The 144,179-nt window shown below is 38.9% G+C and overlaps 1 protein-coding gene and 1 pseudogene across 1 annotated transcript; both read right to left on the reverse strand.

The window, feature by feature from the left end:
• Positions 1 to 22,783: 22,783 nt before the first annotated feature.
• On the reverse strand, positions 22,784 to 105,126 carry LOC115933524 (ankyrin repeat domain-containing protein 26). Its single transcript, XM_063697151.1, has 19 exons — positions 104,733 to 105,126; positions 99,612 to 99,684; positions 96,230 to 96,320; positions 93,726 to 93,754; positions 93,559 to 93,631; positions 89,687 to 89,757; positions 81,352 to 81,518; positions 76,840 to 77,007; positions 74,680 to 74,713; positions 69,597 to 69,738; positions 56,628 to 56,841; positions 55,194 to 55,377; positions 54,531 to 54,668; positions 52,133 to 53,063; positions 44,079 to 44,164; positions 43,463 to 43,555; positions 43,172 to 43,230; positions 24,184 to 24,229; positions 22,784 to 23,906 (listed from the first exon to the last, which is right to left on the reverse strand). Exons 1-14 carry the CDS (start codon positions 104,981 to 104,983, stop codon positions 52,350 to 52,352), a joined length of 2,349 nt encoding a protein of 782 aa, XP_063553221.1. The 5' UTR covers positions 104,984 to 105,126; the 3' UTR covers positions 22,784 to 23,906; positions 24,184 to 24,229; positions 43,172 to 43,230; positions 43,463 to 43,555; positions 44,079 to 44,164; positions 52,133 to 52,349.
• On the reverse strand, positions 64,559 to 65,599 carry LOC101140457 (large ribosomal subunit protein uL3m-like; annotated as a pseudogene).
• Positions 105,127 to 144,179: the final 39,053 nt, after the last annotated feature.

A 144,179-nucleotide genomic window follows, 5' to 3' on the forward strand; every position in this document is an offset into this window, starting at 1 on the left:
AATGATAAAAATCCTTGTCCAACAGAAAAATATCACAATCCTAAATATATATGCACCTAACACTGGAACTCCCAAAGTTATAAAACAATTACTGCTAGACCTAAGAAATGAGATAGACAGCAACACAATAATAGTAAGGGACTTCAATACTCCACTGACAGCACTAGACAGGTCATCAAGACAGAAAGTTGATAAAGAAACAATGGATATAACCATACCCTGGAACAAATGCACTTAACAGATATTTACAGAACATTCTATCCAACAAGTGCAGAATATACATTCTTTTCATCAGTGCATGGAACTTTCTCCAAGATAGACTATATGATAGGCCACAAAATAAGTCTCAATAAATTTAAGAAAACTAAAACTATATCAAGTACTCTCTCACACCACAGTGGAATATAATTGGAAATCAACTCCAAAAGGAACCTTCAAACCATGCAAATACAGGGAAATTAAATAATCTGCTCCTGAATGATCATGGGGTCAACACTGAAATCAAGAAGGAAATTTAAAAATTCTTCAAACTAAAAGATAATAATGACACAACCTATCAAAACCTCTGGGATATAGCAAAGGAGGTGCTAAGAGGAAAGTTTATAGCCTAAATGCCTACATCAGAAAGTCTGAAAAAGCACAAATATACCATCGAACATCACACCTCAAGGAACTAGAGAAATAAGAACAAATCGAAGCCAAACCCAGTAGAAGAAAGGAAATAACCAAGATCAGAGCAGAACTAAATGAAATTGAAACAAACAAACAAACAAAAAATCAGAAAGATAAATGAAACAGAAAGCTGATTGTTTGAAAAGATAAACAAAATTCATAGACCATTAGCAAGATTAATAAAGAAAAGAACAGAGAAATTCCAAATAAGCTCAATTAAAAAAGAAATGAGAGATATTACAAACAACACCACAGAAATACAAAAGATCATTCAAGGCTACTATGAACACCTTTATGCACATAAACCAGAAAGTAAAGAAGATGGATATATTCCTGGATAGACAAAACCCTCCTGGCTTAAATAAGAAAGAAATAGATAACCTGAACAGGCCAATAACAAGCAGCAATATTAAAATAGTAATAAAAAAATTACCAACAGAAATGTCCAGGACCAGATAGATTTACAGTTGAATTCTACCAGACATTCAAAGAATTGGTACCAATCCTGTTGACACTATTCCACAAGACAGAGAAAGAGGGAATCCTCCCTAAATCATTCTATGAAGCCAGTATCACGCTAACACCCAAACCAAGAAAGAACATAACAAAAAAAGAAAACTACAGACCATTATCCCTGATGAACATAGATGCAAAAGTCCTTAACAAAATACTAGCTAACCATGTCCAACAACATATCAAAAAGATAATCTATCATGATCAAGTGGGTTTCATACCAGGGATGCAGGGATGGTTTAACATACACAAATCAATAAATGTGATACACCACATAAAGATAATTAAAAACAAAAATCACATGATCATCTCAATAGATGCAGAAAAAGCATTGGACAAAATCCAGCATACCTTTATGATTTAAACCCTCAGCAAAATTGGCATCCAAGGGTCATACCTCAATGTAATAAAAGCGATCTATGACAAAGCCACATCCAAAATTATACTGAATGGGGAACAGCTGAAAGCATTCCCTCTGAGAACTGGAACAAAACATGGGTGCCCACTCTTACCTCTTCTATTCAGCGTAGTACTGGAAGTCCTATCCAGAGCAATCAGATAAAAGAAAAAAACAAAGAGCATCCATATCAGTAAAGAGGAAGTCAAAGTGTCATTGCTTGCCACAGATATAATTGTATACCTAGAAAACCCTGAATACTCCTCCAAAAAGCTCCTATAACTGATAAATGAATTCAGCAAAGTTTCAGGATACAAAATCAATGTGCACAAATCAGTACAAAGTTTGCTGAGTTCGTTTATCAGCTCTAGGCGATTTTTGGAGGAGTCTTTAGGGTTTTCTAGGTATACGATCATATCATCATGACAAGGCGAGTGCCATCTGATCAACCCTAGACATGGGAAGACAAGAGCCATCTGGTTGACCTTAGACATGGCAAGGTGAGAGCCTTCTGGTCGACCTTAGACATGGCAAAATGAGAGCTATCTTGTCGACCTTAGACATGGCAAGGTGAGAGCCATCTGGTTAACATTCAACATGGGAAGGTGAGAACCATCTGGTTGACCTTAGATATGGCAAGGCAAGAGCTATCTGGTCGACCTAGACATGGCAAGGCAAGGATGATCTGGTCGACCTTAGACATAGCAAGGCGAGAGTCATCTGGTCAACCTTAGACATAGGAAGATGAGAGCCATCTGGTCGACCTTAGACATGGGAAGGTGACAGCCATCTGATTGACCTTAGACATGGCAAGGCAAGAGCCATCTTGTCAACCTTAGATATGGGAAGGTGACAGCCATCTGGTCCACCTTAGACATGGGAAGGCAAGAGCCATCTCATCGATCTTAGACATGGGAAGGCAACAGCCATTTGGTCAACCTTAGATGTGGCAAGGTGAGAGCCATCTGGTCCACCTTAGACATGGCAAGGGGAGAGCCATCTGGTCAACCTTAGACTTAGAAAGGCGAGAGCCATCTGATCGACCTTACTCAGAATAAGGCAATGTCATCTGGTCGACCTTAGACATAGGAAGGCAAGGGCCATCTGGTTGCCTTAGACATGGCAAGGCAATAGCCATCTGGTCAACCTCAGACATGTGAAGGCAAGATCCATATGGTCGACCTTAGACATGGCAAATTCAGCAAAGCTTCACGATATAAAATCAATGTACACAAATCAGTAGCTCTACTATACACCAACAGTGACCAAGCTCAGAATCAAATAAAGAACTTAACCCCTTTTACAACAGCTGCAAAAAAACCAATACTTAGAAATATACCTAACCAAGGGATGAAAGACCTCTACAAGGAAAACTACAAAACACTGCTGAAATAAATCATAGATGACACAAACAAATGGAAACACATGCCATGTGCATGGATGGGTAGAATCAATATTGTGAAAATGACCATACTGCCAAAAGCCATCTATAAATTCGATGTAATTCCCTTCAAAATACCACCATCATTTTTCAGAGAACTAGAAAAAACAATCTTAAAGTTTGTATAAGGAAAAAAAAAAATCCTGCACAGTCAAAGCAAGACTAAGCAAAAAGAACAAATTGGGAGGCATCACATTACCTGATTTCAAACTATACTACAAGGCCATAGTCATCACCAAAACAGCATGGTATTCGTATAAAAACAGGCACATAGAACAATTGAACAAATAGAGAACCCAGAAATAAAGCAAAATACTTACCACCAACTGATCTTTGACAAAGCAAACAAAAACATAAAGTGGGGAAAGGATACCGTATTCAACAAATGGTGCTGGGATAATTGGCAAGCCACATGTAGGATAGCGAACCTGGATCCCCATCTCTCACCTTATACAAAAATCAACTCAAGATGGATCAAGAACTTAACTCTAAGACCTGAAACTGTAAAAATTCTAGAAGATAACATCAGAAAACCCTTTGTAAACGTTGGTTTAGGCAAGGATTTTGTGACCAAGAACCCAAAATCAAATGCAATAAAAACAAAGATAAATAGCTAGGACTTAAATAAACTAAAGAGTATTTTCCCAGCAAAAGGAACAGTCAGCAGAGTAAAGAGACAACCCACAAAGTGGGAGAAAATCTTCACAATCTACCCATCTGACACAGGACTAATATCCAGAAATTAACTCAAAGAAATTAGCAAGATAAAACCAAACAATCCCATCAAATAGTGAGCTAAGGACATGAACAGACAATTCTCAAAAGAAGATATACAAATGGCAACAAACATAAGAAAAAATGCTCAACATCTCTAATGATCAGGGAAATGCAAATCAAAACCACAATGTGATACCACCTTACTCCTGCAAGAATGGCTATAATAGAAAAATTAATAATAATAGATGTTGGCATGGATGCAGTGAATAGGGAACACTTTTGCACTACTGGTGGGAATCAAAACTAGTACAACCACTATGGAAAACAGTGTGGAGATTTCTCAAAGAACTAAAAGTAGAACTAACATTTGATCCAGCAATCCCACTACTGGATATCTACCTAGAGGAAAAGAAGCCCTTTATGAAAAAGATTTTGCACACACATGTTTATAGCAGCACAATTTGCAATTGCAAAAATATAGAACCAACCGAAATGCCCATCAATCAATGAATGGATAAAGAAACTGTGGTATACATATATGAAGGAATACTACTTAGCCACAAAAAGGAATGAAGTAATGGCATCTGCAGCAACCTGGATGGGATTAGAGACTATTATTCTAAATGAAGTAATTCAGAAATGGAAAACCAAACATCTATGCCCTCACTCATAAGTGGGAACTAAGCTATGAGGATGCAAAGGCATAAGAATGGCACAATGAACTTTGGGGACTCAGAGGAAAGGGTAAGAAGGTGAAGGATAAAAGACTACAAATTGGGTTCAGTTTACTGCTCAGGTGATGGGTGCAATCACCACTAAAGAATTTATGTAACCGAATACCACCTGTTCCCCAAAAACCTATGGCAATAAAAAAACTAAAAAATAAAGAAACTAAAAACAGTACAGCATGTGGTTGAAAAAGTCTCCAGAGAAATAGATATCACATAGAAAAGACAATCACAACTTTTGGAAATGAAAGACACACTTAGAGAAAAGCAAAATACAGTGGAAAGTTTCAAGAACAGATTTCAAACAAATAGAAGAAAGAAATTCAGAGTTTGAAGACAAGGTTTTCAAATTAACCTCACCTGACAAAGACAAAGAAAAAAGAATTAAAATAAATAAGCAAACCTCCAAGAAATGTGAAATTATGTTAAACAACCAAACATAAGAATACTTGCTGTTCCTGAGGAAGGAGAGAAATTTAAAAGTTTGGAAAATGTATTTGAGAAAATAATAGAGGAAAACTTCCCTGGTCTTGCTAGAGATCTAGACATCCAAATATGAGAAGTTCCAAGAACACCCTGGAAATTCATCACAAAAATTATCACCACCTAGGCACATAGTCATCAGGTTATCTAAAGTCAAGATGAAGGAAAACAATTTTAAGAGCTGTGAAGCAAAAGCATCAGGTAACCTATAAAGGAAAATCAACCAGATTAACAGCAGATTTCTCAGCAGAAACCCTACAAGCCAGAATAATTGGCATTCTATCTTCAGCCTCCTTAAACAAAAAAATTATCAGCTAAAAATTTTGTATCTAGTGAAACTAAGCTTCCTAAATGAAGAGTGGTAAAGTCCTTTTCCAACAAAAAATGCTGAGAGAATTCACCACTACCAAGCCGGCACAAAAAATGCTGAAAGGAGCTCCAAATCTTGAAACAAAACCTCCACAGACACCAAAATAGAACCTCCTTAAAGGATAAATCTCATAGGGCCTATAAAACAATAACACAATGAAAAAAACCCAAGGTATTCAGGCAACAACTGGCATGATAAACAGAAGTCTCTCGCATGTCAAAACTAACATTTAATGTAAATGGCCAAATGTTCCACTTATAAGTCACAGAATGGCAGAATGGATAAAAATCCACCCACCGTTTCCTGTCTTCAAGAGACTCACCTAACACATAAGGACTCACATAAACTTAAGGCAAAGGAGTAGAAAAAGATACTCCATCTAAATAAAAACGAAAAGTAAGCAGGAGTAGCTGTTTTTATATCAGACAAAACACCTTAAAGCAACAACAGTAAAAAAAGATAAAGAGAGACATTATATAATGATAAAAGGATTAGTTCAACTGGAAAAATATCACATTCCTAAATGTATATGCACCTAACACTGGAGCTCCCAAATTTATAAAACAACTACTACTAGACCTAAGAAATAAAACAGATGCCAACACAATAATAGTGGGAGACTTCACTCCTCCACTGATAGTACTAGACAGGTGATCATGACAGAAAGTTGACAAAGGAGCAATGAACTTAAACTATACCCTGGAACAAATGGACTTAACAGATATTTACAGAACACTCTACCCAATAACTGCAGAATATACATTCTTTTCATCAGCACATGGAGCATTCTTCAAGATAAAATATATGATAGGCCACAAAATAAGTCTCAATAAATTTTAAAAAATTAAAATTATATCAAGTACTGTCAGACCACAGTGGAATAAAACTGGAAATTAATTCCAAAAAGAACCCTCAAAACTAAACAAATACATAAAAACTAAATAATGTGCTCCTGAATGATCTTTAAACAATGAAATCAAGAGGGAAATTTAAAAATTGTTTTAACTGAATGATAATAGTGACATAACCTATCAAAACCTCTGGGATACAGCAAAGGTGGTGCTAAGAGGAAAGTTCATGGTGTTAAATGTCTACATCAAAATGTCCGAAAGTGCACAAATAGACAATCGAAGCTCATACCTCAAGGAACTAGAGAAACAAGAACAAACAAAAGGCAAACCCAGCAGAAGAAAAGAAATAACCAAAATCAGAGCAAAACTCAATGAAATTGAAACAAAACAGAACAAAAAAACACAAAAGATAAATGAAACAAAAAGCTGGTTCTTTGAAAAAATAAACAAACTCCATAGACCATTAGTGACAGTAACAAAGAAAAGAAGGAAGAAGATCCAAATAAGCTCAATTAGAAATGAAATGGAAGATTTACGACCAATACCAGAGAAATCATTCAAAGCTACTATGAACACCTTTATGCGCATAAACTAGAGAACCTAGAGGAGATGGATAGATTCCTGGAAATATACAACACGCCTAGATTAAACCAGGAGGAAATAAAAACTCCGAACAGACCAATAACAAGTAGCAAGATTGAAACAGAAATAAAAAAATTGCCAGCAAAAAAAAGTCCAGGACCAGATGGATTCACAGCTGAATTTTATCAGACATTCAGAGAACAGATACCAATCCTACTGAAAGTATTCCAAAAGAGAGAGAAAGAGGGAATCCTCCCTAAATCATTCTATGAGGTTAGTATCACCCTAATACCAAAAACAGGAAAGGACATAACAAAAAAAGGAAACTACAGACTGGAATACCTGATGAACATATATGCAAAAATCCTTAACAAAATACTAGCTAACTGAATCCATTAGCATATCAAAGAGATAATACACCACGATCAAGTGGGTTTCATATCAGGGATGCAGAGTTGGTTTACCTTATGCAAGTCAAAAACTGTGGTACATCGCATAAAGAAAATTTTTTTAAAAAATCCCATGATCACCTCAATAGAGGCAGAAAAATCATTTGACAAAATCCAGCATACCTTTATGATTAAAACCCTTAGCAAAATCAGCATAGAAGAGACATACCTTGAGGTAGTAAATGCCATCTATGACAAACCCATAGCGAACGTCATACTGAGTAGGGAAATGTTGAAATCATTCCCCCTGAGAATTGGAACAAGATAACAATGCCAATTTTCACCACTCCTATTCAACATAGTACTGGAAGTCCTAGCCAGAGCAATCGGACATGAGAAAGAACCAAAAGGCATCCATATCAGTAAAGAGGAAGTCAAACTGTTGCTGTTCACCAGTGATATGATCATATACCTAGAAAATCCTAAAGACTCATCCAAAAATCTCCTAGAACTGATAAATGAATACAGTAAAGTTTCAGGATACAAAACCAATGTACACAAATCAGTAGCATTGCTATACACCAACAGTGACCAAGCTGAGAATCAAATAAAGAACTCAACCCCTTTTAAAACAGCTGCAAATAAATAAATAAATAAATAAATAAATAAAATAAAATAAAATACTTGGGACTATACCTAACCAAGACGAAAGACCTCTACAAGGAAAACTATAAAACACTGCCAAAAGAAATTATAGGTGACATCAAAAAATGGAAACACATCCCATGTCCATGGATGGATATAATCAATATTGCAAAAATAACCATACTGCCAAAAACCATCAATAAATTCAATGAAATTTCCATCAAAATACCATCATCATTCTTCACAGAACTAAAAAAAAAATCTTAAAAATCATACAGAACCAAAAAAGAGCCCACATAGCTCAAGCTAGACTAAGCAAAAACAACAAATCTGAAGGCATCACATTACCCAACTTCAAACTATGCTACAAGATTATAGTTACAAAAACAGCATGGTACTGGTATTAATACAGGTATGTAGACCAAAGGAATAGAATAGAGAACCCAGAAATAAAGCCAATTACTTACAGCCAACTGATCTTCTACAAGGCCAACAAAAATATAAAATGGGGAAGAGACACCCTATTCAACAAATGGTGCTGGGATAATTGGCAAGCCACATGTAGAAGAATGAAACTGGATCATCATCTCTCACCTTATACAAAAATCAACTCAAGGTGCATCAAATACTTAAAACTAAGACCTGAAACCATAAAAATTCTAGAAGATGACACTGGAAAAATTCTTCTAGACATTGGCTTAGGCAGAGTTCATGACCAAGCATCTGAAAGCAAATGCAACAAAAACAGAGGTAAATAGAAGGGACTTAATTAAACTAAAAAGGTTCTGCACAGCAAAATAAATATTCAGTACAGTGAGCAGACAACCCACAGAGTGGGGAAAAATATTCACAAACTATGCATTCAACAAAGGACCTAATATCCAGAATCTACAAGGAACTCAAACACATCAGCAAGAAAAAAACAAATAATCCCATCAAAATGTGGGCTGAGGACATGAATAGAAAATACTCAAGATATATAAATGGCCAACAAACATGAAAAAATGCTCAACATCATTAATCATCAAGGAAATGGAAATCAAAACCACACTGAGATACCACCTTACTCCTGCAAGAATGGCCATAATTAAAAAATAAAAAAACAATAGATGTTGGTGTGGATGTGGTGAAAAGGGAACACGTTTCCACTGCTGGTGGGAATGTAAACTAGGACAACCACCATAGAAAACACTGTAGCGATTCCGTAAATAACTAAAAGTAGAACTACCATTTGATCCAGCAATCCCACTACTGAGTATCTAACCAGAGGAAAAGAATTTAAAAAGACACTTGCACGCACATGTTTATAGAAGCACAATTCCCAATTGCAGAAATATAGAACCAGCCTAAATGCCTATCAGTTATTGAGTGGATAAAGAAAATGTGGTATATATGTGTACCATGGAATAGTACTTAGTCATAAAAAGATATGAAATAATGGCATTCATAGTAACCTGAATGAGATTGGAGACTATCATTGTAAGTGAAGTAGCTGAAGTCTGGAAACCAAACATCGTATGTTCTCATTCATAAGTGGGAGATAAGCCATGAGGATGCAATGGCATAAGAATGACACAATGGAGGGAGGAGCCAAGATGGCCGAATAGGAACAGCTCCGGTCTACAGCTCCCAGCGTGAGCGACGCAGAAGACGGGTGATTTCTGCATTTCCATCTGAGGTACCGGGTTCATCTCACTAGGGAGTGCCAGACAGTGGGCGCAGGCCAGTGGGTGCGCGCACCGTGCGCGAGCCGAAGCAGGGCGAGGCATTGCCTCACCTGGGAAGCGCAAGGGGTCAGGGAGTTCCCTTTCCGAGTCAAAGAAAGGGGTGACGGACGCACCTGGAAAATCGGGTCTCTCCCACCCGAATATTGCGCTTTTCAGACCGGCTTAAAAAACGGCACACCACGAGACTATATCCCACACCTGGCTCGGAGCGTCCTACGCCCACGGAATCTCGCTGATTGCTAGCACAGCAGTCTGAGATCAAACTGCAAGGCGGCAGCGAGGCTGGGGGAGGGGCGCCCGCCATTGCCCAGGCTCGCTTAGGTAAACAAAGCAGCCAGGAAGCTCGAACTGGGTGGAGCCCACCACAGCTCAAGGAGGCCTGCCTGCCTCTGTAGGCTCCACCTCTGGGGGCAGGGCACAGACAAACAAAAAGACAGGAGTAACCTCTGCAGACTTAAATGTCCCTGTCTGACAGCTTTGAAGAGAGCAGTGGTTCTCCCAGCACGCAGCTTGAGATCTGAGAACGGGCAGACTGCCTCCTCAAGTGGGTCCCTGACCCCTGACCCCCGAGCAGCCTAACTGGGAGGCACCCCCCAGCAGGGGCACACTGACACCTCACACGGCAGGGTATTCCAACAGACCTGCAGCTGAGGGTCCTGTCTGTTAGAAGGAAAACTAACAAACAGAAAGGACATCCAACACCGAAAACCCATCTGTACATCACCATCATCAAAGACCAAAAGTAGATAAAACCACAAAGATGGGGAAAAAACAGAACAGAAAAACTGGAAACTCTAAAACGCAGAGCACCTCTCCTCCTCCAGAGGAACGCAGTTCCTCACCAGCAACGGAACAAAGCTGGATGGAGAATGATTTTGACGAGCTGAGAGAAGAAGGCTTCAGACGATCAAATTACTCTGAGCTACGGGAGGACATTCAAACCAAAGGCAAAGAAGTTGAAAACTTTGAAAAAAATTTAGAAGAATGTATAACTAGAATAACCAATACAGAGAAGTGCTTAAAGGAGCTGATGGAGCTGAAAACCAAGGCTCGAGAACTACGTGAAGAATGCAGAAGCCTCAGGAGCCGATGCGATCAACTGGAAGAAAGGGTATCAGCAATGGAAGATGAAATGAATGAAATGAAGTGAGAAGGGAAGTCTACAGAAAAAAGAATAAAAAGAAATGAGCAAAGCCTCCAAGAAATATGGGACTATGTGAAAAGACCAAATCTACGTCTGATTGGTGTACCTGAAAGTGATGCGGAGAATGGAACCAAGTTGGAAAACACTCTGCAGGATATTATCCAGGAGAACTTCCCCAATCTAGAAAGGCAGGCCAACATTCAGATTCAGGAAATACAGGGAACGCCACAAAGATACTCCTCGAGAAGAGCAACTCCAAGACACATAATTGTCAGATTCACCAAAGTTGAAATGAAGGAAAAAATGTTAAGGGCAGCCAGAGAGAAAGGTCGGGTTACCCTCAAAGGGAAGCCCATCAGACTAACAGCAGATTTCTTGGCAGAAACCCTACAAGCCAGAAGAGAGTGGGGGCCAATATTCAACATTCTTAAAGAAAAGAATTTTCAACCCAGAATTTCATATCCAGCCAAACTAAGCTTCATAAGTGAAGGAGAAATAAAATACTTTCCAGACAAGCAAATGCTGAGAGATTTTGTCACCACCAGGTCTGCCTTACAAGAACTCCTGAAGGAAGGGCTAAACATGGAAAGGAACAACCGGTACCAGCCACTGCAAAATCATGCCAAAATGTAAAGACCATCGAGACTAGGAAGAAACTGCATCAACTAATGAGCAAAATCACCAGCTAACATCATAATGACAGGATCAAATTCACACATAACAATATTAACTTTAAATGTAAATGGACTAAATGCTCCAATTAAAAGACACAGACTGGCAACTTGGATAAAGAGTCAAGACCCATCAGTGTGCTGTATTCAGGAAACCCATCTCACTTGCAGAGACACACATAGGCTCAAAATAAAAGGATGGAGGAAGATCTACCAAGCAAATGGAAAACAAAAAAAGGCAGATGTTGCAATCCTAGTCTCTGATAAAACAGACTTTAAACCAACAAAGATCAAAAGAGACAAAGAAGGCCATTACATAATGGTAAAGGGATCAATTCAACAAGAGGAGCTAACCATCCTAAATATATATGCACCCAATACAGGAGCACCCAGATTCATAAAGCAAGTCCTGAGTGACCTACAAAGAGACTTAGACTCCCACACATTAATAATGGGAGACTTTAACACCCCACTGTCAACATTAGACAGATCAACGAGACAGAAAGTCAACAAGGATACCCAGGAATTGAACTCAGCTCTGCACCAAGCGGACCTAATAGACATCTACAGAACTCTCCACCCCAAATCAACAGAATATACATTTTTTTCAGCACCACACCACACCTATTCCAAAATTGACCACATAGTTGGAAGTAAAGCTCTCCTCAGCAAATGTAAAAGAACAGAAATTATAACAAACTATCTCTCAGACCACAGTGCAATCAAACTAGAACTCAGGATTAAAAATCTCACTCAAAACCACTCAACTACATGGAAACTGAACAACCTGCTCCTGAATGACTACTGGGTACATAACGAAATGAAGGCAGAAATAAAGATGTTCTTTGAAACCAACGAGAACAAAGACACAACATACCAGAATCTCTGGGACGCATTCAAAGCAGTGTGTAGAGGGAAATTTATAGCACTAAATGCCCACAAGAGAAAGCAGGAAAGATCCAAAATTGACACCCTAACATCACAATTAAAAGAACTAGAAAAGCAAGAGCAAACACATTCAAAAGCTTGCAGAAGGCAAGAAATAACTAAAATCAGAGCAGAACTGAAGGAAATAGAGACACAAAAAACCCTTCAAAAAATCAATGAATCCAGGAGCTGGTTTTTTGAAAGGATCAACAAAATTGATAGACCGCTAGCAAGACTAATAAAGAAAAAAAAGAGAGAAGAATCAAATAGATGCAATAAAAAATGATAAAGGGGATATCACCACCGATCCCACAGAAATACAAACTACCATCAGAGAATACTACAAACACCTCTACGCAAATAAACTAGAAAATCTAGAAGAAATGGATACATTCCTCGACACATACACTCTCCCAAGACTAAACCAGGAAGAAGTTGAATCTCTGAATAGACCAATAACAGGAGCTGAAATTGTGGCAATAATCAATAGTTTACCAACCAAAAAGAGTCCAGGACCAGATGGATTCACAGCCGAATTCTACCAGAGGTACAAGGAGGAACTGGTACCATTGCTTCTGAAACTATTCCAATCAATAGAAAAAGAGGGAATCCTCCCTAACTCATTTTATGAGGCCAGCATCATTCTGATACCAAAGCCGGGCAGAGACACAACCAAAAAAGAGAATTTTAGACCAATATCCTTGATGAACATTGATGCAAAAATCCTCAATAAAATACTGGCAAACCGAATCCAGCAGCACATCAAAAAGCTTATCCACCATGATCAAGTGGGCTTCATCCCTGGGATGCAAGGCTGGTTCAATATATGCAAATCAATAAATGTAATCCAGCATATAAACAGAGCCAAAGACAAAAACCACATGATTATCTCAATAGATGCAGAAAAAGCCTTTGACAAAATTCAACAACCCTTCATGCTAAAAACTCTCAATAAATTAGGTATTGATGGGACGTATCTCAAAATAATAAGAGCTATCTATGACAAACCCACAGCCAATATCATACTGAATGGGCAAAAACTGGAAGCATTCCCTTTGAAGACTGGCACAAGACAGGGATGCCCTCTCTCACCGCTCCTATTCAACATAGTGTTGGAAGTTCTGGCCAGGGCAATCAGGCAGGAGAAGGAAATAAAGGGTATTCAATTAGGAAAAGAGGAAGTCAAATTGTCCCTGTTTGCAGACGACATGATTGTTTATCTAGAAAACCCCATTGTCTCAGCCCAAAATCTCCTTAAGCTGATAAGCAACTTCAGCAAAGTCTCAGGATACAAAATCAATGTACAAAAATCACAAGCATTCTTATACACCAACAACAGACAAACAGAGAGCCAAATCATGAGTGAACTCCCATTCACAATTGCTTCAAAGAGAATAAAATACCTAGGAATCCAACTTACAAGGGATGTGAAGGACCTCTTCAAGGAGAACTACAAACCACTGCTCAAGGAAATAAAAGAGGATACAAACAAATGGAAGAACATTCCATGCTCATGGGTAGGAAGAATCAATATCGTGAAAATGGCCATACTGCCCAAGGTCATTTACAGATTCAATGCCATCCCCATCAAGCTACCAATGACTTTCTTCACAGAATTGGAAAAAACTACTTTAAAGTTCATATGGAACCAAAAAAGAGCCCGCATCGCTAAGTCAATCCTAAGCCAAAAGAACAAAGCTGGAGGCATCACACTACCTGACTTCAAACTATACTACAAGGCTACAGTAACCAAAACAGCATGGTACTGGTACCAAAACAGAGATATAGATCAATGGAACAGAACAGAGCCCTCAGAAATAACGCCACATACCTACAACTATCTGATCTTTGACAAACCTGAGAAAAACAAGCAATGGGGAAAGGATTCCCTATTTAATAAATGGTGCTGGGAAAACTGGCTAGCCATATGTAGAAAGCTGAAACTGGATCCCTTCCTTACACCTTATACAAAAATCAATTCAAGATGGATTAAAGATTTAAACGTTAGACCTAAAACCATAAAAACCCTAGAAGAAAACCTAGGCATTACCATTCAGGACATAGGCATGGACAAGGACTTCATGTCCAAAACACCAAAAGCAATGGCAACAAAAGACAAAATTGACAAATGGGATCTAATTAAACTCAAGAGCTTCTGCACAGCAAAAGAAACTACCATCAGAGTGAACAGGCAACCTACAACATGGGAGAAAATTTTCGCAACCTACTCATCTGACAAAGGGCTAATATCCAGAATCTACAATGAACTCAAACAAATTTACAAGAAAAAAACAAACAACCCCATCAAAAAGTGGGCAAAGGACATGAACAGACACTTCTCAAAAGAAGACATTTATGCAGCCAAAAAACACATGAAAAAATGCTCATCATCCCTGGCCATCAGAGAAATGCAAATCAAAACCACTATGAGATACCATCTCACACCAGTTAGAATGGCAATCATTAAAAAGTCAGGAAATAACAGGTGCTGGAGAGGATGTGGAGAAATAGGAACACTTTTACACTGTTGGTGGGACTGTAAACTAGTTCAACCGTTGTGGAAGTCAGTGTGGCGATGCCTCAGGGATCTAGAACTAGAAATACCATTTGACCCAGCCATCCCATTACTGGGTATATACCCAAAGGACTATAAATCATGCTGCTATAAAGACACATGCACGTGTATGTTTATTGCGACATTATTCACAATAGCAAAGACTTGGAACCAACCCAAATGTCCAACAATGATAGACTGGATTAAGAAAATGTGGCACATATACACCATGGAATACTATGCAGCCGTAAAAAATGATGAGTTCATGTCCTTTGTAGGGACATGGATGAAATTGGAAACCATCATTCTCAGTAAACTATCGCAAGAACAAAAAACCAAACACCGCATATTCTCACTCATAGGTGGGAATTGAACAATGAGATCACATGGACACAGGAAGGGGAATATCACACTCTGGGGACTGTTGTGGGGTGGGGGGAGGGGGGAGGGATAGCATTTGGAGATATACCTAATGCTAGATGACGAGTTAGTGGGTGCAGCGCACCAGAATGGCACATGTATACATATGTAACTAACCTGCACAATGTGCACATGTACCCTAAAACTTAAAGTATAATTAAAAAAAAAAAAAGTAAGAAAAAAATGCAACTAATTTTTGCATGTTGATTTTGTATTCTGCAGCTTTGCTGAATTAGTATATTAGCTTTGTTGTGGCATCTTCAGAATTTTCTACATATAAGACTATGTCATCTGAATAAAAGAGATAATTTTGCTTCAAAAAAAAAAAAGAATGACACAATGGACTTTTGGGACTCTAGGGGAAAGGGTGGAGGGGTGATAGATTAAAGACTAAACATTGGGTGCAGTGTACACTGCTTGGGTGATGGGTACACCAAAATCTCAGACATCAACACTAAAGAATTTATCCATTAACCAGGCCCCACCCATTCCTCCAAAACTATTGAAATCACAATAAAAATTTTTTAAAAGATGGAAATTTCAGATGTTAGTATGTATGTCAATTAATAAAGTAATTTTAAAGTTCATAAAGCAAAGATGCCATCCAATAGTAGCTACTTTTTTCTCCAATAGTGAGTGGAGCTCAGCGCCCATTGGACATCAGGAGATATTATAATCCTAGACTACTGTGCTGATACAAAACGCATCCATGGCATCAGCATGATAATCAGACGTGACTTACATTATGTGCAAGAATTTAAGACATTAGAAGTGTAGCCCTTGAAATCAGTAGAGAACAGAATTGTTTTGAGAAAGTTGTTATTATTTAGAATTTGAAAAAACCAAAAGTATAAATTTCAAATAACATCGACATCAATAGAAAAATAAAATTAATATTGTAAGAAAATATAACTTTTTACATTCTTGCAGTAAATTATTCCTTTTACACTTGACATGAAATGCAAATATTATGAAGTAAAAGACAGACAAATGTTACTAACCAAAATGATCAAATCATTTTGTTAGCAATGTATTGATAAATGATGTTAAAAAAATAAGTGAAAGACTGGAAGAAAATGTTTATTATGTATATATAATAAAAATATACTATTCAGAATATACAAAGAGTTCATTCCAATAAGAAAGAACTTGCAAAACCCAATGAGAAAATGGGCAAAGAATATTAAGAGGAATTGCACAGAAGAAAAAGACAAATCGTGTATAAACAAATGAAAAGCTGCTTCACCTGTCTAATGGCCAAAATGTCTATTAAAATATAATATAGTATTCCCCCATCTCATGGATAAAATTAAAAAGTACATATCCATTACAGAAATTACCTGTAATACCTATCACCTCACAAAACAATGGAAAGGTATTTATTTGTAGTGGAATTCTAAACAGATTCCCCAGATAAAAAATCAATAATGACCAAACTAATTGGAAGAGTGATAAATCTAACAAACCTTATTTTTTGATCAGTGAAGACTAATTTTTTATTTTAATTAAAGATTTTTTGATTTAGCCCTGGATAATAAAGCCAGCTAATATAGAGAATGTTCATTAACATACATAAATTCAAATGAATTGTTAATTTAGAATGATGATTTAATATCAATAAAAATTGTCTAAACTTTTCAGGAAAAACAATATATATAATATATATAACTTCAGGTAAGTTTAAGAGAAGGCGGACTGTATCCTGTTTATCATCTTGTTCCTGTTTTTATTCTGATTCAGCATACTGCGTGAATTTTTTTTAAAAAGCTTCATGTGATTGTGGCCATTCCGCTCCTCTCTCAGGTAATATTTGATCGTTCTGTCAGAAACAGTTTTAAGGTTTGCAGAGTTGTATCTATATCAAGCAGTCTGATTAGAGGAGTTTGAACCTTTAGATCATGAAAGAGCTTACTTTGAAGTGTCATAGCTGGCATGGAGTCTATGCCTTATGATGTGAGCAATGTGAACATCATAATGTCTTTTGAGGTTTCTATTCACGAAGACACTAGCCCAAGAAGTGGTGTACTCATCTGATGATATCCGAGATGAAGAATAAGTAAACCGAATCTTCCAGAAAACCGAATTCATCTTGGATTCTTTGGAGAAATGAATTCTAAGAGATGGAACTTGGGAAAGGTTTTCTGTATTTACCTGAATTACATCTGACTATAGTTTTTTGAGAATTATTCAGAATTAAGCATGTTTAGAGATATTCATGGATTTTGGATATTTGAAGAGTAAGTATTTCTCTGATGGCTAAAACACTTGGAAGATGGTGTTTGTTTAGCAGTAATTCAAGAGTCAAGGCTCCCCAGTTAATTGATTGTACAGCAGAAACCCAGTTCCTGAGATAGTGGTAGAAGATGTTCAGGAAAGAGTTAGCAGCAGTATAAGTGGCTTGCACTTATACTATACTTGCACTTATATAAGAGGCTCTTGTCATGTCAGAACAAATCCTGGATTGAGATGATCCACATTTCTTATTGTTCTGTAGGTGAACACTGTCACACAACAATCAGCATTTTAATCTTTTAGAGGCAAAATAAGTTGACGAAATGCCTCATAGCACTTTGTTAGTTATTGAAGAAGTGTTCATGGGATGCCTTTATTTAGATTTTGAATTTTGTACATTAATAAAACATAATGGAAGTCCTTGATTTCAGTTTTCATCTTATCACATACTCTCATCTCAAAATCTCATTGTCTATTTCTGAAACCCAACATACTTGGAGTCATAAAGCAAAGAATTTTTAAGCTGTTGGGCTAATCTAATGTGTCAGCCAGAACAAGTAACAGAGCTACTTCACTGGGGTTCCCAAGCATTTGAATCTGATATTTGTTTCTGCATGTTTTCAAGGAGAAAGTTATCAGATTATATTTGTCTACTATACATTGAACACAGTGTCTTCTAGCCTTGCTAAAATGGAACTATATTTGTTTGTAAAGAATCTACATACTTCAAAGTAGTTTTCTGTACATTTGATGGCCTTTATGTATGCATTTACCTCCCCTTTCTGATTTTTGAAAACTCAATTTGTCTATCTCTGATGGAAAGCCAGCTTTTCCTCCAATCTTTCTGTCTCTTATGTTCATGACAAATGCCATTTGCAAGAAACAATCTAACGGCACCAGATGGACATGATATTCATAGATGTCTCTCTGAAGATCTTCACTAACTTTGTTTTTCTGCTTTCCTTTAGCTTATTGCAAAATGAAAAGTCTTTTAACTGTTTTAAAATGGTACAATATTGGAAACCAACAGGAAAGAGTTATTCAGCAACCTCATCACTGGTCAAAATCAACTTGCACCTTTGAAAGATGCTCCCAATAAAAATGTGTTGTTTCACTCAAAGATTTTTAAAAATGTTTTTAACTTCTTTCATTGCATGAACTACTAATGAGAAAATATTATTTTAAATTTCCATTCTGTTTCTCCAGATTCCAAATGCATCTTTAGAGATGATCTAAAAACTTTTGACTCACCACACGGTGAGCTAAAAAAGCAACTCTTACCTGATATGTACTCAGAGGTGCTCTGGGTTTTAAACTGTCCATCACACAAGCCAAACCAGACTCCACAAAACAGGAACCAGGAACCTAAGTAGTTCCATTGTTTTGTGCTCAAAAACACGGGGTGCTGTATCCCGAGTTCTGAAGCAACTGAAATCTATGTTGTCACTTGTAATACTAATGAGAGGATGACTGGAGTAAGCTATTTTTTTTTCTGCAACTAACGACTCTTTACATAAGTCTTAAGATTCTTGTGATCAAGTTGATACCTCAGGTAACCTGTTGTTTTCAAACCTTCATAAAAGCATGGCCAGTTAAGGTTGTGTCCATATTCAAATAGAGTTTGCACCAAATCAAAAACAGTCTCATACTCTTTATTTGGCTGTAGAAAAGAGAAAATGTAGGTTTCTTCACCTATGATTTACCTGATGTTTCTTTGGAGGGCTCTCTTAGGGGCTATTTCAACAAACATGACATTTTCCCTTCATTTGGCTGCAGTTGTGAGAGCCTGGATGAAACCAACTGGCTCTGGAATGTTCCTGTATCAATATTTACCAGTAGTCAAATCTTCACAAGCTGTTTTTCCTGTTGTTATTGAAATCAGTTCCATTTCTGGCTCCATCTTCCCCAAATTCCCAATGCTCTCTTTAATGTCTTTGCACACTGGATCCATCATATAATTGTGATTAGCAGCTGGAGCTGACAGAATATATGAAAATATCCTGCTTTTCTCAAACTGCTGAGCCACCTCTTCATGACACTTGGCTATAGCTTCTCCCTCTCCTGACAGGGTACAGGAGCAAGGATTGTTAAAGGTGCCTTGCTCATTCTTTTGGAGGACACTAGAGCCTTTGAGATTTCTGTTCTGGGAACCTAAAAAAGCTCTAAAATATAAAGTCCCTTATTAAAAAATAAAATATAAATCATAACTACATGCAGTTAAATATATTTCATGCTTTACTACTATATCTGTTTCATAGCCACCTCCTGTTGCTATTGCAGTGAGCTCCAGTGTTGCAGGTATCCACTTAAAACACCGAGTGATGCTCATCATCCCCACAGGAGCAGTTTGTCTCGCCGGTAAATCCTGCTTCACAGTGAAAAGTGATCTCTCATGGTATTTTTTAAAAATTATTTTTATATGTGCATTATATATATATATATATATATATGGTACATGAGATGTTATGCTCAAGGCATACAAAGCATAATAATCACATCAAGGTAAATAGTGTATTCATCACCTCAAGCATGTATCACTTCTTTGTGCTACAAACACTCTATGTATACTTTTTTTAGTTTTAGGTTTTTTTTGTTGTTTAAGACTGAGTTTCAATCTTGTTGCCCAGGCTGCAGTGCAATGACGCGATTGATCTCGGCTCACCGCAACCTCCGCCTCCCCGGGTTCAAGCAATTCTCCTGCCTCAGCCACCCAAGTAGCTGGGATTACAGGCATGCGCCACCACACCCAGCTAATTTTGTATTTTTAGTACAGACAGGGTTTCTCCATGTTGGTCAGGCTAGTCTTGAACTCTTGACCTCAGGTGATCCACGCACCTCGCAAAGTGCTGGGATTACAGGCATGAGCCTAGGGTACAGAGCATGACCCTGTCTCAATAAAAAAAGAAAATAAAAAGAAAAAATCACCAATGCAATGCTAAATCTAGTGGGTGAAATTTTGAGGCGTAACTAGACCTTTATAGAGCCACAAAGTATTGCCACACAAGGTATCAGTGAAATACAAAAGGTAAACTGTAACTTTACCATGGACAAACCTGACAGATACTCCTTAACCAAAGAAGCAAAGTCAACACTGGCCAGCAATGAAACCAAGTGACAGCCTCCAGATATGCCGCATAAGCTTCCAGATATGTTGTACTGGGAAAAAGTCAGCATCACCTGTGTGACATTCCTGCCCGAATGACATAACCTGAATCTAATAATGAGGAAACATCATATGAACACAAACTGAGAAAAAAATCCATAAAATAATTGACCCATACTCTTCAAAAACGTGAATGTTATGAAAAATCAAAGAAAGGCTCAAAAACAGTCCCAGATTAAAGGAGAACAAAGAAAGAGGACAATTGGACCCAATACATCATGGAATGTGAAAATCCCCCATCTTGGATTTTCTTTGGCTATAAAGGATATTATGGGGGAAACTGGTAAAATCTTAATAAGGTCTGTCAATTAGATGTTAATATTGAATCAGTTTCAATTTCCTGATTTTGATAATGATAATCATAGTTACGTAAGAAAATTTCTTCTTTTTAGGAAATAGTAAAGTATTTAGAAATAAAGAGGCATCGTGTCTGTGACTAACAAATGGTTCAGGAAGAGAAATATATATTGTGTACCTAAATTTATATCTATTTAGAAAGAGAAGAAGAAAAGTGGGTGAAGAAGTAAAGCAAATGCAGTAAAATGTTAACATTTGAGGAATGAGACACAAAGATTCTTTGTACTATTTTTAAAATTTTTCCTTAAGTCTGAAATTGTCAAAACATATCTAAGAAGAAAAACAAATTTTTTAAAATATCAACAAATTATATCCCATTGTATGAAATAAACCATGCATCCATGTTGATCTAAGTAAATGAATAAATTGAAGATTTTATGAGGAACAGAGATATTTACATAGTCTTAAATTACCTCCCCACAATATATGAATTAATTACAAGATGAAAAAGTAACACTGCAGAAAAGAAATCCAGCAGATACCATCAATTGTCAATGCTAATATCACCAGTAATAAGACAAATCAAAATTATAGGTTATATGGTAGGATGCAATGAGAAGATCCCAGGATCACCTCTGAGATACTCTTGCTGAAAATAACACAATCTAAATCTAATCATAATGAAACATCAGGAAAAAACAACTGAGAGACATTCTATACTCTGAACTTTACTCTTCAAAAGATTCAAAGCCATGAAGTCAAGGAAACCTGAGGAACTGCTCCAGACTGAAGGAGTGTAAGAGACACAACATCTACATGCAACCAATGGCTCTGAATGGGATCCGTCTGCTATAAAGGACATGACAGACAATTAATAAAAGCTCAAAAGAAGCTGAAGATTGAATGACATGATGTATTAAAGTTAACTTACTGATTATCAAGGTTGTTATGTAGAGTGTCCTGACTTGTGGGAATACCTACTAAAGCAATCAGGAGTGCTGGCCTAATGTCAGCAATTTACTCTCACATGGTTCGGGGGGAAATTATTTGTAATATAACTTGGAACTTTTCTATAATTTTAAGAGTGTTTCCAAAAGGTTCACAAATAAAAATAAAATAAAAATAAATAAACAGAAAAGGTGAAAAGCCTAAGGCAACTCCTATATTTCCAGGAGAAAAGATCTACATACATCAGTGCTTAAAATTAAGATTATGTAAGTTCGACAGCACTGTAACAGTTGACATACATCCAAACATTGACAATGACCACAGTATCAATATGTCAAAAGGATGTCTGTCTAAATCAAAATCTATCACCATAGAAAAATTATAAAATAAGAATAAACCATCTAACTCCACTGAAGTATTAATGACAACTTAGCTGTTTGGCTGTTTAACCAGCTGGCATTTTGAAAGTTTGAGTATGTACAACTCAATAATACTAGTTTTCCTTTTCTTTTCTTTCTTTTTTTTTTTTTTTTTTTGAGACGTAGTCTTGCTCTATCGCCCAAGCTAGAGTGCAGTGGCACGATCTTGGCTCACTGCAACCTCCACCTCCTGGGTTCAAGCGATTCTCCTGCCTCAGCCTCCTGAGTAGCTGGGATTAAAGGTGTGCCACCACACCCGGCTAATTTTTGTATTTTTAGTAGAGACGGGGTTTCACCATGTTGGTCAGGCTGGTCTTGGCCTGACCTCATGATCCATCCACCTCGGCCTCACAAGTGCTGGGATTACAGGTGTGAGCCACGACGCCCGGCCAATAATACTAGTTTACCTTTGTAAGATCCATTTGAGAGTTACTCAAGAGGACCAAGAATTATTACTTTAAATACTATATAAGTTTTCATCAGACAGGCATGATACAAAAATACTTTCCTTTAATAAAGATTTTCACATCATATACATAATGGGAAGCAAAATGTCAGGTAAACAGACCAATAATTACATTCTACTATCTTTCAGATCATATATTTCTGGTTAAAATCAATACATATTTCTTAATATTTCCAAACTATATCTTAATTTATATTTGACTCATCACTAGTTCCTAGATGAGGAACCACATATGATCCCAATTCTAATTCAGCAGCATCTGGAAAAAAAAAGAAAGAATTACTTATCTCAAATATTCCATAATTAACTAAGTGTAAGTCAGTAACATGAGTTGAGAACTTCATCAGTGTTCATAAGAATAAAAAATTCATATGTAATATTACAATACAAAATTACTGTGAAATATAATTTGGTCATAGTCACAGATTGAATTACCATTGTGGTTAAGTATCAGAGCTCCTGGTTTTCTCATTTTTCATTCATTTATTCAACAACCATATGTTCAGGAACTAGGACAAGCACCGAAATTACAAGATGAAGATGATACAGTCCACCCCTCAACATTGCATGCTACAACCTGAAAAGCAAGCAGACACGCAGGCAATTTCCACAGACAGTCACAGACACTATGGCAGGTATTAAACAGGGCACTGTTGGAACACACAGAAGAGACATGTATCTCAGTTTCATGTCAATATTGTAGGCTGTTTGCTGGAGACAATATGTAGGTTAGTACCTGAAGGACAAGAAAGAAGAATGGCTGGTGGAGGGAAGAACACGTGCAGAGAGCTGGAGCCGAGGAACGTCCCTGTGTTCTGTGTAGCCGACTTTGGCGAGATGCTAGAGCAAAGGGACAGAGTATGGCAAGTGATGAGAGATGAGGCAGAATAACTTGACAGGAGCCAAACTGATTTGGGTGCTTTTACTCCATGCTAGGAATCTGGAACCTTTCCTGAGAGCAAAAGTAAACCAATGACAAAGTAAATGACTGGAGATTTAAAATGTCACCTGTCACGTGGCTGCCTTTGAACTGGAGTAGCCTGAGTGTTACTAGATGAGCCTGGAGTCTGTCTCTTGGCCTTAAATCACCACCATAAACCTGGGAAGTCGATGATGCCTTTGTTTTCTGAGAACAGTTTCAGTGTGCTGGCTGGCAGGTCCATAGGGACGGCAGAAGTGAAGAAAGTGTAGAGCCAGAGGAAAAAGGATACACAGACTTCTTGACATGATCAATTAATGACGAGTTAAGTATACTTTTCATTGTAAATGTTAATGCTTTCACATCTTTCATTAGTGGTGTGTATGAAAAAATATTTAACATATTACCTGTTAACCAAATTATGGAAAGGGATGCTTGCTATTTGCTATTCATAGTTTGTTTCAGAAATCAATGAATTAAATTTAGTTCATAAACTTTGGCAACATACCTTTTAGTAGCTCTCTAGCTATACTGTCTTGAAACTCCTGCAGCATCTGAAATATGTCAAATATAATTTATAATGTTTAAGTTAAACAGGAAACATTATTATGAGAATGATACATCACTTATAAAAATGTAGCCTTTTATATAATAATTTCAAAGGCTAGATCTAACTTGAGAATTGCTTAAACAATAACCATATAAATAAAATTCCTACTTATTTTAAGTTTAGATAACAGAGAACATATATGTGTTGTGCTGTTTAGATTAATCTGATAAAAACTACAATTAATATTGATATATTAAAAATAACAACTATATCATGGTGATAAGAACTAAGCTCTGATTTTTAGCTTATCCAAATTCCTACCTAGGAGTCTGGGGAGTCATGCCCCAGAAACCATGAATTCTCATCAGATGGGTTTTATTTAACTCTATATATTGTGACTTTCTTTTCAATCTGATTCTGGCATAACATTATGAGATAAGGAAAAAAAATTAACCCCAAAATATATTTCCTTGCCATACCTTGAAATTGCCCTGCAAAATCTCTTATGGGAAAAATCCACATTCTATAGAGAATCCCCTTGCCCCTTCCCCTCCCTCCCTCCCTCCCTCCCTTCCTTCCTTCCTTGCTTCCTTCCTTCCTTCCTTTCTTCCTTCCTTCCCTCCCAGATCCAGGAGATAATCGACTAATAGCCAGGCACCCTTTTAAGTCCGATAAAAACAATTTACAACCTGCTGGTTCTAAAGTGTGCTATCAAAGTGCTTCCTCTGCTCAATAAAACTTGGTCTCCACAATCCTGGTTATCTTTAGATTATCTGTCTAGGCTATCCACAATCTAGGTTATCTTTAAGCTGAACATTCCTTTCTATTGATCCCAGGTCTTTAGACAAACTCAACCAATTGTCCACTAGAAACGTTTAAATTTACCTATACCCTGGAAGCCCCCGCTTTCAGTTTTCCTGCCTTCCGAAGCCAAACCCATGTATTTCTTAAATTTATTTGATTGATGTTTCATGCCTTCCTAAGATATATAAAACCAAGCTGTACCCCAACCACCTCGGGCACATGTTCTCAGAATCTCCTGAGGGCTGTGTCACGGGCCACGGTCACTCATATTTGGCTCAGAATAAATCTCTTCAAATATTTTACAGAGTTTGACTCTTTTCACCCACAGTGATCATGATAATATGATATCCAATGCCTTCACAAATTTTGGGTGTAAAGACATTTTTCTGATTAACAGGTTTAGGAATAGAGAGACAGTTTTCTATAACTTTTTGTGACAATAACATTATAGATACACTTTATAAAATGGATGACATGACAAAATCATTACTAGCTGGGTCTTATAAAAGTAATAACTCAATACCAGATAAAGGGAGAAGCCTTTAGTGAAGAAATCTTAGTTATCATTCATTAACACTGTGTAAAATGTGCAGTTTTACATCACTTGAACTAAGAACCTACAAATGTAATGTTATTATTTTCTTTTCTTCCAAAAGCTCTTCTCCTAAATATTTCCTTTGTGTAATAGATTGTATTAGTTCATTATACCACAGTCACAAATACTTTCATAATACTTACATGTTACTTAGATTACAAATCAAATACCTTTCTCGATAGGCTTCTTACTTTTATCCTCAAGAAGTCTTAACTCTCTAGATAGAGGAAACTTTTTGCAGAACAGATTTAAGTAAAGGTCATTCTTTTCCCTCCTAACTCTGAAAGAGTACAGTGTAGAAGTAGTTGCCTCTAGTCCAATCCTGGAGCTGCCTCTCCCTACATAAATCCTCTTCCAGCCTTTTGCTGACTTTTGAATGTTTTACCACACAAATGACTGCTGAGGGCAACTCTCTTTGGGAAAGAGATACCAGGTCAGATTTGCAGGGTCAGAGGGAAAAGGGACAGACCAGAACACAGGGAGGGAGCTGTTCTGAAAGGGGGTCCCAAGAGCTGTCAGCAGGGTTGATGGCCCCAGTTTTGTCCTGGCTGGTGGCAGGCTGGGGCAGTTCTGCCCATATTCAGCAGTGAAAACTGGCAAATATGAAATGACTTTTCAAAATCCCTTTCATTTTATTCTTGCTTTTCCATTAAATAATATATTTTCCTAATAATTCCCTTAATAGAAATTCAGAACTGTTGTCACCCATTGAATGACTTAATACAGTGCCTGGTACAGGTTATAGAAGGAAAATGGCGAGAAAAGCATCTTGGTGACATTAATCACTGTCCTATTCAGTTAGAGACAAAGGTGGCATCAATGGCTTTGGAAGTGTGTAGAGCAACAGCTTAGGAGAAACTGAACGTTGTCAGAGGAAATAAAAAAGCTTAGTAAACTGCTTATCTTCATTTTATGCAATATACCAATCAAATCAAAAGCTACATTAGCTCCTAATGAATTAAAATACATAAACTTTTCATTAAACACATTCTTCCTTTCTCCGTGGTCTTTCTGTTTATTTCCAGGTGGAGATTATGTTTCAGATGATGGAGGTGGCTTCAAGTCCAACATTAATAAGGGGAGCACATTTGAAACTTCATTTGTACTTTTTCATTAAAAAAATCAGTAGGTGACAAATTATACACAGAACAATGTACCAACAAATTTTAGCTAATTAGAAAAATTCTCTCATAACTGGTAGTTTTCAAACTACGTCCCAAAGAAATCTAAGGTTCCACACAGGACACTGCAGGATTAAAAGATAAGGAAGTCACAGTCGACTCCCATCCCTCCCTTAGCCAGACAGCTGGACTTCTGTCTTACAGAATACAGTTTCATAGACGTTTTATTAAAAAGGAAGGGGCTATTCTTCAATTTTTTAAGGTATGCCACCAATGTAGTTAAAGTCCCTAACTTTTCATAGGAGGCAACACAGGCTCAGAGAGATTGTAGCTTGCCTGAGGTCACGTAGTGAATTAGCTGCATACAGGCCGGAAATGGGCTTCAGGTCTCCTTACTGAGCCTGGAGTTCTATGCCAGCTGCTTCCTTCTTATTCAGAAAACAGACACAGATTTTAAAATACAACTCAGAGGAAATGCATATGTAAAACTGTCACATAGCTCAATAATGTTTAGGCATGAGACAGAAAAGAGTACTTCTCTAAATTTTAAGTTTGAAAGTTATGAAAAAAATTAGAACAGCAATTAACGTCAGAACTTTTGTTAGTAGCAGTGAATGTACTCAACGTATAAAGAACTTTTTTTTTTAAGTCACAGGAGAGGGAACATGAAATAAAGAGCCTTTAGTTGAACTAAGCAAGCTGAAGTTGAGAAAAATTATTCCTCAAAAGGACTATTAATTTTCTCCAAATAAAACATGGTTTACCACAATCAATCAATAAGTCAATTATCCATGTTGTTGGTTATTTATAGCAAAATTGAAGACACAAAACAGATTTCTCTTTTTCATCTAGCACACTTCTGTCCACTGCCTCATCATTACAAAGACATGGATTTAATTTCAATTACAATTTAAATCCAGGCAGAAATGATAGGAGAACCTTGGTTTCCCTGGCCTCACATTTCCACATGAGGACTTACATTCTCTCTACGTTCCTCTTGGAAAGATTTACCAAAAGGGTGAATTTGTGCTCGCTTGGTTCTATGTCTGTCCTGTGAAATGATGTGTCTGCCCACAGTGACATGAATTCAAGTCAGCTGTCATCTCTGCAGCAGGCAGCCTGCTTTGGGGATGGGTATCAAGCTTTCTCCACTTATAACTGTGTTGGTGGGTGCCTAATCTGGGATGAAGTGTTCAGAAGCCCACTGTGCCTGCACATCTGAGCCACATCCCTCATTAGTTATTCTGAGTCAGTAATAAAAGCTAGTATGTTGCTGCTCATCTGTCTGACTCCTATGTTCCCAACTTCAAAGGGGATTTGCTGCCTACCTCCCCACAGCCTCAGCAAGAAAGCTGACCTTACAACACGTATACCAATGTTTCCTTCTTCCTCAGTTACATGCTCTTACTGTACATTCTCCAACACATCCCACACTTTAAGAGAAGAAGAGTCAAAAGGAAAATTTTAGAAGAAGAAATATAGTGAAATCAATAACAATGGGAAAGCCCAGTAAATACAAATATATAGTTCATTCATTCAACAATAGTGTCTAGTACAGGCTACTGTCAAATAACACTTGAGATTACTGGCTGGAAAATACTGCTGCATTTTTCGAGACTGATTTAATAAATACATGCATACCACACACACACACACACATTTTTATAGCTACTATATTTTCAGTAACTTTTGATGTTTTCAAATTAAACTGTGATAGCATTCTCTATTTTAAGGACCATTCAAGTGTTGTAAAAGTAAATATGCACTCAAGTTTCATAGAATCAAATATGTTTGCCTATTTAAACCACGGCAATTCAATATAAATTTAAATAGGTTAATGAATGGAGGAAATGATACTTGTCAGTCTGTGATTATGAAATACATGTATTTTGTCACAGAGAAAATGAGTGGGGAACAGTCTGGTGATTGAGGAGCTAAAGGATTCAGCACAGAGCCACGCGTATATTTAAAGACCTTGTGAAAAAAGTGAAGAGAAAGAATGGGAAGAAGGTGAGAGATTGCCTGAAACTTTCAAAGCGTAAACTGAGTACTGGACATTTGGTAAGAAAGTACAATAAAGTGCAGACAGAAGGGATTATATAGAACATATATAACTGATGTAACAAAAGGTTTATCAAACACTGTCTTTGTATCCTGAATAAACAGCATAACTATTATGATAGTTTCATCAGAGTTAAAATTCGGAGTAGACAGTCACTGCCTTCATGATGCAAACAGGCCTCTTTTTAGTTAGGAAGAAACGCAACTCACTCTGTTGAGACACAATGCTCCACCATGAAAAAAAATCAAAGATTTAGAAATGTTGTTTTAGCTTGGATGTACCTGTATAACCACATTTAGAAGAAGTCGCTAAATAGAAAGCATCTTTGAGAAATAGAGAAATTACTGAAATAAACATTTCTGAATGTGTCAGCAGTGCACCCCAAATCCAAAACTAATCAATGTAAAAAAGAGTCTTCATATTTAAAACATTAAAAGAAAACATTTACTCAGTGACTACTGTGGGTTATGCATTCTGTTAGGCACACAAGTGTTAAATAATGCTTGAACACACATAGTTTTTAAACCAGGTAAGTTTTATCTTTTATAAAATTGGAATCATTTTTTAAGATTCTGTGATTGGAAAATTATTATATGTGCAAAAAAGTCCCACAGTGAAGTAGCTGTTCAGGCTAATTTTAAGTTTCCTTTTTATAACAATATAATTAAAAGAGGAACCAATCAAATTTTAAAATTACTTCTCATATATAAAACAAAGCATACCAGAATTAAACTAGAATGTACAAACGGAAAGTAAAAATTAGCAAAGTATATGTACAGGAATCTCTAATCACTCTATCGCTAATCGATTAGTGGCGAAGCTAGACTTCACGGAATAGTGAGAGATGCCTTTAAGGCTAAACATTATGAACATAGAAAAAAAACTGCTTCAACCACCAGTACAACTGAAATCATATACTAGAGAAATAAGTAATATAATTTTCCTTAAAGTTAGGGAAAATGCAATCCACAGACCAGGAGATTCTCTCATGTGCCTACACCACCAGGGCCCTGGGTTTCAAGCACAAAACTGGGCAGCAGTTTGGGCAGACACTGAGCTAGCTACAGGAGTTTTTTTTTTTCATACCCCAGTGGCACCTGGAACCCCAGAGAGACAGAACTCTTCACTCCCATATAAAGGGGGCTGAAGCCAGGGAGCCAAGTGGTCTCACTCAGCACGTCCTACTCCCATGGAGCCAAGCAAGCTTTGAACCATTGGCTTGAAATTCTCGTTGCCAGCACAGCAGTCTGAAGTCAACCTGGGATGCTAGAACTTGGTGAGAGGAGGGGCGTCTGCCATTACTGAGGCTTGAGTAGGCGGCTTTCCCATGACATTGCTAAGGAAGCTGGGAAGTTTGGACTAGGGGGACCTCACCACAGCACAGCAAAGCGGCTGTGGCCAGACTGCCTCTCTAGATTCCTCCTCACGGGGCAGGGCACCTCTGAAAGAAAGGCAGCAGCCCCAGTGAGGGGCTTATAGATAAAACGCCCATCTGCCTAGGACAGAGCCCCTGGGGGAAGGGGCAGCTATGGGCACAGCTTCAGCAGACTTAAATGTTTCTGCCTGCGGGCTCTGAAGAGAGCAGCGGATCCTGACAAGGAAGATTACCCTAGCACAGTGCTCAAGCTCTGCTAAGGGGCAGACTGTCTCCACAAGCAGGTCCCTCACCCCCATGCCTCTTGACTGGGAGAGACCTCCCAGCAGAGGTCGACAGATACCTCATACAGTAGAGATCTGGCTGGCATCAGGCCAGTGACACTCTGGGACGAAGCTTCCAGAGGAAGAAACAGGCAGCAATCTTTGCTGTTCTGCAGCCTCTGCTGCTGATACCCAGGCAAGTGGGTCTGGAGTGGACCTCCAGCAAACTGCAGCAGACCTGCAGAAGAGGGGCCTGACTGTTAGAAGGAAAACTAACAAACAGAAAGCAACAACATCAACATCAAAAAAAGGACCCCCCCACACAGAAACCCCATCCAAAGGTCATCAGCCTCAAAGATCAATGGTAGATAAATCCACGAAGATGAGGAAAAACCAGCATAAAAATGCCAAAAATTCCCAAAACCGGAATGCCTCTTCTCCTCCAAATGATCACAACTCCTCTCCAGCAAGGGCACAAAACTGGACGGAGAATGAGATTGACAAACTGACAGTAGCAGGCTTCAGAAGGTGGGTAATAGCAAACTCCTCTGAGCTAAAGGAGCCTGCTCTAACCCCCAATGCAAGGAAGCTAACCAAGAACCTTGATAAAAGGTTACAGGAACTGCTAGCTAGAATAACCAGTTTAGAGAAGAACATAAATGACCTTATGGAGCTGAAAAACATAGCATGAGAACTTCGTGAAGCATGCAGAAGTACCAATAGCTGCATCAATCAAGTGGAAGCAAGGACATCAGAGATTGAAGATCAACTTACTGAAATAGGGCTTGAAGACAAGATTAGAGAAAAAAGAATGAAAAGGAACAAACAAATCCTCCAAGAAGTATGAGACTATGCGAAAAGACAAACCTATGATAGATTGGTGTACCTCAAAGTGATAGGGAGAACAGAACCAAGTTGGAAAACACTATTCAGGATATTATCCGGGAGAACTTCCCCAACCTAGCAAGACAGGCCAATATTCAAATTCAGGAAATACAGACAACACTACTAAGATACTCATCGAGAAGAGCAACCACAAGACACATGATCACAAGATTCTCCAAGATTGAAATGAAGGAAAAAATGTTAAGGGCAGCCAGAGACCAAGGTCAGATTACCTACAAAAGGAAGCCCATCAGACTCACAGCAGATCTCACTGCAGAAACTCTACAAGCCAGAAAAGAGTGGGGGCCAATATTCAACATTCTTAAAGAAAAGAATTTTCAACCTATAATTTCTTTTTTTTTAAATTATACTTTAAGTTCTAGGATACATGTGCACAATATGCAGGTTTGTTACATAGGTATACACGTGCCATGTTGGTTTGCTGCACCCATTGACTCATCATTTACATTAGGTACTTCTCCTAATGCTATCCCTCCTCCAGCCTCCCACCCCCCGACAGGCCCGGGTGTATGGGTGTGTGATGTTCCCTGCCCTGTGTCCAAGTGTTCGCATTGTTCAATTCCCACCTATGAGTGAGAACATGCGGTGTTTGGTTTTCTGTCCTTGTGATAGTTTGCTGAGAATGATGTCAACCCATACTTTCATATCCAGCCAAACTAAGCTTCATAAGCGAAGGAGAAATAAAATCCTTTACAGGCAAGCAAATGCTGAGAGATTTTGTCACCACCAGGCCTGCCTTACAAGAGCTCCTAAAGTAAGCACTCAACATGGAAAGGAAAAACTGGTACCAGCCACTGCAAAAACATACCAAATTGTAAAGGCCATCGACACTATGAAGAAACTGCATCAACTAGCGGGCAAAATAACCTGCTAACATCATGATGACAGGACCAAATTCACACATAACAATATTAACCTTAAGTGTAAGTGGACTAAATGCCACAATTAAAAGATACAGATTGGCAAATTGGATAGAGTCAAGACCCATAGGTGTGCTGTATTCAGGAGACCCATCTCATGTGCAAAGACACACATAGGCTCAAAAGTAAATGGATGGAAGAATATGTACCAAGCAAATGGAAAGCAAACAAAGCAGGGGTTGCAATATAGTCTCTGATAAAACAGACTTTAAACCTACAAAGATCAAAAAGGACAAAGAAAGGCATTAAATAATGGCAAAGGGACCAATGCAACAAGAAGAGCTAACTATCCTAAATCTATATGCACCCAATACAGGAGCACCCAGATTCATAAAGCAAGTTCTTAGAGACCTACAAAGAGACTTAGACTCCCACACCATAATGGTGGGAGACTTTAACACCCCACTGTCAATATTAGACAAATCAATGAGACAGAAACTTAATGAGGATATTCAGGACTTGAATTCAGCTCTGGACCAAGCAGACCTAATACACATCTACAGAACTCTCCAACCCAAATCAACAGAATATACATTCTTCTCAGTGCCACATAGCACATATTCTAAAATCAACCGCATAATTGGAAGTAGAACATTCCTCAGCAAATTCAAAATAACTGAAATCATAACAAACAGTCTCTCGGACCATGGTGCAATCAAATTAGAACTCAGGATTAAGAAACTCACTCAAAGGGAGGACCCAAGATGGCCGAATAGGAACAGCTCACGTCTACAGCTCCCAGCGTGAGCGACACAGAAGATGGGTGATTTCTGCATTTCCATCTGAGGTACCGGGTTCATCTCACTAGGCAGTGCCAGACAGTGGGCGCAGGTCAGTGGGTGCACTCACCGTGCGCGAGCCAAAGCAGGGCGAGGCATTGCCTCACTAGGGAAGTGCAAGGGGTCAGGGAGTTCCCTTTCCAAGTCAAAGAAAGGGGTGACAGATGTCACCTGGAAAGTCGGGTCACTCCTACCCAAATACTGCGCTTTTCCGATGGGCTTAAAAAACGGCACACCACGAGATTATATCCCGCACCTGGCTCCGAGGGTCCTACGCCCACGGAGTCTCGCTGATTGCTAGCACAGCAGTCTGAGATCAAACTGCAAGGCGGCAGCGAGGCTGGGGGAGGGGCGCCCGCCATTGGCCACGCTTGATTAGGTAAACAAAGCAGCCCGGAAGCTCGAACTGGGTGGAGCCCACCACAGCTCAAGGAGGCCTGCCTGCCTCTGTAGGCTCCACCTCTGGGGGCAGGGCACAGACAAACAAAAAGACAGGAGTAACCTCTGCAGACTTAAATGTCCCTGTCTGACAGCTTTGAAGAGAGCAGTGGTTCTCCCAGCATGCAGCTGGAGCTCTTAGAACAGGCAGACTGCCTCCTCAAGTGGGTCCCTGACTCCTGACCCCTGAGCAGCCTAACTGGGAGGCACCCCCCAGCAGGGGCACACTGACACCTCACACGGCAGGGTATTCCAACAGACCTGCAGCTGAGGGTCCTGTCTGTTAGAAGGAAAACTAACAAACAGAAAGGACATCCACACCAAAAACCCAACTGTACATCACCATCATCAAAGACCAAAAGTAGATAAAACCACAAAGATGAGGAAAAAAGAGAACAGAAAAACTGGAAACTCTAAAAAGCAGAGCACCTCTCCTCCTCCAAAGGAACGCAGTTCCTCACCAGCAACGGAACAAAGCTGGATGGAGAATGATTTTGACGAGCTGAGAGAAGAAGGCTTCAGACGATCAAATTACTCTGAGCTACGGGAGGACATTCAAACCAAAGGCAAAGAAGTTGAAAACTTTGAAAAAAATTTACGAGAAGGTATAACTAGAATAACCAATACAGAGAAGTGCTTAAAGGAGCTGATGGAGCTGAAAACCAAGGCTCGAAAACTACGTGAAAAATGCAGAAGCCTCAGGAGCCGATGCGATCAACTGGAAGAAAGGGTATCAGCAATGGAAGATGAAATGAATGAAATGAAGTGAGAAGGAAAGTTTAGAGAAAAAAGAATAAAAAGAAATGAGCAAAGCCTCCAAGAAATATGGGACTATGTGAAAAGACCAAATCTACATCTGATTGGTGTGCCTGAAAGTGATGGGGAGAATGGAAACAAGTTGGAAAACACTCTGCAGGATATTATCCAGGAGAACTTCCCCAATCTAGCAAGGCAGGCCAACGTTCAGATTCAGGAAATACAGAGAACGCCACAACGATACTCCTCGAGAAGAGCAGCTCCAAGACACATAATTGTCAGATTCACCAAAGTTGAAATGAAGGAAAAAATGTTAAGGGCAGCCAGAGAGAAAGGTCGGGTAACCCTCAAAGGGAAGCCCATCAGACTAACAGCGGATCTCTCGGCAGAAACCCTACAAGCCAGAAGAGAGTGGGGGCCAATATTCAACATTCTTAAAGAAAAGAATTTTCAACCCAGAATTTCATATCCAGCCAAACTAAGCTTCATAAGCGAAGGAGAAATAAAATACTTTACAGACAAGCAAATGCTGAGAGATTTTGTCACCACCAGGCCTGCCCTAAAAGAGCTCCTGAAGGAAGCACTAAACATGGAAAGGAACAACTGATACCAGCCACTGCAAAATCATGCCAAAATGTAAAGACCATCGAGACTAGGAAGAAACTGCATCAACTAACGAGCAAAATAACCAGCTAACATCATAATGACAGGATCAAATTCACACATAACAATATTAACTTTAAATGTAAATGGACTAAATGCTCCAATTAAAAGACACAGACTGGCAACTTGGATAAAGAGTCAAGACCCATCAGTGTGCTGTATTCAGGAAACCCATCTCACTTGCAGAGACACACATAGGCTCAAAATAAAGGGATGGAGGAAGATCTACCAAGCAAATGGAAAACAAAAAAAGGCAGGGGTTGCAATCCTAGTCTCTGATAAAACAGACTTTAAACCAACAAAGATCAAAAGAGACAAAGAAGGCCATTACATAATGGTAAAGGGATCAATTCAACAAGAAGAGCTAACTATCCTAAATATATATGCACCCAATACAGGAGCACCCAGATTCATAAAGGAAGTCTTGAGTGACCTACAAAGAGACTTAGACTCCCACACATTAATAATGGGAGACTTTAACACCCCACTGTCAACATTAGACAGATCAACGAGACAGAAAGTCAACAAGGATACCCAGGAATTGAACTCAGCTCTGCACCAAGCGGACCTAATAGATATCTACAGAACTCTCCACCCCAAATCAACAGAATATACATTTTTTTCAACACCACACCACACCTATTCCAAAATTGACCACATAGTTGGAAGTAAAGCTCTCCTCAGCAAATATAAAAGAACAGAAATTATAACAAACTATCTCTCAGACCAAAGTGCAATCAAACTAGAACTCAGGATTAAGAATCTCACTCAAAACCGCTCAACTACATGGAAACTGAACAACCTGCTCCTGAATGACTACTGGGTACATAACGAAATGAAGGCAGAAATAAAGATGTTCTTTGAAACCAACGAGAACAAAGACACAACATACCAGAATCTCTGGGACGCATTCAAAGCAGTGTGTAGAGGCAAATTTATAGCACTAAATGCCCACAAGAGAAAGCAGGAAAGATCCAAAATTGACACCCTAACATCACAATTAAAAGAACTAGAAAAGCAAGAGCAAACACATTCAAAAGCTTGCAGAAGGCAAGAAATAACTAAAATCAGAGCAGAACTGAAGGAAATAGAGACACAAAGAACCCTTCAAAAAATTAATGAATCCAGGAGCTGGTTTTTTGAAAGGATCAACAAAATTGATAGACCGCTGGCAAGACTAATAAAGAAAAAAAGAGAGAAGAATCAAATAGATGCAATAAAAAATGATACAGGGGATATCACCACCGATCCCACAGAAATACAAACTACCATTAGAGAATACTACAAACACCTCTACGCAAATAAACTAGAAAACCTAGAAGAAATGGATACATTCCTCGACACATACACCCTCCCAAGACTAAACCAGGAAGAAGTTGAATCTCTGAATAGACCAATAACAGGAGCTGAAATTGTGGTAATAATCAATAGCTTACCAACCAAAAAGAGTCCAGGACCAGATGGATTCACAGCCGAATTCTACCAGAGGTACAAGGAGGAACTGGTACCATTCCTTCTGAAACTATTCCAATCAATAGAAAAAGAGGGAATCCTCCCTAACTCATTTTATGAGGCCAGCATCATTCTGATACCAAAGCCGAGCAGAGACACAACCAAAAAAGAGAATTTTAGACCAATATCCTTGATGAACATTGATGCAAAAATCCTCAATAAAATACTGGCAAACCGAATCCAGCAGCACATCAAAAAGCTTATCCACCATGATCAAGTGGGCTTCATCCCTGAGATGCAAGGCTGGTTCAATATACGCAAATCAATAAATGTAATCCAGCATACAAACAGAGCCAAAGACAAAAACCACGATTATCTCAATAGATGCAGAAAAAGCCTTTGACAAAATTCAACAACCCTTCATGCTAAAAACTCTCAATAAATTAGGTATTGATGGGACGTATCTCAAAATAATAAGAGCTATCTATGACAAACCCACAGCCAATATCATACTGAATGGGCAAAAACTGGAAGCATTCCTTTTGAAAACTGGCACAAGACAGGGATGCCTTCTCTCACCACTCCTATTCAACATAGTGTTGGAATTTCTGGCCAGGGCAATTAGGCAGGAGAAGAAAATAAAGGGTATTCAATTAGGAAAAGAGGAAGTCAAATTGTACCTGTTTGCAGACGACATGGTTGTATATCTAGAAAACCCCATTGTCTCAGCCCAAATTCTCCTTAAGCTGATAAGCAACTTCAGCAAAGTCTCAGGATACAAAATCAATGTACAAAAATCACAAGCATTCTTATACACCAGCAACAGGCAAACAGAGAGCCAAATCATGAGTGAACTCCCATTCACAATTGCTTCAAAGAGAATAAAATACCTAGGAATCCAACTTACAAGGGATGTGAAGGACCTCTTCAAGGAGAACTACAAACTGCTGCTTAAGGAAATAAAAGAGGATACAAATGGAAGAACATTCCATGCTCATGGGTAGGAAGAATCAATATCGTGAAAATGGCCATACTGCCCAAGGTCATTTATAGATTCAATGCCATCCCCATCAAGCTACCAATGACTTTCTTCACAGAATTGGAAAAAACTACTTTAAAGTTCATATGGAACCAAAAAAGAGCCCGCATTGCCAAGTCAATCCTAAGCCAAAAGAACAAAGCTGGAGGCATCACACTACCTGACTTCAAACTATACTACAAGGCTACAGTAACCAAAACAGCATGGTACTGGTACCAAAACAGAGATATAGATCAATGGAACAGAACAGAACCCTCAGAAATAACGCCGCATATCTACAACTATCTGATCTTTGACAAACCTGACAAAAACAAGCAATGGGGAAAGGATTCCCTATTTAATAAATGGTGCTGGGAACACTGGCTAGCCATATATAGAAAGTTGAAACTGGATCCCTTCCTTACACCTTATACAAAAATCAATTCAAGATGGATTAAAGATTTAAACGTTAGACCTAAAACCATAAAAACCCTAGAAGAAAACCTAGGCATTACCATTCAGGACACAGGCATGGGCAAGGACTTCATGTCTAAAACACCAAAAGCAATGGCAACAAAAGACAAAATTGACAAATGGGATCTAATTAAACTCAAGAGCTTCTGCACAGCAAAAGAAACTACCATCAGAGTGAACAGGCAACCTACAAAATGGGAGAAAATTTTCGCAACCTACTCATCTGACAAAGGGCTAATATCCAGAATCTACAATGAACTCAAACAAATTTACAAGAAAAAAACAAACAACCCCATCAAAAAGTGGGCAAAGGACATGAACAGACACTTCTCAAAAGAAGACATTTATGCAGCCAAAAAACAGACAAAAAAATGCTCACCATCACTGGCCATCAGAGAAATGCAAATCAAAACCACAATGAGATACCATCTCACACCAGTTAGAATGGCGATCATTAAAAAGTCAGGAAATAACAGGTGCTGGAGAGGATGTGGAGAAATAGGAACACTTTTACACTGTTGGTGGGACTGTAAACTAGTTCAACCATTGTGGAAGTCAGTGTGGCGATTCCTCAGGGATCTAGAACTAGAAATACCATTTGACCCAGCCATCCCATTACTGGGTATATACCCAAAGGACTATAAATCATGCTGCTATAAAGACACATGCACGTGTATGTTTATTGCAGCATTATTCACAATAGCAAAGACTTGGAACCAACCCAAATGTCCAACAATGATAGACTGGATTAAGAAAATGTGGCACATATACACCATGGAATACTATGCAGCCATAAAAAATGATGAGTTCATGTCCTTTGTAGGGACATGGATGAAATTGGAAATCATCATTCTCAGTAAACTATCACAAGAACAAAAAACCAAACACCGCATATTCTCACTCATAGGTGGGAATTGAACAATGAGATCACATGGACACAAGAAGGGGAATATCACACTCTGTGGACTGTTGTGGGGTGGGGGGAGGGGGGAGGGAGAGCATTGGGAGATATACCTAATGCTAGATGACGAGTTAGTGGGTGCAGCGCACCAGCATGGCACATGTATACATATGTAACTAACCTGCACAATGTGCACATGTGCCCGAAAACTTAAAGTATAATAAAAAAAATTAAATACTAAACAAATTAATATCAAAATAAAATAACTGAGCTCAAAAAGATATCCCATAATGCAAAGAAGAAGAGATTGAAATGAGGAAATTGATGATATTCAGTGTGAAAAGCAAGAATTTTAAGAAATATATAATATGAACTCGAGATGGAGAGAGTAGAGCACAAAGGAAGAAAAGCAATAATTAAAGTTTTACAGGAAAGCTATATAAATTTAAAGTCCGTGTTTTATATAATACATTTTTTCAGTTATTTTCCTTAATTCTGAGGATTTGCAAACCTAAGGAGGTCTGTAACCTCTCTTATATATTCATAAGGTAGAAAGAAGTTAGAGGAAAGGGAGAGAAGCAAGGGAAAAATAAAAGAGCTAAAGGCAAGGAGAAAACAAAGATAAAAATTTATCAGGAGTAACTGCTTTTTGTTAGAGGAACAAAAAATGATCTAAAATGCGTACCATTAAGTTTTGTGATAAATGCAATAAAACATGTCCTTTTATATTCCAGAGAATGTTCAGTAAAGATTTGCATCACTGGTTCATGTAAAAAAAAAAAAAAAAAAAAAAAAAAAGAAGCTCACTCAAAACCACACAACTACATGGAATTGAACAACCTGCTCCCGAATGACTAGTGGGTAAATAATGAAATTAAGGCAGAAATGAATAAGTTCTTTGAAACCAATGAGAACAAAGACACAATGACCAGAATCTCTGGGACACATTTAAAGGAGTGTTTACAGGGAAATTTATAGCACTGAATGCCCACAAGAGAAAGCAGGAAAGATCTAAAACCAACACCCTAACATCACAATTAAAAGTACTAGAGAAGCAAGAGCGAATAAATTCAAAAGCTAGCAAAAGACAAGAAATAGCTAAGATCAGAGTGGAACTGAAGGAGATAGAGACACGAAAAACCCTTTAAAACATCAATGAATCCAGGAGCTGGTTTTTTGAAAAGATTAACAAAATAGATGGACCACTAGCTAGAGCAATAAAGAAGAAAAGAGAGAAGAATCAAATAGACATGATAAAAATGACAAAGGGGATATTACCACTGATCCCACAGAAATACAAACTACCATCCGAGAATACTATAAACACCTCTACACAAATAAACTAGAAAATCTAGAAGAAATGGATAAATTCCTGGACACATACACCCTCCTAAGACTAAAGCAGGAAGAAGTCGAATCCCTGAATAGACCAATAACAAGTTCTGAAATTGAGGCAGTAATTAATAGCCCACCAACCAAAAAAAGCCCAGGACCAGACAGATTCACAGCGGAATTCTACTAGGGTTACAAAGAGGAGTTGGTACCATTCCTTCTGAAACTATTCTAAACAATAGAAAAAGGACTCCTCCCTACTCATTTTATGAGGCCACCATCGTACTGATACCAAAATCTGGCAGAGACACAACAAAAAAAGAAAATTTCAGGCTGATATCCCTGATGAATATTGATGCAAAAATCCTCAGTAAAATACTGGCAAACCGAATCCAGCAGCAAATCAAAAAGCTTATCCGCCACAATCAAGTCAGTTTCATCCCTGGGATGCAAGGCTGTTTCAACATACACAAATCAATAAACGTAATCCATCACATAGAACCAATGACAAAAACCACATGATTATCTTAATAGATGCAGAAAAGGCCTTCAATAAAATTCAATACTCTTCATGCCAAAAACTCAATAAACTAGGTAGTGATAGAACATATCTCAAAATAATACAAGCTATTTATGACAAACCCATAGCCAATATCATACTGAATGGGCAAAAGCTGGAAGCATTCCCATTGAAAACCAGCACAAAGCAAAGACGCCCTCTCTCACCACTCCTATTCAACATAGTATTGGAAGTTCTGGCCAGGGCAATCAGGCAAGATAAAGAAATAAAGGGTATTCAAATAGGAGAAGAGAAAGTGAAATTGTCCCTGTTTGCAGATGACATGATTGTATATTTAGAAAACTCCATCATCTCAGCCCAAAAACGCCTTAAGCTGATAAGCAACTTCAGCAAAGTCTCAGGATACAAAATCAATGTGCAAAAATCACAATCATTCTTATACACGAATAGACAAGCAGAGAGCCAAATCATGAGTGAACTACTGTTCACAATTGCTACAAAACAAACAAACAAACAAACCTAGGAATACATCTTATAAGGGATGTGAAGGACCTCTTCAAGGAGAACTACAAACCACTGCTCAAGGAAATAAGAGAGGACAGAAACAAATGGAAAAACATTCCATGCTCATGGATAGGAAGAATCAATATCGTGAAAATGGCCATACTGCCCAACATAATTAATAGATTCAATGCTATTCCCATCAAGTTACTATTGACTTTCTTGACAGAATTATAATAAACTACTTTAAATTTCATATGGAACCAAAAAAGCTTGTATAGCCAAGACAATCCTAAGCAAAAAGAACACAGCTGGAGGCATCACGCTACCTGACTTCAAACTATACTACAAGGCTTCAGTAACCAACACACCACGGTACTGGTACCAAAACAGATATATAGACCAATGGAACAGAACAGAGGCTTTGGAAAGAACACCACACATCTACAACCATCTGATCTTCAACAAACCTGACAAAAACAAGCAATGGGGAAAGGATTCCCTATTTAATAAATAATGCTGGGAAAACTGGCTAACCATATGCAGAAAACAGAAACTGGACCCCTTCCTTACACTTTATACAAAAATTAACTCAAGATGGATTACAGACTTAAACATAAAACCTAAAACCATAAAACCCTAGAAGAAAACCTAGGCAATACTATTCAGGGCATAGGCATGGGCAAAGACTTCATGACTAAAACACCAAAAGCAATTGCAACTAAAGCCAAAATTGACAAATGGGATCTAATTAAACTAAAGAGCTTCTGCACAGGAAAAGAAACTATCATCAGAGTGACCAGACAACCTACAGAATGGGAGAAAATTTCTGCAATCTAGCCATCTGACAAAAGTCTAATATCCAGAATCTACAAGGAATTTAAACAAATTTACAAGAAAAAACAACCCAATCAAAAGTGGGTGAAGGATATGAACAGGCACCTCTCAAAAGAAGATATTTATGTGGCTGACAAACCTATGAAAAAAAGCTCATCACCACTGGTCATTAGAGAAATGCAAATCAAAACTGCAATGAGATACCGTCTCACTCCAGTTAGAATGGCAGTCATTAAAAAGTCAGCAAGCAACGGATACTGGAGAGGATGTGGAGAAACAGGAATGCTTTTACACTGTTGGTGGGAGTGTAAATTAGTTCAACTATTGTGGAAGACAGTGTGGCGATTCCTCAAGCCTCTAGAACCAGAAATATAATTTGACCCAGCAATCCCATTAGTGGGTATATACCCAAAGGATTATAAATCATTCTACTATAAACACACATGCACACGTATGTTTACTGCAGCGCTATTCACAATAGCAAAGACTTTGAACCAACCCAAATGCCCATCAGTGATAGATTGGATAAAGAAAATGTGGCACATATACACCAAGAAAATACTATGCAGCCATAAAAAAGAATGAGTTCATGTCTTTTGTAGGGACATGAATGAAGCTGGAAACCATCATTCTCAGCAAACTAACACAGGAACAGAAAACCAAACACCGCATGTTCTCACTCATAAGTGGGAGTCGAACAATGAGAACACATGGACACAGGGAGGGGAACATCACACACCAGGGCCTGCCGGGGTTGGGGGCAAGGGGAGGGAGAGCATTAGGACAGATACCTAATCCATGCGGGGCTTAAAACTTAGATGACAAGTTGATAGGTGCAGCAAACGACCATGGCACAATTATCGCTATGTAACAAACCTGCACGCTCTGCACATTTATCCCAGAATCTAAAGTTAAAAAAAAATCTTCCCTTGAATCACATCTGCATTTACACACATCATCCTCTGGTAAAATGACAGATATGTGACCTGATTTTTCTGGTAAGAACTAATGAGAACATTTTATATTTGCCTCATCCTTAACAATTTACAGAGGTATGTAACATTCATCTTTTCATGCCCAGTTGTACAATTTCATGGCTCTGAAGCACTTAGACTTAAATCATCTCTTATTTTCAGAAAAACAAAATAAGCCAGCAAAATGATGAAAATAAAAATAAGCTAGCTAGAATCTCCTAATATATGTACAAAACCAATCATTTTCTTTGTTACCTTTTAAGCTCCTTGGCTGCAATGCTGTCCAAGAAACCCTCAGTTTGCTCTTCTATGTTCTGTCAGGATATAAAGCCAAGAAAAGAAACAAGGTCGAGTCTTCACTTAACATGGGCTTATTCTACTTTTCTCTGCATGAAGGAGGTCATAAAAACCCCACCAAAATTATAAATGAAAGTTCATTGATTGAAATGATTATTTTAGTAACAATGATACACAAAGAAAACTAGTTGCTGTTTATTTATTTTTGTTCAAGCAGTGCTTTAAGGGGCCAGGCATGGTGGCTCACACCTGTAATTCTGGCACTTTGGGAGGCTGAGGAGAGAGAATTGCATGAGGCCAGGAATTTCAGACCAGCGTGGGCAACATAGTGAGACTCCATCTCTACAAGAAAAAAAAAAAAAAAAAGGTCAGGCATGGTGGCACGTGCCTGTAGTCCCAGTTACTCAGGAGGTTGAGGTGGGAGAATTGCTTGAGTCCAGGAGGCTGAATCAACAGTGAGCCATGATTGTGCCACCATAAGCCACCCTGGGTGACAGAGTAAGACACTGTCTTAAAAAAAATGTTTTATGGTTTCTGTAATTTTTTTTGAGACAGGGTCTCACTACATGATCCAGGCTGGAGTACAGTGGCTATAAACATGCAGAATCATGGCATGCAACAACCTTGAACTCTTGGGCTCAACTGATCTTCCTGCCTCAGTTTCTGGAATAGCGAGAACTTTTAAGCATGTGCCACTGTGACTGGCTTTTGTAATTTTCCCCCACTTGAAAAATGGTTAAACATTACACAAGTGTCTTAAACTGGGTCAAGCATGATTGAACTACCCTTTCCCTTACAATCTCTACAATTGCTATAGCTTGTCATTGTTGGATTTATTTTTAGATTCCCAGAAATGGACTCTTACCATGAGTGAAATCACATGGTTGAACTGGAAGGTTCCTGTCACATTTCCAGGATAGACAGCGACCATGCATGGCTTTTCATGGAATTCTGGGAAGGAAGAATATAATTAATTCTGTTTGGTGTATTGGCGAGTTAACGACTTTATATCACTACCATATTAGTTGCCAATCATTCAAGTGATGACAAGATAGACATCTGTGAACTTTATTTTAAAAATTCAAATATTTGCTTGATTTAACTACTTAAAAGTTGTTGTACAATTGCCCAGCAATAGACATATTTTACAAAAATTGAGATGAAAATGTTGCAAGTACAACAGCAATTAACGATGTACTCTTACGTAAGAAAATGACAAAACTTTTAACTTAAAAACATAAATTAAGCTTTTATAGTGTCACAGGTGTATTTAATTCATAAAAATTATTTATCTTAGACTCCTTTAAATAATAAACAACCATTTGTGATTAAATGTTAAGGTACCAATCATTTACATAAGATTAGAAGTGGAAAGCTTTACAAGTGTTGTGAACTACAGCCATATTAACATCAATTAGAAAGTAAGCCAAAGCATCTCTAAGTTTACCTCTAGTTATTAGGCAATAACATTCAATTTCTAAAACCTAACAAATACAGCTTTTAAAGGATTTAAATGCATCCTTTTACTTACAGTTATTGAACAGAATTAGCAAATGGGTCGCTCCTGAAAATGAGAGCTCCAGGGACTTAAACTGTAAAATTATTTCCTCCCTTTATTAACACAGATAATTATGACCTTTACTTAACTATTGTGAGGCAATTAAGCAACACAATATATTTCACTAAATAAACTGCAAGAATTACACCAGAAATCTGAAAACTAAAGAAAAAAAGATTATATAGCTAACCTTAAACAAGTAGTCATCTACACTGTTATTTGAAGTTCATGAGCATGAGGTAGGGATCCTTAGATTTTTCTCTTGGAATATGATTTCTGTTGAGATCTAAACCATTATTAACATTTCACATACAAGGTGACTCTAGAACTGGCTTTGTACTATGAGCAGTGGATAAAGATCTGGTCTTCTCTCTCTACATCAGAGGCTTGGTCGCCTCTACTACCCTCTCGTGAGTTCTGTGAAGAGTACAAGAGACGAATGCTTAGTATTTCATTTTTTTTCCTAAATAATTCCTCCATAATTTGCATTTTTGATGACATTCCCAGCAACAGTGTTTTAACTATGAAAATAGGTCAGAGCATGACTACTGTATACAATTATAGTTTTGAAGTTGTCCTAAAGAATTACATATACTTCTAGGGGGATTTCTAACAAATAAGTAATTCAAAAAAGTAGGGAGTGGGGAGAAATGACTATCAATGATATATGGCTTAACAGATAACACTTGCTGCCTTCTGGTTCTGAGAATGCCATTAGAAATACTGATATATAAAGAAGAACTATGTGAGATGATGAATATGTTAATTTGCTTGACTATAACCACTTCACTGTGTATAAATGTATCAAAATATCATGTTGTATTCCTTAAATATATGCAATAAAATAAATTAAATGAAAAGAAGCTAGAGATATTTGTATTCAGTAAACCAGCGTAGAGATTAAAAAAAAAATCCCTCAAAGACATTTTCAAGCATTTGCTTTTACCATGTTTGTACATTTCACTCATTATGTGGGAAAAATTAAGCATTTGGCACTGAGGTATAATTCAGAGCAATGCCTCCGAGGGGAGGATGACATAGTGGAGCTGGTGACCAAAGAGATCTAAAGCAGCTCCAAACGCAATTAGCTCCTAACATTGTGAGCAAGCTATTGGAGGTGGGGCCTGCCCACTCTGGCTTCCATACATCCCCTCAGGCTGACTGAGGTGTTATTTTTAACCATTTGTGAATTATACTTCCCTTTACTCCTGTATTAATCATTCCCTATTTCACAAGTATATCTTTATGTAGAATGGCAAAACTAGACAAGCTATTTTGTCTCCAGGTGCCCTCTTGTGATAATACCAAAGATCACAATCAAGGAAAATCTAGAAGACCTGATCAGAGGAATCACAGGTAATGAGATTGAACCAGTAATAAGAAGTTCACAAAAAAAGAAAGACCCCAAACCAGATAACTTTACTGATGAATTCTACTAATCATTTACAGGAAAACTAACACCAATTCTTCTCAAACCACTTCAAAATCTTCCTAGTTTGTTCTATAAGGTCAGCATTATCCTGATATCAAGACTAGAAAGGGGATGACAACAGCAAACTACAGGCCAATAACCCTGATGAACGCAAATGCAAAAACTCTCCACAAAATACTAGCAAACTGAATCCAGTAACACAACAAAAAGTTAACACCCCAGGATAAAGTAGGACTTCTCCCTGGGATGCAAGGATGGTTCAACATACGTAAATCAATAAACATCATACATCTCATCAACAGAATGAAGGGAAAAACACAACTATCTCAACAGATGCAGAAAAGCGTCTGATAAGATTCATGAGAAAAACTCTCAACAAATCAAGCACACAAGGAACATCCCTCAACATAATAAAGGTCACATAAGCAAAGCCACAGCTAACATCATACTGAATAGCGAAAAGAGGAAAGCCTTTCCTCTAAGAACTGGAACAAGACAAAGATATTCACTCTCACCATTTGTATTCAACACAGTACTAGAATTCCTAGCCAGAGCAAGTGGCTGAGAAAAAGAAATAAAGGGCATCCACATTGGAAAAGGAAGTCAAATGGTCTCTCTTTGTAGATGACCTTATCTTACAGAAAGAAAAACCTGGGAGGGGGAGGGACAGCATTAGGAGATATACCTAATGTCAAATGACGAGTTAATGGGTGCAGCACACCAACATGGCACATGTATACATATGTAACTAACCTGCACGTTGTGCACATGTACCCTAAAACTTAATGTATAATAAAAAAAAAGAAAAGAAAAAAAAAGAAAAGAAAAACCTAAAGACTCTACCAAAAAAGTCTTAGAACTGATATACAAATTTAGTAAAGTTGCAGGATACCAAATCAGCATACAAAAATCAGTAGTGCTTCTATACATCAAATGAACTAGCTGGAAAACGATCAAGAAAGCAATCCCACTTATAATACCTACAAAAAGATTAAATAGGAATAAATAAGGTAAAAGATCTCTATGACGAATACTAAACAGTACTAATGAAAGAAACTGAAGAAGATACAAACGAATGGACAGACATCCCATGGTCATGAATTGGAAAAAAAAATCATACTGTTAAAATAACCATACTATCCAAAGCAATCTACAGATTCAATGTAATCCTTATCAAAATACCATTGTTTCTCACAGAAATTGAAAAAGCAATCTTAAAATTTGTATGGAACTGAAAGAAGATCCCGAACAGCCAAATCACTCCTGAGCAAAACGAACAAAGCTGGAGAAATTGTACTACCTGACTTCAAAATATATTAAGAGGCTATAGTATCCAAAATAACATAGTGTTGATATGAAGACAGATACATCAGTGAAACAGATCTGAAAACTGAGAAATAAATCCATGTATTTACAGCCAACTGATTGTCAACAAAGGTGCCAGGAAGATACACTGGGGAAATAACACCGTTTTCAATAAATGATGCTGGGAAAACTGGATATCCATAGGCAGAAGAATGAACCTGGGTCCCTTCCTCTCATTATATACAAAATGCACTCAGAATGGATTAAAGACTTAAACATAAAACCCAACATTATAAAATTACTAGAAGAATACCTAGGAGAAATGCTTCAGGACATTGGTCTAGGTAATGATTTTATGGTTACGATTCAAAAGTACAGCCCAAATCCTCAAAATAGGCCATTGAGACTACGGTGAAATAAAAACCTGCTGCAAACAAAGGTAACAGCCAAAAGAGTGAAGAGGCAATCTGCAGAATGGGTGAAAGTATTCGCAAACAATTCATGTGACTAGGGACTAATATCTGGAATACACAAGGATCTGAAACAACAATTTTAAAAAGTCCAATTAATGGTTAAACTAAGGATCTGAAGAGATATTTGTCCAAAGAACATGTACAAATCGACAAGAAAGTAGATAAAAAATATCAGTGAGATATCTGTGAGACTGTGAGAAAAGTGAAAAGCAATGTAAAATTAAGGGATAAGTGTCTTGCACAGACTAGACAGGTGCTGAAGCATATGGTCAGTGACAGAACAGTGAGGGCAAGTATCATGAAAAAGGGAAAATTGGGCTCCAGGTCTGAAAGAACAAGGCTAGATAAACAGAAGCTGAAAAGTCAGGAAGGACAGCATGCGTAATGCAAAGAGATGGTGAAATCAGCCCAATAACTTGAGGATAAAATCCAACAGCAGTGGGGAAAAAATAAACATATGTCCACACACAATAACATTCAACTGATGAATGGACAACTGGTATGTCCACACAATAGAATATTATTCAACCATAAAAAGAAATAAAGTACTCATGCATGGTATGACACAAATGAACCCTGAAAACATTCTAAGATGGTTTCGATACATGTTCCCTCCAAATCTCATGTTGAAATGTAGCTGTCAGTGTTGGAGGTGGGGCCTGATGGGAGGTGTGTGGATCATGGGGAAATGAATGGCTTAGCACCATCCCCTTAGTGATGAGTGAATTCATGTGAGATCTGTTTGTTTAACTGTGCGTGGCACCTCCCCCTCTCTCTTGCTCCCCTTCTTGCCAGGTGATGTGCCTGCTCCCCTTCCCCCTCCACCATGCTAATAAGCTTCCTGGGGCCTCACCAGAAGCTGAACAGATTTTGTGGCCATGTGTGTACAGCCTGCAGTACCATGAGCCAGTTAAACCTCTTGTCTTTATAAATGACCCTGCCTCAGTTATTCCATTATAGCAACCATCCCCAACCTTTTTGGCACAAGGGACTGGTTTCATGGAAGACAATTTTTCCATGGACCAAGGAGCAGAGGGATGGTTTCAAGATGTTTCATGCATATTACATTTATTGCACACTTTATTTATATTATTATTATATTATAATATACAATTAAATAATTATACAACTCACCATAAAGTTGAATCAGTGGGAGCCCTGAGCTTCTTTTCCTGCAACTAGAGTGTCTCATCTGGGGGTGATAGGAGACAGTGACAGATCATCAGGCATTAGATTCTCAGAAGGAGCATGCAACCTAGATTCCTTGCATGTGGGTAGTTCACGATAGGGTTCATGCCCCTATGAGAATCTACTGTCACAGCTGATCTGACAGGAGGTGATGCTCAGGGGTAATGCAAGTGATGGGGAGTGGCTGTAAATACAGATGAAGTGCTGCTCACCTCCTGCTGTGTGGCCTGGTTCCTAACAGACCATGGATCAGTACTGGTCCTTGGCCTGGGAGTTGGGAAGCCCTGCTCTGTAACACAAAAATGGCCTAATACACGTGCAAAGTGAAAGAAGTCAGTCATAAACAGTTGCATTTTGTATGATGCTATTTGTATGAAATGGTCAGACAGGTATAACCTATGGAGACAAAAAGTAGAGGGTGGTTGCCTAGGACCAGGCAAGGTGGAAAGACTTGAGTAGGGGATGCAGCCAGTGATGGCTAAGTGAAATGGGGTTTCATTTCAGGGAGAAAAAAATGTTCTAAAATTAATTGTAGTGATGGTTACACAACTCTGTGAATATACTGAGACAGTGAATCATATACTTTAAATGGTTGAATGGCATGGTATGTGAATTATAGCTCCATAAAATTGTTTTTAAAAAATCCAATGGTGGGATCTAGAAAATTTTCTTCTATCTTAATTCTTTTCTTAATTCTTAATTTCTCTATTTTTCATGTACATACTATACATGATCTGAATATTTCTGTGCTTTTACAATATATTTAAAATAAAAGGAACATAAAGAAAATGCCTAACTTTTCAAATAGCTTGTAAATTAATCTAAAATATTAGCATTTTGGCCAAGAGGATAATGGCTTTTCTGTATAAGTTATCCTGACATCCGTTAAATAAATATACAATTATCCTATTTCTTGTCTTTACTTTTGTGAATGGATACAGTTGCGTATCTGAATGGATACAGATACTGTTGTGTCTGTATCCATTTATGAAAGTAAAGACAAGAAATATTATAATTTTTTTTTTTTTCTAGACAGAGTCTCGCTCTTGTTGCCCAGGCTGCATCTCGGCTCACCGCAACCTCCGCCTCCCAGGTTCAGGCGATTATCCTGCCTCAGCCTCCCAAGTAGTTGGGATTACAGGCATGTGCCACCGCACTAGGCTAATTTTGTATTTTTAGTAGAGACAGGGTTTCTCTATGTTGGTCAGGCTGGTCTCGAACTCCCAACCTCAGGTGATCCACCTGCCTCAGCCTCCCAAAGTGCTGGGATTACAGGCGTGAGCCACCGCTCCCGGATTAGAAATATTATAGTTTTCTAGAACATTCTATTGAATGTTGAATTTGGTCTTCGAAAACACTTTGTATTGTTCAACCAGCTGTAGATTAACTGTTGACGTGTTCAATTTTGTTTGTACATGACTTCTGATTTGCCCTCATTTCTTCTTTGACTCTTGTGTGCCCTCTTCTAAATGGATGTGACAATGGGATGTAACCTCTAGTGACGCCTCTGACATAGATTGTTTTTAAGGGTATCTGCCAATTCTTGTTGAAGTTGTCTTGCAACTACCTGATTTTTTTCTACCGATTTTATAAATCACCTTATTATTAAATTATGTTAACATTTAACTCTAACATATATACATAACAAATATATCACCATGTACATTGACTTACCTTCTTTTCTTCATGGGTTCACGTTCCTGTTTATTACTGAATTCAGTTAAGGACACAGAAGGTGTTATCTTCCTGACAAATCTCTATTGTGTTACTTAGACAACAGATTCACCCCCACTATTCATTCATACCCTGATGAATATTCAATGCCTAATAACCTACTGAAGTCTCACAAAGAAATGGGTACGTGGGAGGGTCTGGTGGTGGTAAATTCTGCACTGTGAAATGTTTTCCCTCATTTTTATTAGAAGCTCAAACCAACCTCAGAGCTCCTCACATAGTCAATCGCCTGCTCAAATCTTTCCAATAGATTCCTATTTCAGAATAAAAGGAAAGTTCCAGGGCCTCCGAGGCCCTAGGTAAACTGGCCTCCACCTTCCTCCCTGATCTCGGCTCCTACAACTCTGTTCCCCACTACTCACTCCTTTCCCACTATACGTGTATCCCTGTCACCCCTCACTAGTCTGAAAATAGGGTTCCAATGCTAAACTAATAAATCACATAGAGCAACAATGATCTTTGTACTGGACAAAGTGATATTCAAATGATAGTCATGGAGCCTTGAGATGAAAATTATGAACAAATTATTTGTAAAAATATTCAAAGTAAATTACACATAACAGTGAGAAGATTAAATCAAACAAGGCTTTGATAACATTCACCACATTTGTCCCTAATGTTGATTTAATAAAAAGTATATGCCTTTAAAGAATTGAGTGGTCTTTGCAACACATAATTTGAGATGGACATATTTTCAGATTCAAGTCAAATGGACATGAATAAAAATAAAATTATGCCAAATAAAATACATAAAAAGCTACTGATGTAAAAGTATTATGAGATTCAGTCATACACTCCAGTTCACCTGGGAAAACTGGAATTAACTGTCAAAATAACTCACTGAACTGAATTTTAAGTTTAAAAGTACTCATTCTAGGAGTGATCATTTCCATTCATCTGCTTCATCATGGTCTTCACGTAAAGACGTTAAAATTATTCTATCAGGAGTATAAGACTGCTTTATTAATACTAGTCTATATCTATTAACAACTTGTAACAACCTCCTAAAATTTCATAGGTGACAGTATGTCTTTACTCAAAGTAAAGCATCTCTCAGGTCTAACTTTTATTTACTGAGAATAAGGTATATTTTTAGGCTGATATAGCAAATACCTTGACAATCCATCTATCTTCATATTCAACTCCATTCAACATTTAGCCATAACCAGATATTACTTCACATTTTCTTTCAGAAAGTTTGAAAAGTATTTATCTTTCTTGATACTTACTTCTCTTTCTGCTTTCTCATTTCCCTGTTGTTGAAGCCTTTTAAAAAAACGATTGCATTCGTTGATTAATGTCTGATTTTTCTCTTTTAGCTTTTCTTTCTCAGCTTGAAGATGTTTCACAGTAGCACGAGATTGGTCTTGGATATTAATTATTGTCTTTTCTTGACTGTCAGCTTTGTTGTAAGCATCATCCAGTTGCTGTGGAAGCAACATATTTTCACTCTGCAGTTGAGACAGCCTCGCCTCTACAGATTCCTGCTTTCCAATGAATTCCTTCAGTTACATTGTTTACTTTGATACATTTGTTGAATTTCCTGGATTTGACACTGGGTTTGGCGTAGGTCTCTTCCCGTGCATTCTGAAACAAACCTCTTTTCTGCTTTTCTGTAAGAGCATCTCTTGTGTGTTGGAACTTAAGGCTTAGGCTTTCCAAGTTACTTTGAGTTCTAGACAGTTGCTGAGAACGAAGGACACTGTTAGCTTTTAGGTCCGACACATCAAAATTCATTTTCTCCGGTAAATGAAACCATTCATCTTTTGCTCCCTGGAAAGCAAGTTCCACGTCTCTTTTTGATGTCTCACTTTGTTCACAATCACGTCTAACAGCAGCCAGTCTGCAACGGTGTGATTCAACTTCTGTCTCCAGGCTTTCTTTCTTTTGTTTTTCCCTCTCCAGTTGAGAATGGAGCATGGTATTCTCAGCTGTCAGGACACCAAGCTGTGCAGTATACTCGGATATCATTGTTGTTACTATTTCCCCATTCCGTTTTATTGTCTTTTGCAGGTCACCAATGTCCTCGAAATATTTCTTTTTATTTTCCTGGTTCTGTTTTTCTATTGTGTCTATTTCCAGTCTGAGGGTGGCAATTTCGTCCTGCAACATGCGATTTTCATGCAACAGATCTTGTACTTTGTCATGGCTGTGAGGAATCTAAATGAAACAAAGGAAGCGCTCACTAGCTAGCACTCAGTAAAAGGACATGTCTTGGTTTCCTCTGAAATTAAATCATACCCTATACATTTATACAATGAAAGGGTTGCCATCAGTTGATATGCAAAGGGATAAAAAGTTGTATCAAAACCTCAAACCTTATTAAACATAAATTCCTCAATGTCCAAAAGTTTATTTGAAGACAACAAATTCATGAAAGTTAAAAACTAAACCTCTAGAGAATGTTTAAGAATTTCACAATAGGAAAAGTTTTTCCCTAAATTACAAAAAATTCAAAGGCATAACATAAAATATTAATAAATTTGAATCCATTAAAAATTGGGTTTACACTCTGATATCTAACCTGTACACCACCCCATAGCAAGAGCCGTAGCTCTGGGTATCTTTGGACAGATGAAATTTCCCAAAGTTCTTCAAGTTCATTTTCCTGAGAATATTCTACAGATATTCTACTTTTCTAACATATAATATTCTGTAAGTATTCTACTTTTCTATCATTTTTATAATGTTGTAATAGTTACATTTATTGATAAATGATCCATCAACTCATTGTACTAAGCACTTCTACATACATCAATAAACTCATTTACCACAACTCTGAAAAGGAGAGGTTACAAATAGAAGCAAGCTGCAAGATTTTCCCCAGGTCTTCTGATTCTACTTCTAGTGCTCCTCCCCAAAATCACTGTTCTTTCTGTGGTGTAAATATGTAAATACAAAAGAAGCTTATTTCTCCAAGACACCAATGGTAAATAGATGAATTTTACAGAGCTCTTCTTAGAAAATCATGAGATTACTTGCTGTTTCAATAACTTTTGTTTCCTTCACAATGTAAGAAACAGTATTAAATGTGAAATAGGAGAAAACACTAAACTAGCTCACTAGGAACAAAATACTACTTATCAATAAATTACCACTAAGTATACATTATGGTATCTTACTATTTTGAAAAGCTTTTTGTACTGAAATAAGATACCACTTGGAGAAAACTGCTATTCTCAAAAGTGAGGAGAATCACATTCAAAATAATGGTCTCTGAATTGGCTGTACTTTCTTGCAAATAATAAACTAACCTCTCCACTAATAAATCAAGGGGATGAAATCACTTCCAAAAACTAGAACATCTATTGTTAGTAGCAAGGGTTTGGAGATAATGGGGAGATCATCAATTCCTATGGAAAATATTAAAAGCCTCTCCTTAGGATGAGGCCATCATGAGAGTCACTGTTTGACCACTGCACACAGATGGAGTTGAATTTAAAACATGACTTTATCCAATGGCCAAAAATGCCACCACCACCACTCCCCCCACCAACTATATAGACACACACCAATGGTTTTAAAATATTCTCTATTTGCCAAGATACATATGGTTGGATTTTAAATATATATACACATACAAATATGTATACGCACACATATTTGAGAATGACTGAAAGAAAATACCTGAGAATTCCTTTTCCTTCGAGCCAGTGCTATCTCCTTTTGTTTGCAAAGGTGATTGGTCAGAATTTCATCTTGTAATATTCTGGCGTTCTGTTCCCGAGAAAGTTGCCTCTGGGTGTCATTTAGCTCTTGTACAACCTAGAAATACGTTAGATTTTTGGTCTAATAAACATTGAAAAAGAAGTCTAAAACATTAAGAGCAGAACCTTTAAAAAAACTATTTAATAAGTAGCCTATTAAAACATAAGAACCTTTTTCCTTGAAGAATTACACAGCTTTAATGGTATAAGTAACAGCTAAATTCATCAGAGTAAAAACATTTTTTTAAATACAAGCAGATATAGTATGGTGAGGTAAAATTTCTTCGCAAAATATTTAACTAGTTTCAATACAGTTTTAAAGCTATTTAGCCTGTCTTTTAACTTAAAAATGCCTAAATGAACATTTATGTTAGTGATCAAACTCAACGCACCCTTTACTCAGGAAACATACTGAGCATCTATTTGATAACAATGATATAATAAGTAACTTTAGCTATAAATGTCATAGGTTATTTTTAATTTTTGATTTTTTAAGCCTAAGATATTAAAACAAAAGGATATTATAAGTAATACTGATGAAGTAAAATTAGAAATGGAAACTTTTTACCACAGATGATTTTACCTGGTTCAAATGATTTCTTACTGTCCTCAATTCCGTATCTCGTGTTCTCAGCGTCAGCTGAAGTTGTTTGTTTGCTTCAACTTCTTTCCTGTACTGCTCTTCTTTTCTTCTTAAGTGTCCCCTGATTTTTTCATACAATGCATTGGCATTTTTTCTCTTCTCTTCTTCTTGTCTTAAGGTAGATCTGCAGTGAAATGTGTTTATCTTGATATTAGTTTCATTAGAAAATAAAAAGTTCATTTTGCGATCTGGCTCTCCACGTGTTGGTTGCTATCTTAGTAAAATGTCTGTGCTTGTGAGTGTTTTTCCTTTCTAGTTCTTATATTTCCAATTTCTTATTTCCATCTCTTCCAAAGGATGTATACTTGAAAGGTAATGAGGAAAGAAAATCCTGGTAACTGGGAAGTTTCTGTTCCTAGTAACTCTGGCAAATATTATAGAAAAGGATATTGGAAATTATTCAGCAACATTACAGGTAGAAAAATTAACTTTTTTTCCCCTATACAGTTGTAATTGCTCCTCAATTAGGGCAAGTAATTTAGAGTTAGCTAATTAAAAAGAATTTGCCATTTATAAGCATGTTTATAAATTCACTAGAAATAAACGTTCATCTTCATGAAATAGTGCAGGTACCCCTAAAAATGATTTACAGCGTAAAAGAGCACCTTCAGCTGCTTTTCACACATGTATCAGCAGATTACTATAATGCAAGACTAGGTTAAGGAGTCTAATCCGCTACCCCACACTTTTGAGCTTTCTTTTTTGGGTGACACTTTGGACAGTATGTGTTTTCCACATAGAACTCTGAATTAATTTTATCTGTGGAAAAGTGAGAGACGTGGAATAAACTAATCTGAAATCACTTTCCATTTCAAGTTTTATTTCATGCATAGTAAGAATAAAACTATAAATTTAAAAGAATTAATCTGAGTTTTTAAAAAATGGACATTTCATACTGTGTTGGCTAAACTGCAAGTTAGTATAAATTCTCTTGTGAACAACTGAGAAATAGTGACAAAGGCCATTTGTTAAAAGTTTTTATGATTGAACACAAAAAAAATCTATATTGAAGAATTTATACAAAGTAAATAACCAAAAATGTAGAAAAAGATTTGTATAAAAGATGTTCCTTGCAACATTATTTAAATACAAAAAACTTTAAAACCCCCAATTCAATTTGCTAAACCAATGATGAGATTTCCATATGGTAAACTCCTATATAGTCATAAAAATGATGATTTAAAAGAGTAAGCAATTAGTTATTTGTAGAAGTATTCACAGTAAAGAACTTGTTATATCATATCAAAGAATTTCACACTCCAGAAGACTCAGAAGTTCTCTCCCCTGTTCAGCCCCAGAAGGTAAGTCAGTAATTACATATTTTTAGCATAAAGGAAATACTTCAACCATTTCTTTATAACTAGGGTGTCATGCCTCAAACTGTAGAAATCTCGTTCCCATTCATCATTTTGATGTTCTAACTGTAATTTTATTTCTATTGTTTCAGATAACTCCTTTTGTAGTACATGGACCTCATTTTCCATTTTTTTCATTTTTACTGTAAGTAGTTCACAGTGATTTTTTTCAACTTCTATTGATCTTTCCCATGAATGAACTGCATCCTGAATTTTCAGTAGGTTAACAGGATCTGTATCAGAAAGAAAACAAGACAGACATGAGATAAATTATAGGAAGAAAAAAATTCTACACAAACTCTCCCCAAAAAGTAAAGAGCAGGAGTACATCCCTATGCATTCTAAAATGCTAGCATTACTCTGAAAAAAATCAGACTTTGATATTACAAAAAAAAATAATAAACAGCTCTCTTGGGAACATGGATAAAAAAATTCAACCAATTGTTTTTGTTTCACTTGTGATTGTGTTATTGATTTGAGATACTAAAGTAACACGTTTCTAAAGCAACCTAAAAGAATTCATTATTTGTGTATGAGGCCAATCACAGTTCATAACAGACAAAACCAAATATGTCAACATTTTACAGCATTCTTCAAAGGAAATCATGATTCCCAGAATAGAAGAATATAGGAAAGTGTCCAATGCCCCAATTTTAAGCTCTGCCAGCCACTTCTTTAGTGAGACTCCAAATAAGTCCTAGACCTGCACATCAACCCATAACACTGAGTTGATGATATCTAACATTTGCACAGTTTTACAAGATGCTAAGCATTTTCCTAAGAAAGCACCCTCACATGAACATAAACACACCTTAAAATATAAAATACTATACACATATAAAACATTGCTATTATTGCATCTGTACAGAATTTTCTCCAATTTGAATTGTTTTAGGGAGATGACCAATTAACTGGCCTGAGTTCCACAAATGATTTGCCTGTCTGTAAATCATGTTGTTTTAGGTCAGTAGTTCTTAATCTCGGCTTATCTGTCCCTCTTCGAACAGGGGAGTTAAATATTTAACCGGGGAGCTTTAAAAACCTCTGATGACTGGCTCTCCTACTCTCTCCTGCCCCCAAATTCCAAGAATATTGGACCGGGGATTTCAAAAGCTCTTCTGTGGGGATCTAACATGCAGCCAGTGTGGAGAACTACTGTGTTAGGTGAGGGTAAGACTTGCCTTTGTAAGCCACTGTGAAAATTCCCTGTGCCTGACATGCCCCCTTCTTGTATCCCTTGTGTTTGGGTAGACCTTGTCATAAATACTTATCTCAACGACTCCTGGGCCACAGAACCTTGGGCATCTCTTTATGGCTAAGTGGTGTCTAAAAATGGGCTTTGGATCATTAAATCACAAAATCACACCTTCTTCCCATGGCAGGCGTCCTCATTGGTTACCGGCTAAAGAAAATTACCATGCAAGCAAGGAGATGCTGCCTGTCCCAATATTATAGATCTTTCCTTTATTTGCTTTCTATCAGTACTTTTTTTGGCCTACTTCCTCAGTTTTATGTTTTCCTAAATATCCATTTCTTCTGTCCTGTCACTGATGGTATTTTAGCAGTAGGCTAGCTGTTATTAGCAACGTTCCAAACTCTGTTTGAGGAGGGGGAGATAAGCACACCATTACCCCACAAGGTAGGGCATCAGATTCAGTGCTTCTGCAGTTAACAGAATAAAAGGGACAGTGAGCCAACAGCTCCAATGCCATCTTTGCTTCATCATTTAAACAAACCACTATTTTAGATAAGGAAATTTATGTTGGATTCTCAGGACAGCCATTGATTATTATTCATTCTGACCCAGTCTCGTTAATATAGTCATCTGTGCATCTTTGTCAGGACATCTGTGATGGAGTGTTTAGTTAGTTCCTTTTGAAATAAGGTAGATTTGGTGCAGTGTCAAAAATTGATGGATGTCTTATCCTCATTCATTCAAACAACAAACTTTCTAAATGACCTAAATATACTTGGTGCTCACATAGTCTGCTTTTGGAGAATCAAAATCACAACTCTCGCTCCCCAGTCAAATGCCAAAAAGCAACAATTATGCACGTACTATGCCAAGACTCTTTGTCCAGTTGAGTTAAAATCATCTGTTTGTTTTTGTGGTGCTAAGGACTGCATTCACTGAGATTAATGCGGCCCGTCCAACTTGAACAGGCCACCTCATTAATCTAAAAAGAATAAAACATGTGACATGGACTGCTGTTGTTTGCAAACATTTAAAAGCAGAAAAGCAAGTGATGAAATTGAGGCTGGCAACCCTGCACGCTCAGGACTGGCTGTTTTCTGGAGGAGGGAATGACACTGAGTCCTCTCATTCCAGGGAATCCTAGGTAATTGCTGGAGGCAAAGTCTGAATGGCAGTCTTCACTTGTCTGGTAGGGCATGCTTTGAGAGACCACTATCATTTATGGGGCCAAGCTGGTGGATGAGGTGTTCTAGCAGAAATAGCAATAAAACTGAAAACTGAAGAAATGTCTGCTGTTACAGTAAAGTCAACTTTAAGGAATGTCCCTGAAGAGAGTAGAAACTTTATCTATCACTAGCAAAATAAACTCTCATGTAAGAACTTCTTCCCATATGGAAAACAGGTAGCCATGAAGTAACACATGATTATAAAGCTATTGAAGATGTTTGCCCAAGGTGGCCTCATAGCATAGTGACTTGCTTCTGTCTGCCTGTCTTCACTCTCTTGGTTCAGCAGTTCAGTAAAACAGTTATGAGCAACATGCCCTACATTATCACAAAAGTGCTCCACTATAAAACTATTTATAAAAGCATGATAAACAGTATCATAATAAGTACCATAATAGAAACATAACATTCTTCTTGCCACAGTTCCTGTGAAAGTGGGGAAAACTTCCCAGGTGGTGACCTTCAGGCAAAACAGGCAGTAAAAGGCATTTTTAGAATCACACACATCCTACCAAGGAAAAGGAAACAGCCATAGAAAACCAAATAATGTAGCTAGTAGAAGCACATCACACTCCAGGCTAGAAGACAATTTTGCAAGACTCAATGCCACAGAAAGCCCACACTGTGTTTCTACTCTGACAAAAATGAGGAATAACACAAACATTTAAAGGTATTCATTCCAGAGGTCCAAATAACAGGTTCAGAGTCAGCAATCCGAATGCTGCTCTTTCCTCCCATAATGGGTTTTCACTGTGACACAGCCAACAGTCTCTCTCTGGGCAATGATTTAGGGCATAGGTTCAATTTTGCTGGAATCAGGAGAGACTTCACGCCGACACATTCTTTCTCAAAGAGGGGTTCTTTTGATTAGTAAAACAAAATAAGCTACTAGATGTAAGGCAAGTAATCTTACAGACTAATGGGATTCATTCTGCATATGAGGAACCCTACGTACGAATTCAGCTTCTGTGTGTGTGACTGTGTTCTAATACTCATTACACTAGAAAAACAGGCCATAGTTCTATACGCATTTCTCCATATGTGCTGAAACATGGTCAGGTCCCATCTGCAAATTTATCTTTAGAAATTAGCTGTAAAGGTCATCCTTATATTCCACCCCTTGTGAAAAGCTGAAAAGCAGATTGGTACCTCAGCATTAAAGACTGCAAAAGCACTACTGACTCTGAAATGCTTCATACTCTTGTAAAGTATATCCTTATACTTGCTGTAATAGATACTTTGATTTATAGACTAATGTTTGTGACAGCTGGCATCATCCAATTTACCCATGCCAGGGGACGCTGTGGAAATAGGACTAATTAACATTTGCATTTTAGCTTCGGCTACCCTAGCATGTAGGATAAAGGTCTTGGAGAGGAAGGATGACCAGTAGTGTAACTCTTAAAGTATCCCTTAATCTGTTGGCCTCTCTAAGGCTTACAGAATTATACAAGGTTCAGGATGTCCATATTTTATTCCTAATAGCTAGTACCAAGTATGCTGGAACAAATGTCTAATTTGAATGAAGTTTAATTACAAAAAGGTTCTCCATTTCAAGACAAAATCTAAAAGAGTAAATCAAACTCAAGCTCAACTCAGGCCCAAGATGGCTCCACTGCTGAGAACTGAATTGCCACCATATCCGTCCTGTGGTCAGCATTGCTCAAGAGCAGGCTTCTAGTACTGCCTGGGATCCAGAGAGTAGAGCAGGGGAGTCCTGGGACCATGTACTCCCTATCTATAGTAGGCAGATTTCCATTTCAGAGCTGAACATTTGAGGACAGCTGCTGAGGCAAAATGCTTGTGCGTGGCCAGAAATAGTAACCCTAAGGTTCTTGGGAAACCACATTGTGTAGTGTTGGACTAGGCAGACTGGTTTAGGTATTCCACAACTGGAAAGGAGGGCACAGTTCGTCTGGGCCACTTAGTTTGCCAGAATGGAGCCTGAATCCTCTTCAAAGGATATGTACCTGTAGAAGCTGCTGGTAGTGGGACTAGTTGGGGTTAGGGGGTGAGAGTTAAAGTTTTGTTCCCTGATTCTAGAAGACAGGAATCATACTTGTAATCCCAGAAGGTGATCAGAAATGTTATTTTAAAACTCAAAAACAGATCCACAGACCACCGACTACAGTGACAGTAAGTTTGGGGCAGGCTCTTTAAGTGCAGAAGGTTCCCTGCCTTCGTGAAAACATCTTATGTCTTGGCAACTGGCTACCTTCATATACTGATTCCTTTTTCACAAATAATGCAGGAAAAAGATTTTATGTTCTCCCAGAAATAATTGTCCATTTGTCTCACAAGATTAGAGCTCACTGACAATGCACCTAAGTTAGCCAAGAGCTCTGATGAAGATGTACAAGAATAATGTTGTTTCCATGCCTAACACATCTATTCTGTAGTCCATGCACAAATGTGCAATTGTGACTTTCAAACTCTAATCATTTAAGAAATATGTTTTGTAAGGTTACAGTTGCCATAATCCTTCAGGAAAGGATTCACCATTTTAGATGCCATTAAGAACATTCATGATTCATGGGAGAAAGTAAAAATATCAACATTAACAGGTGTTTGGAAGTTGATTCCAACTCTCACGAGTGGCTCTGAGGGGTTCAAGGTTCCAGCGGAGGAATGTACTGCAGAAGTGGAGCCTGAAGATGTGACTGAATTGCTGCAATCTCATGCTAAAACTTGAAGAGAAAAGGAGGTACTTATGGATGAGTAAAGAAACTGGTTTCTTGAGATGGGACCTACTTATGGTGAAGATGCTGTGAACACTGTCGAAATGACAAAAAAGGATTTAGAAAATTCCATAAATTTAGTTGTAAAGCAGCAGCAGGGTATGAGAGGATTGACTCAAACTTTGAAAGAAGTTCTACTGTGGGCAAAATGCTATCAAGCAGCACTCCATGCTACAGGGAAATCTTTTGGAAAGGAAGAGTCAATCAAGTGGCAAAGTCCATTGCATTATGCCAAGAAACTGCCACAGCCATCCAACCTTCCAGAAACTACCACCCTGATCACTCAGCAGCCATCAACTTTGAGGCAAGACCCTCTACCACTAAAAAGATTACAACATGCTAAGGGCTCAGAAGATCTTTGGCATTTTCTGACATATTTTAAAATTAAGGTATGTATATTTTAAAGATACAATGCTATTGAAACACATTATAGACTATAGGATAACTTATATATGCATCAGGAAACTAAAAATTCTGTGATTTGCTTTATTGTGATATTTGCTTTATTGCCATGGTCTGAAACCAAACCCATAATATCTCTAAGGTATGTCTGTATAAGTTCCTAAGCATAGTGTGGGGGCATATCTAACTAATGTGTACCATTTTAAGTAGTGGCTGTTCTTGAATTTACACTTGCACATGATTTTATAATCAGTTTGACTAGCTCTGAGTCCTGCTGAAAGTTTTAAAACAGGACTGAAATGAATTCTTTACAACATAATCTTCCCATTCATGGCCATGATATTCTTCTCCATTATTCAAGTTTTCTTATCTATCTTTCAAAAAAGGACATAAGACACTAGCATATTTCTTGTTAGGCTTTTCCTAGGTAATTTTTAATTCCTATTATAAATAGTATCCATTTTTCCCATAAAATATTGCTATATGTTTGTATATTAATCTTGTACTGTTACCTTTTTCAACTCTATTGGTTCTGATAACTTGTCAGTTGTCTACCTTTCATCTTCTAGGTAAATATTTCTTACAAATAATGAGATTTGCTCTTACTTTCCAATTTATCTCATTACTTTTACTTGTCTTACTGCACTGGCTAGGACACCCAAGAATACTGTTGAATAGAAGTTGTAGAGGGTATCTTTGTTTGATTCCTGAAAAGAATTCTTCTAGCATTTTACGCTTGTATATGATGATTGCTAGAGATAACTGTGAACAAGTTAACAAATTTCTAGTTTGGTAAGTTATTTTTTTTAACCAAATATGGTGTGGTGGTTTTAAATGTAATCTACTCCAGTTAAAGACTATGACAGTCTATTATTATCACTATCCAAACTCATGAATAACGAACAGTATGTAACAAATAATGCTATATGTTTTACTTTGCACCCAGGCAGCTCAAAACCGAACTATCTGAATATAACAACTCTGCACAGCATAGACTGCTCATCTATACGACATTGACACTATTCCCTCCCCCAAAATACCACCTATTCTAATTTATACTATTCTAAATATTTTTCTCTTATTTTTCTATTTTATTGAGTGGATTTCCTATCAATTGCCATAAATTTTTAATGGAATAAGATAAAGTATAAATAAAAACTTTAAAAAAGTGGCTACCTTTGGATTTAAAGTGAAAAATGTGATACAACCAGGATAGTATATCACATGGAGATCTAACACTATGACTAACAAACCTATTGGGTGATGTGAATTAAGAATCTGGTTCAGAGGAAATCAAGTATTTAAGCCGAGGTCTGCTTATACACATGATTAAGCTTATTTGTCATGAACCTGCCATTAGTAAATACATGTTAATTTCATGCAATTAAAAAGAAACCCAGAAACCATTAGCATTTTGATTAACACATGATTAATAAAAGTTTGTTGAACATACAATCTTAAATCATTATAGATTCTTTTTGAAAGGTAGGCTGGGTGCAGTGGCTCACACCTATAATCCTAACACTTTGAGAGGCCACGGAGGGTACAAAGTTTGAACTCAGAAGTTCAAGGCCAGCCTGGGCAACATAGTAGGACGCCATTTTTACAAAAAATACAAATAATAGCCAGGCATGGTGGTGGGCACCTATAGTCCCAGATACATGGGAGGCTGAGGTGGAAGGATCACTTGAGCTCAGAAGGTCGTGGCTCCAGTGAGCCAAGATTGCACCACTGCACTACACACCAGCCTCAGCAACAGAGCAAAACCCTGTCTCAAAAAAAAAATAAAACAATAAAAAATTCATACTGATCTTATTATTGAGTGATAAAACTAAAAAGAAATCACCTCTCCCAACAAAAATGTAAACAGGACCCATAATTTATGATTTGATTGTCTTTCCTTTGTCCAGCCTTTAACATACATGTTTCTGTAATTTAAATAAAAATTTATGTACTTTTTCCATTTTAGCAAATGGTTTCTTTACCAAAACAGGTTGCACCATAGTCCCCATATGGTTTTCTACTGTTCCACAACCACTATTTCACAAAGATTGACAAAACTTGAATCAAAGTTAAATTTATAGACATCTTAAGGTAACTTAGGAAATATGTAGTAAAAAAGAATCAAGTCCACAAATTATGAATATTTTGCTAATACGCCAAACACCAATTTCAGCAAATCCAATCTACTTAACTTGTATGTTTAATGTGGTAATTTTTCTAACAAAATTTAATTGGGGTATGAATGATTCATTTACACCCTTGACAAAGATGACATGTGTGATTTTGTTGTGACTAAGAAAGGAGAGTATGATTTCTGGTGATTATTATATTACTCTGGCTCATCAAAGCTCACAGAATATGTAAGGTTCTGCCACATCCAAAGATGTTAGGCAAACATAATAGAAGGCACACTAGGCTGACACACGTTTTCATCATACAAGTCTTCCGGTAGTTCCTCCTCATCTCCATCAGGAAAATAGATAGGGAATGGTAGATTTTTACCGAGATCCTTATATACAGGCAGTTTAGAACCTCTGACCCTTACTAAGCAATTTTTATGTCCAGGTACAGAGCCATTTACATAGATTATGTTGTGCTTTGTGTTTATTCTCCACACTTTCAGTCCATATACTGTTCTATATATGTTTCCCATTTTTCCAGGCATTTTAGTTCCAGGCCAGACTCTGCCAATGTCACCAGTTGAAATAGCTTCAGGTCTCCTGTGGGTTTTCGTTTGACCATGTGTAGCAGGCTGGCCTTTAAATCCCCATCTTTTCATGACACCTTGAAAACCTTTACCAATAGTTTTGGCTGTGACATCCACATACTGTACTGGATGAAAGTCAGCAGCATAAAGAGGAGTGCCTGGTTTAATTGCAGCATTATCTGTTACATTAAAGATTATAACTGTCTGTTTTGATGGCAATCCAAGTTCTCAGTAAAATTCCAATACAGGTGTAGCTTTATGAAAACGTGATACAGTTTGCCTCCTACAAACAGGGCTGCAGTTTTTCCATTACGGTTTTCCTTTGAAGTATATTTTAGGACATGACAGTCTTGTACCTGAAGTAATGTGACCACGTGCTTTTGACCATCCTTGGTCCATAAAGGCATCATGCCCAGCTTCAAGGCCAACTCTAAAGGAACCTGGTTCCCAAGGATGCATAGGCCATGGTTCATCTTTCAGAGGACACAGTTTACTTGCTAATTGGGTTTTATCTTCATCAGAGACCAACTGCTTAATGAATGGGACATTTTCTTCAGAAAGATGCTCATCCCACCACGTGCCACTCTTTCCATGAAGACTTCTAACAAAAAGCCAGATGTGTGTTCTGTTCCCCGGGCCCAGGGCAGCACCCAGGCCATCCCCGATTTGACCCAGCACCTGGGCGCTGACCTGCATCAGCAGCCTCCAACCCGGGATGGATTAGCCCAGGAAGACTCGACACATGACTTCCGGGTGCCCAGCTGCTCTGCTTTCAGGGCGTCCCCACGCCACCACCACGCGGACGCAGCAGCCATGGGGAAGTCGCTGCAATGGCCACCAGCCGATGCCCTTCCTTCAACCAATTTTATAAGCAACCAAGATATCCTCCGTAGGTGAATGAATAAACTGTGGTACAGCCACACAATGAAATATTCAGGGGTTAAACAAATGAGCTATTAAGCCATGAAAAGACATAAAGGAGCCCTCAATGCACATCACCAAGTAAAAGAAGCCAATTTGAAAAGTCTACTTACTGTGTGGTTCCAACTATATGACATTCTGGAAAAGGCAAGACTATGGATATAATAGAAAGATCAGTGGTTGCCAAAGACTTGAGGAGGGTAGGAAAGGACAAATAGGCAGAACACAGAGCATTTTTAGGGAAGTGGAAACACTTTGTGTGATACTATAATGATGGATACATGTCATTATACCTTTGTTCAAACCCAGAAAATGTACACCACCAAAAGAGAACCCTAATGTGAACTATGGACTTGGGGTGATTATGATGTCTCCACGTAGGTTCATCCATCATTGCAACTGTATCTAACTGGTGAGGGATATCGATAATGGGGAGGCTATGCATGTAGTGGGGGGTGCATATGGGAAATCTCTCTGTACCTTCCTCTCAATTTTGAAGTGAACCCAAAACTGCTCTAAAACTGATCTTTAAAAAATTCTAAACAAAACTTTTAACAAATTGAATCCAATGATATATTTAAAGGATAATATATCATAAGCTAATGTGGTTTATCTCAGAAATGCAGGGTTGGTTTCACATTCAAAAATCACTGTTACTCATCACATTAACAAACTAACAAGAACTATATGATCCTCTCAGTACATAGAGACATTTGATAAAATTAGACGTTTATTACTGATTAAGACCAAAAAAACCTCTCAGAAAACTGAGAATACAAGAGAACTTCCTTAGCATGATAAAGAACATCTAGGATAAACCTACAGCTAACATGTGTCATGATGAGAAACAAAATGCTTTTCCCATAAGATCAGGAACAACACAGGGATGTCTGCTTTCACTACTTTTATTCAGTGCATTGAAGATTCTAGCCAGTGCATTCAGGCAAGAAAAAGAAATAAAATGGAAGAAAGAGATGAAACTATATTTACAACCATGATCACATAATAGGGGTGAGTAAACTTCAACCTGTGGGACACCTTCTTGTTTTCATAAATCAAGTTTTACTGGAGCACAGCTATGTTCATTAATTTACGTATTGTCTATGGCTGCTCTCATACTAACAATGGAGGAGTTGATTAGCTGCAACAGCATCTGTTTTGCCACAAATCTTAGAATATTTACTGTCTTTAATAAGAGCATACTTCGAGAAAGAAAAGGCTTGACAACCTTTGATCTATGGAGAAAATCTTATCCAATCTACTAAAAAATAGTACACAAAAAGCAAAAGCCATTATTGAACAAACAGGTCAATTGAACTTCTTCAAAATTAAAAACAAAAGAAACTACCATCAGAGTGAACAGGCAACCTAAGAATGGGAGAAAATTTTTGCAATCGACTCATCTGACAAAGGGCTAATATCCAGAATCTACAATGAACTCCAACAAATTTACAAGAAGAAAACAAACAACCCCATCAAAAAGTGGGCAAAGGATATGAACAGACACTTCTCAAAAGAAGACATTTATGCAGCCAAAAAAACACATGAAAAAATGCTCATCATCACTGGCCATCAGAGAAATGCAAATCAAAACCACAACGAGATACCATCTCACACCAGTTAGAATGGTGATCATTAAAAAGTCAGGAAACAACAGGTGCTGGAGAGGATGTGGAGAAATAGGAACACTTTTACACTGTTGGTGGGACTGTAAACTAGTTCAACTATTGTGGAAGTCAGTGTGGCGATGCCTCAGGGATCTAGAACTAGAAATATCATTTGACCCAGCCATCCCATTACTGGGTATATACCCAAAGGATTATAAATCATGCTGCTATAAAGACACATGCACACATATGTTTATCGCGGTACTATTCACAATAGCAAAAACTTGGAACCAACCCAAATGTCCAACAATGATAGACTGGATTAAGAAAATGTGGCACATATACACCATGGAATACTATGCAGCCATAAAAAATGATGAGTTCACGTCCTTTGCAGGGACATGGATGAAGCTGGAAACCATCATTCTCAGCAAACTATCGCAAGGACGAAAACCAAACATCGCATATTCTCACTCATAGGTGGGAATTGAACAATGAGAACACATGGACACAGGAAGGGGAACATCACACACTGGGGACTGTTGTGGGGTGGGGGTAGGGGGGAGGGATAGCATTAGGAGATATACCTAATGCTAAATGACGAGTTAATGGGTGCAGCGCACCAACATAGCACATGTATACATATGTAACAAACCGGCACGTTGTGCACATGTACCCTAAAACTTAAAGTATAATAATAATAATTTTAAAAACCTTTCTTTAAAAAATATTAAGAGAATGAAAAATGAAGCCACAAACTGGAAAAAAAATTCTTGCAAAAATCATAGCCAATAAAGGAATAGAATCCAGAATGCATAAAGAACTCTTAAAACTCAACAAATACGAAAACAACAGCATAATTTATTTATTTATTTTAATCTTTAAAAATTTTCCCAAAAGTTATTGGAGTACAGGTGGTATTTGTTTACATGAGTATGTTCTTTAGTGGTCATTTGTGAGATCCTGGTGCATCCATTACCTGAGCAGTATACGCTGCACCATGTATGTTGTCTTTTATCTCTTGCCCTCCTCCTACTCTTCCCCACAAGCCCCTAAAGTCCATTGTATCATTCTTATGCCTTTGTGCCCTCATAGCTTAGCTCCCACATCTCTGTGAGTACATATGATGCTTGGTTTTCCATTCCTGAGTTACTTCACTTAGAATAATAGTCTCCAGTCTCATCCAGGTCATTGCAAATACCAGCATGATATTTTAAATGGCAATGGATTTGAAAAGACAGTTCTCCAAAGATACAGATGGCAAATAAGCACATGAAATGATACTCAACATTAGTAGTCATTAAGGTAACGTGCATTAAAACCATAATAGTATGCACAATACACATCCATCAGAAAGGCAAAAAAAATTTTTTAATACCCAGAAGTCTATAGTGTGTGTGACAATACAGAGCAAGTGGAGCTCTCGTTTACTGCTGATGGGAATGGATAACGGTACAAATACTTTGAAAAACAATTTAGCAGTTTCTTAATAAGAGGATATGCAGAGGTATCAGGAGACTTTAGCATGTGATGGATATGTTAACTATCTCCATTACGGTGATGATTTCACAAGTGTGTACGTATCTCAAAACTTACCAAATTCTACATCATGTACATGTGCCCTTTATCAAATATCACTAAAGCTACTGATAGCAGGGCCACACATCTAAGACAGTGGCTGGGACACAATCAGAAAGAAGAGTCTGAAATGATGCTGCAGACAGCTGGAAAACTGAGATCTTTAACCTTATAGCAATGAGAGTAATAGCTAGGTTTCAAGCAAAAAGTCCTTTCAAGCAAAAGGACAGCATGATCAGATCTGAATTTTAAAAAATATATAATTATGGTTGCCTAACAGACCATGATTTAGGAAGGTGGGATAATAAGGAAAACAGTTCAGAAGTTATTGCAGTATTCTAGGTGGTGGACAATGGTAACCTGACCTTGAGGAAAGGCACAGGAGAGAAGCAGAGTCCTTCACATGAAGTACAGTGGAATTATCACAGCTCTTGGGCTGAGAGTGCATAATATACAATCATTCTCACTCTATTTTGACATAAGGCATCCTTCTGAGATGAACATCACTATAACACCTAAACACTCTATAGAGCAGTGCTAAGCAAAGTGTGCACACATTACTACAGGATACATAAAAAGACCTTCTATTTATGTAATGGTAGTGGTCCTACCTTTACAATCCACGCCAAGTTCTTCAATGAGCAATATAAACTTTTTGTAATTAGAGTAAGGCAGCTCACAACACTCTGAGGCTATTTCAGATGACCAAGTTAAGTCATCAAAGCCATCCACAGAATGGATTTGGTTTCTGACCTATGAAATAAATAACAACATATCAAAAATTTCCACAAATAATTAGAGCATATACTAAATGTAAATAAGTGGTAATCACCCATCTTTTGATATGATCAAAAATGTAGGTACAAGAACTGATTTTTGATTAAAGGATACCCTTATCAATAACTACTATTTTGTTCAACCTTTGTTTTAGGTTCAGGGGGCATCATGTGCTGGCTTGTTAGTGGATAAATTGCATGTCACTGAGACTTGGTGTAGGAATAATCCCATCACCCAGTTAGTGAGAACAGTATCTCATGGTTAGTCTTGCAACCCATGACACCATCCCCACTTTCCCTCTCCCCTGCGTGTCTTGATCCCATCTTTGCGTCCATCTGTATTCAATGTTGAGCTCCCAGTTATAAATGAGAACGTGTGGCATTTGGTTTTCTGTTCCTGCATTAGTAGGCTTAGGATAATGGCCTCCAGCTGAATCCATGTGGCTGCAAAGGACAGGATTTCATTCTTTTTATGGCTATGTGGTATTCCATGCTGCCTGTGTACCACATTTTCTTTATCCAGACAACTGTTGATGGGCATCTTGGTTGATCCCATGTCTGTGCTATTGTGAATAGTGCTGTGATTAACATATGAGTGCAAGCGTCTTTTTGGTAGAAGGATTTTGAGGTTGGGTAGTGTTATGTCTCTGGCTTTGTTCCGTTCACTTTAAGTTTGCTTGGACAATTCAGGCTTTTTGGTACCATTTGAATTTTAGAATAATCTTTTCTTATTCTGTGAAAAATGATGTTGGGGCCAAGCATGGTTGCTCATGTCTGTAGTCCCAGCACTTTGGGAGGCTGAGGCAGGTGGATCGCTTGAACTCAGGAGTTTGAGACCAGCCTGGGCAACACGGTGAAACCATGTCTCCACAAAAGATATAAAAATTAGCATAGTGCCACGCGCCTGTATTTCCAGCTACTTGGAAGGCTGAGGTGGGAGGATGGCTTGAGGGCCGGGAGGAGGAGGTTGCAGTGAGCTGAGATCACACTATTGCACTCCAGCCTGGGTGACAGAGTGGGACCCTGTTTCAAAATAAAATAAAATAAACATGACATTGATAGTTTGATAGGAATTGCGTTGAATCCATAGACAGCTTTGGGCAGTATGGCCATTTTTAACAATATTGAATCTTCCTATCCATGAGCATGGATCATTATTCCATCTGTTTGTGTCATCCCTAATTTCCTTCAGCATTATTTTGTAATTTTTATTTTAGAGATTTCACCTCCTTGGTTAGCTGTATTCCTAGGTATTTGATTCTTTCTGTGGCTATTGTAAATGGCAAGTATTCTTGATTTGGCTCTCAGATATTTATTGGTGTATAAAAATGGTATTAATTTTTGTACACTAATTTTGTACCCTGCAATGTTACTGAGGTCATTTATCAGATTTAGGAGACTTTTAGCAGATTTTTTGGGGTTTTCTAGGTATAGATTTATATCATCCGCAAAAAAAAAAAAAAAGATAGTTTGACCTCCTCTCTTCATATGTAAATACCTTTTATTTCTTTCTCTTGTCTCATTGTTCTGGCTGGGACTTCCAGTATCATGTTGTATAGGAGTAGTAAGTGTGAGCATCCTTGTCTTGTTCCAGCTTTCAAGGGGAATGCTCCCAACTTTTGCCCATTCAATATAATATTGGCCATGGGTTTACCATAGATGGTTCTCATTATTTTGAGGTGTGTTCTTTTGATGAGTTCTTTGTTGAGGGCTTTTACCATGAAGAGATCTTGAATTTTATCTAAAGCCTTTTCTGAATCTATTGAGATGCTCATGTGGTTTTTACTTTTAATTTTGTTTATGTATTTAATCAAATTTATTGATTTCCCATTGAATCAACCTTGCATCCCAGGAATAAAGCCTGCACATTCCTGGTGTATTAACTTTTTGATGTGTTGCTGGATTCAGTTTGCTTATATTTTGTTTAGGATCTTTGCATCCATGTTACTCAGGAATATTGGCCTAAAGTTTTCTTTTTTTGTCATCTGCCTGGCAGGTTTTTGGTATCAGAATGACACTGGCTTCATAGAATGAGTTTGGGAGGAGTCCCTCCTGCTCAATTTTTGGGAATAGTTTCAGTAGGAGTGGTACTAGTTTTTCTTTGTATATCTGGTAGAATTCAGCCATGAATCCATCTGATCTTCAGCTTTATTTTTCATTGGTAAACTTTTTATTACTGATTTCGTTTTGGAATTCATTCGTGGTCTGTCTAGGGTTTCAATTTCTACCTGGTTCAGCTTTGGGAGGCTCCATGTTTCTAGAAATTTTTACCTTTTTTTTGTGGTTTTCGGGTTTGTGTGAACAGAGGTGCACATACTAATCTCTGAGGATTTTTTGTATTTCTGTGGAGTCAGCAGTTATGTCACCTTTGTCATTTCTGATTGCAGTTATTTGGATCTTCTCTCTTTTTTTCCTTATCAACCTAGCTAACAGTCTATTAATCTTGTTTATTCTTGCAAAAAACTAATTACCAGTTTTGTTAATCTTTTATATGGATTTTTGCATCTTAAATTCATTTAGTTCAGCTCTGATTTGGGATATTTCTTTTATTCAGGTAGCTTTGTTGTTGGTTTGCTCTTGTTTTTCTAATTCCTCAGGTGCGATATTGGTTCTTTATTTCAAAATTTTCTAACTACATATGTAGACAGTAAGCACTATAAACTTTCCTATTTACATTGCTTTAGCTGTGTCCCAAAGATCTGTCTGCTATGTTGTGTCTCTATTTTCATTATTTTCATAGAATTTTTTTATTTCTGTCTTCACTCTTTATCCAAAAGTCATTCAGAAGCAGGTTATTTAACTTCCATGTAATTGTATGGTTTTGATATATCTTCTTGGTATTGATTTCTATTTTCATTGAGCTGTCACCTGAGAGTGTGGTTAGTATGATTTTGCTTTTTTGAATCTGCTGAGACTTGCTTTATGGCCACGCATGTGGTTGATCTTAGAGTATGTGCCATGTGCAGATGAGAAGGATGTATTAATATATTGTATTTTTGTTGGGTGAAGTTTTCTGTAGCAGTCTATTAGGTACAATTGGCCACATGTCGAGTCTGATCTAACACTGTAAGTGCATGTTTGACCTCTCCCACTATAATTGTGTGGTTGTCTAAATCTCTTTGAACGTCTCTAAGAACTTATACATCTTCGTGCTCCAGGTTGGGTGAGAGTATTTATTTAGGATAGTTAACTCTTCTTGTTGGATTGAGTCCTTTATCATTATATAATTCCCTTCTTTGTCATTTCTGATTGTTGTTGGTTTAAAGTCTGTTTTATCTTGTGTAAGAATAGCAACCCCAGCCCTTTGTTTTGTTTTCTGTTCACCCAATAGATCTTTCTCCATCCTTTTCCTTTGGGCCAATGGGTGCTATTACTTATGAGATGAGTCTCTTGTAGACAGTTGGGACTTGCTTCTTTATCCAATTTGCCACCGTGTGTTTTTTCAGTAGAGCATTTAGACCATTTATATTCGAGGTTTGTATTTCAAATGAAAAGGATTTAATTTCTCCCTTGCTTACAAAGCTTACTTTGGTGGGACACGAAATTCTTGGTTGGAATTTCTTTTCTTTAAGAATGTTCAAAATAGGCCCCCAATCCCTTCTGGCTTGTAAAGTTTCTGCTGAAAGGTCTGCTTTTAGCCTGTTGGGGTTCCTTTCACAGTAACCTGCCCCTGTTCTAGTCTAGCTGCCTGTAAGATTTTCTCTTCTGTGTTGACCTTGGAGAACCAAATGACTATGTGTCTTGGGGATGGTCATCTGGTGTAACATCTGACAGGGGTTCTGTGAATTTCTTGAATGTGCGTTTTCACCTCTCTGGTGAGACTAGGGAAATTTTTGTGGGCAATATCTTAAAATATGTTCTCCAAATTGGGTGTACTCTCTTCTAATCTTTCGGGATTGCTACTGAGTCATTGTTTTGTTCTCTTCACACAGTCCCATATTTCTCAGAGGTTTGATCATTAAACATTTTGCTTTATATTTTTGTCCGCATGTTTTGCCTTGATGGAGCAGTCTTCAATGTCAGAGATTCTTTCCTCAGCTTGGCCTATTCTACTGTTAATGCTTCCAATTGTATTTTGAAATTCCTGTAGGGAATTTTTTACTCCCAGAAGTGGAGTTGGGTTCTTTCTTAAAATAGTTATGTCATCTTTCAACTTGGATTGTTTTACAGCTTTACTTGGATTGGGTTTCAACCTTCTCTTATTTCCTGATGAGTTTCCTTGCCATACAAACATTGAATCCTGTTTCGAATATTTCAGCCATCTCCATCTGGTTAAGCAGCATTGCCAGGGAGCTAGTGTGATCATTTGGGGGTAAGAAGACACTGGCTTTTAGAGCTGCCAGAGTTCTTGTGCTGGTTCTTTCTCATCTGTGAAGGCTGATATCCTTTCTTCCTTTTAAGCTGCTGTCCTTTGGCTTTATAATTTCATGTTTGAGGGTTTGACTGTGTTGCAATGTAGGTATAGATGAGTGGCTTCATTTCTGGATGCTTTCAGAGGGCCAAAGCTCAGCTCCACACTCCTGTGCTGAGTGCTCTAACCCTAGGTGGTTGCAACTGGGCCTGTGGCTTTGTTCTCTGGTCTCTTGTGGTTGACCACTGGATGGCCTGGGGGAACCAAGGTGTTCCCAGACCACTGGCAAGAGAACTCCATTGGGTGCTAGGGATGATAGGGCTCTGGTGGGGCAATGGAGGGCCATGAATAGAAGCACTCCAGAGGGGCTGCTGGGGGCGGAAATGCTTTGGAGGGTAGGTGGGGATTCCTTGGGCAGCAGTGCCTTCAAGGGGTGGCTGGCTGCTGTTTCTAATTACTTTTTCAAAGTAAATGTCTTTACAATCACAGATTCTCTGTTTTTCACTTTACCTCTTATAATGTATCTTTTAACAATCATATTCATGATAACATATTTTTTAACAATACCTTGTCCTTCTCGTTAGATGTTTTCTTTGTAAGCCTAAAACAACAAACAGTTCATATCAGGCAAACAACAAATATGTAAAATACAAAGAATATCTAAAACTATTGTCTTGTGTATAAAATCTCTGTATTTGTAATGTATTTCTCCTATTCTTAAAGTTTACAGGTAATTTTTTTTTCTTCTTTTGAGACATAGTCTTGCTCTGTCACCCAGGCTGGAGTGCAGTGGTGCGATCTCGGCTCACTGCAACCTCCGCCTCTGGGTTCAAGCGATTCTCCTGCCTCAGCCTTCCAAATAGTTGGGACTACAGGCACGCGCCACCACACCTGGCTAATTTTTGTATTTTTAGTAGAGACGGGGTTTCACCATGTTGGTCAGGCTGGTCTTTACTCCTGACCTCGTGATCCACCTGCTTCGGCCTCCCAAAGTGCTGGGATTACAGGTGTGAGCCACTACACCCAGCCTACAGGTAATTTTTTTACGGGGAATGGAAAATATAATTATTTTATACAAGGGAGATTAAACTACAAACAGAAAAAGCAACATTAAGGGACAAAGAAAATATACTACTAATTAATAATACAACCAGAAATTAAATTTAGAGTAAGCTTTCTGACAGCCACAGCAAAAGGAAAAACAGGTTACTTGCATTATTTGATAAAAGATATATACCATTTTTTGTTATTGTCATTTTTGATGAAAACAAGCTATTTGGAAATATTACTTATGTTCTTATATGAGAGAAACTCCTCTTAAATGATATTACTTTGCTTTTTCAGGCCTTACTAAGCAGTTTGGATGCTTTCTTCTAAGCAATGTACATCTTGTAAAAATGTACTTTAACTCTCACAGCAACTATGTGAGGTAGGTAACATATCAGCTATTTTATGAAGGAAGAAATCAGGGACAGAAAACTCATGTAACTTTCCCTAGCCCATACAGCTGGTCGGTAGCAGACCCAGCATTCAAACCCAGGAATTCTGGCTCTAAAACATGTGTTTCACAACATGCCATGAACTCCATATTTATTTTCAGCTCTTTTTAAGTGATATGACTTTCATTCTATTTCTGGCCAAAACTATAAGTAATATTTTCTGAATCTTGCAATTAAAAAAAATACTAAGAACTTACACCTAGGCAATTTTAGAAACCTACTTTCAATGAACGAACAATTCAATTTTTCCTAAAGATCCATCAACAGGCATTCATTCATCTATTCAACCGTTTATTCCTGCATCCAACTAATGCTTCTTGAGCACACAATACATGTCAGTTGGTCCAGGAAAATATGGTTGTTATACTTGAAAACTGTATAATCTAAAAGTAATAATCCTTGATAGATCATCAGTAGCTTGCTTTTCTATTGTACATAAACAAAATCATCCTTTTCTCCCCAGAAGCCAAACAGCTATAGATTTGACATACCTGATATTTCTGAGTACCTCACCAAATCATAGCTATTTATGATGCTACTGTCAAAGGCATTGTAATATATACAATCATCAAGAATTATGTAAATACTATTTAGTATGACCTAATGTTTGTACATTTATTATTACGTTACTTTAAAAAATCTATCTACAATAGTTTAACTTTTCGGTCATCATTTTTATGTTCAATTTCATTAGAATATTCCATTTCCAACTCAATTCTGAAGGAACAACCTCTTACCATAAAATTATATATGAATAGCAGGAGGGAAAAGAATTAGTTTACTATAAATCTATAAATAACACTGTATCAAGCTTTCTAACGCTTAGACATGCAAACCAAATTAAATCTCATAAGCACGCCCTTCTCTACCGGATCAATTACAAAAGAATACAAACATACTCTAAAAACTTCTATATTAAAATAAAAGAAGAAAATACCCTTGAATCCCATATTTCTCTTCACTTATTACCCATTTCTTTATTGCCTTTCTCAGAAAATGTTCTCTCTAGAGATGTCTACTGTCATCCACTAGAGTCAGGGTTCCATGGTGACCATTTATTGAAACTGCTCCTTGTCAAACCCACTCATTTTTATCTTAATCAATCTTTCAGCAGCATTGCTACTGTTGAGTATTCTGTAGCTTTGAAATATTTCACTGTTCTATTTTCAGAAAAAGTAATCACTGCTAACGTTCCTTTACAGAGAAATAAAGAACTTATCAATTTTACCTTCTTTCTTCCTCATCTATTTCAGTTAAACTGCTCTCATCAGTCACTTGCAGCAGATCAAGAGTTATTAAATCAGCCTTCTTAAATACTAGTGAAGTCACAGATTCTGTTGTGGTCCAGTCTTCATGTTCATTTTTCTTTACTTCCTTCATATGCAAGGCAGGGACACTACTTCAAAAAATTCATTAAAAGGATAATGTTTTCTTTTTTATTTTATTTTATTTTATTATTACTATACTTTAAGTTTTAGAGTACATGTGCACAATGTGCATGTTTGTTACATATGTATACATGTGCCATGTTGGTGTGCTGCACTCATTAACTCGTCATTTAGCATTAGGTATATCTCCAAATGCTATCCCTCCTCCCTCCCCCGACCCCACAATAGGCCCCAGTGTGTGATGTTCCCCTTCCTGTGTCCATGTGTTCTCATTGGTCAATTCCCACCTATGAGTGAGAACATGCGGTGTTTGGTTTTTTGTCCTTGCGATAGTTGGCTGAGAATGATGGTTTCCAGTTTCATCCATGTCCCTACAAAGGACATGAACTCATCATTTTTTATGGCTGCATAGTATTCCATGGTGTATATGTGCCACATTTTCTTAATCCAGTCTATCGTTGTTGGACGTTTGGGTTGGTTCCAAGTCTTTGCTATCGTGAATAGTGCTGCAATAAACATACGTGTGCATGTGTCTTTATAGCAGCATGATTTATAATCCTTTGGGTATATACCTAGTAATGGGATGGCTGAGTCAAATGGTATTTCTAGTTCTAGATCCCTGAGGAATTGCCACACTGACTTCCACAATGGTTGAACTAGTTTACAGTCCCACCAACAGTGTAAAAGTGTTCCTATTTCTCCACATCCTCTCCAGCACCTGTTGTTTCCTGACTTTTTAATGATCACCATTCTAACTGGTGTGAGATGGTATCTCATTGTGGTTTTGATTTGCATTTCTCTGATGGCCAGTGATGATGAGCATTTTTTCATGTGTTTTTTTGGCTGCATAAATGTCTTCTTTTGAGAAGTGTCTGTTCATATCAAAAAGGATAATGTTTTCTAATAATTCTACAGACAAAAAATAATAAACCCAATTTTTATAAAACTGCAACTCTTTTCCATCTCAATTCATTTATTAATACAAAAACCTGTTATGAAGTACCAACAAAATACAAGGAAATGTATATTCTCTGCCTCAAAAGACAGGTAAATACACAATTATAATACAATGCAACATGTAAGAGCTGATAAATGAAAAGTTATTTCTGAGCACAAAGAAGGCTTTACAGAAGCAGTAAAATATAAGGGAAGCACATGAGGAAAAAAGTACATGAAAATCATCCTGTTTAGAGATCAGGATGTGAGCACAAAGACTGGGTACATGGCATCTAGGTGATTCCTAGGAACCTGAAAAGAAAGTGTAAAATAGAAAGAAGCAAAAAAAAAAAAAAAAACAGAGATGCTTTTCTGTAAAGTTTTAATGAGCAGAAAGCATCTGGTTAAAGTCACCTTCCACTTAGGAAAGGACTGACTGGTAGCCATGGTAATAAGTGGCTACCCAGAACCAGTTATACATCTACTCAGTCAAAGACCACTGGCCTCATCCACCAACCAAGCAATGTCAGCTGCTTGCTTTTGATAGAGAAACAATCAGAGACAAACTCACTCCAATCAGTGAGCCTGAAAATGCCAACCAATCCACAACAATCTCACTCTGATAACCATGCTGCTCCAGATGATATCAACCCATTTATTCCTTTAAAACTCAGCCAATTCTTCAACTCCACTCTTCCCAAAACCCTATGTAAGATCAGCAGCTGCTCCATCAGAAGAGACTGTGCTTGACCAGCACATCTCTCCTACTACAGGTGGAAATGAATTCCAACCTTGCCTCTTTTTTTTCAGTCACTGAAGGCTTCTAACGCTTTAGGAAAATGTTTTCAACTCAATTACATCTAACACCCCTATATTTTATTTTGCTTAATAAAATACAAATGAAGTTTGCAATTCCTTTGATCCACAGTACCATAGTTAAAGCTATCATAATTACCAGAAAAAGAATAATTTGTGAATAACCACAATATTGGGCTTTTCTCCCTAGACGGAAAGAGCCAACAGAATCCAAAATATGCATATAACTTCCAGATAAAATTGTCAAAATGAACCCATATCAAACTGGTTTTTAAGTAAGAATCCATTTAATGTCTAAATCAATGTACCCAGGGTAAACTCCATTCACTCATTTAATAAATACTTATTAAGTTGATACATACTATCTGCTAGGCACTTTTCTAGGCACTGAGGGTACAGCAATAAATAGGAATCCCACTCAAGAGTGAAGTAAACACACAATAACAAATATAATCGATAGGCAAAATATATAGTATGCTAGAGGAGAAAAACTAAAGCAGGAAATGAAAGGTTTATGGGTCGGGGAGGAGGGCTGGTGGAAATAGTAGAATGACCAGAAAGGGTCTTGCTGAGAATGTGGCTGTTAGGCAAAGACCTGAAGGAATGGAAGGGGCAAGCCAACAGGATATCTGAGGGAAAACCATCCCAGAGAGAATGAACTGCCAAGTACAGAGGTAAGTCTGGAGTGCTTCAGGAACAGCGAGAAGTTCAGTATGGTTGGAACGGAGAAAAAGGAATAGAAAAATAGACGTTTAAGTTGGAGAGCTAACAGGTCAGGTCACACGTTGCCTTTTAGATACTAGAACATTGGCATATATTCTGAGAGAAATGAGAGGCAATTAGGTTTTGAGCAGAGGAGTGCCATATATAACATGTTTTAACAGGTCCTCTGGGCTAAGAATTAATAAACACAGAACTAAGAAAAAGAAACAAGATCAACTGGCTTCCTATAGGATCTAGTCTGTTACACTCATCGAGACAGAACATGGTAGTGGCTTGAACATGGAAGATGGAAGGAAGACTGGCTTTTGGATATATTTTGAAGATAGGCTTCATAAGATGTGCTGACAGATTAGATGTCAGGTATCAGAGACAGAGAAAGAGAGAGGGAGATGAATCAAGGGTGACACCAAGGCTTATTGGCAGAGCAACTGGATGAGTTGCCATGTACCCAAGTAGGAAAGACTACCTGTGGGGAAGGTACGAAGAGGAGCATCAGAAGCCCAATTTTGGACCTGACAAGTTTGCAATACTCAATAGGTGACCAAAGAGAGGCGTAAAGGAAGCAGTTTGATATTCACGTCTGAAATTAAGGAGAGAGACCTGGGCTGGAGATACACATTTGGACATCATTCTCAATACACAGGGTAGTAACAGTCATGAGAAAGAAGACTGAGGACTGAGTGGTGGGACATGTCAATGTGTGAAAGGTAGGGGATGAGGAGAAGCAAGCCAAACAGACTGTGATGGATGGACTAGAAAGGCAGGAGAAGCCAGGTGAGGGAGCGAGATCCTGAAAACCAAGTGAAGGAAGTGCTGAGGAGCAGAGAGTTAGAGAGTTCTCTGTTGAGTCAGGCGTTGCCGATAGGTTGAATACAACGAGGTCTCAGAAATTATGGCTGGATTTATTAAAGTGAAAATCAGTGGTAACCTTGAGAAAAACAATTTTGGAGGAGTGATGGGAGGGCAAATTACTGGAGTGAGTTTTAGAGTGAATGGAAAGGAAATGTGAGCCCCTTGAGTAAGGCAGTTCTCTCAAGGTCATCATACCTAAGTGGCATGATCATGAACCATCTAATTTTCTTGTGGTTTAGCTGCATTTTTTGAATCTTATGTGAGTATACAGTCTAACACTTTGAAGATCTTTTAAATTAAATACATATGGCATTTAAAAAATGCAAAACCAAGGTATTATAAGTTTATAAAATTACAGAACTAAAAAGACTACCTGAACATTTCTAGATTATGGAAGCTGATCATCATTTTGCTCATATTTATAAATAAATATCACAGAAAGACTAAAAGTTTCATGGGCAGTATTTTGTGCTTGATAAAAGCCATTCAACTCTAGGATATTTTATCCTCATCAAATATACAGAGTAATGACTCATATTAAAATACTGAGTTCCACAACAGGAATAAAAGGGGATCAATGAAGGAAACAATCTTATTATAGAAACTAAATTTTTGTAAATTATATAATATGAAGTCATTAACGTGTATGTATTCACACAAGTCATGGCTTCCTGTAGGATCTAGTCCCAGCACTGAAGGTGTCAGGTGAAAGGAATGACATATTTGAAATTTTGACACACTACTAAATTACCATTCAAGAAGAATTTACCAATTTCATTTACCCACAGCGTATGAGAATCCCTTTTTCCTCACATTTGTCAACACTGGTTATCATTTTTTAATAAAATATTGATACAATTGAAAAAATGGTACCTCTTTTTTTCTGCATTTTTATGGTCAACAGGCAAGGCTGAATATCCCTTGTAAAAGTGTAAAATTTGTCAATCATGAATATTTGCCCAAATTTGGATTACTTTTATAGTACAGTAGAAATGATCTACTGTTAAATACTGCTGTAGGCTTACCTATCACACTCTTCCTGCTCTGTCCTAGGAATTTGCTGACCATCAGTTTTTCCATTCTCTCCTTGTTGAATTAACCCATTATCGATACGGTCATCAGTGGAGATATCATGTAGGTTTCTTGATGCTTCTGTTTCATTCCTTGCATGCTTCTTCCTGTCTCCCTCCGCCTTTAGTGAAAGTTTCATAGATAGGATTCTTGTTATCATTTTATTCATTGAAAAATTGTTCTGTTTTCATTGATTTTATCGCTTCACAGTTTAACTTTCACAATTTTAGTCATTAAAATATTTTGTGCTTATGTTATCATTATATATAGGATTATATATAGAATTATAAGATATAAGTAGCATAATTTTATCACCGACATTTGTATAAAGTTAGCTTCATTTCTGTGTGAGTGAATGCGACAGGATTTTCCAAAATTTCAAAAGGGCTCTTCTAAATTTTGTCCTTTTATTTCCATCCATTCTTTGCTACCTCATATGAATTTTCACCCATTTAACTGGGAAGAAACAGAAATAAAAAGACGAAGACACAAAATGTGTCATCTTCTGCCTTTTCCTCCTGGATTTTACATCAAACAGCCAGATTTAGAGGATGTGACATTTGGGGTTTCAGGAAGAGAAAGGAAGCTTTCCCCTTTCTTCACTAAGCTATTCTGTTTCCCACCACCTTTTATAATTCTTTTTTCTTTTGGCTCCTGGGATATCAAAAAAAGTGAAGGTGCTCACTGAAATATATATATATATTTATATTTATATATATATTTATATATATTTTTATATATATTTATATATATTTATATATATATATATTTATATATTTATATATATATTTATATATATATTTATATATATTTTTATATATATTTATATATTTTTTATATACTTATATATATTTATATATATGTTTATATATATTTATATATATAAACATATATATAAATATATACACAAACATATATACACACACATCTATATACATATATATATATATATATATATACACACACACACAAACACACACACCCACACAATCGGCCCAAAGGACACCAGATGAATACTCTGAAAGACTATACCATGCCATATACATATCAGACTGTCTAAAGTCAACAGGAATGAAAAAATCCTACAATCATCAAGAAGAAAGCATCAAGTCATCTATAAAAGAAACCTGATGAAACTAACAGCCAACTTCTCAGCAGAAGTCTTACAAGGCAGAAGAGATTGGGATCCTATTTTCACAATGCTTTCAGAAATAAACTGCCATCCAAGAATTTTCTCTCCAGCTAGAAAAAGCTTCATAAATGAAGGAGAACAAAAGTCTTTCCCAGACCAGCAAATGCTGAGAGTATTCTTCACCACTAGATCAGCCCTACAAGAAATGCTCAAAGAAGGCCTAAACATGGAAAACAGCTGTCAATGTTCATCATCATAAAAACACACTGAAGTGTAAAATTCACAGCTGGTGTACAGTGGTTCATGCATACAATGTGAGCATTTTGGGAGGCCAAGGCAGGAGGATGACTTGAGGCCAGGGATTTGAGACCAGCCTGTGCTATGTAACAAGATGGCATTTCTACAAAAATCATTTAAAATAAATTAGCTGGGTGTGGTGTGTATGCCTGTAGTCCTAGCTACTTGGAGGCTTAGTAGGCAATTCTTATCTTGCTATAAAGGATTACCTGAGGCTGGTTAATTTACAAAAAAGGAAGTTTAATTGGCTCACAGTTCTGCAGGCTGTGCACTAAGTGTGACATTAGCATCTGCTCCTGGAGAGAGCCTCAGGAAGCTTAAAATCATGGCAAAAGGCAAAGGGGAAGCAAGCACATCACATAGCAAGAGTGAGAACAGGAGCATGAGGAGGGAGGTGCCACACACTTTTAAACAAGCAGCTCTCATGTGAACTCACTTAATAGCAAGTGGATGGGCTAAACCTTTCAGGAGCCAAATTCTCCCATCATCCAGTCATCTCCTATCAAGCCCCAACTCCAACACTGGGAATCATATTTCAATAGGAGATTTAAAGGGGACAAACTTCCAAGCCATATCATTCCACCTCTGGCCCCTCAAATCTCATGACCTTCTCACATTTTGAAATATAATTATGCATTCAAAAAGTTCCTCTAAGTCTTAACTCATTCCAGCACTAACTGAAAAGTCACAAGGCCCAAGTCCAAAGTTGCATTTGGAGATGAGTTCCTTACACCTATGAGCCTGTAAAATCAAAAAGAAGTTATTTACTTCCAAGATACAAGAATGCTACAGGCATTGGGCAACCATTCCCATTCCAAAAGGGAGCAATTGGTCAAAATTAAGGGGCAACAGGCCCCAGGCAAGTCAGAAACCCAGCAGGGAAGTCATTAAATCTTGAAGCTCTGAAATAATCCTTTTTCTGACTCCATGTCTCACATCCAAGGCACGTGGTTGCAAGGTGTGGGCCCCCAAGGCCTTTGACAACTCTGCTTCTGCAGCTTTGCAGGCTGCAGCCCCTGTGGCTGCTCTCACATGTTAGAGTTGAATGCTTGTGGTTTTTCCAGGTGAAGGGTGCAAGATGCCAGTGGATCTACCATTCTGGGGTCTGGATGTCAGCAACCCGCTTCTGACAGCTTCGCTAGGTGGTACCACAGTGGGGACTTGGTGTGGGGAACCCAACCCCATATTTCCCTTTGGCATTGCCCTAGGAGAGGCTTTTTTTTCCCTGTGAGGACTCTGCTCCTGCAGCAGGCTTTTGCCTAGGCACCCAGGTTTTCCCATACATCCTCTGAAATCTAGGTGGCAGCCACCAAGCCTCCTTCACTCTTGGATTCTGTGCACCTGTAGGTTTAACAACATGTGGAAGCCACCAAGGCTTATGGCTTGTGTTCACTGGAGTGGCAGCCCAAGCTGTACCTGAGCCCCATTGAGCCACTGAAGCCAAAGTGGCATGGATGTGAGAAGCAGTGTCATGAGGCCGAGCAGACTTAACAGGGCCCGGGCATGACCCCTGAAACCATTATTTCTTCCTAGACCTCTGGGCCTGTGATGAAAGGGGCGGCCTGGAAGAGCTCTGAAACACCTTCAGGTCATTTTCCCCAACATTTTGGATATTAGAACTTGGCTATGTTTTAGTTATGATAATCTCTCTAACAAGTGGCTGCTCCACATCCCATTGTATTTCTCTCCTGAAAAGGCTTTTTCTTTCCCTATGACATGGTCAGGTTGTACATTTTCCAAGCTTTACACTTTGCTTCCAGTTTAAATACAAGTTGCAACTTTAAGCCATTCCTTTCCTCCTGTATCTGACTGTAGGCTGCTAGAAGCAGTCAGACTATTTCTTGAACTCCTAGCTGCTTAGAAATTTCTTCTGTCAAATACCCTAAGTCGTCATTCTTAAGTTCAATATCCACAGATCCCTAGGACTTGGGCACAATGCAGCCACATTTTTTCCTAAGGCATAACAAGGGTGATCTTTATTCCATTTCCCAACAACTTTTTCATTCCATCTAAGACCTGGCCTTCACTGCCCAGATTCCTATCACATTTTGGTTCTGACCACTTAACAAGTCTCTAAGTTCCAAACTTTCTCTCATCTTCCTGTCTTCTGCTGAGCTCTCTAAACTCTGCCAGTCTCTGCTCACTGCCCAAACCCAAAGCTGCTTCTGGTTTTCTGGTATTTTTATTGTAACACCCAATCTTTGATACCAATTTTCTGTGTTAGGCCATTTTTGGATTGTTATAAACAAATACCTAAGGCTGGTTAATTTATAAAGAAAACAGCTTTAATTGGCTCATGGTTCTGCACACTGTGCAGGAAACATGGTGCAAGGGCCACAGGAAGCTTACAATCATGATGGAATGCAAAGGAAGTGCAGGTGTGGCACATGTTGAGTAGGAGAGCATGGAGGGGGGAAGTGCCACACACTTTCAAACAAGGATATGTAAACTCAGAGCAAGAACTCACTTTCACCAAAGGATGGGGCTAAACCATTCATGAGGGATCTGACCCTATGATGCAAACGCCTCTTACCAGGCCCCCCTCCAACATCAGGAATCACATTTCAATATGAGATGTGAAGGGGACAAACATGCAAACTATATCAGAGGCCAAGGCAAGAGGATCACTTGAGCTTGGAAATTTGAGGCTGCAGTGAGCTATGATTCCACCACTGCACTCCAGTCTGGGTGACAGAGTGAGACCCTGTCTCTAAAATAAATAAGTAAATAACATAGAATAAAATTAACAGGATTTCTAAAAGCAGTTACACAAAGGGCGAGAGAAAGAAATCAAATGGCAACATGACAGAACTCCATTAGACCACAAACACAGACAGAAGGAAACAAGAAACAAAGAACTTTTAAAACAACCAGGGAACACATAACATTACAACAGGAATAAAATCTCACATATCAATATTAACCTTGGATATAAATTGATTTAATGTTCCACTTAAAAGATATAGATTGGTGGAATAGATTTAAAAACATAACCGAACTTCATGTTGCTTACAACAATCTCACATTAACTGTAAGGACACTTGTAGACCAAAAGTAGTGGAAGGGAAAAATATACTCCATGCCAACAGAAACCAAAGGTAAGCAGGAATAGCTACACTTTTATCATATAAAACAGACTTTAAGTTAAAAAAAGTAAAAAAGACAAAGAATGTCATTATATTATAATAAATGGATTAATTTAGCAACAGGATAAAAACAATCCTAAATATATATGCAACCTAAAACTGGAGCACTCAGATTTATACAACAAATATTACTAGAACCACATATAGAGATAGACAGCAATACAATCTGAGTGGGGAACTTCAATACCCCACTGACACCACTAGAGAAATTATTGAGACAGAAAATCAAGAAAGAAAATTTGAACTTAAATTGGATTTCAGACCAAACTGATCTAACCAGTATTTACAGGGCATTCTACCCAGTAACTAAAAGTCATACCTCCTACTCATCAGCACATGGAACATTCTCCAAAATAGACCATATGTTAGGCCACAGAATAAGTCTCAATAAATTTTTAAACATCAAAATCATATCAGGTATCTTTTGAAAACACAGTGGAATAAAACTAGAAATCTTAACCAAGAGAAGCATCAGAAATTATAGAAATATATAGAAATTAACATGCACTGGAATGATCTTTGGGTCAGCAAAGAAGTGAAGGTGGAAATTAAAAAAAAATTTGACACAAATGGCAATGGAAATATAACATATTAAGACCACTGGAATTTTATGACATTAAATGCCTACATTAAAATAATACAAAGAATAATAAATTAACAACCTAACATTGGCCTTAAAAAATTAGAAAACTAACCACAAACCAAATCCAAAGCAGAAAAAAGAAATGACAAAGATCAGAGCATAACTAAATGAAATAGAAACCAAAACAACAATACCTAGGATCAAAAAACCAACAGCTGACTCCTTGAAAAGATGAACATAATTGATAAAGCCCTAGCTACACTAACCAAAAAAATGAGAGAAAATTCAAATAATCAAAATCAGAAATAAGAAAGAAAACACTAAAACTGATACCACAGAAATAGAAAGGATCATCAGAGACTATTTATTATAAACAATGATTTGCTCCCATAGTAAAAAACCTAGAGGAAATGGAAAAATTCCTGGAAACATACAAACTCCTAAGATTAAACTAGGAGGAAATAGAAATCCCAAATAAACCAATAATGAATTCTGAAACTGAATTACTACTAAAAAACCTCTGAACAAATAAAAGCCCAGGACCAGATGGATTCACAGCCAAAATCTACCAAACATACAAAAAAGAGCTGGTACCAATCCTCCTGAAACTCTTCCATAAAATTGACGAGGACAGACTTCACACTAACTCATTCTATGAAGCCCATATTAACTTGATACCAAAACCAGACAAGGACACAACATAAAAAGAGCACTACAGACCAGTATCCATGATAAACAGATATGCAAAAATCCACAACAAAATGCTAGCAGCCTGAATCCAACAGCACATCAAAAAGATAGTAAGAACATCATGATCCAATGCGTTTTATTCCAGGGATGCAAGGAGGGCTTAAGTTAGGCAAATCAGTCAATGTGATTCATCACACACAAAATTAAGGACAAAAACCTTCAATCATCTCAATACACGTGGAAAAAGCATTTGATAAAATCCAGCATCCTTTCATGATAAAAACTCAACAAACTAGGCATAGAAGGAATATATCTCAAAATAATAAAGGCAATATATGATAAACCCACAGCCAACATCATATGGAAGAGGGAAAAGGTTGAAAGCATTCCTCTGTAAACAGGAACAAGACAAGGATGCCCATTTTCACCTCTCCTGCTCAACAGAGTACTGCAAGTCCTAGCCAGAGCAATCGGCAAAGAGAAAAGAAATAAAAGGCATCCAAATTAAAAAAGAAGAGATCAAATTTTCTCTATTCACTGATAGTATGCTCTTATGCCTAGAAACCCCTAAAGACTCCACAAAAACCTCCTTAGATTTGATAAATGAATTTAGTAAAGTTTCTGGATCAACACAAAAAAATCAGTAGAATTTCTCTACTGCAGCAACCTACAGATTCCACCCAATTACTATCAAAATCAGCGTGAGAACTGAATCAAGAAGACAATCCCATTTACAAATAACAACAAAAATAAAACAAAATAAAATACCTAGGAATATATGTAACAAAGGAGGTGAATGATCTATACAAGGAAAACTACAAAATACGGTGAGAGAAACTGTTGATGACACAAATAAATGAAAAAACCCATGCTCATGGATTGAAAAAATTGATAGCATTAAAACGACCATATTGCCCAAAGCAACCTGCAGATTCCACCCAATTCCTATCAAAATACCAACATGATTTTTCACAGAATTAGAAAAAACTAAAATTTGTATGGAACCAACAAAAAGCCACAATAGCCAAAGAAATCCTAAGTAAAAAGAACAAAGAAAAACTGGAAAATAATTAAAATTAGAAAATAATTTAAATTCGACTGTTAAAATTATTACTCTATGTCTAGCTCCTCCTAAATCACTGGATTATAATTAAGAAGAAAAAATAATTTACCTCGCCCTAAAGTAGGAGAGAAACATGAACCAGCAAACTGTCATTGTTTGTTTGCACTCAACTTAATTCATGATGTGTTTCAATAGGATGGCTGTAGTCAGTAATAACTTAATAATAATAATAATTTAATTTTACATTGTCAAATAACTTAAAGAGTGTAATGTGATTGTTTGCAACTGAAAGGATAAATGCTTGAGGGAATGGATACCCCGTATCCATGATGTGCTTATTTCTCATTGCATGTCTCAACCAAAACATCTTGTGTACCCCATAAACATATATATCTAATATGTACCCACAAAAAATTAAAAATAAATACATAAATAAAAATTATGATGTGTTAAATCTACCAAAAATGAATTAGTGGATGATTTGTAGCATTGCAAAGTCTTCTTTATCTAAAAGGATTTTACCATACGACACCTTAAAGACTGAGCCCTACAGTGCATTTAAGCACTTTTTCTAAAGATTATCAACTGGAGAAGAGTAAACTTTAAATTATTCAGAGCTCGAATCAGCACCAATCAGAAAAAGCAAATTCTTAAATTTTAATTCCAATGATCTTTCATAATAAGATAGTGTTATGTATCTAGATACACTCTGTGCTTAAATACAGTTTTAATGTATTACAAGGTCCACTAATGACAGTGGATTTTAAAATTAGTAATATTTACTGATTTCCTGCATTGAAATAAGTCACAAAGTTACTGTTTGTATCTTAACACCAAAGGTCCCAATCTACAAGGCATGACTGGGTTGATTTTATAAGCCCATTTTCTCCCTGAATGTAGACAACGAAGTGAACTAGAGACCAAAAGCCAAAATAAATATTTAATGTTGGCACTAATGATCGGCAATATAAATCTCCAAATTTTGAACTACTGGGAATGAGTACTCCTTTCACATGAATGTAGCTCAGTGGCCATTACCGTTCAATTGTTTATCATTTCTAATGCTAAATAGTAAAATGCAACATTCAGTGTTACATTCTTTATCATGTAAGGAGGTTATAAAAACGGAAAACCACATAAAATTCTAAAAATTGTTTGCCTCTATATCAAGAGTTAAACAATAGCTATGAGATACTATAGATTCTAAGAATATTTTAAAATTTATATATCGTTAAAAATGCTTTCAAAGCTAAATGTTAAATTATGATCTATTGATTCCAAACAGCTAGTGTGAAAAATAATTTCATTTGGTCTATGTCACGTCATTAGAGAAAGAAAACAATATAAAATCAGCAATGAAGTTCAAATTTTTACATACCTGTGGCTTGTTATTTTCACTTCCTTCAAGCCTTTCTGGCTCTTGCTCTGACGTCACTTCTAAATCTTGTTCTGCTGACAAATCCACAGTTAGTTAAAATGAACTACTTAGAAGAGTTAGATAAAGGCTAAAGTCATTATAAAAATAGATGGAAAATAACACATAGTATTTTATAAACTGAGAGTTTTAAATGAAGCTTAATGTTTAGTGAAATATTTATTTCTTTAAGAAATACTTCCAGTTATTCAAAACTTCAACAAACCACTCGAGGACACTAGATATCACCAGTGCAAGCCGTACAAAACATCTCAAAGATTTTCTCACCAATGTATCTACCCAACATAAATAAACAAAACCATTGGAAATGAAACAAAGTGTAAAAATACACTAAGAAAATCTATGGTAACACTGTATATACTGTTCTCTACTTCATAATAGTACCATTTTATTTATTTGTTTTCTTTTTTTGAGATGGAGTCTCGCCCTTTTGCCCAGGCTGGAGTGCAGTGGCATGATCTAGGCTCACTGCAACCTCCACCTCCCAGGTTCAAGCGATTCTCCTGCCTCAGCTTTCCAAGTAGCTGGAACTACAGGCATGCACCACCACGCCCAGCTGATTTTTGTATTTTTAGTAGAGATGGGGTTTCACCATGTTAACCAGGCTGATCTTGAACTCCTGACCTCAGGTGATCCGTCTACCTGAGCATCCCAAAGTGCTGGATTTACAGGCATGAGCCCCTGCGCCTGGCCCAGTAGTTCCATTCTTAACAACACACTACGCCTATGATCAATGATTTCCAGAATTACTGTAACCGTTTATACTTTTACCAGTGGACATCCTGCTCTGGATATCTGAAATGTTTTCCTCTACTATTCTAACCATTTCTTTTTCATCACTCACATTGCTGTGTGAAGTATTCCTTGATTCTTGCTATCTTTCCTCAGATAAACAGGTGTCTCTTTCCTTGGCGCTGCCTTAGTACTGCATTGATTTCTCTAGTATATCTTTACCACCTGAAATGTATATTCTTTCTATGCTTGTCTATTATCCCCTTTGTCCTAAACTGTATGGGACAATCTTTCAAATCATTTTTTCTTTTGTTTCATTTTTTTGAGACAGGGTCTTGCTCAGTAGCTCAGGCTGGAACACAACGGTGCGATCTCAGCTAACTACAACCTCTGCCTCCCGGACTCTAGAGATTCTCCCACCTCAGCCTCTGAGTATCTGGGACCACAGGCACGTGCTGCCATGTTCGGCTAATTTTTCTATTTTTTCCAGACACTGGGTTTCACCGTGTAAAAAAGGAAATGAAACTATTGGGTGCAAAAATATTTTATGATTTATTACTATATAGATCTGATCGTATACCTGATTAAAGACACTAAATTTAACTGGGGCATAAAGTAGAATACATATTAGATGCAGTTATTCAACAGATTATGTGTCCTAGTAAAATTAAAATGTATTTTCATGTTATTTTTAAATGACACCACCTTCCTTCAAACCAATATTCCTAGTAAATTGTTACTCATTAAAACAAGGTGATACACTATGGGGACACAGCCGAAAAGACACCATCTAGCAGATTCTCAAGGATATCCATTCATACTGGGAAAGTCAATTCTATACTACATAAAGTCACAGAAATTATTAAAAATAACTTAATTTTGGGGTTTGGAAGGTGCTTTTGGGGCTACATTTTATATAGTTACAACTGATACAAATTCAGACCTATGGAAATAAAACGAAGAAACCACATTGTGTTTGAGCAGGCAATCTTTACATCTTGCCTACATTTCCCCTCCAGTCCCAAAGTTCTACATGTAATCCTTGGACTCACATTCAAGTTTATGTTAAATACTAGCCTAAACAAAATTACTTGTCCATCTCATCCTCTTTGTTATTTTTATGTTGCTTTGGTTAAAGGAAGAACACAAATGCCCTGCTGTTTGGTCCTCTGTTTGGTTGTAGCTTGTATAAAGGGGGTGTAAACACAATACACACTTTGCCACAAAATGATTCTTTAAAAGTTACAACTATGGTATTACTAAGCCAAGTACAGCTACACTGGGACAGAATTCTCTATGCTTCACCTTCTTTGCTATCTTTGTTTTCTGGTAGCTTTGACTCACACAGGTCATGGAGAGTGTGATTCCAAAATACAAGCGCACCTACAGTGGTCATCTTTTCTTGATCTATTAAGTTCTTCTGCCCCAAGTCTGTGGATCCCAACACAGTGTTGGTCATTGGTGGAGATACAAATGGACATAGATCACCAACTTTCAAATTCTCAGATCTTTCATGAAGCTCATTACTAAAGGTCAAACTATTAAAATCCAAAGCTGAAAAAGCTGAAAGTAAAGTTTTCATTATTAGAATGTAAATCATAATACACTTTGACTAACGTGGAGAAATTCCTTCTAAAACAGAAGCAGTCCCATGTCCTCCACTCCCCCAGAAACACACCACTCCTGCATGGCTTATTGTATTCTACATGTCCTGTACTTGCCATTCACTCACATAGGTTTTATTAACGATCATCTTTGACGTTTTTCTTTTTTAGTGTTACTTACTTTGATTCACTCAGCGATATTATATATTTTGTTTTCCATGAGAAATTTGTTTATTAATAATAAAGATTCTTCAGGAATATGAACTTTCTTTTACTAACAAGACTTAGGTTTAACCATTAGACACACGATGTATCATAAGATCATGGGTGCTTAATGGGCCAGAGTTATAATGGCTACTGGAATGCATGGCTGTGCATGTTTATATTTTAAATTATTCAGCTTCAGTTTCTGATATAGTAAATATCAATAGATACAATTCACTTAAACAACAGCTCTTTGGAATCTGCCATCATTTTTTAATGTTTTTATCTTTTTCTCACCATGAAGAGAGTTTAATTAAATGTAGTACTGTTATAGCATGAAATACTACAGGAAATGTAAACTCAGCTAGAGCTACTTCTGAAAATAGCGATGATCTCTTTGGTCAAATCAATGGGTGTGAACAAAACATATCGACTGATCTAAAAAATGTAATGCTGAGTAAGCAAAAGAAAGCTGCTGAATAATATACATAATGTACAATCATTTATATGATTGAAATTTTAGGACAGAAACACCAATTCTACATATGATTTATGGCCATACACATACACAGTAAAACATATGAAAACTGCATGACAATGACAAACACCTAATTCAGAGTGTTGGTTACTTCTATGCAATAATTATTAATTGTACAAAAAACCCTAAGCGTATAAAGTTTCAGAATCATTCTTTGAAATGAGTGTGTCTGCCAAATAGCCATGAAAAAAAATGATTACTTTCCTCATTTTTGTAATCCAAGATATTCCCTGCACACATACACACACACACACACACACACACACACACACACACAAAATAATCAAAGCATCCGATTTGCTTCAGATCATCAGTCTAACAACACTAGGATGAAGTAATTAAACTTAATACAAAATTGACATGTTAGTGAGGAAAGCTTTCCTCTAGATAAAGATCAGAATTTCAAGAAGCATTCCAAACATGGGAAAAAAAATTGTAGTCTCATAATTCACCTCTGTGAAACCCGAATGAGTATAGGTATTCCCAACTGAGAACTTCAGCGTAGTAATACGTAAAAGAAGATACATCTAAGTTAGAGCTTATGTTTTAAAAATCTATCTTATGCTTCTAAATATAATGTTTTTCAAACATAGATACCAATGCTAATATCTGCATTATATATATCAAATCTATCCATCAAATTTGAAAAAAGACATAGGAATATGAAGACTGTTAGCATTTAGAATATTTTAATGTGCTCCTTTCCAGAGTTAAATTTGTATTGCAAAAATTTTTACCTGATGTGCATGCTTGTACATCTTTCATTCCGACCACCTGGTTCGAAACACACTCTTTGATTTCAACCTTAGGCTGAAAGGGTTTTGAGACAAAATGATTAGTAAATAATATATGTTTCATATGCTATGTGGTTAATAATTAAAGATAAATACAGAAAAGTTATTACCTTCAAGTGATGATATTGCTCAAGAGAATCTAGAAGGCAAAAGGGACATATAATCAATTATATATAAATATGATAAAGCTAACCATACACTCAGAGTTAGTATCAAGCTGAATCTCAGTGCTTCACTTTAAAAATAATGAGTTTAGATTTAGGGGTGCGTTTCTTTTGTCAGGACAGCAACATGACAGAAATATCCTGAAGAAAACTAAGAAGATAGGTTGAATAAAACATGCAGTTAACATTTCAAAGGCAAGATTCTGATTCAGATATCTGTAACTAAAATAGAAAAGTATGCACACAACCATGTGTACATGCTGAGGAGGAGAAAAGTGATCTTTAATCAGCAGAGCAAATCGTGACCCTGGGCAGATAAATGTCCAAGCTGATGGTAGAACGCTATAGTGTGTCTTTAATGTGACACATCAGAACCATTTATACCATTCTACTACAAGCATTTAGCATGTCCTTCAATTGGTCCTAGAATGTAGGAAGCACACAGTTGTCATGACAGTTCATTTGAATGTTTAAATCATTTCTCATCAGAGAAAGTGTTCTGAAGTGATTACTTTGGATCCACACTTACAGCAAGTAGTTCATAAAAATGTTTATTTATTTTTCTGTACCTATTTGGGCTTACTGATAGGTCTACATTTCTTATATCCTCTAGTTTGGCCATCTTAAATTTTTTTATCCACTCATGCAAGAAGGTATATAAAACATTTCTAAAAATAATGTATAAGAAGCTTTCAACATTGAAATATTAATAAAAAATGCATTGCTACACAATTATTAGCTACTCCTGACCTTTTATATACCAAAATGAGTGTAATATTTATGGAAAATAATGCCTTTTCTATTTGAGGAATAAACTTTGTAATTTTTTTGTTTCTAAACTTAATTTGGGTTGGCATATCATGTCATCCATGATAAACTTTTACAAAACAGGCATCCTATTAAAAAAATCGGCTGCCTTAAAGAAAAAGCAGCCAAAGCACCTACTTTTAACTTCACCTCAGTTGATTAACTCATATCAACAAAACATGCATCTTTGATGTCTGATAGTCACAGACAGAAGAAATTAGCTCCTGTGGTTTACCCCCATTCTAGCACTCCCTCCTTCCAGTAATTCCTGGAACAGCAATCACCTAATCTTCCGTTTGAGTGCCAATATATTGCAGCCATCAGAAGTGAGAGCTCTCAAGTTTCCTTATTATCAACTCCAAAATTAACTAGCCAACTTCTTTCTTTCCTCCCTCCTCCTCCACTCACAATCCCTCTTCCTTTGCAAAAGTAATCTCTAGATCTGTTGTCCTGACTCTGTCCCTTCTACCTTCTTTTGATGGACTATTCCCATGACTTCTCTTCTCTTCATTTAGCAGTGGGATCTTCCAGCGATGATTTCTATTCCTTCATCTCTTTCTCCTTCCCCTGTGGCTAGAAACACGCTCAGAAATAAAAGCAAAATCATGCTTTCCCTTGATCCTGTTATGTCGTGAGTGGTGATCCAATGGCTCTTCTTCCAGATTCCTCTAAAGGCACAGCTATACCCTTGCTAGTCAGAGTGTGGTCCTAGGACAAGAAGGGTCGGCATCACCTGAGATCTTATTAGAAATGCAGAATCACAGACTTGTGGAATCAGAATCTGCACTACTAACAAGGTCCTCAGCTGATTTGTTAAAATTTGGGAAGCTCTGGTCTATACTGAGTGTGCTCCCACATTCGTTAACCTCAACCTGCCCTTTTGGAATCCAGCCTCAAGCTCCACCCTATCACGTCCTCCAAATCTAAGCTGCATTACAAGTCTTAAGGTTACTAACGAACTTTTTATCAGGCTATAGCTTCCTTGATCTCTCCATAACTAATCCTACCCTCTTCTTTCCAATGCTCTTCTTTTGGCCCCTAAGATACTGTCCCATGAAGAAACAAGATTTTATAGCACATTAAATTATAGACATGTAATTTATGCATGGCTGACCATACATTACATTCCTCTATCGCAGATGAAACATAGCTCTGCGTGGTCAGGTACCTCCATCCTTAATGCATTCCCAAAAGTAAGGAAAATGGCAACAGTGGCAACATTTTGCTTGACTTCTCTGACAAGTTTCAGTACTGGAAGCTCACTTTATATTCTCCCCAAATAATTATCTTACTCTATCACCCATCATTGCATATATCTGCTTCTTTTTCCTTCATTTACTCCCTGTATTCTCTGCCTTTTTCACTCTTCATTCCTTCATTTACTCTTTTCTTCTTCCTTATTTTCTGACTTTCCTCAGGTCTTAGACTATCTTGAATTGGAGCTAATGATTCAGCTCCTTTAGTGGCACTCTCAATTAAATTGGTTGCTAATGCCTTACAAAATATACAACATATCACTATTTCACTTCTCTTTTTTTGACTATGCACTTAATACCTCATTTTCCTTGGCTACTAGAATGTAACAGAGCTCATGTTTTTAAATAAACATTCTGTCAAATTTTTAAATAAAATACAGTTCCTACCTTCTTGTTCCTTTATTGTACGTTTTCCTCTTTGACCATCAGCTCCAGTTAAGTGACTATCATATTTCTGTGGAACATTCTCAAAGGTAGTCTGTTGAAATTATAATGAATAACGAGTTTCAATGAAAAAACAATGAATTTCTCAATATTTCCTAATCATGTTCTGAATTTCCTGATTTAAAAGCAATGAGACCTAGAAATAAGGAAAGCATGTATTGAAAACCAAAATATTTCAATAAGAGAAACTCATATATGCTCTCCAGATCAAGCGAAACTTTTATCTCCATATGGCTATTGACTCGGTAAACTGAACATAGAAAGCCAAAGGAAACACTGTGACAGACACAATATTAGCTCATGCGTATATTTCAGCGAGGAACTAACTTCAAATACCTAACTCTACTTTGTGTTCGCTACCAACAATAAGAGGGCATTAAAAAAACCAACACACTTGTTATAATACTTACAACATTAATATTTAAAATATTTCTAATTACATAAATGATCTTAGTGTTAAAATAAGATACTCGGCATGATAGGTAACTTCAGGGTATGTTATGTTGAATGTAAGCAGAACATTGTCAAAGCTGCTTTATTTAGGTGGGGAAGGGCTTGGAAAAATCAAAATATTTTTGGTAAAATTTTTATTGACAGGAAAAATGGCAAAATAGTAAGAAGCCTTTTCTTTATGCCTTGTTTAAATAGAAGCAAGCAAATATTAGATGTAGTATGCAATTATTTCCCAATTAAGAAATAACTTCAAGAAAGTAAAGCAAGAGATAGTAAAAAGGGAAGGAGAAGAACATTTATTATGAAGCATCTAAACAGTCCCAGGCCCTTATTTACACGTTCTCTTTTCTACACATTCTAATAATACACATGAGGACGAGGATGCTTACCACACTTCCCGCTTTTTGGACATCGAGAACAAAATGAAAAACAGATGGGACCCACTGTTCTCTCTGTCCAGAATATCCTCCTTCTAGACTTTCACATGGCTCGCTGCTTCTTGTCCTCTAGTTGGCAGCTTAAATGTCACACTCAGAAAGATCTTCTCTGAGAACACAGTTCTACTCCCATTCCGGCCCCATCCTAACTACACACTTCTTCAACGTGCCCTAACCTAACATTCTCTGTTTTCTTTATAGGAAGCACTTATAGTGACTTAGAAGTGTTTGTTCTTTACTTGATTTTCTGCTCCTACTACTCTATCATAAGCCTCATCTTCTACATTCAGTGTCTCACTGCCTAGCACACAGTCAGGAGTCAAGAACAGAAATTCCTTCAAGGTCAAAAACAGAATCTCATTGGAAAGGTCTCAAGTGCCAAATCACTGGATTCCCTTAGGATATTCCCATAGTCTGCTGAAACTTAATGTAAACCAAAGTAGAAGTCGACATGCCTGTTCTAACTTTCCCTTTTTTTTCTCGGCACTACTGCCATTTCATTGTTCAGGTTTACAAAAAGAATCCTCAATATTTACTAAATCGCTGAATCCCACTGTGGTCATTTTGTCCTACACTTGTATACACACTTTACAGTTTACAACAGGATTTAACATTTCTCCCCAAATGTGTTCATTAGACATACTTAAGAGGTAATATTTATGAGTGTCATTCTTATAATGTGAATTGCAGTAAGGTACATGGAGAAGTACAGATATATATGGAGACTTTAATTCATAGGATAGCCCTAAAAATACTTATTAGAATTTACAATTTTTTTGTAAGTATTTCTCTAATAAACACTTCAATTTTCTTCCTACAAAATAAGACATTCATTCGGGTAAACATGGTCATCTACCACTATGTGAAAGCTGGAACATTATTACTACAGAGAGATAAAAGAGAAAAGAAATGTTGCGTCAATATTCCACCAGGAGAAAGAATAGAAAATCAAAATTATAAAGAGTAATGTACAACCTGAAAAGATATATTTAAAAGAGCATAGGTTGGGGCTAAAAGAAAGTTAAAAAAATTTTCATCTAAAATCCAAATCTGAGCTTACAGTTAGAGGATATTAGAAAAATACTGTAATCTGCTTTCCTACTGATGACATAGTTCTAATTTATTTTCTTCTTATTTATAACATATTTGCATAACTCATGTGAACTTATATCCTAAACATTAATTTAAGCCATATTTTGGAAATGCACTAGATGTTATTATTAGATATCTTCTGCATATTATATTACCTATAACATTCTGTTATATAGAAATTTACTTGTCTGTTCATTTCTTCATGTTCAAACATGATTAAAACACTTCTTACATGCAAGACTTTAGGTACTTTGGGATACACAAGAATACATTTTGTAATATTCAGTAGTTCACAGTAGTGCAGGACCTTTAAAATGATTATTTAAAGAATGAAATACAAAAACTTCTGAAATTTGAAACTTTAAACTGTGATACAAAGATGCTCTGTGAATATTTTTTACAACTACAGCGCAAAAAGTGTTTGAAATTAAAGTCTTACCACACGGTTATTAAAAGTCTCTGCTTCTGGAGCTGGTTGTTATTGGAGGAAAACCATGTATGCTTCAATTAGATGAAGAGCTTTAAATATACTCTTCATAGAATGGCTTAGGAAATACATGGGAATCTCTTTGTAATACAGATTTTGAGACAGAAATTTTAAACTTCTGAATTTCCACATTAAAAGAAAAACTAGAGGTAAGATCTTCTTATGTTGCCCAGGCTGGTCTGGAACTCCCGGACTCAAGTGATCCTACTGCCTCAGCCTTCCAAGGAGCTGGGACTACAGGCATGTGCCAGCATGCCCAGCTACATGTCCACAGTGTTATTGGAGTCTAATTACAGAACGAAGGATGGAAAGAGAGAAAAAGTTTCCTACTAAAAACTGTGTCATCCCACAATAAGCATCCAAGAAAGTAAAAGGAAACCATATGATATGTGCTTTACAGTTTTGGAACTGAAAGACACCGGGGACATTCTATGGTTACTATAATGAGTAATTGAACCCATTAAAAGGTATTCAGGCACAAGGATTATAAAGATCACTATAGTATGACTGAAAAGTTCCAGTAAGAATACTTACCAAATAAACCCTGAGCAAATTTCAAGTTTCCTCTACTGTGTGAAAGCTTTTCCAGGCAGTTTTCCTGTCACTATGTATTTTCCAGTTCATGCCATTTTTCAGCCCCAATTCCTCAAAATATTTACCACCCTTTCCCATTTTCCAAAGAAAAAATGTAAAAGACATTCAAATAGTCATATTACTATAATATGTTTTTTTCTGACCAACTATTCCCCAAGACCATAAAACAATTGTAGATAGACTGCTGCCACAGTTGAAGAGTAAATACTATGCAAAACTAGATTCAGAGCAAGAAAATTTATTTCACAAAAGAGAACTCTACCTTGGCATCAGAATCAAAGGGTTCGTCATCTACTGAAAGCCATGAGTCACCAGAACTCTGTCCACAGGACAGCCTAAAGAGAAAAACATACAACAAAAATGAGTGAGTTCATCTATCTAAAAAAAAAAAATGGATTGTTTTGTGTCTAGGTATCACCCCACAAAAAAAAACAAAAACAAAATCTGGGGAAAGGTCAGCTATCTATAGAATAAATAATATTTCTTAATATAATTAAAATTGGCGTCTTTTTCAAAAAGATTTTAGTTACCTATTTCTGCCTCCACCTTTCCCAACCTATGAAATGTTCGATAAAGACTCACCTTTAGTTCCTTAACAAATAGTGACTGGCAATATATTGGCAGAGCCAGAGAATAATTTGTCTTCAGAAGTGTCTGTCCTGAAGGCTGAATTCAATATCCAATTAATGAGTGACATAACCTTTGTTACCTGAATTGGAACCAGCTGATCACTTAAAACAAGGTAGAAAGAGACACTGTGTCTTCTCCATTACCTGTCTCTGGTTCAAAGGCTAATCTGTGCCACTCAAAAATGGCAGTCTTGGTTCTTCAGCATGGAAACCACTTAAGTAGGCCCTATTGCTGCCCTTTACCCTAAAACAGTGTAGGCAGTTCCCTGAAATGTCTGAAATTCTTGACACCTTAACGTACAAAAGTTAAAGGAACAAGTGTCTATGTCATTATTGGAAATATGCTTTGCAGAAAAATTAAAACTTTAAAAATGATAAACTTTAATTATGTTCCCTGCGTAGGTCCTGCCTAGTTCAGCTCCACACCAACTAGCAAGCCCTTGAGAATCTTCATAGGTGCTCTGATACCCAAGGAGAGAGACTGCTGGAAAAATAGAGTCCTGAAAGCTGTATCTCTCTTTTTCCTGACTGTTATCTCAATATCTTCCTTCCTATGGGCTCCTACTTACAGATCACTCTAGGACTCAATGACAGTCTCCAACATTGAAGTCTTTCATGTATGAAAGCACCCATTCCAAAAAATGGGTTCAAATGACCAAGAGTAGGAGCTATTTCCCTCCTTCCGGTAAACAAACTACGTGTAGTCTCAGTCATCTGTCCCCAGTACAGACACGTTCCCAACCACCCAAGTGAATTAGTACAACCATCTTGGAGAATAGCTTTGAAGTTCCTAAAAAAAGCTAAGAATAGAATTACCATAGGATCTAGCAATCCCACTGGTAGGTATAAACCCCAAAGAAAGGCAATCAGTATATTGAAGAACTATGAGCACATTCATATTTATCGAAGCATTATTCACAATAGCCAAGATTTGGGAAAAAAACTAGCTGTTCACCCGTAGAAGAAAGGGTAAAGAAAAAGTGTTACATAGACACAATGGAGTACTATTCAGGCATAAAAAATGAGATCTTGACATTTACAACAACATGGATGGAATGAAGGACATTATATTAAGTGAAATAAGCCAGCCACAGAAGAACAAAGTTTGCATGTTCTCACTCATTTGTGGAAGCTACAAATTGAAACAACCGAACTAAGGGAGATAGACAGTAGAACAATACTTACCAGGGGCTGGGAAAGGTAGTGAGATTGGGGCAGTGTGGAAGTGGGGATGGTTAACTGGTACAAAAATATATTTAGATAGAATTAATAAGATTTAGCTCTGGAAGGCACAACAGGGAAACTATAGTCAACAATAATTTATTGTACATGTTAAAATAACCAAAAAGTACATTTGGAATGTTTGTAACACAAAGAATGATAACTGCTTGAAGGGACAGATAGACCCATTTACCCTGATATGATAATCATGCATCACATACCTATATCAAAATACCTCATGTACCCAAAATACCTCATGTACACTTGCTATGTACCCATGGAAATAAAAAATAGAAAGATAACGCAGAAAAGAACAGCAAAAAAAAGGGCTGAGATAACAATGACACATTTTTACCAAAAAACTATTCTTACTTGGATTTCAGAAAACTTTAGGCCAAAGAAACATCAAAATTCAAATGAATAAGCATGGCTCATTTTATTCAATATTTAGATTTATATGATATACGTAAATCAGATATTATCAATGATTAATATTAGTATTTAAGACTGTTATAAGGGAGTGGGTTAAATTACTACTATCAGGTACTATGCTTATGGCGTGAGTGACACGATCTGTCCTCCAAACTTCACCATCACTCAATGTTCCCATGTAAGATATCTGCATATGTGCCCTCTGTATCTCAAATAAAAGTTGAAGTTAAGAAAAGAAAAGAAAAACACTGCTATAAATTTTCAAAAGGGTAGTTAAAAGGTTATCTTTCACAACTTTCTACCTTCAGAAATGCTTTTGTTTGAAAGGAGGGAGGAAAAGCTTCAATTTAGATTAAGTCCTAATAGTCCAATTTTAAATCTCTCAACTTGTTCAGACTGGGCAGGTAAACATAAAGTTTTTAAGCTTGGAAGGGTCCTGAGAGACAGTAGAATACATAGTGGGCATTCAGGTTACATTTAATGAATAAATGGATTAAAAGAATACATAAATGTATTTGAGGAGTTCAATATTTTTAAAGAAAACTCGTAAAGATAAGTAACACTTGTGCAATAGAAATGATTTATATTTGCTATTTTTTATTTTCATAAGGACACCACTAAAATAAAATGATTAAATTATAATTGTTTGCATGTATGTAATAAATCTATCCATAATAAAAGACATGCATAAAAAATATACACAATACAATCTACCAGCACAGATTAAAAGATTCCCTCTATTTCTGAAGAGGCTAAACCTTGGCAGAAGATACCAATCCACAAAAAAAATTAATAGAAAGCAAAAACTTATTTTTATCTGTTCAAGATTCATATTCCTGTTCTTATCTAGGATTGTTTCAGTAATAATAGACTTTTACTAAACCTGTTATACATGCTCATTGTGGATATCACAATAAGAAAAAGGAAAATAAATCACCCCTAATACAAATGTCCCAAAATAACAAAATTTTATCACATTTTGTGTATACTTTCAGCTACCACAAGACCATTCCCTCTGTGTGTATGTATAATCAAATCGATTTTTTCTCACTTAATATACCAAAGTACATCTTCCCATGTCAACATACATCCATATCTATTGCCACCTTCAGAAGTTACATATAATTTCATCCTATGGATGCACCGAAATTTATTTATAAAATCCTTTATTTGCCCTCTCCTTAATACATTGCTATTGGAAACAGTGCTGAGGAAAACGAATTGTATGCATCTCTAATTATTTCCTGAAAACATTTTAGTGTAATGGAATCAATGGGTAAAGGATACATACCTTTTTAAGAGTGATGTTCACCACCAAATTGTTTATTTAAAAAGTTAACAGCAACTTAAACTTTAAGCAGTGGTATAAGTACTACTGATTTTCCAGATCACTAGTAGATTTGGAAAAAGTACTTTGACCAATTTTAAATTATAGTTCTTATTTCTTTAAAAAAAATTCTCTGTAAAAGGAAGATAATTTTTCATTGCAAATAATAAATGTCTATATTTATGTATATAATGTGAATATTTTGCAAGTATGTTGTCTTTTATTTTGTTAACTTTTTTCTGATGTAAGGGGAGTTTTAATTTTTGTTTTCTAAATCAACCTGCAGAATGCATTCATAGGAAGGTCTTTGTCAACATAAAAATGTATCTGTATAAATAGGCATTCGTGTTTTCTTCTGGCATTTTCTAATTTTGTATATTTAAGTTTTTATGCATATTCTATCAATAACTTATTTTTGTAACATAAAAATCTAGCTAGTTTTCTCCAGTTCACAGACATGTCATTTACAAATAACTCATCTTTTCATACACATATGAAATGTCATCAGGATCAGGTTCTAAAATCTTACACATTTTTCAGTATGTGTGCATTTTTTATTCTGTTCCACACATTTATCTGTCTTCTCATCTTTTAGTAAATGAAACTTAATATCACACTTTGATATATAGAAGGGCAAGTCTTTACTCTGTTATAAAAATTTCCTTAATGTCATCATAACAGTAAAAGGTGGCATACGTAACATAGAAATCTTAAAACCTTGATGCTTTTATTTGGTTTATCTAAAATGAATAGAGTTCACATCTCGAGAAAAATGAGTATTCCCACATGCACACGTATGTTGACTGTGGCATTATTCATAATTACAAAGACTTGGAACCAGCCCAAAAGTCCATAATGATAGACTGGATTAAGAAAATGTGGCACATATACACCACGGAATACTATGCAGCCATAAAAAAGGATGAGTTCATGTCCTTTGCAGGGACATGGATGAAGCTGGAAACCATCATTCTCAGCAAACTATCACAAGATCAGAAAACCAAACACCACATGTTCTCACTCGTAAGTGGGAGTTGAACAATGAGAACACATGGACACAGGGAGGGGAACATCACACACCAGGGCCTGTCGGGGGGAGGGGGTGGGGGGCCAGGGGAGGGATAACATTAGGAGAAATACCTAATGTAGGTGACGGGTTGAGGGGTGCAGCAAACCACCATGACACGTGTATACCTATGTAACAAAACTGCACGTCCTGCGCATGTAACCCAGAACTTAAAGTATAATAAAAAAAAAAAAAGAAGAAAAAAAGAAAGAAAAATGAGTCTTCCTATTCAAGAACAGGGAACCATCCTCTCACTTCAAAAGATCCTTCTGAGGCCATTCATGAAATAACTTATTACTCAGGTGTAGGTGGATATAAAAGGGATATTAGATTTTATCCAAAGAATTTTTAGCCCAGAAGTTAATATAATATAGAAATTATTTTTCTCATGATGCTTGTTTCCATAACATATATAACATTGTTTAAAATGTGTACAATAAAAATAAAAAGCTATATTTCTTAATTTTTTTTAAAGCACTAAAACTTTCAGTAAAGTAACGGGAATTATGAGAGGATCGGACCAGCTAAAGTTTTGTTTTCATCGCGCTGCTCATAATGACGACCTTGAGGTTGCCACACCGGCTGCTGAGGGCTGCAGAGGGAACAAAGCCCAGCGCCCTCGGCGACAGGGGTGAGCCGGGAGCAGGAAAGGGGGCCTCTCCCCGACCCGCCCTCCTCCCTCCCCTGCCGGGCTCCAGTTCCTATTACCTGTTCTTCTTGTCTCTGTCATCCACGCCACTCTTCCGCAGAGAAAGGATCCGCCGCATTGTCTCTGTCCGGTCCCCGCCGGCAGCTCTGCGGAGCCTGTCGAGCCCCTTGTCCGGGTCGTGGCGCCTAGGCTGGGAGGAGGCGTGGTCCGCACTCTCACTCCCGGCGCCCGCGCCCACCTTCCCGGGGCTGCTGACCGAGCCCCAGGGCAGCCCGCCCTTCCGCCTCCTGAAGCCCGAGGTCTTCTTCATGGCTCCGTCTACCGGCTTCGGAGACCCGCTGGACTTTCCGCCGCCTCCGGAACCCTATATGAGGAAGCAAATCGCGTCCGCCACAGCCTCCAACCAGGAAACTCCGCGACTCTCAGCCTCCCAGAGGAGAAACAGAGACGCGCCAAGCAAGGCCGTTACACGGACTGTGCACGCGCCTCCGGTGTCCCCGCGCGTGACACAGATTTGGCCCCGAGGGAGCTCCGTGTGCTCAGCCTCAGAGCCGTAGGCGAGAGCGCCTGTCTGCATGAGTGAGCACATGGGTGTTTTTGAGTCTGTGGGTGTCACAGAGAGGAGATCGGGAGCTGCCTGCTCACAGGCACTTTGGGACCCCGAAAGAAAAAGCTGTGCCCAGAGAGTTCTTCCAGTCAGAGGTTTGGGAATGGGGGAGAAGGGAGTGCCCGGAATCCCGACCTCAGAACTGAGCCTCCGAAGTGGGAAACAGTGGCTCCCCCATACGCTCAAGGGCCAGGCAGGTGCATCCACCCTGCCTTGCATGGCCCAGGTGTGAGCCGGTGGGCAGAAGGGTGGCCCTGGGTCCAGCTGAGAAGGCTCCCGGGATTGACAGGGGTTGGGGTTGGGGAGTTCTGCCTTCCTGCGTGGCCCGGTGCTGGGAGGGGTAAGGGATGAGGGCAGGGGTCCTATCGCTGGGCCCTGACCCCTCAGGCCACTCAGACCCTGCCCATGTGGGCACTCAGGGGTCAGGTGTTCTTAGAGGGAACTAAGCTGGGCAGGGTCACCGTCCCCTTCTGCAGAGGAGGAAGCTGAGGCCCACGAGGTAAACAGTGGGCTGGGAGTGGGCCTGGTAGACCCCAATCCCAGCCCATGGAGACCAACTACTGAGGGAGCACTACAAATGCCCCTTAACGGCTGGATCCCCCAGTTTTCATGCAATGGGGTCTACACTGACCCTGGGGTCTCACTGGGAGAGAGCAGGAGGTGGCTTGAGGCTGGGCATGGGTGGCCACGGGGGCATGGACTGGCTGACCCCTGTGCATTGACCACACTCTCCATCCCCCAGGTGTCATGAAGACTGGACATGGGCCTATCAGGGCCATGGGCATGATGTCAGCCAAGGAACTCGCGGCCTGCCTCTGCCAAGAGACCAGCATCTCGGCCTGAGCACTCCCAGCCTCTCGTCGCCTTCAACCTGGCTGCATTCAGCTGCCATGCCCCTACCTCCTTGTGTGGTCAGCACCCTCCAGGACTTCATCTTGGGTCACCCAAAGGCCGAGGACATTGCTGGCCAGCAGGAAATTCATGGTGCATCCAGGAAGACTTCCAAGAGGTGGTGGAGCAGGGGGCGCCACACCCAGACAGCTGTGTGTAATTGCGCAGCTGCGGGCTGCTGCGGGTGCTGGCCGGCAGTGCATTCTGGGCACACTGGACTGTGTCACCGCATGCAGGCTGTGGCCGGAGGGGGAACTGCTGGCCGCCAAGGCCTATGTGCCTGGAAACCAGCAGGGCTGCTGCAGGAGGAGGGCTGCAGGATGCTTCAGCTCAGACCTGACTCAGGGTTTTAGAGGGCACAGGGCATAAGGCTGTGGACATAGACAGCCCTACTGCGCAGGAAGAGCATAAACCAGCCGGAGGGCATGCATGTGGGCTGCTGTTGGATTCTGTTCTCCTTTGAGGTAGGGAAGGATGTGTTTCTATTTTATGGATGAGCAAACTGAGGCAGAGTGCTGGAGTGATTTCCCCCAGCATCGATGGCAGATTTAGCTCCAGGGCTTAGATTTTAGGATCCTCCCTCTCAAATACCATGATGTATCATGGGCTTTCTCTCCACAGAAAATTAGAAACTCAGAAATGGAAAGGGAACAATGAAACTTACCCATTCTCCCACTGCTCACATTTCCTTCTGGTTTTTTTGCGTGTGCATATAAAATATATCTCAGAAAATGAGTTTGTGCTGTGGATGCCATTTATATCCTACCTTTTATACTCAATAGATCATGAAAATCCCCTTTGTTGCTAATTATATTTCCTGGCAGCCCCATGGCCCGTCCTATGCACGTGCTGTTATTCCTTTGGAGAGTCCTAGATTTTTGCTCTTAGTTGTAACACATCATGAGTGACATCCTGTCTCCACGATGTTTTCTCCTTAAGATGGAGACAGATATAGCGCTCCTGGATCAGAGAGCACTGCCACCTGTAGGATCCTTGACTTCAGGAGCTGTCCCCCTAACCATCTGGTCACCTCTCATCCTCCACCCAGCTCTGATGCTCACTGCAAATTGTTTGCCAACCTAACGGGTGAACCCTCAGCTGTTCTGATGAGTACTCCTCTGACTGCTGGAAGGTGACAGGAAGGAGTTTTAGCAACATTAAAACCACTGAGACTGGGGATTTGGGGGCATCATTAATGTCAGCCCCCTCCCCACCAAGCACACACACACACACACACACACACACACACACACACACACACACACACTCTCTTACTCTGCCTCCCAGGTGCTTAATTTGTATGGCTTTGGTTTGCTAGTGAGGAAGAACTTTCTTCTTTCTTTTATGTGATTTGAGGCCATTATATTTGTATCTGGAAATTGTCAAAATTGAGGCTCTGTCTCCTCTTCCCAGTGAGAATTCATGAGCATTCCCAACATTCCCACGTGGACACAGACACATGCCACGTGTAGCCCCTGTGTTACCTTGTTCTGCCTACAAACACACCCGTGGGTCCAGAGCCCAGCAAGGCCATATTGCTAATCCAAATTTTTGTGGAAAAGGAAACTGATGCAGGATCTGCCCAGGGTCAGCCCTGCTGTTGAGCATCTGCGTAACCTCAATTCTGTCATCTGTAAAGTGCCTCCCCGACAGGGCGATGGAGAGATTGAGGGGAATGTAGGGTCGATGGCTGCACCCCGGAAAGTGCAGCTGTGGGTTCTGGGGATGGCATGGTGTGGGGGTCCCTCCAAAGGGACACAGGTCTCTGCAGTCCTGTGGGAAGGAAGCTACCCAGGCCAGGTGCATAGGGACAGGATTTACCTTGGCCCAATCATCTGGGTAGTTGAGGGGTTGTGGGGAAGGGGCCAGCCCATCCTGAGCGACTCTCCCCACAGGGAAGCCCCACGGTATGCACCAGCTGGCCACACTGCCAATGAGTTGGATGTGGAGGACGTATCACACCTTCTGGTGGCCAACAACCTGGTGGCCACCTGGATGAGGCCCACAAGTCCCTGCTGGTAGCCCTTTCCTGAGGACTCAGATGGCCCCGTGCTGGCCCTGCTGGCCTTGCTGTGGCTGGGGAGAGGCTGCTTCTACGATGCCAACCCAGGTGGGCTGCAGAGGGCAGGTAGGAGCAGGACTCTTCTCTGAGGAGGGCACAGGCCTTCTGTGGCCCTTGCTCTCCACCCCACAACCTGGGCTTTGGAGCAAGCAAACCTTGTTCAGCCCTAGTTCTGCCACCTACCACAGGCCCTCACCTCTTTGACCTTCAGTCTCCTCATCTGTGTCCTGGTCTTTCGGGTTGTCATGGAAATCAGCCGGAGCAGGTACCCCAGGTCCCAGCAGGTTTCCTGCATACGGTAAGTGCTTTGTATTTGTTTTTGCTGTGGTTCCGATGATATCGGTGAAGGTTTTTGTTTGTGTGTTTTTGTCCCTATGCCCTTCCATACCATACTGCTTTTCAGGTGAAAAGAGGCCATGTATTTTACATGTTGTACATTACAAGAAAACTCAGAAGAATTCTTTTTACAAAAGGCCCAATTCAATTGTATGAAAAGCATCTAACAAGACAGTATAAATTATTGTGACAGTATAATTAAAACTGGAAAGAAGTCCTCACATTAAGAGTTATTCCTATATATCACAATGCTATAGATAGTGATACTGTTTCTCTGTACAAAAAGTATGAGGCAAAAGCTCATGCAGAGCCCTTGACTTTCCCGCCTCTAAGCTAGAACATCTCCAGCTCCTTCGCTCGTGATGTGCTGACTCTCAGGAACTCATTCTGATCCTGTGCACTTTGTTATACCTTCCTCATTTATAATATACCTTCCTCTTTTCCCACTGGGTTATCCTTTGATCACCAAAATTATAACTAATTTAAGGATATATTTATTAATCTTAACAATTCCAGCACTTAGGTTAATTAATTATAATAAGTCTTTGGGCAGTAAACAAGTGTGCTGTTTGCTTTTAATTCTAGAAGTGAAAACAGAAGGTCTATGCTCGGACAATGCCACAGAGGAGGAAGACACTGTGGAACTCACTGAGTAATTTACTTCTTTCTGATTCCTGGGACTCTGCAGAGTTTGTAAAATCTTGTGTAAACCTCAAGCACAGTATTAAAATTCTATTTGTAGACTTTTTCATATTTTAATTTATTTTGCATATCTAACTCAAGTGATTTTTTATTTGAGTCTTTTTCTTCAACTAGTATAGTGATCATTATTTTAAATTCTCAGTATTAAATGAGATTGGGTGCAATTATTAAATTGATTTTTAAAAAGAAAACCAGTGGGTTTTTTAAAATTCTTTTTTAAAAAAAACACCTATTTTCATCCTATTACTTTCCTGAGCAGCCTTTAGAGTAAAGACAGTTTGTTACTTTTGCCTGATATTTTCAAAAATGGAAATAACAACAGCCTTCCTCAAATGGAGTATGGGAGTCTAAAGTTCTGTAGGGCTTCTTAAAGCATACCCAAAACATCAGGTTCATTAGGCATCACATTCAATCTTGTTGTATTTGTTAATAATAATGTTTAAAGAGAAGAAAATCCAAAATGAAAAGTACAGATTATGAGAAGTCTGACTCCTTTATTTTAGAGAGGAATGGACTGTGGTCTGAGAGGAGTGACATAGCTTCTAAGAGTCAGATCCAAAGCAAACACAAGTAGCCTATCCCCAGAGTGTGCGGCCCACTTCTTTCTGCCTCGGCCTCTGCCGCGTGGAGACCATCTTCTAGTGCAGACGCTACAGTGCTGGGTATCTGAGCGGGAGATTATGCAGAGGAGGCATCCAGCTCATTTCAAATGATCTTTTAACAATTTCTGGAAGAGCTAAGGAGGCCTTAGGGACTTACCATGTGGACTTACCATGTATTTTGTAAGGAATCTATCATGTATTTTGTAAAGATGTACAAGAAAAAATTTATGAAATTCTGTTTAGCCTAAAATCCATTTAATGTTAAAATTTTAATTATACACTACAAATTTCAGGTTCGGTATGCAGAATGTTGAAATTCCTCATCTTCCTCAAGATTTTGAAGTTGCAAAATATAACACCTTGGAGAAAGTAAGAATCTGATTTCTAGTTAGCAAAAAAAAAAAAACACACCTGTTTGACTGTCTTCTGAGTGTTTTTCCTATTTGATATTTTCTCATTGTTTTGAAAAATTACACATATCCTGAATATCATATATTCCTTAAAATATGAGTTGATTTTATTTATTTATTTATTTATTTATTTATTTATTTATTTATTTTTGTGGAGACAAAGTCTCACTATGTTGCTGGTCTCGAACTCCTGGGCTCAAGCCATCCTCCCTCCTTAGCCTCCCAAAGTGCTAGGATTACAGGCGTGAGCCACTGTGCCCGGACCTGATTTTTAACAGCCAAGAAAATGTTTATGTTTAGAATTTAATGTTTAAATTTTTAGTATTTATATTATAAAAAAAATGCATGCTCATAGCAAAAATTTTAAATAGTATAAAATATCAATATGGCGTTAAAAATAAAAGTCCTCTTCCCTGTTATTAACATTTTCTTGTATTTGGGAAGGGAAGGTTTGACACTAAGTATTTACGCTATGTTGCATTTCCGTTCCTTTTGCATTAGAAAGAAAAACAAAATCCCTTTTTTTTTTCTTTTTCACAAAGTCATGCAAATGAAAATCAACACTAGTGTCTGGTGTGGCATCACTCGCCTATAGTTGCAGCTACTTAGGGGGCTGAGGCAGGTGGATCTCTCGAGCCCAGGAGTTTGAGACCACCCGTTTGAGGCCACCCTGGGCAATATGGCAAGACCTCTGTCTCTAAAATATATAGAGAGATATAAATCGACACTAGCCTTCAAAGTGATGTTCCATTTGTATTTTTAGGTATGTTAATAAAACATAATTTGAAAATAACATTTCCCTTGTTGATAAAGAAAACATGAAAAATGGTATGGCATAAACATATACAGATCTATTTACGGGATGGTAAAAATACAGGAGGGAAATATACCAAAGTATTAATAGTGATTGTATTGCTGTCATAGGATTTTAGGTGATTTTAATTTTCTTCTTGATACTTTTCTGTATTTTCTAAATTATATCTCTAAATGAACATATATTATTTTATAATTATAATGAACATTTTCAAATGGCACATGTAGTTTGATGTTTCCCGAGTGCAGCTTCTGAAAGCACATCCTATTTTCCAGGTGGGAATGGAGGGAGGCCAGGAAGCTGTGGTTGTGGAGCTGCAGTGTTCGCGGGACTCCAGGGACTGTCCTTTCCTGATATCCTCACACTTCCTCCTGGATGATGGCATGCAGGTAATGCTGTTTATATTGAGTCTTATGTGTTTATTCACCTCTGTTCATAACTCGTTTCAATGAACCAGCCAGCCTCCCAACCTTTTTCTTCTTACCTGGTGTCTTAGCTCAGGCTGCTGTTAATAAATGCAACAGGCTGGGGAGCTTAAACAACAGACATTTATTTCTCACAGTGCTAAAGGCTGGAAGCCAAGGTCAAAGTGCAGCAGGGTTGATTTCTTCTGAGGTGAGGCCTCTCTCTTTGGCTTACAGACGGCTGCCTTCTTGCTGTGTCCTCACATGATCTTCTACCTGTGGGTATCTGTGTCCTCATCTCTTCACATGATAGCAGTCATATTGGATCAGGGCCCACCCCTATGATCTCACTTAATTAATCAATTACCTCTTTAAGGGCTGTATCTCCAAACACAGTCCCATTGTTGAGGTCCTGGGAGTTAGGACTTCAGGATATGCATTTTGTAGGGGTACAGTTCAGCCCTAACACCTGGTAAATAATTTTGCAAAGGGGAAATGTGTTCTCTTTTGGAGTATGGGAGGTGAGGACCTCACCCCCTGAGTAGATCAGCACAGGGTCCCACTAGGAGGGAATGTTTAATGGGTGCAGGGTGTATAGCATTTTTGTTCTTGTTCCACATCACTTATGGGATATTTTCCTAATATTTACACCTCTGAAAGCATTCCACTGATACACTTCATTAAGCACCTGCTATATACCAAGCAATCGACTAGGGCTGACACTCAAAGATAAAAATAGCTTCACACCCTGGCCTCAGAGATCACTGTCTAGAAAGAAATAACACTCATCATTACAATCCACTGTGATACTTCCAATCCTGAATATATATATGTGAGGTATTGAGGGCTCAAGGTCACAGAGCCCTGGGAACAATAAGGGAGGCTTTGCAGAGGCCATGACCTTTGCCTTAGGTCAGTATCAGTTTAAGAGCACAGTTCCAATCTAAAATAATCATGAAACAGAAATAAATTTAGAATTAATGCCTGAAGTTCAAATAAAATTCTGTAACATTCACCAGGATGCCTTTCAAGTAGACATTCAGAGTTACAGGTCTATCTTTTTTTTTTTCCTCAAGACAGAGTCTCGCTCTGTTGTCCATGCTGGAGTGCAATGGTGCGATCTCAGCTCACTGCAATCTCTGCCTCCCAGGTTCAAGCAATTCTCATGCCTCAGCCTCCCGAGTAGCTGGGATTACAGGCAAGCACCACCAAGCCTGGCTAATTTTTTTGTTTTTAGTAGAGACGGGGTTTCACCGTGTTGGCCAGGCTGGTCTCGAACTCCTGACCTCATGATCCGCCTGCCTTGGCCTCCCAAAGTGCTGGGATTACAGGCATGAGCCACTGTGTGCTGCCTACAGATCTATATAGGGCCAGGAAACAGTCACTTATCTGTGGGAGTGGCCCTCGCAGAGGTCCACCCAGGCTCCAGGAGCTTTTCCCTTTTTTCCCTCTTTGAGTGTCAGCTCAGGTGCAAGAGAAAGAGACTCACATCAGGTGGATGTGAGATCCACTTGGCTTGGAAGCCCTACCCTACAAGAGCGCATAGCTCTTGTAACATTGTCTTAGGTTCCAGATGCCTTCAAGGGACATACCCCACTATACAAGTCACTGCTCTCTGACAAGCCTGAAGCTTGGGTTTCCCACCGTTGAACCCCCAGTCTCAATGCAATTTATCAATGAGAGGTCACAATTACATAAGCAATTTTGCCTACTATTATAGCTGACACGCCATCTTTATCAGATTTCCATGGGAACAGAGCTAGAAAGCTAATCCATGGTCAAATGTGTCCAAGAAGGAGAAAGGGTTTTGTTACCCTTGTACCCAGAAATGTATACTGTATTTTGTGGAGGATTTAGTTGTTTGGGTAAGAAGTAAGTAAAAATGAAGGTGAGAAACATGATAGAATGTGTTATTGTTTTCTTCATTGAGAAAGAAAACTGTAACATTGTATAGGCCAGGACATCCCTCAGGGTGCCTTCCTCTCTTAGCAAGCCTGAGTCTGTGTAGAGCACCCCTTGGGTGAGCCTGGTTTGCTGAGCACAGAAGTCTGTCCACCTTGATAGCAGTGAACCTTAGCTAGCTGTTCTGCTGAAGAGGATTTTCCAGCTTACTCTTCTGCTTAATAAAACCATTTTGATGGGAATCTTCCAAAATTACATTAAACTCTACCTTCTTAAATGGAGTGACTTCAACAGGCACTTCTTTTTTCCAAGTTTCAGAGGTGTCCTGCAGCCCCCCTATCTGGGAGGGTGGTTTATGGGTATCCTGAGTAGTGTGGCTTCCCAGGGCTATGATTTCTTTTTAATGGAAAATTATAAGTGTTGGTGAGGATATAGAGAGACTGAAAGCCTCATACACTGCTGATGGGAGGGAAAAATGATGCAGCCTCTGATGATTCCTCAACAAATTAAACATATGATTAAGATAAGACCCAGCAATTCCACTCCTAGTTCTATACTCAAAGGACTTGAAAGCAAGTACTCAAATAGGTACTTGTACATGAATATTCATAGCAACACTATTCACAACAGCCAAAAGGTGGAAATAACTCAAATGTTCATCAACAGGGAAATGGATAAACAAAATGTGATAAATATATGTAATAGAATATTATTCAGCCATGAAAAAGGAATGAAGTACTGACACATACTACAAATGGGTGAACCTCAAAAATATTACGCTGAGTGAAAGAAGCCACATATTGTATGATTCTGTTTATATGAAATATCTAGAATAGATAAATCCACAGAGACAGCAAATTGTGTGGTGCCATTAGAGGGAGGGATGGGGACGGACAGCCAAAAGGTACGGGGTTTTCTTTTGGGCAAATAAAAATTTTGGAACTAGAGGTGGTGATTACATGACATTTTGAATGTTCTGTACTAAATACTACCTAATTGTACACTTAATGGTTAATTTTATCTTTTTGTAATTTCACTTTAATTTTTAAAAAATCTGGGCCAGGCATGGTGGCTCACACGTGTAATCCCAGCACTTTGGGAGGCCGAGGTGGGCAGATCACTTGAGGTCAGGAGTTTGAGACCAGCCTGGGCAACATGGTGAAACCCTGTCTCTACTAAAAATGCAAAAATTAGCAGGGCATGGTGATACACGTTTGTGGTCCCAGTTACTCAGGGGGCTGAGGCACAAGAATCACTTGAACCCGGGAGGTGGAGGTTGCAGTGAGCCAGGATCATGCCATTGCACTCTAGCCTGGGAGACAGAGCAAGACTCTGTCTCAAAAACATTCATTCCCACAGGCCTTCTCCAGATTTTGTTTTTATATGTAATCAAATTCTTTTGGTTTGACTTTTGACCCTCCCCTAGGTGTCTGTTGAGATCTATACTAATTAAGAGTCCGGTGACATGGAAGGTAGAATCAGGAGGGCAATAAGCTTTCTCCAGGAAGACAGGAAGAGCCACGTCAAGCCCCGGGAGTGGCAGCTGCAGTTCAGCCCTCCAGGGCTACCTGAGCAAGCCCTTGGAGAGCCACCCCACCCCCTAAGTACAAAAGCAGTCACACAACTAAAGCGGGCTTCTTCCTAGGGAAAGATCCTGCTGCTGTGAAAAGTTAGATTTTCTTCATTTCATTTCACTAATCATGATTTCTTTATATTACTTTTTTCTAGTTATAAAACTCATGTTCTTTGCTAAAAGCTTAGAAAATATCTAAAAATATGAAAAAATTAAAAATCACTCAAAATCTCACCACCCAAAGACAACCCCGAGATAATATAACCACTGTCAACATTTGGGTGTAGAACATAACCCAGCCTGAATCACCCCGATGCTGCTCACCCGGGGGTGTGCTGGTAAGCCAGCTCTGTGAAGGAAAAGTCATGATCTGGAATATTTGCTGAGTTCTGGGAAGCAAATACTCCCACCACAGCTAATGTCAAGGTGCTGACCTGAGGCCACTGGACATGGGGTTGGGAAGATGTGCCCTTCCTCCCACCACAGCTGCCCTCAGCCATACCCCGTCTCCCCCAACAACTGCCCCATCTTAACTACCCACTCAGAGCCAGTGTGGGGTCTCTCTGTCCCTCATCCCCACATACCCACGTTCTGTCAATTCTGCCTTCAAAGTGTCCTTCGTCTGTTGGCTACTTCCATTCACTCTGCCGCCATCTTTAATCCGATCATGTTATCCCATCTACAAAGTCCTTCCAGATGTTCTCCTCCACTCCTGCCCCATCCAACCCATCACAACCAGTGAGGTCTTAAAATACACATTTTATGGTGCCACATTCCACTAAATGTCACCTCCCAAGAGAGTACTTTCTTGACAACCCTCTCTCCAAACCTGCTTGGTTTCCTAAACAGCACTTAAAAATAAGGTATTTGATAACTTTTTTTTTTTTTTTTTGAGATGGAGTCTTGCTCTGTCACCAGGCTGGAGTGCAGTGGCGCGATCTTGTCTGACTGCAACCTCCACCTCCTGGCTTCAAGTGATTCTCCTGTCTCAGCCTCCCGAGTAGCTGGGACTACAGGTGTGCAGCACCACGCCCAACTAATTTTTGTATTTTTACTAGAGACGGGGTTTCACCGTGTTAGCCAGGATAGTCTCATCTCCTGACCTCATGATCCGCCCGCCTCGGCCTCCCAAAGTGCTGGGATTACAGGCGTGAGCCACCGCGCGCGGCCGATAACATTTTTTTTTTTTCTTGAGACGGAGTCTTGCTCTGTCGCCCAGATTGGAGTGCGGTGACACGATCTCGGCTCACTGCAAGCTCAGCCTCCCGGGTTCATGCCATTCTCCTGCCTCAGCCTCCTGAGTAGCTGCGACTACAGGCACCCGCTGCCACGCCCAGCTAATTTTTTGTATTTTTAGTTGAGATGGCGTTTCACCGTGTTAGCCAGGATGGTCTCAATCTCCTGACCTCGTGATCCGCCCGCCTCGGCCTCCCAAAGTGCTGGGATTACAGGCGTGAGCCACTGCGCCCGGCAAACTTTCTTTCTTTTGAGACAGAGTCTTGTTCTGTCGCCCAGGCTCTAGTGCAGTGGCGCGATCTCGGCTCATTGCAACCTCTACCGCCCCCATCCCCCGCCAGGTTCAAGTGATTCTCCTGCCTCAGCCTTCTGAGTAGCTGGAACTATAGGTGTGCACCACCACGCCCAACTAATATTTGTATTTTTAGTAGAAATGGGGTTTCACCATGTTGCCCAGGCTGGTCTCAAACTTCTGGGCTCAAGTGATCCAGCCGCCTTGGCCTCCCAAAGTGCTGGGATTACAGGCCTGAGCCACCACAACCGGCCAGAAGTTACATTCTTTTTTTTTTTTTTTTTTTTTTTTTTTTTTCAGAGACATGGTCTTGCTCTGTTGCCCAGAGCAAGAACTATATATTCCATATATTATTATATATTTGACAAAATTGGGATCATACTATGTATAAAGTTTTGTAATCTACTTTTAAATTATATATTTTACTGTATGTTTTACTACATAGCCTTTTTTTTTAAAGAATTTGATTTTTTTAATACCTGCATAATATTTCCAAGATATGCTGCGCTGTGTGACTCATTGAATCAGTTTCCTGATAATGAACATTTGGACTCTTTTGGGATTTCTTCTGCTATAATGACTTTTTGTTTTGTTTCCAATTATGTAATCTAAAGGCTTTTCTTCTAATACTTATAGTAAGAGCCCAGTGGATGTCTTGCAGATATTTAGAGTTGGCAGAGTGAATGAAACCACAGAGTTTTTGAGCAAACCTGGCAATGTGAGGCCCTTGTTGCATGGTTCTCCTGTACGAAACATCGTGGGAATCTTGTGTCGGTAAGAGTAGCCATCTTTATTTTTCAAAAATTTCAGCCTCACAAATGTGAAGTGTTTTACTTTTTTTTTTCCTACTTTTTTCTATATTACATGGGTCTTTTCAGTTAAAATCAGCTAGCTTACTGCATTCTGGAGAAAATTACACAGTTAATAATTAAGCGTGTAATTTAAATTACATATTTATGGCTGGGCAGGGTGGGTCACACCTGTAATCCTAGCACTTTGGGAGGCTGAGGCAAAAGGATCACCTGAGGCCAGGGGTTCAAGACCAGCCTGGAAAACCTAGCAAGACCTCATCTGTATTTTGAAAAATTATGTATCTATTACTTTTAAAATTTAGTAAATAGGTATGAATTGCTTCTTGAAGACTGTGTCATATGAAGAAAAGTGATTCTATATTCATGAGTCTTCCATGTGTATCTAATGTAGGGATAGCCCAATATTTAAAGAGAAGAGTCCAGAAATTAGAGTGTGCACTAGACAACACGAGTTGTTTATTTGAAACATAACTCTAAGATTCTGTTTGCTTTGAATTACTACTTAATATTAGGGCTGAAACTGAAGTCACAGGAGCAGGAGAAAATACTATTAAATGTAGATCCATTAATTAAGTACTTAGAAGAAACGTAAAAAGAAACATACAAGATTCACCTGGGGGGAAAAAAAAACCATTAAACTGCTACTGAGGGACCCAAAAGGCAACTTGCATAAATCAGAAGGATGCCAATTTTTCCTGGATTAGTCTATAGATTTAGTGCAATCATGATAAAATTACCAATAAGATTTTTTTAAAGAAGTGAAAAGCTGATTCTACAACACATACTTTTTTAAATTTTGAAATTACCAGAATAATTCTAGAAAAGAAGCGTAATGAGGGTGACATTAATATTAAACAGCAATTAACTCAAAAACACAGAAGATTTAGGATATGATACAAGCAGATCTTCGTGGAAGAAAGACAAGTTCTTCAATACTATCTATAGAGATAAACAGGTAGCCGCAAGGAAAAAAATATAGAGTTGGACCCTTACCTCATTTCTCATACTTAAACTCCAGATAGAGCAAATATTTAAATATTTAAATTCAAACCATAAAAGTATACTAAATGAAAAATGGGAGAATCTTTGTAAAATAATCTTTAAGTAGGGATGAGCTTTCTAAGTAGGACCAAAACCCAAAAGCTATTTTACAAAATTCATTAGATCTAATACGAAATTCAAACAGTAGGTGTTTATATAATAAAAGGCAGGGGCCGGGAGCGGTGGCTCATGCCTGTATTCCCAGCACTTTGGGAGGCTGAGGCAGGTGGATCATGAGGCCAGGAGATCGAGACCATCCTGACTAACACGGTGAAACCCCGTCTCTACTAAAAATACAAAAAATTAGCCGGGTGTGGTGGCACGTGCCTATAGTCCCAGCTACTCGGGAGGCTGAGGCAGGAGAACGGCGTGAACCTGGGAGGCGGAGCTTGCAGTAAGCTGAGATGGCGCCACTGCACTCCAGCCTGAGCAACAGAGCGAGACTCCGTCTCAGAAAAAAAAAAAAAGGGCAGAAATCTCCCTTTACTTGTGTTCCGAGAAACAACCATGGCTTCACCCTGATTGCAGAGTTCTCTGAATGCCAGAAGTTCAGTAGGAACCTGCCAAAGTTCTGAGCAAGGGAGAGATGCAGTTAGCGTTGGGCTTACACCTTATCCTGCCCTTCTCTTTTCAGAGGGTTGCTTTTACCCAAAGTAGTGGAAGATCGTGGTGTGCAAAGAACAGACGTTGGAAACCTTGGAAGTGGGATTTATTTCAGTGATTTGCTCAGGTATGTTCGATCCTTAATCACAGAATCATTACTGAGTACTTGCTATGTGTTTTCTTCTGTCTTTCCTTGGTGAGGGAGTTTCTCAACCAAAACACAGATTTATCTATTATATATGACCTCAATATGCCTGGAATACTATTTCATCTTCAACATCCTTGATAATATTTAAATCTGCCCTTGGGCCAGACATGGTGGCTTATGCCTGTAATCCCAGCTCTTTGGGAGGCCAGGGCAGGAGGATCACTTGAGCCCAGGAGTTTAAGACCAGCCTAGGCAACATAGCAAGACCCCATCTCTATAAAAAATTTTAAAAATTAGCTGTGCATGGTGGCGCTAATAGAACCCATAGTTCCAGCTACTAGGGAGGCTGAGGCAGGAGGATCACTTGAGTCCAGGAATTCAAGGCTGGAGTGAGCTATGATTATGCCACTGCAGTCCAGAGTGGGCAACACAGTGAGAAGAACCCCATGTACATCATCTGCCAACCTCATAATTGGTATTGTGACATCATTTTATGCAAGGAAACAACTCAGGGAGGTCAGGGAACTTGCCTGAGGTTGCAGAGCTAATCAAAGGATAGAGACTGAGTTCAGGCCCAGGACAAAGTATAATGATCCAAGATATTTAAAGAGTTCCTACAAATCAATAAGGAAAAGATAAGCAACCCTATAAGCAGATGTGCAAAAGACTTGAATAGAAACCCAATAGCAAAGAAAATGAGCTGGGGCCAGGCGCAGTGGCTCATGCCTGTAATCCCAGTACTTTGGGAGGCCAAGGCAGGTAGATCACTTGAGGCCAGGAGTTCGAGACCATCCTGGCCAATGTGATGAAACCCCATCTCTACTAAAAATACAAAAATTAGCTGTGCGTGGTGGTATGCACCTGTAGTCCCAGCTACTCAGGAGTTTGAGGCAGAGAGATTTCTCAAGTCCAGGAGTTTGAGATTAGCCTGGGCAACACAGCAAGGCCCTATGTCTAAAAAATCTTTTTAAAATTAGCCAGGCATTGTGTCATACATCTGTAATCCAAGCTACTCAGGAGGCTGAGGCAGGAGGATTGCTTGAGCCCAGCAGTCCAAGGCCACAGTGAGGTATGACTGAACCACTACATCCAGCTTGGGAGACAAAGCGAGACCCAATCTTTAAAAAAAAAAAAGAAGAAAGAAAAGAAAAAAGAAAAAAAGAGAGAGCACTGTAATAACAGAACACTGGAAATCATGCAAATGTCCATGGACAGTGGAATGGATCCGTACATTTTGGTGGAGTCCTACATGAAGTCCCATCCTGCAGTTTAAACAAGTGGACTGTGGCTACACATGTCAAATGGATGAGCCTTAGGACCTTAGTGGAGCAAAAGTTACTAGATGATTCTATATCAGGCATACCTTGGAGATATTGAGGGTTTGATTCCACACTACTGCAATAAAGCAAATATTGCAATAAAGTGAGTCACACACATTTTTTGGTTTCCCAATGAGTATAAAAGGTTTACACTCTAGTCTATTAAGTGTGCAATAGCATTGTTTTTTAAAAAAATGTACATACCTTAATTTTAACATACTATATTACTAAAAATGCTAATCATCTGAGCCTTCATTGAGCCATTGTCTTTTTGCTGGTGGAAGGTCTTGTCTCAATGTTGATGGCTGCTGACTGATGAGGGTGGTGGTTGCTGAAAGCCGAGGTGGCCGTGGCAATTTCTTAAAATAAGACAAGAATGAAGTTTGCCTCAGCAATTGACTCTTCCTTTCATGAAAGATTTATCTGTAGTATGAGATGCTATTTGATAGCATTTACCTGCAGAACTTCCTTGAAAATTGGAGTCAATTATCTCAAACACTGCTGCTGCTTTATCCACTAAGTTTATGTAATATTCAAAATCCTTTGTTGTCAGTTCAACAATGTTCACAACATCTTCACCAGGAATGGATTCCATCTCAAGAAACCACTTTCTTCACTCATTCATAAGAAGCAACTCCTCATTCATTCAAGTTTGATCATGAGATTGCAGCAATTAGGTCCCATTTTCAGGCTCCAATTCTAATTCTAGTTCTCCTGCTGCTTCTGCCACATCTACAGTGACTTCCTCCACTGAAGTTTGAACCCCTCAAAGTCACCCAAGATAGTTAGAATAAACTTCTTCCAAACCCCTGTTAATACTGATATGCTGACTTCCTCCCATAACTCATCAAATGGTCTTAAGGGCAAGGAGAATAGCAAATCCTTTCTGGAAGGTTTTCAATTTACTTTGTTCAGATCCATCAGAGGAATCATTGTCTAAGGCAGCTATAGCCTTACAAAATGTATTTTTTTTTTTTTTTAGAGTTGGGGACTTGCTCCATTATTGCCCAGGTGAGAGTACAGTAAGATGCAACCATAGCTCCCTGGAACCTCAAACGGCTGAACTCAAGTGATCATCCCACCTCAGACTCCTGGGATTACAGGCATACCTGGCCAAAATGTATTTCTTTCTTTCTTTCTTTCTTTTTTTTTTTTTTTTGAGATTGATTTTGCTCTTGTTGCCCAGGCTGGAGTGCAATGGCGCGATCACGGCTCGCTGCAACCTCCGCCTCCCGGTTTCAAGCGATTCTTCTGTCTCAGCCTCCTGAGTAGCTGGGATTACAGGCGCATGCCACCATGCCTGGCTAATTTTTGTATTTTTAGTAGAGACGGGGTTTCATCATATTGGTCAGGCCGGTCTCAAACTCCTGACCTCAGGTGATCTGCCCTCCTCGGCCTTCCAAAGTGCTGGGATGACAGGCATGAGCCACCGCACCCAGCCCAAAATGTATTTCTTAAATAATAAGACTTGAAAGCTGAAATTACTCCTTGATCCATGGCTGCAGAATGGAAGTTGTGTTAGCAAGCGTGAAAACAACAAACTCCTTGTACCTCTCCATCAGAGCTCCTGGATGGCTAGGCGCTTTGCCAGTGAGCAGTCATATTTTAAAAGGAACCTTTTTTGTTTAGCAATAGATCTCTACACTGGGCGTAAAATTCAGTAAACCATTCTGTAAACAGATGTGCTGTCATCCAGGTTTTGTTGTTCCATTTATAGAGCACAGAAAGAGTATATTTAGCACAATTCTTTAGGGCTCTAGGATTTTTGGAATGGTAAGTGAATACTGGCTTCAGCTCATAGTCACCAGCTGCATTAGCCCCTGACAAGAGTCAGCCTGTCATCTGAAGCTTTGAAGCCAGCCATTGACTCCTCTCCAGCTGTGGAAGTCCTAGATGGCATTTTCTTCCAATAGAAGGCTGTTATGTCTACATGGAAAATCTGTTGTTTAGTGAAGCCACCTACATCAATGATCTTAGCTAGATCTTCTGGATAATTTGCTGCAGCTTCTACATCAGCACTGGGTGGTTCACCTTCCATTGTTATGTTATGGAGATGGCTTCTTTCCTTAAACCTCAGCCAACCTCTGCTAGCTTCAAGCCTTCCTTCTGCAGTTTCCTCACCTCTCTGAGCCTTCATAGAATTGAACAGAGTTGGGGCCTTGCTCTGGATTAGACTTTGGCTTAAGAGAATGCTGTGGCTGGTTTGATCTTCTATCCAGACTATTAAAATTTTCTTCACATCAGCAATAAGGCTGTTTTGCTTTCTTATCATTCGTATGTTCACTGGAGCAGCACTTTTAATTTCCTTCAAGAATTGTTTCTTTACATTCACCACTTGGAGAACTGTTTGCCGCAAGGGGCCTAGCTTTCAGCCTGCCTTGGTTTTCAACAAGCCTTCCTCACCAAGCTTAATCATTTCTAGCTTTTGATTTAGAGTGAAAGATGTACAACTCTTTCTTTCACTTGAACACTTAGAGGCCACTGTAGGGTTATTAACTGGCCTAATTTCAGTATTGCTGTATCTCAGGAAATAGGGAGGCCAGAGAAGGAGAGAGATGAGGGAACCACTGGTCAGTGGAGTAGTCAGAACACACATAACATTTACCAAGCCCACCACCTTATATGCGCACAGTTCCTTGCACCCAAAACAATTGCAACAGTAACATCACAGATCATTGATCACACATTGCCATTACAGCTATAATAAAAATGAAAAGGTTTGAAACACTGTGAGAATTACCAAAATGAGACACAGAGACACAAAGGAAGCACATGCTGTTAAAAAAAAAATGGCACCAGTAGACCTGCTCAACACGGAGTTGCCACAAACCTTCAATCTGTAAAAAAAAAAAAAAAAAAAAAGCAATATCTGCAAAGTGCAATAAAACGAGGTATGCCTGTATGTGCAAGGCTCAAAAACAAGCAAAAGTATACATTACATTGTTGAGGGACATATATCTGTGCATTAATACTATGAAAGAAAATAGGCCAGGCAGTGGCTCAAGCCAGTAATCCTAACCCTTTGGAAGACCAAGGTGGATGAAATTGCTTGAGGCCAAGAGTTCAAGACCAGCCTGGGCAACATAGTGAGACCCCATAGCTACAAAAATGTTTTTTTTTTGAGACAGAGTCTCACTCTGTCGCCCGGGCTGGCATGCAGTGGCGCGAGCTCGGCTTACTGCAATCTCCTCCTGCGGGGTTCACGCTATTCTCCTGCCTCAGCCTCCCTAGTAGCTGGGACTACAGGTGCTTGCCACCACACCTGGCTAATTTTTTTGTATTTTTAGTAGAGACGGGGTTTCACCGTGTTAACCAGGATGGTCTCGATCTCCTGACCTCGTGATCCACGCGTCTCGGCCTCCCAAAGTGCTGGGATTACAGGCATGAGCCACTGCTCCCGGCCGCTACAAAATTGTTTTTAAAAATTAGCCAGGCACAGTGGTGCACACCTGTAGTCCCAGCCTCAGGAGACTGAGGTGGGAGGATTGCTTGAGGCCAGGAGGTTGAGGCTGCAGAGAGCTATGATTGCACCACTGCACTCCAGCTTGGATGAAAGAGTGCAAGACCCTGTCTCAAACACACACACACACACACACACACACACACACACACACACAAAAGAGAAAACTGTTATAAAAAAGGGGACACAGTAAAACCTCTCCCACCTACCCAGGGTCTCCTCTGTGGCTCCTTATGGAATAAATTCCACATGGGAAAAAAGAGAAAATAACACACACAAAAATCAAGACAGTGATCAAATTACCTCTGGGTGGGAGAGAAGATGAGCTGTGGGGAAGCATAGAAGTTTTAGGGATGTTCTAGTTCTTAAGCTAAGTGGTAGCTATGTGGATATTTATCTTCTTATTCTTTAAATATGTATATCATAAATGTTTTTTCCTATGCACAATATATCAAAGTAAAAATTTTTAGATGTGAATTGAGCCAAATAGCAGTGGATTAAGGAGTAAATAAGCCAGAAGAGACGGTCACTGGCCCTCTGTGCCAGAACGTGGTGAGATAGGAAGCAACAAAGAGAGCTCCAGGGAGAAGTCCAGGGTGGGGCTTAATGAAAAGGAAGGAAGCATGCTTGTAAGTTGCAGGAAAAGAGCCTTCCAAAGGGGAGAGGGTTATAGAAGGAATGGTGGGACTGATTTTTTTTTTTTTTAAGTGGGGGAAACAAAGAAGGGTCGTCTGGCCATACTTCTGCATTTTGAACTTAATCTTTAAAAAATGAGGCCGGGCGCGGTGGCTTACGCCTGTAATCCCAGAACTTTGGGAGGCCGAGACGGGCAGATCACAAGGTCAAGAGATCGAGACCATCCTGGCTAACACAGTGAAACCCGGTCTCTACTAAAAATACAAAAAATTAGCCGGACGTGGTGGCGGGCGCCTGTAGTCCCAGCTACTCCGGAGGCTGAGGCAGAAGAATGGTGTGAACCCAGGAGGTGGGGCTTGCAGTGAGCGGAGATAGCGCCACTGCAGTCTGGCCGGGGCGAAAGAGCGAGACTCCGTCTCAAAAAAAAAAAAAAAGAAAAAAAAATAGGCCGGGTGCGGTGGCTCACGCTTGTAATCCCAGCACTTTGGGAGGCCGAGGCAGGCCAATCATGAGGTGAGGAGACAAGAGACCATCCTGGCTAACACAGTGAAACCGCGTCTCTACTAAAAATACAAAAGAAAACCCATCTGTACATCACCATCATCAAAGACCAAAAGTAGATAAAACCACAAAGATGGGGAAAAAACACAACAGAAAAACTGGAAACTCTAAAACACAGAGCGTCTCTCCTCCTCCAAAGGAATGCAGTTCCTCACCAGCAACGGAACAAAGCTGGATGGAGAATGACTTTGACGAGTTGAGAGAAGAAGGCTTCAGACGATCAAATTACTCTGAGCTACGGGAGGACATTCAAACCAAAGGCAAAGAAGTTGAAAACTTTGAAAAAAATTTAGAAGAATGTATAACTAGAATAATCAATACAGAGAAGTGCTTAAAGGAGCTGATGGAGCTGAAAACCAAGGCTCGAGAACTACGTGAAGAATGCAGAAGACTCAGGAGCCGATGCGATCAACTGGAAGAAAGGGTATCAGCAATGGAAGATGAAATGAATGAAATGAAGCGAGAAGGGAAGTTTAGAGAAAAAAGAATAAAAAGAAATGAGCAAAGCCTCCAAGAAATATGGGACTATGTGAAAAGACCAAATCTACTTCTGATTGGTGTACCTGAAAGTGACGAGGAGAATGGAACCAAGTTGGAAAACACTCTGCAGCATATTATCCAGGAGAACTTCCCCAATCTAGCAAGGCAGGCCAACGTTCAGATTCAGGAAATACAAAGAATGCCACAAAGATACTCCTCGAGAAGAGCAACTCCAAGACACATAATTGTCAGATTCACCAAAGTTGAAATGAAGGAAAAAATGTTAAGGGCAGCCAGAGAGAAAGGTCGGGTTACCCTCAAAGGGAAGCCCATCAGACTAACAGCAGATCTCTCGGCAGAAACCCTACAAGCCAGAAGAGAGTGGGGGCCAATATTCAACATTCTTAAAGAAAAGAATTTTCAACCCAGAATTTCATATCCAGCCAAACTAAGCTTCATAAGTGAAGGAGAAATAAAATACTTTCCAGACAAGCAAATGCTGAGAGATTTTGTCACCACCAGGCCTGCCCTAAAAGAGCTCCGGAAGGAAGCACTAAACATGGAAAGGAACAACGGGTACCAGCCGCTGCAAAATCATGACAAAATGTAAAGACCGTCGAGACTAGGAAGAAACTGCATCAACTAATGAGCAAAATCACCAGCTAACATCATAATGACAGGATCAAATTCACACATAACAATATTAACTTTAAATGTAAATGGACTAAATGCTCCAATTAAAAGACACAGACTGGCAAATTGGATAAAGAGTCAAGACCCATCAGTGTGCTGTATTCAGGAAACCCATCTCACGTGCACAGACACACATAGGCTCAAAATAAAAGGATAGAGGAAGATCTACCAAGCAAATGGAAAACAAAAAAAGGCAGGGGTTGCAATCCTAGTCTCTGATAAAACAGACTTTAAACCAACAAAGATCAAAAGAGACAAAGAAGGCCATTACATAATGGTAAAGGGATCAATTCAACAAGAAGAGCTAACTATCCTAAATATATATGCACCCAATACAGGAGCACCCAGATTCATAAAGGAAGTCCTGAGTGACCTACAAAGAGACTTAGACTCCCACACATTAATAATGGGAGACTTTAACACCCCACTGTCAACATTAGACAGATCAACGAGACAGAAAGTCAACAAGGATACCCAGGAATTGAACTCAGCTCTGCACCAAGCGGACCTAATAGACATCTATAGAACTCTCCACCCCAAATCAACAGAATATACATTTTTTTCAGCACCACACCACACCCATTCCAAAATTGACCACATAGTTGGAAGTAAAGCTCTCCTCAGCAAATGTAAAAGAACAGAAATTATAACAAACTATCTCTCAGACCACAGTGCAATTAAACTAGAACTCAGGATTAAGAATCTCACTCAAAGCCGCTCAACTACATGGAAACTGAACAACCTGCTCCTGAATGACTACTGGGTACATAATGAAATGAAGGCAGAAATAAAGATGTTCTTTAAAACCAACGAGAAAAAAGACACAACATACCAGAATATCTGGGACGCATTCAAAGCAGTGTGTAGAGGGAAATTTATAGCACTAAATGCCCACAAGAGAAAGCAGGAAAGATCCAAAATTGACACCCTAACATCACAATTAAAAGAACTAGAAAAGCAAGAGCAAACACATTCAAAAGCTAGCAGAAGGCAAGAAATAACTAAAATCAGAGCAGAACTGAAGGAAATAGAGACACAAAAAACCCTTCAAAAAATCAATGAATCCAGGAGCTGGTTTTTTGAAAGGATCAACAAAATTGATAGACCGCTAGCAAGACTAATAAAGAAAAAAAGAGAGAAGAATCAAATAGATGCAATAAAAAATGATAAAGGGGATATCACCACCGATCCCACAGAAATACAAACTACCATCAGAGAATACTACAAACACCTCTACGCAAATAAACTAGAAAATCTAGAAGAAATGGATACATTCCTCGACACATACACTCTCCCAAGACTAAACCAGGAAGAAGTTGAATCTCTGAATAGACCAATAACAGGAGCTGAAATTGTGGCAATAATCAATAGTTTACCAACCAAAAAGAGTCCAGGACCAGATGGATTCACAGCCGAATTCTACCAGAGGTACAAGGAGGAACTGGTACCATTCCTTCTGAAACGATTCCAATCAATAGAAAAAGAGGGAATCCTCCCTAACTCATTTTATGAGGCCAGCATCATTCTGATACCAAAGCCGGGCAGAGACACAACCAAAAAAGAGAATTTTAGACCAATATCCTTGATGAACATTGATCCTCAATAAAATACTGGCAAACCGAATCCAGCAGCACATCAAAAAGCTTATCCACCATGATCAAGTGGGCTTCATCCCTGGGATGCAAGGCTGGTTCAATATACGCAAATCAATAAATGTAATCCAGTATATAAACAGAGCCAAAGACAAAAACCACATGATTATCTCAATAGATGCAGAAAAAGCCTTTGACAAAATTCAACAACCCTTCATGCTAAAAACTCTCAATAAATTAGGTATTGATGGGACGTATCTCAAAATAATAAGAGCTATCTATGACAAACCCACAGCCAATATCATACTGAATGGGCAAAAACTGGAAGCATTCCCTTTGAAAACTGGCACAAGACAGGGATGCCCTCTCTCACCACTCCTATTCAACATAGTGTTGGAAGTTCTGGCCAGGGCAATTAGGCAGGAGAAGGAAATAAAGGGTATTCAATTAGGAAAAGAGGAAGTCAAATTGTCCCTGTTTGCAGATGACATGATTGTAGATCTAGAAAACCCCATTGTCTCAGCCCAAAATCTCCTCAAGCTGATAAGCAACTTCAGCAAAGTCTCAGGATACAAAATCAATGTACAAAAATCACAAGCACTCTTATACACCAACAACAGACAAACAGAGAGCCAAATCATGAGTGAACTCCCATTCACAATTGCTTCAAAGAGAATAAAATACCTAGGAATCCAACTTACAAGGGATGCGAAGGACCTCTTCAAGGAGAACTACAAACCACTGCTCAAGGAAATAAAAGAGGATACAAACAAATGGAAGAACATTCCATGCTCATGGGTAGGAAGAATCAATATCGTGAAAATGGCCATACTGCCCAAGGTCATTTACAGATTCAATGCCATCCCCATAAAGCTACCAATGACTTTCTTCACAGAATTGGAAAAAACTACTTTAAAGTTCATATGGAACCAAAAAAGAGCCCGCATCACCAAGTCAATCCTAAGCCAAAAGAACAAAGCTGGAGGCATCACACTACCTGACTTCAAACTATACTACAAGGCTACAGTAACCAAAACAGCATGGTACTGGTACCAAAACAGAGATATAGATCAATGGAACAGAACAGAGCCCTCAGAAATAATGCCGCATACCTACAACTATCTGATCTTTGACAAACCTGAGAAAAACAAGCAATGGGGAAAGGATTCCCTATTTAATAAATGGTGCTGGGAAAACTGGCTAGCCATATGTAGAAAGCTGAAACTGGATCCCTTCCTTACACCTTATACAAAAATCAATTCAAGATGGATTAAAGATTTAAACGTTAGACCTAAAACCATAAAAACCCTAGAAGAAAACCTAGGCATTACCATTCAGGACATAGGCATGGGCAAGGACTTCATGTCCAAAACACCAAAAGCAATGGCAACAAAAGACAAAATTGACAAATGGGATCTAATTAAACTCAAGAGCTTCTGCACAGCAAAAGAAACTACCATCAGAGTGAACAGGCAACCTACAAAATGGGAGAAAATTTTCGCAACCTACTCATCTGACAAAGGGCTAATATCCAGAATCTACAATGAACTCAAACAAATTTACAAGAAAAAAACAAACAACCCCATCAAAAAGTGGGCGAAGGACATGAACAGACACTTCTCAAAAGAAGACATTTATGCAACCAAAAAACACATGAAAAAATGCTCATCATCACTAGCCATCAGAGAAATGCAAATCAAAACCACAATGAGATACTACCTCACACCAGTTAGAATGGCGATCATTAAAAAGTCAGGAAACAACAGGTGCTGGAGAGGATGTGGAGAAATAGGAACACTTTTACACTGTTGGTGGGACTGTAAACTATTTCAACCATTGTGGAAGTCAGTGTGGCCATTCCTCAGGGATCTAGAACTAGAAATACCACTTGACCCAGCCATCCCATTACTGGGTATATACCCAAATGACTATAAATCATGCTGCTATAAAGACACATGCACACGTATGTTTATTGCGGCATTATTCACAATAGCAAAGACTTGGAACCAACCCAAATGTCCAACAATGATAGACTGGATTAAGAAAATGTGGCACATATACACCGTGGAATACTATGCAGCCATAAAAAATGATGAGTTCATGTCCTTTGTAGGGACATGGATGAAATTGGAAATCATCATTTTCAGTAAACTATCGCAAGAACAAAAAACCAAACACTGCATATTCTCACTCATAGGTGGGAATTGAACAATGAGATCACATGGACACAGGAAGGGGAATATCACACTCTGGGGACTGCTGTGGGGTGGGGGGAGGGGGGAGGGATAGCATTGGGAGATATACCTAATGCTAGATGACGAGTTAGTGGGTGCAGCGCACCAGCATGGCACATGTATCCATATGTAACTAACCTGCACAATGTGCACATGTACCCTATAACTTAAAGTATAATTTAAAAAAAATCTTTCTTTAAAATAAAAAAATAAAAAAATACAAAATACAAAAAAATTAGCCGGGCGTGGTGGCGGGTGCCTGCAGTCCCAGCTGCTGGGGAGGCTGAGGCAGGAGAATGGCGTGAACCCGGGAGGTGGAGCTTGCAGTAAGCCGATATCCGCCACAGCACTCCAGCCTGGGCGACAGAGGGAGACTCTGTTTCTAAAAAAAAAAAAAAAAAAATAGAGATGCATCTCTAAAATGTTGTCCCCTGTGTCCAAGTGTTCTCATTGTTCAATTCCCACCTATGTAACAAACCTGCACGTTGTGCACATGTACCCTAGAACTTAAAGTATAATAAAAAAAAATAAAATGTTGTCCCCAAAGGTGTGTCCTAGCCTGTGCTCCTAATAGCAAGAGTTGCCTTATTAAAGCTGCTGATTCCCCAAGAAAGATAAAACAACATTTCTCATTTGGATATCATTTGAAATGTTTGTTTTTCCACTCGGGAGGCTTCGTGAGAGCTTGTCTTTCCCTTTGACTGGTTCTTACTCACTTGGTACCCACAGTTCTTACTCCTTTCCGAGCTTTAGTGCAGAGAATTAAATCTACTTTTTGCTAATTAATAAGGCGGTGGTTTTTCCTTCTACTTACCACCCCGGTATTTATGACAGCAAAGTGTGTATATTTTAGTAGCTAAAAAGATTTAGGAGAACAGTAGAATTCATTTCCGTCTGGAAACAAAGTGCTTTGAGCACTGCCTAGCACAACATAAGGGCAATATACATATTTGTCACGTAGAAATGCAAAATAGGCCAGGCATGGTTGCTCATGCCTGTAATCCTAGCACTTTGGGAGGCTGAGGAGGGAGGATCACTTGAGCCCAGGAGTTTGAGACCAGCCTGGGAAACATAGTGAGACCCCATCTTTGCAAAAAATTTTAAAAGTTAGCTAGGTGTGGTGCACACCTGTAGTACCAGCTACTCAGGCTGCTGAGGCAGGAAGATCACTTAAGCCCAGGAGTTCGAGACTGCAATGAGCTATGATCGTGCCACTGCACTCTAGCCTGGGTAACAGAGCAAGATTCTGTCTTAAAAAAAGAAGAAATATTAAATAAATAAGTGCATAATAAAGTTCTAAATTGAGTCTTTGGAGATAATTTCAATAACAGGAAAATTTAGAACAGTTTACCAGGAAAGTCTTTTCAATAGTATGTTATTGACAAGTCACTCTAAGCTGTAAATATGTGTTTATTTCCTTTTGCATGTAGTACAAGTATCAAGTACTCACACCCGGGAGAGACAGATGACACCAGACTCCTGCTCATTTGTGACGTAGCCCTCGGAAAGTGTATGGACTTACACGAGAAGGACTTTTCCTTAACTGAAGCACCACCAGGCTACGACAGTGTGCTTGGAGTTTCACCACAGACTTTGAGGTATTTTTATTTCAAGGAACAAGCAAAGAGGGTCTTGAATGCTCAAAGAAAGGCCTTAGTTTTTTGCTCCTATTTTCATTAAATATGCTTAAGTTTAAATAATTGTTATATATTTACTGCATGAATTCAACATTTTCTAAATTAGCAAACATGCTTTTATGAAAACATCTGCCCATACGGGATTTTTGTTGCTATTGTTGTTAATCACCTACTGATTTCTATTTGCTCTAGGATGATGAATTTGTTGTCTATAAAACCAATCAGGTTAAAATGAAATATATTATTAAATTTCCCATGCCTGGAGATCAAATAAAGGACTTTCATCCTAGTGTTCGTACTGAATTAGAGGAATACAGACCTGAGTTTTCAAATTTTTCAAAGGATGAAGGTAGGACAATTTTCTTGAATGCTGTTTTATGTTATTATATTTATAGACCTCAAATGTTATATTTTCAATGGAGTGTATATTTGCATTTGTTTTATCTATGACCTCATTCATAAGTATTTCATTTCTTTTCAATCTCAGAATTGTTTCCCACAAATTTCTCTCAATGTTAACATCAGTCAAACCCCTCTGCCTAATATCAAAATAAAGCACTTAATTTAAAAAAAATATATACATATATATATATATATATTTTTTTTTTTTGAGACAGGGTCTCACTCTGTCCCCCAGGCTGGAGTACAATGTGTGATCAAAGTGCACTGCAGCCTCAAACTCCTGGGTTCAAATGATCCTCCTGACTCAACCTCCCAAGTAGCTAGGACTACCATCCGTGACCTTTTTTTTTTTTTTTTTTTTGAGACGGAGTCTCACTCTGTCGCCCAGGCCGGACTACAGTGGCGCGATCTCGGCTTACTGCAAGCTCCGCCTCCGGGGTTCAAGCCATTCTCCTGCCTTAGCCTCCCAAGTAACTGGGACTACAGGCACCTGCCACCGCACCTGGCTAATTTTTTGTATTTTTAGTAGAGACGGGATTTCACTGTGTTAGCCAGGATGGTCTCAATCTCCTGACCTCATGAACCGCCCGCCTCAGCTTCCCAAAGTGCTGAGATTACAGGCGTGAGCCACGGCGCCCTGCCAACATTTTTTTATTTGTGTTTTTTTTTTTAGAGACGAGATCTCACTATGTTGCCCAGGCTGGTCTGAAATTCCTGGCCTCAAGCGATCCTCCTGCCTTGGTATTCCAAAGTGCTGGGATTACAGATGTGAGCCACCATGGCCAGCCTCATTTCCTTTTTTATCTTGCATACATGAAAACCAGGATGCTTGAGAAAGGTTAAGCGATCTCAAAATTCCGTGTGACTTCATTAACACACTGAAGTTGAGCTTATTCCCTTCAGGAATAGCCAAGGCTAAAACCTGTGGAACCTTGCTAAGATGTCATGGCGCAGAAAGTGTAATGGGATGGGGAGAACAGACAGCAGAGCCGCTGTAGAGCCAGGAAGCCCAGGGTTTGAGTGTTGCCCTGCCACCCTGCAGTCTTGAAACTGCATACCTTTTGCGCTCCACCTTCTCTCCGATGGGAATGAGAGAAATTGAAGGCACTGAGTAAATTGTCACGTGTGGTGTGTGTGTTAGCAGTAGTAGTGCGAGCATACAAGAGGATATTCACTTCTCAGAGTATCATGAGGCCAAACAATTACAGTATTAATTAGTAGGACTGTAAGAACACATTAACATTTTTGACCGTGCTCAAATTATTTTTTGTCAGAAATGCATGAGGTCATGTGTGTTCAGAGGTGACTCCAATTTTTTCTCTGGGCGTCATTAAGTGAAATATCTGGCAAGATGATATGTATTTATATTTCCTAACCTTATCTGTATTCTGTATGTTTGTACCACTTAGAATAGGATGTGAACATTTTTCAGTATGCTGCCATAGGAGCCTTGGATTGAAAACCTACGTTGTTTCATGCCATCCCAAAATGCTTGTGTGGCACCATAAATAATAGTGACCGAGCCCTTCCACACTACAAGCCAGGGAATGCAGACACCTGGATTCAGGCTTCAGCCACCTTTGAGACAGTCTGAAGACTTCTGTGTATTTGTGTGTATATTTAAACATATGTCAAGTAATGCTATGTTTTCAAGAGGACACCCCACAGTCTATACATTAAAAAAAGCAGAAGAGCACATGCCTGTAGTCCCAGCTGCTCGAGAGGCTGAGGCAGGAGGATTACTTGAGCACAGGAGTTCAAAACCAGCCTGGGCAACATAGTGAGACTCCCATCTCTACCAAAAAGAAGAAAAGAAGAACAAAAATTTAAGCAGAAGGGTCTTTAAAAAAAAAAAAAAGGCAGGCCAGGCATGGTGGCTCACACCCATAGTCCCAGCACTTTGGGAAGTCAAGGCAGGTGGATCCTTTGAGTCCAGGAGTTCGAGACCAGCCTGGGCAACATGGCTAAACCTCATCTCTACAAAAAAAATACCAAAAAATTAGCTAGGCATGGTGGTGTATGCCTGTAGTCCCAGCTACTCAGGAGGCTGAGATGGGAGGATCACCCGAGCAAGAGAGGATGAGTCTACCATGAGCAGAGATTGTGCCACTGCACTCCCACCTGGGTGACAGAGTGAGATGCTGTCTCAAAAAAAAAAAAAAAAGGCAGAAGACACCTCCCATTTTTCTCATGTGGGTTCACTTGCTTGTCAGAATTGGCTATTGAAAATCATAAAATGCTGTTTGTCCATTTTCCCTACAACAAAATGCATGAAGGCATGGAGAAGGAATAAAGATCAAGATAACAAAAATAGACAGGGATGGTTTTGAAAGCTAATGGTAACATTTTTAACGTTTAGATTACCAGTTACCAGATGCCAGAACTTCCAGCAGCACCAAGGCCGGCCTCCAGGATGCCTCTGGGAACTTGGTTCCTCTGGAGGATGTCCACATCAAGGGGAGAATCATAGACACTGTAGCCCAGGTATGTTGTCTGTGGCTTTATGACACTTAAACTACATGGATGTAAACCATACATGAGAATTTGATTGCAGTTGCCTGAACTGAAGGGAATAGTTAGATTTCTAAAATGTATTTATTCAAGAGATATTCACTGAGCACTCCATGCCAGGGACTAGCTAGGCTCTGGGCATCTAGCAATGCACAATACAAAAGCTCTGCCCTTGTGGAGGACACACTGTGTGGGGGAATAGGCAATAAACATGATGAAAGAGTGAAACACATAACATATTAGATGGTGACAGGTGCTACAGAGAAAAATGAAAGCAGGAGGGGATAGAAGCTGTGAAAGACGGGGGCTTTGAACCTGTAAACAGAATGGCCATGGAGGCCTCCCTGAGGAGGTGACATCTGCATACAGACCTGAAGGAAGTGGGGGCTAAACTGTGTGGACATCAGGGGATGCTTATTCCAGGCAGTGGGAACATCACATGCCAAGGCTCAGAGGTAGAAAGGAGGCTGATCTGGCCCAGGCGCGCCAAGGAGATGCACTGTGGCTGCAGTGGGGTGGAAAGGGGAGAGTGCATGGGGACTGAGTCAGAGAGGGAAGGGGCTCTCGCTTCAGCACACAGGTCATGCTGTCCCTGACTCTGAGTGAAATGGAAGCTTCTAGATGTTTGGCAGAGGAATGACTTGAACAGACCTGTTTTAACTGGCTCACTCTGGCCACCATGTTGGGAACAGTAGGAAGAGGCCCAGTGGGAGAAATGTTAGGTCAAGTTCCCTGGAAAGCAGACTCTGGATGGAATTTGTTTTCAGGAAGCCTGTGGGACTGTGCCTGCGGGAGCTGCACCTGTGAGGGAGTGAGGGAGGCAGGACATGGCCGAGGAGACAACAGAGTCCTCAGATGATCTTAGGGGAAGCTCTGGGCCAGAGTGGTCCTTGAGAGAAGGTCTGAATCAAGGCAAGGGGGCCGGGCTTTGTAGCCCCACTGGGGTCAGTCCTGGGATGTGGGCTGCTCCGGGGAGGGGTCAGAACCTTGGCTAAGGCAGTTTGTCTTTGGCTGAGCATGGTTCCTGGGGAGGCGCCCCACAGGTGACACTCCTAGCAGTCTCAGTCCTGAAGGGGACACAGCAGGCCCAACGTCACATCACATAGAGGAGACGATTGACAATTCAGTTAAGGGACCTGGTGATGTGGAGAAGAAGGTTTGCAGTGGGGGTGTAGGAAGTGATGGAGTCTGCCAAGGCCTGAGGGCAGAGCCAATCAGATTTGCTGATGGGAACGGGACAGGATGACAGCAGGATGTTTGCCCTGAATAACTAGAAGGATCATGTTTGCATTTACTAGAATGGGCAAAGTCACAGGAGGGCAGGTTGGGGGCCATCAGGAGTTTATCTTTGGCCACGTAGGTCTTGCGGCTACATAGGGCCAGGGAGGAGACCCAAGCCGGACTTATAAGTGGGGAGTCAGCAGCATTCAGATAGTGTTTAAAGTCATGAGCCCAGGTTAAACACCCAGAGAATCAGTAGAGCACAGAGGCCAACATGGAGACGTAGGGGAGGAGGCTGAGTCAGCCACGGAGACCAGGAGGGAGTGGCTGTGGAGACACACGAGGACAGCTGAACAGGGAGGGGAGGAAAGGCTGCTGGTGGGTCTCATGAATAGCAACCCAGCCCTGACCAGGATTTAGCAATGAGATTGTTGGTGACCTTTGCCTTTTGATGGTGTGGTGGGGGTGAAAGGCTGATCAGAGTGAGTTCAAGAGAGAATGGGAGGAAGAATGGGGAGACAGAGGAGAGGATGAGACAGCAGCTGAAGAGAAGTGGGGTTGTGTTTTCTTTCTCCTTTTAAGACGCAAGAAACAACAGCATATGTGGGAGTCAGTGCAAGAGGGAAACCTGGCGACCTGGGAGAGGGGAATTGCTGGAGCTACTTCCTTCTCTACACCCTTCTCTATGTTTTATTGCATAAATAGGAAATATTGTTGAAAAGACTTTCCGGGTAAACTGTTCTGAATTTTACTTTTATCGAAATATCTCCAAAGACTCAATTTAGAACTTTCTTATGCCCTTATTTATTTAACATTTCTATGTAACAAACATGTATATTGCCCTTATGTTGTGCCAGGCAGTGCTCAAAGCACTTTCTTCCCAGAGAGAGATGAATTCTACTGTTCTCCCAAATCTTTGTTAGCTACTAAAATATACACATTTTGCTATCATAAATACCAGGGTGGTGGCCGGTGTGCTGGTTCATGCCTGTAATCCCAGGACGTTGGAGGGGAGGCCAAGGCAGGAGGATTGCTTGAGCTCAGGAGTTCCAGACCAGCCTGGGGAACATGGAGAAACCCCATCTCTACAAAAATTGGCTGAGTGCAGTGGCGTGCACCTGTAGTCCCATCTACTTGGGAGGTTGAGATGGGAGGATATCTTGCCATTACTAGAATGGGCAAAGTCACAGGAGGGCAGGTTGGAGGAGGCAGAGGTTGCGATGAGCCAAGATCGCACCACTGCACTCCAACCTGGGTGATAGAGCAAGACCCTGTCTCAAAAAAAAATAAAAAATAAAAACTCAGGGTGTTGAAAGAGAAGCAGAAAACCCCACCTTATTAAATTATCTGCACTGAAGCTCAGAAAGAGCATTAAATACCAAGTGAGTAAGAACTGGTCAAAGCGAAAGACAAGCATCGCAGGAGGGTTATCTAATGCTGGTGCTGGGGCCGCAGCCAGGAGCTTGCAGCAGGTTCATCATCCACAGTCACAGGATGGAAGGCAGTGTTTCAGGGGTGCCAGGTGGCCAGATGCAGTGGTAAGAGCTTGGAAAGTTAAGTTTTTGGTTTTCTAAAATTGAATTGGTTTGCTAAGATTTGGCCTCATCATCAGCTTCTGACTCTGAAGATTGCATTGAACAACCATAAAGGCCTTTGAGGAGATTAAGAATGTTCAAGTACAGTGCCATGATGTTCTGATCCCTGTAGAGGGAAATTAGTTCCATTTCAGTGATCACCTTAAACTGGGGATATGCGGTGTCAGGTGAGAAGAGCAGTTTGAATATAGCTGACCTCCCCCGCTGGGCCCACTCTGACCCATACACACATCCTCAAGGCAGCTCAGAGCAACATCATAGACTTTGAAAAGACCCAGCTGTGGGCTCATGGGACATGTTCCATTTCCGCCAATCCCTTTGGCACCACTTAGGATCTGTAAACATAATGGTTACCATTTCTTAAGAGTCAGGCCCTCAGCCGAGTTTTCCACATGCAGTACTTAATTCTCTCAGACTCAGATCATTCTGATTTCAACGTCCAGATTCTTAACCAGCACACCATAGTGCAGCATGGTAGATCATACAAAGCGAAGGATCCGGAGTTTGTAAGGCTTAGCTTTGAATTCTTGCTTATTCTTTCTAGTGCTGTGAGTTTGGGAAAGTTACTTAACTTTTTTGCGTCATTTTCCTCATGTGTAAAATGGAAATAATAATATCTGCCCATCAGTGTTGTGGCTATTTGATCTAATAAATGTAAAGAACTTAGGGATTGTCCTTATGTGCAAAACAAATTATGACAAGGTTACAGGGAGAGGTGTGTGTCCTCCATGCCTTACTTGGTATTAGACGACTTGTACCATTTGATATTTCAAACCCGAAGAGGCCTGTTCCCTGGGGAAGTTTGCCCCAAAATAACTTTCGATTTAGCAGTGAATTTCTCACTCGTTTTATGATGAAACAGCTGGACTGTAGACCGAGCTTGAGTATCCAAGCAGAGGCTGGGGTGTAGATTCTTATATGTGCATGGCTGATACATTTTGACCCTTCTTGGAAGAGATTAATGATGTTAAGCTTAGTTACATCATGGTTTTATCTAATGGAAGAAAATTAAGATGTCAAAATTTGTTACATTATATTAGTTTCTGTTCTAAGGCCTGGTAAAAATACTTTTATTATCGTCTAAAATTATTGACCTTTGTGAGTGCCCAGACACACAGTGTGATATACAAAGAGAGTGCAGCTGCCACAGGCCTGATGTCTGGGGACTCCTGCGCAAAGGCGGGCCTGCTAACTAGAACAGGCAGGAAGGCTACTGAGTCGGAAGAAACATTAATCTACACCAAGTACAATTAGATAGTGATCCTGACCATCAAACTCAGGGCAAGCATACATGCCTTTGAGGGTTTGGTAAAACTGAGGAAATCCAAGAGAGGATGAGAAGGAGTTCCATGCACAGTCAAGGGGACAGTGTCTGACGTCCTCCCAGTCAGTGCTAGGTGGGCCCCAGTCCTGGTGCCTCCTCGCCAGGCACACTCTAAGCATTCATTGCAGGCAGCATAGCCCAGATCGCTGAGAAACTCCAGGACGCACCTTTGCCTCATCTTGGGTGGCTGGCCAGACCGGGATTTCAGGAATCCTACCCACTGGCTAGCGAGGTATTCATTTGCAGGATGCCAAGAGATTCTGTCTCCAGGACAGTGCTGACCTGCTGATTTGGGGAGACTCAAATTTCTTATATTAACAAGGACTTCATGAAAAATTTTTCCTGGCACCCTACACACCCTAGGGGCAGCCAAGCTTGCAGCAAATCCAGGTGTAGACAATGTTTTCAAATAAGTTAGATTTTTTTTTTAATTTTTCATTTTGGTCTCTTCCCTGGATTATTGATTACAGATCATTAAATATTTTTGCCTTATTATTGTCACATTAGAATCTTACTGTTTATTATATGTCTGGGGGGTTTGTTCTTAATTTTCAAATATTTAAAGCCTCCTGCCTTTTCCTGAGTGAGGGAGTGATGAAAACAGTCTGTTGGAAAGATTAATTAGATAATAGAGACAACAGAGAGTAGTGGAGAAGACTTGATTCTGGAAGAACCAACGCACACAGAGATGAGGAGCTAGATGAGGGCTGTGTAGAGAGGGGGAAAGCCACAGAGAGGTCCCCAGGAGGAAAGGCCAAGTCCTGAGAGTCGATAGGATAGAAGGGCTATTCTGGAATCATTTCCAGCCAACATGGCATGAAGGAGGCATCAAAGCCCACACATGAAAGGGGCGATTTTCCAGCCGTCTTAACAACAGCTATATTGCCTCTGCTAAGTCAGTGTTGGTAAGACTTCAGGTGGCTTCTATTCCAGTTGGACATGAATGAACCACCTAACCGTGGGACTGGGGCATTTTATCACATGACACTAGCTCTCCATTGCAAAAGTGAAGCCAGGGTTGGGAATTTGAGGGGCATGATACAAATTCAAGGAAATTCAAATAAATATGCAAAATCATTTTAACTTGTCCTTGTTCCTGCAAATGTAGTCCATGTGGTCTCATCAGATGTATGGATTTTTTTCTTCTTCAGGTCATTGTATTTCAGACATACACAAATAAAAGGCATGTGCCCATTGAGGCAAAATATATCTTTCCTTTGGATGACAAGGCCGCTGTGTGTGGCTTTGAAGTCTTCATCAGTGGGAAGCACATAGTTGGAGAGGTAAGGCAAGAAGATGCATCGTGCCCGCTCTCTGCTTTCAAAGTCAGCTTCCATTTCCCAGAACCTTTGTTTTCGGAGTCCCCATGGCTATAAGGTTGAGTAGCAGCCTTATCATAAAACGAGAATATTCTTTGAAGAACCAGTTCTTGCACAGTGAGCCTTCCTCAAATATCCCTCCCTGATGAAGGGTTTCTATCCCTATCTATCCAGTCTTCATCATCAGTGTCTTGCACATTCTTTCCCTTGGCACTGTAAGAGTGATTTCAGTATGAAAAGTTTAAAAGGGCCGGGTGTGGTGGCTCATGCCTATAATCCCAGCACTTCGGAAGGCTGAGGCAGGCAGATCACTCGATGTCAGGAGTTCGAGACCAGCCTGGCCAACATGGCAAAACCCTATCTCTACTAAAAATACAAAAATTAGCCAGGTGTGGTTGTGCACGCCTGTAATCCCAGCTACTTGGGAGGCTGAGGCAGGAGAATCTCTTGAATCTGGGAGGCGGAGGTTGCAGTGAGCCAAGATCGCACCACTGCACTCCAGCCTGGGCAACAGAGTGAGACTCCATCTCAGAAAAAAAATAAAAAGAAAAGTTTAAGAGAGGCACATTGGAAAATTGGTGAAGCCCTTATATATTTTTGTAAAACCTGATCCCCGGCGTCCTGCTATAAAAGTCAAGCTGAAATGGAAACTATTGTAACTTTCTAAAAAAAAAGAAAAAAGAAAGAAAAGAAACAACAGTTTATTAATTCTTTGTATATTGTAAGGATTAGACCACAGTTACAATTATAAACTATAATTTACTAAATTTAAAGTAATTATTATTTTTTGTTCCACATAAACTCCCAACCAAAAAAAATTTTTTTTCACTATTGATTCTGAAATATTTTGATCCCAACTGAAAGAGACTTCTCCTTAGTTGGCCTTTCCTGGTTCAAATCTTATCAGATAAGCACATTATGATGATCACTTTATTTAAGTTTCCATTCATCTTAGACTCAGTTTTTAGTTTTTGCCTGGGTTTTAATAAACATTGATGTTGTTTTCTTCATTAAAGCCTGAAGTCACTCTTCATGTAAGGAATGATTTAAAACTCATCTTTTCCAGATTAAAGATCTGGAAGAAAAGGAAGAAGCCCAGCGAGAGTACTGAGGAGCCATGACCCAGGGCCATGGCGCTTACCTGATGAGTCAGGATGCTGCGGTATGGCTTGGTGTGCATGCCACGTGCATACAGGAGAGGGAAAGAGAGTTAGAACAAGATATGAAATACGAATTTTGTGCTAGAGGCTGAGATAATTTACACTGTTGTAGGCCCAGAGTTCCACTTGCTCTAAGTAAGGGGAAGCCATGCCAGTCAGACCCATTTGACTTATCTAAACAAAAGAGGAAACGGCATCAATAGTTCCAGACAAACAGGAAGAGCTAGGCCTGTCATTGAGAACTGAGTTTCCCAGAAGGAATGACAGACAAAAAGATAACATTTGAGATATGTAACTTTCATCTTCTGATAAGAGTCTGATATATTGGCCGTGCACAATGGCTCACACCTGTAATCTCAGCACTTTGGGAGGCTGAGACGGGCGGATCACCTGAGGTCAGGAATTCGAGACCAGCCTGGCCAACATGGTGAAACCCCATCTTTACTAAAAGTACAAAAATTAGCTGGGCGTGGTGGCAGGCACCTGTAATCCCAGCTACTGGAGAGGCTGCAGCAGGAGAATCTCTTGAACCCGGGGGGCAGAGGTTGCAGTGAGCTAAAATTGCGCCATTGCACTCCAGCCTGGGTGACTAGAGCGAAACTCCGTCTCAAAAAAAAAAAAAAAGGAGTGTGATATATTTACAATTTCCCTGGAAGTAAGCTCACCTAGCAGATGGTCCAAACATAAAGAAGGGAGGAATTTCTGCCAGGTCCTGTGCGGGCCCAGCTCCTGTGCTTTTAGGTGATTAGCTTTAGCAGGGATGTGACCTGGACAGCGTGGAAGAGGGAACAGCTGGCAGGTCCACTGGACTACTTTCCTTAAATGTCAGGTGTTTTCACGAGGCCTCTGGCAGGTGCTAGATTGCGTGTAGTCAGCGTCTAACTCTAGTGCAGATATTTTAGTAGTTTTTGCAGATGGGGCCATATGTTTGAGTATCACCTCTGAGGGAGACAAATGGCCATGGTGTTTTGAAAATTTAATGTTTGCTGGGGCTAGGGGCACATTCAAGATTAATATAGATCGAAGGGTTAAATTATTGCTCTTGACATCTAAGATATCCACTTGCAGGATGGGAATAGGCAATGAAGAGGTGATTATTGAACAGTTAACAATGCTAACTCTATGTATGGCCAAACTGTATGTATAGAAGCCTGGGGTTCATTATCGGGTTATCCTCCTATGTGAGTTGGTAAATGTTTCCTCCTAAATACGTACGTATTTCCCTAGGAATATGGTCCACAAGAAAACAGTCTTCACAAAAGATATTACCTATGGGTAAAGTCTGATCAGAACTATTGCTAACCCAAGACTTCAGGTCTCCCAGAATGTATTTGACATCTTGTGACTATAATGTTCTCATATCATAATATATGGTATTCACTTTGGGAGGCCAAAGAAGGAGGATCGCTTCAGCCCAGGAGGTTGTAGTGAGCCGTGGTCAGGCCACTGCACTCCAGCCTGAGTGACTGAGCAAGACCCCATCTTTAAAAATAAACAAAATTTTGAAAAAAGTAAGGCATGTGATGGAGAGTCTGGGTGTGCAGTGGGGGAGCCTGCTCCAAGAAGAGACTGTGCCAGTTAGCACCGCCCATGCCTGGAGGGGCTGGGATCCGTTCTGCTTTTCTGTGGAGTTTTTGGGATCTTTCTAACTGTTTCTCCCTCATCTTCCAAGCATGTGTTTGCAATTATAAACTCTAGTAAAGTGAGCTTCCCAGGGGTAGAGACCATCAGGCCTCCTCCTTGGCGTGAGTCCTGGTCCTCTGAGAGCCGCCCTGAAGGAGCACAGGAAGACTCCAGCCTGCCTCGCTAACGGACGGAAGTTGTAACTACCAATAACCCATGTTAGGGATCTTCTAGTCAATGTTATGATCATCACCAATTAATATGGAGGGTAAAGACAAATCCAGTCTTTATCCATAGGTTGAAAAACATCTTGGAAATTGTTTTCATAAGCTCTTTTTCTGAAAAATAATTGATGTTTTCTTTAATATTTCAGGAGGAACTCCTCTAAGCAAGGAGTTCTTGATAGTTGTAGAATTATTGTAGAGAGAAAAGTAATAGGGCACTTGTCATTTAAATGTCAGAGATGCTCTTTGCTAGAGTGAGAGTTGCTTCTTTATGCCTTTTGCTATGTTGATGTGTATCAGATTTTAAGAGGTAGACTTTATTCACTCTTTGCCAGCTCTAGGCCTTTGGGATCAAATTCAGGTAATATTGCTATTTATGGAAATTAAGTTGATATCTTTGTCAGCATTCTGATACTTTATAGGGTTGTTTTTAGAGTCATCTACTCCCTCCCTCAGGAATTGAAAGTCAAGAATTTCAACTTTTTTCTATTTGAAGGATAAGTTAGTCCTCTGATAGATGGGAGCTTAAATTAGCCAAACTTTCAGATGTTTCCTCCCATTATCACTTTCTCTGTTTAACCTCAGCTACACATGAGTACATTCTTCCCCACGTCATGTCTCTCCTGTTGAGTTGTGAGCTTTCTCAACACTGTTAACAGGTACTTCAAAAATATTTCTCCAATGTCTTCAAAATTAAAACATGTGAAATGCGATCAGTTCTACAGCAAATCGTCACATCCTAAGGATTTTGTCCAAGTATGGTGCCGGAATATTTGAATATTTTAATGCAAAATCCAAGCATAGTTGGAGAAAACAGATATGTTTTTTAAACATCTGGTTTTATGTTTACATGTGGAAATCTCACATTCTTCCAAGGCTAAGAAATAGGAATATCTGTGTTTCCTTGAGTGAGAGGGGAGCTGTAAAGAGGCAAGCGCTGCCACAGGTGTGAGCCCTGCCTCAGGACTGCACCAGCGGGAACACAGAAGTTCATCATCTGGTCATTCTCCCAGCTCATAGTTTGATTTCTGCCTTAAAAATCATGGACTGATTTTTTAAAAGTGAATTATTAAATATGTT

The sequence above is a fragment of the Gorilla gorilla genome, chromosome 14, assembly GCF_029281585.2.
Source record: "Gorilla gorilla gorilla isolate KB3781 chromosome 14, NHGRI_mGorGor1-v2.1_pri, whole genome shotgun sequence".
In the NCBI taxonomy this organism is placed as follows: Eukaryota; Metazoa; Chordata; class Mammalia; order Primates; family Hominidae; genus Gorilla; species Gorilla gorilla.

Bases quoted from the DNA above. Each gene is read 5' to 3' on its own strand.
- LOC115933524 (XM_063697151.1), bottom strand. From the start codon at position 104,983: ATGAAGAAGACCTCGGGCTTCAGGAGGCGGAAGGGCGGGCTGCCCTGG. The intron at 99,685-104,732 runs GTAATAGGAACT...TTTTCTCTTTAG, and splicing joins GACAGAGACAAGAAGAACAG to GCTGTCCTGTGGACAGAGTT. The intron at 81,519-89,686 runs GTATGTAAAAAT...CTTTCACTAAAG, and splicing joins GTGAAAATAACAAGCCACAG to GCGGAGGGAGACAGGAAGAA.